Consider the following 115,685-nt stretch of genomic DNA (forward strand, 5'->3'; position numbering starts at 1 on the left):
TCACAACGGTGCGGTAAAGCGACTGCAGTACCGCTCCCGCTGCTCCGATTCTCCGGCCCATCTCACGCTCCATTGTTCCCTCACTCGAGAACAAGACCCCGAGATACTTGAACTCCTTCACTTGGGGTAAGGACTCATTCCCTACTTGGAGTGGACAGTCCATCGGTTTCCTGCTGAGAACCATGGCCTCAGATTTGGAGGTGCTGATCCTCATCCCAGCCGCTTCACACTCGGTGTGCACCACTCTATGGGGGAAAATAGTGGAGATTTTTGGGTGTTTTTATACATTCATTTTAGATTTAAATTCTACATTGGGTACTTTTTCTAACGCCTTTTCTAAATGTGTTGATTGTATTGACTTACATTTAATTCAATAGCTTTTCCAATGCACAACTTTTATTTGTAGCAGAGTAATTTTACAGTGTGGTTTCAGTACTTTAACTTAAGCGAAGGATCTGACTATTTCTTCCAAGATAATTGGAATTATTCATGTCACGTAGGTTTCTAGCTGTGTCTCAAAGATGCAGTAATTACGGTAAAGTAAATATAAATATGGGGCTTGACTTTGTAGTAGATGTAGATTGTGAAAGTGAGTTATCTAACGTCTCAAAGTAACATCTTCACACTTCATATGTGGCAACAACAAATGCAAATCTCTCACATACTACCGTTTGCCACTGCTGCAAACACACCACTTTTTCTTTCTTTGCACACACACTCATCTTCACACTTGCACACACACACAGAAAACACACACACAAACACCAGCTGTGTACAGTGGATCAGGTTGTGGTTCATTGTCAGTTTGAGTCTCTGCTCCAGATTCTTCTTGGCACAAATACAAAGGAAAGAGCACAACTAGTTAGATATGACCCTCCGGTGCGTTAACGAACACACACACACACACGGACACACAAACACACACACACACACGGACACACAAACACACACACACACACCCACAGACACACACAGACACACACACACACCCACAAACACACACACACACACATGGACACACGCACACACACACACACCCACAAACACACACACACAAACACACACACACCCACAAACACACACACACCCTCACACACTGTATACGTTACATTGTTGTGATTACATTATAGTTGTATTTTTATAAAGAAATATCATATTTGGATAATGTATTTTATGTAATGTTACATTACTTAATGTAATATGATTAATTTTATTATTTTGAAGTCAAGTCTCTCTCTAACAAGACTGATAACACCAAAAACCAAGCATAGACTTGGGTCATAAACTAATTACCAGTAGCAACAATGTAGTTTTGTTTTATTTGTCTATATTTTACTCTTATTTACTCTGGTAAAAATGATTCTACAATCTGTGCTATTGTGTATGTATCGTCATTAATATTTCTCGTTTATACTATGTTTAGTTTGCAAGGTCTGTATTGACTGCACCTTAATAAAATAAAACAAAATCCTTCTCTCTTCTGTAGGTAGCACTGATAAATACATTATTTATTTTAAGATAATGTACTTGAAGTATTCTTGTTGGTTTGAATTTGTCTCCTCTTCAGAATCAGAATTAGAATATTCTAATTTTAAGTCACTTTGGATAAAAGAGTCAGCCAAATGAAATGATATGTTATTTAAAAGAGAGGTAAGATTGATGCTACGCTAAGATTACAATTGTCTATTCAGTTGCTGCGGATGTAATATTTCAGTTAATTGAAATTCATTGTCATGTGTAACTGAGTAACTTCAGCAGCCCCTGCTGGTACAACGTTGTAAATATATTATACACATATGATCATTTGTATTACACACGAAGTGTTTTAATGTTTTAGGGAGGCGTGTGGTGTAGTGGGTTGTCCGTAGGTGTTGGGGTCAGGGGGTCACAGGTTCAAACCCCACTGTAGTCAGCATGTCGTTGTGTCCCTGAAAACACTTCACCCCAAGTTGCTCCTGTGGGGATTGTCCTGAGTATGTTAGTCGCTTTGGATAAAAGCGTCTAACAAGTATCATGTAATGTCCGGGTGTCCATTTCAGTTATTCTGAAGCACACTTTCAGCAACCATTTCATAGGAAATTATTCTTCCTATGGACTTAGTTTGTCCATAAATATCCTTTTTCTCAAAACACTACTTATTTTTACATTCACCAAGATCAAATTAAGATCAAAGCTGATTTCAAGACAGTGGTATATATAAAGGGGTTAGGATATGTCCCCATAATGTCATCATAGTACTCCCTGCATTGTGTTGGAGAAGCTTGTGACCTAAGATTTTCAACGACATAATTACTCTGTAGGTATGTTAGTTTGACAATAAAGAACCTTGAACCTTGAACCTTGCTTCATTGTATAATTTAAATACTTCATCAATGGTGCACAACTGCATGTTTCTGATATTAAGCTGTGGTGTTAAGTAAGTACATTTACTCAAGTACTGTACTTAAGTACAATTTGTAGATACTTGTACTTTACTTGAGGATTGCTATGCTACTTTGTTCTTCTACTACACTACAGTTCAGAGGTAAATGGTGTACTTTTCCTCCACTACATGTATTTAATACCTTTAGTTACTTCACAGATGTGGATGAATAATGTGAAATATAATCAAGTGTTAAATCAGACTTTAGTTCCACCTGGAGTAAATTCACAAGCTACCCTGCAGTATACAAAGTCATTCAAACTAGCTGCACCTTTACCAGCTTTGAGAACACTTTCATGATCAATCATTATAAAACATATCATATATATTATTTGGAAATGGACCAATCTGCACAATGACTACTTTCACTGTCGCTACTTTCACTATATTTTGATGAGAATACTTTTCTACTTTGACTTGAGGAACATTTTGAATGCAGGACTTTTACTGTAACAGAGTATTCCTACACTCTGGTACTTCTACTTTTACTCAAGTACAAGATCTGAGTACTTCTACTTTTACTCAAGTACAAGATCTGAGTACTTCTACTTTTACTCAAGTACAAGATCTGAGAGTACTTCTACTTTTACTCAAGTACAAGATTTTAGTACTTCTACTTTTACTCAAGTACAAGATCTGAGTACTTCTCCTTTTACTCAAGAACAAGACCTGAGTACTTCTACTTTTACTCAAGTACAAGATTTTAGTACTTCTCCTTTTACTCAAGTACAAGATCTGAGTACTTTTACTTTTACTGAAGTACAAGATCTGAGTACTTCTACTTTTACTCAAGTACAAGATCTGAGTACTTCTACTTTTACTCAAGTAGAAGACCTGAGTACTTCTACTTTTACTCAAGTACAAGACCTGAGTACTTATACTTTTACTCAAGTACAAGACCTGAGTACTTATACTTTTACTCAAGTACAAGACCTGAGTACTTCTACTTTTACTCAAGTACGAGACCTGAGTACTTCTACTTTAACTCAAGTACAAGATTTTAGTACTTCTCCCACCTCTGATATCAAGTACTTCGTTGTGGCTGTGAATTGTTGTGATCAGATATTTCTACAATGTGTTCCTCAGAGTCTGAAGGAGTTAAAGTTTAAAGCCCCCCCTCCCCCTTCTTGAAGAGCTGAATTAGATTCTTTACCCCCACATCCCTCGCCGCCATGGTAACGTTTGAAAAGCTGTGTTTGAGGAGGAGTTTGTTGTACGTTTCTGGAGTTTTTCACGAGAGAACCAGACAGCGCCGGTATGAGAGCTTCTGAGAGCTGATCAGAGGAGAGAGGGAGGGAGAAAGGACAAGTCGTTTACGCAGGTAGGTGAAATTACATGAATAACATAAAGTGTTTAGTTTTTATTTGTATTTTTACCAGGTAGCAGACTTTAGAAGTGTTGCCTACAAGGGACAGAAGTTTTAGGCTTCTTTTTTTATTAGAAGATTTTATATATATTATGTTATCACATTATTAGTTTCATTATATTATTATTTCTTATTATTATTTTATTATTATTATTATTATTATTACTATTATTATGTGTACAATTATTATTATAAGCCAGACCAGTACTTTATTTAATTATTTCTTTATTTTATTTGCACACACAAACACAAAATAATGAAATATAGTTACATTTATTTATTCATTTATAGAGATTTATGAGAGATACAGTTCAAAGATACCAGATACTCAGTAAAATCCGGAGTGTTAATTTAACACTCTTTAACTGTTAATTTAACACTTAAAGAGTGAATTTGAACACTGCCAGTGAACATATGGTCCTTATCTCAGAGCGTTAAATTCATTTGTACATCAATAATTGGTTATCAGTGTGTTTTGTGTTAGACCTTTCCTTTTGATGCGGCCTATCCTGAGATCCTTTAACCGTGTCTTATCATTGCACTTTTAGCTGCAGCCAGTATTTTATCGCTTTTATGAATTGTTTGTTTTGTTTTTAATTATGATGTGTTAAATTCCTATGTGGAGCACTTTGAATTGCCTCTGTGTCTTAAAATGAGCTATAATATGCTTCTTAGATAACTTTTTATTGGATTTGTTTTATTATTTTCTCCTCATAGCATTGTGAAGCACCTTGAGATTGTTTTTAAAGGGGACCTATTATGCAAAATCCTCTTCTTCATGTCTCTTCTACATCAACATGTGTCCCCTCTTCTTCATGTCTCTTCTACATCAACATGTGTCCCCTCTTCTTCATGTCTCTTCTACATCAACATGTGTCCCCTCTTCTTCATGTCTCTTCTACATCAACATTTGTCCCCTCTTCTTCATGTCTCCTCTACATCAACTGTTGATGTAGAAGAGACATGAAGAAGAGGGGACACATGTTGATGATCAACATGTGTCCCCTCTTCTTCATGTCTCTTCTACATCAACATGTGTCCCCTCTGTGGAAAGAGACTCTGAAAGTTTCAGGAACAAAGATTCTCTCTCTTTTTGTCCTGATCCATTTCTATAAAAACCTGTCTGAAAATGAGCTGATGAGATTTTGGCCACTTTGTGATGTCATAACGATGTTTTGGCTTGTGTAACCATTAGCCAATCACCAACCAAGGTAAGGGGGGGGGGGGGGGGGGTTACCTTGGTTGGTGATTGGCTAATATACAATATACAAGCTGTTTATTAACAGCTTGTATATTGGGTACAGTACAGTACAGCTCAAAACATACAATTGTTAAGGGGATGCAGACCAGAGAAAGACTTTCGTCTTGTTTACACAGGGTCCCCCATTTCCAATTCATCATATCATTTAAGACATATTTGACATACAGATGGCTTATTTACAATTTACATACAGGTGGTTTTTTACATACAGATTGCTTATTTACCATTTTCATTTTAGATTTCGTTCTAATACATCCTAACCGGACATTTAAGACATACCAAGTCTACAGATATACAGTTAGTAACAGAGTCTAAAATGCGAGTATATACATAGATGGGGGGGGGGAAGCTGTCCATTGAACGACAGGTTGAGATTTGTACCATTACCGGGGCCAGTTTTGCAATGCTCTCCCCCGAAGGTGCTCTTTAAGAGAGGTTTTGAAGGTAAGTATAGTTTTACTTTCCTTTACAGTTGTGGGAAGAGCGTTCCACCTTGATGTGGCATAATTGCGAAACGTGTATTCCCCCTTTTTTGTGCCAAATCTGGGTTTCACATGATTTGTGGAGCTCCCTCTGGTGTTATGATCATGGTATTCCTTGACCTTTGGGAAGAATGTTGACATGTACATGGGTACCATAGAGGTGTAGTGGATCTTGTAGACCAGGCCCATTGCAAGTAGCTGTACTCTGTCGTCTACTCTAAGCCATCCTAGGTTGTCAAAGTGGGCAGAGGTGAGGTGGGTTCTAGATGAAAACAGGGACTTTGGAAACAGGGCTGAAACAGAGGGGATTATGGGATGCTGCAATGATCTGTTTGGTGTTTCAGCCAATCAGAGACAGCTTCTGGATATATCTGAGACCTGTGATATATTGATGAAAAACAGTATAATAGGGAACCTTTAAAATGTGCTATATAAATATAATGTATTATATTATTATTATACAAATAAACTAACCTTGAACCTTGAACATCAGTTTATGTTCATAACCAAGACCTTTACGGCCCGTCCACACAGCGGCGTGCGTTGACGCTTGCCGGCGGGCGTGTCTGAAACTCGACCAACAACCAATCACATGAATCACCCGCCCCGGACACACAAGCAGCGGTTTGATTGGCTAGAGCTTGTACTGGCATATGATTCGATTGGCTGACGCTTCTGCTGAGGCTTCAAATGTTGAACATTGCTCAACTTTTACAGCGAGCCACGCCAGCAAAGCTCTGCGTCGCTTCCCACAATGCAGTTCGGCGAAAAGTGACGTCACCCCATTCAAAGTGAATGGTGAAGCTTTCAACGCACGCCGCTGTGTGGACGGGCCGTTATTCACAATTTTCCCGATTATTTCCCCCCCAGAGGGTCGCCATGTTTTCCCTGTCGGAGCTAGCTCCTCTGAACCAGCACCAGAGCCGGTGTAAACTCCTGAAGCCGTGGTGGGAGGTGTTCATGGACTACCTGGTGGTCCTGATGCTGATGACGTCTGTCCTGGCCTGCACGGAGCAGCTGTCCCGGGACCGAGTGGTTTGCATCCCCTTGGATCCACTGGTCCCTCCAACCACCAGTAATCACAGTCCCTCTTCTAACAGGGAAGCATTGACTCCATCTTCAAAGACCCCAAACCATGTTCCTCGCAACATCAGCCCAAATACTCACACTACAGCGAGGGGTCGACGCACACATCTGGTCTACCAGCAGTACGTCTACATCAGCCAGGTACTGTCATACTAATGTGTGTTCCCCTTGTTATTGAAAATGTTGCAACAGAACAGATTAAAAAGTGTATTCCCTTAAACAGCTACAATAAATATTTTCAATCAAAACCGAACGAAGTAACAGATTCCCTTAATTTTGAGTGTTGTCATGGCGCATTTCCACTGCAGGGCCTCGCTCTGCTTAGTACGGTATAGTTAGGCCTTGGTAGGCCAGGCTCACTTTATGCTGCGTTTCCATTACAGTTTAGTAGCTGGGGTAGTAACTATAGTAACGCAGTGTAGGCGGAGCCGTGACGTCATCTTCAATGAGAACCACAAAACCATAACATCAGCCGTTAGCTGTTAGCCCTCAGAGCTCACAGCTCCTCATATCTGTTCAGAAACTAGACAAAAGTTAAACAAGTACAAACCACAGACTGCCTGTGTCATGGCGAATACAGTCGTGTTTATTTATGTCTGTAGGCCGTTGTTGTGAACTTGTGAGTGTGGACGGTCGGAGCATATACTGCGTTAGCTTAGAAAACACGCATTTTAAAAGGTTTTTGCCTGCCGTCTGTCTGCAGACTTGTCAAAGCATTAATTCATGGTTTTTACTAACCGGTATCAGTATGTTGTTACTGCGGCATCATTTTGAAACGTGTATTACAATTAAATCACGGTCAAATATGTTCATTTTGTTGTAGCGATTCTCTGATTCTGGTTGTTGGCCCGGAAAGAACCTCGATTTTGGAGAGCCAGAAAACTGTGAAAAAGTACCCGCTAGCCGGAACTATGCCTAGTGGAAACGCATCCAAAAGCGGGCACTGCACGGCACGCTTAAACCGCGCTCCGCTCTGTAGTGGAAATGCGCCATTAGAGACTTCAGGTTATTGGTTTTCTGGTCCGCGACTCTAATGTTTTCATCTCAAATTTCTCGTTAGACTGGAGTAAGGCTTCAGAAGGCAGCAAAAAAGTTCTGAGGATTAATAAATGCTATATTTTGGCTCTATACAGAAGACAGATAAAGTTGTCCGCTTGCTAGTGGAACATTTAGCTGCTAAATTGCCAGATTGCCTAAGGGGTTGGAGGAGACCAAAAGCAGAAATAAAAGAGTGAATATTGGACTTGAATAAATCAAGTTGTCTGAAAAATCACTTTTAACTGGTCAAATACGGGTTAGGGTTAGGTCAATGTCCCTTCATATCAAACCATGATGCTTTGTGTACCCCTTTATCTTAAGATTTGCAAATAAAGGACTGCCTGTAGAGGTTGTTGTATTTAATGAGTTGTTGTACATAAAGTGAGCCTGGCCTACCAAGAGCTTAACTATACCGTACTAAGCTGTGCGAGGCCCTGCAGTGGAAATGCGCCATTACAACACTCAAAACTAAGGGAATCTGTTACTTCGTTCGTTTTTGACTGAAAATATTTATTTAATATTTAATAAAGGAGGAAAGTCAGATGGCAGGTGGTAGTATAAAAACTAAAATGTTACCTATTTTGTCTATCTATGTAATCTTATGTAAGGTTAAACCTGTCAAATAAACTGTTGGCGGATACAGTTCATTTGTATTCAAATGTAGTTTTATTCACTCCTCAACAACATCGTGACATCCTTACACGTGTGCACATAACTCTGACAACCAACCTTGTTTCCCATGAGCCCTAGGCTTTCTGTAGTAGCTCTCTGATTGGTTACACCAAATGTTTGTCTATTGCTATTAGCCAATACCTTGACAAAAGCTAATTATGTTTTTTTTGGTTTGCTCGTTTGAACTTTATTTGACTGCCCTGCACCTTAAAACGTGATGCTAAAGATGTACCAAGAGCATTGCATTGGACCCTGGTTTGACTCTGTCCTGTTGGCCTTTCTGTTGTCCCCCCCTTCTGCCCATTTCAAATCTGTCTGTATCTATGCATTATGGCCAAAATGTTAAGAAAACATTATTTTTAAGTGACGTTAAGGTACCTAATTAAACATTTGGATGTGTTTTACTCTGTATTGTCTAAATGTGGAGCTAGCTAGCTTTACACATTTCGTTTTCACATATTGTTTCTGCCTCTGACAACTTCATAATTGCAGGTTTAACTGTCTATCCCTCTTCAGGTGTGCTACCACGAGGCGTTGCCGCTGTGTTCCCGCTTCTTCCCGTACATGGCCATGCTGCAGTCACTGGTTCTGGTGGCCAGCGGCTCCTTCTGGCTCCACTTCCCTCACACCTCCGCCCGCATAGAGCACTTCCTCGCCATTTTGTCCAAATGCTGCGAGTCCCCATGGACATCTCAGGCTTTGTCTCACGCCGCTCGACAGGAAAGCATCCAAGAGAAGGAAGTAGTGGAGGAAAGACAACCGCCTCAACCTCCTCTATCTTCAAACTCATCTTCAGCTCCGGTAGTCCGAACCAGAGGATCGAGCATAGACTCAGGAACAGATAGCCCCCTTTTAAAGAGGTTAGATAGTGCGTCTTTTACCCCTCCTTCTCCATGTCCTTCCGCACACTCCTGTCACTCCAACATCTCGTCCTTATCCCTCGGGTCCCAGGTGAACTTTCCTTCTTCCAAGCCCTCTCTCATGGTGGACAGTCCCAGGCAGGTGATCAGTCTGGATAAAAGTGACGGGGAACAAACCAGAGCGCTGTTCGAAAGGGTCAGGAAGTTTCGGTCCCACTCGGAAAGCGCAGATGTCATCTATAAGGTGAGAGATCCTCTAGTCTAATGGATACATGTATAGTAGATCTTCTGTAAGCTCAACTGTTGAAACCTGCTCTCCAAAAAAGTAAAAGTTTTAATAGCGTTACAAGATTACATTGTGTTTATAGAGTAGTACAGGAATAAGTCCTCAACCTGGACATTTGTTAGCATGTTAGCACTTCTCGGCTCCCTTGTTTTAAAGTCAATGTTTTTTTTAATGAGTTTTCGGTCTGTAGTTTACTACATTCTCACATAAAATCAGTGCTGGAATTGGGCCGGTACTCACCGGTACGCAGTACCGGCACTTCTGGTTCTGACCCATGGAGTACCGGCACTTCTTGCTCAGTACCGGCATGCTGGCGGTACTCCGGTACTCATGCACCGTGCCAGTACTCAACACTCTCCCGCCGTTCTTATTATACATCCATATATATATACAGCCGCCTGGTACTCAGTAGATGCGTCATGAGGTGCCGAACGGACATTCTCATCGCTCTAACCGCTGGAGTTTCACAGCGGCTGTCAGCTGTTTACTCCTGTCATTCAAACAGAACGTGCTGGAGAGGGGGCGGGGCTTATCTTCTCCATGTAAATACTGTGGTGGAAACGACTATGTCAAAATTAACCTATTTGACCGTGATTTAATAGTAATACACGTTTCAAAATAATAATAATAATAATAATAATGCCGAAGTAACAACATACTGAAAACTGTTAGTAAAACCATGTTTTAATGCTTTACAATTTACATACCTAGATGCACGTGTGTTGTGTTTATGCAGTGCAACTCCCACCCAGTGGGTGGCTATGTAGAGTGATAGAACAGAGCAGGCACGCCCCCGAGAGAAGGAAAGCAAGTCACGTCACAAATTAGCATTTCTAAAATGTTAGCGTGGATTAATAAAAGTGCAAAAGACAGCGGTTGTCGCCGGAAGAAACTTCAAATACAGAGAATGCTGTGCCTGTGTTGGAAATTGTGTCTGATGGGGAGCTTTCTTTGGTTGATCCTCCTGCTCCAAGTTCTAGTGCATTAGCATTAGCACTAGCTCCGCCGCCTCCTCCAGAGCCTCTAAAGTTAGCTGCTGCTGGCGCAACTGCCACCACCAACACCGGGCAAAGCGATGCACCTGACTGCTGGACAACGGACCAGGTGCAATATTTTTGCAAGACCAATGCATGGCTCCTTCTTAAAGATAAGAAGCTAGGATGTCGGATATGCAGAGATGTCAAATCTTTGGGAATACACACTGGACAAGGACTGAAACTGTCAACTGAATGGGGTGAGTGTGCAGTGTCTCATTTCGGTGTTGACAAGGGCAAACAACAAGCTAGCCTGAGAAAAAAAATCAAAGAACATAAAGAATCACAAGCCCATGTAAAAGCTGCTGACATCCTTACATCTGCTTCACGTGAAACTATTCAACATCAAGTGCAGTCTATGCATAAATCTGAATTAGACACCACTATCAGAGTTTTTCGAACGGCATATACAATTGGCAAACATAGCCGGCCATTCACAGACATGCCAATTGATTTGAATGTACAGAAACTGAATGGGCTGAACGTGGGCAGGGTTTTTGCACTCCAATAAAACCTGTGGCGAAATCATCGACCACATAGCTCATGAGCTGAAGAAAAAAATGGCAAAAGACATTACAGAAAACCAAAGAAAACTCTGTGTTTTGGTCGATGAATCTACCACTATTAGTGGTAAAAACGGTGCTTGTTGTGTGTCTACGCTCAGCATTAGCTGATGCTGAGCCCGAAACGTTTTTTTGGGAGCTGATCGAGTTGGATGGAACAACGGCTGATGACATCACAAAGGCGTTAATGGAGTGTCTTGGAAGAGATTTTAACGAGGACTTTTTAGGTCAGTGTTTCGTTTCTTTTGCATGTGATGGGGCTTCAGTCATGCTAGGGAAGAGAACAGGCGTTGCTACCCAGTTGTGTAGTAAATTCCCAAGCCTGTTTGTGTGGCACTGCTCCAATCATCGTCAAGAGCTGGCAGTTGGGGATGTGGTCAAGGAGGTCTCAGGGCTCAATCATTTCCAGATCTTTTTTGACAAACTCTATTCCTTGTTCCATGCCTCCCCCAAAAATCAGAGGCAGTTAGCGCAGTGTGCGCAAGCAGTCGGACAGCGTCTCCTGGTGATAGGGCGTGTTTTGTCCATCCGCTGGGTGGCTTCAAGTGAAAGGAGCGTCAGAGCAGTCTGGGAAAACTACAGAGTGCTTCATGATCACTTCACAAATGCTGCAAACGACACGAGCAGGGATTCCAGAGACAGAGCAAAGTACAAGGGCCTGGATGATGTGCTCACATCTGCAACGTTTGTCAGCAATCTGGGACTGATGTACGATGCGCTCACAGAGCTCAGCGACCTCTCTCGGCAACTCCAAAAAAGAGAGATGACACTGCCTACAGCAGATAGGCTCTTAACTCGAGAAATACGAGTTTTTGAATCCATGGTCACCATGCTTGGCCCACACATGACTACAGTTCATACAGCTCTAGCTGAGAAGTCCTTCAAGGGTGTTGCCCTGCGTGAGAATGGCAGGCTTGTACAGATTCATGCAGGTCAGTTTTTCCGCAGTATGGTAGAGAATCTGAGACACAGAATGACTTCCACAACCTCCTCTCATGTCAGCACAAGAGAAATCCCATTACATGGCCGGGAGGCCCGGGACAATCAGCTAATCCAGGACATGAAAGTTATCCATCCTGGAAGTTGGCCTGAAGAGGAGTTAGACGTACAGTATGGGGACGTAGAGGTGCTACGTTTGTGCGAAGTGCTGAAAGTGGACAGAAGAGAGACTGTTCAGGGCTTTCGCGAATACAAGGAAACCAGGGCATCCCGTACACCTGCTGCCATGGAGCCTCTACTGAAAGCAGTCCGAACCATCGCTGTCTCCACTAGTGAGTGTGAGCGGGCATTCAGCTGCATGAACGATATCCTTACTGCAAAAAGGAATGCTCTCTCTGTCAGCCGACTGTCCAGCCTGGTTTTCATTAAATGTAATGGACCATCACTAGGACAGTTCAATCCGGAACAGTATGTGAGGTCCTGGCTGGCAAAGGGAAGGAGAAGTGCTGATGAAAGAGCCTGTCCAGCTCCAGCCCCTGATACTGATGTCCCCAAGGCCTTCTGGAGCCTTTTCTAACAATGTGAAGTATATTGCAAAGCAGCTCACCCAGTGAGAAGACTTTTGGCATAATGTGCCGATTTGTACAGATCCTGGAGATAGAAGGACTTCAGACCAACTAGGGAGTTATCTGATCAGCTTGGTGTTCAATGTAACTCTTTACCATGGCTCATTTTAGATTGTGCAAATTTTGCATTTGTTTTTACATGTTCTTTGTTCATGCTCTTTATCATTTTTCTGAGTTGGAAAGTTAGATTGCATCATAGTTTACTTTATACATATTTGTATTCTTCAGTGGTGAAGTATATTGCAAAGCAGCTCAGCCATGTGAGAAGACTTTTGGCACTTTTTCGTTTTCTGAGTTGGAAAGTTAGATTGCATTCAAAATGTACAGAAATACTTAATTTTGTTAAAGCTTTTTATAAAAAATGCTTCTGACCAGAGCTTTGTTTCCTTGTCATTAATGTTGAACACCACCAGAGGGGCTCTCACCTGAAAGGTCTCTGCTTCATGTGTCTTCAGCAGAAGATCTAGACTTTGATTGCTATATTTTCAGTTAATATTGACCTTACTGAGCTTTAGCCATATCCGCTGCCTATCATAAAAAATGTTAAGTACAGTGAACCTTTCTAAAATATACAGTAGTAAAGAGACAAACCCACCAGCATTATAGTAGCCAAATTCTTGTTTGTGGGCTGTATATATAAAATTGACTTGAAAAAGTTGCTGATTTTAGAGTACTGGCACCTTTTTCATTCCAATTCAAGCACTGCATAAAATACAGCTTTAACATGTATTTCTAAGGGTGGGTGCTAACAAGTGTCTAAATTAGACTACATAACGTCATCCCGCCAAACATTAGCCGCCTTTAGCTTAGTGGTGGTGACGTCATTATTAGATTTTTGCTTCTGGAGATTGCCATTATGCTTCAACTTTTATCAAAGCTATGTTACCAGGGACGTGCACAGGTACGGGCTAATTTGCCATTTTTGTCTGACCTGCCCCTCTGGAGAGAGTGAGAGTTTTTTTTTTTTTTCTTTTGTGGCCAAATCAACATGATAAGCCCACAATTAGTATTGTAGCGTCTCGCTGCGGGAAACACACCTTGTCAGCGCTGACATCTGCCCCCAGTCACGTGACTTTGTTTACAATCTTAAGGCCGCTACACACCAACCTGAGACCAAAGGACGCGTACCGAAGGCGTCCCGACTTTTACGTCCGCTACGTCGACTGCGTCGGCTACGCCGCCCGCCTACGAACACACCGCAAAGACTTCAGTCGACGAGTGGCAATAACTGTCCTTACCAGCAGACAGCGGTAGTGTGTATTCGTCATTCAAAAGAGGCAACAGCGATTTCTTTGGCCGATTCCGCGGGAGGTGTGAAAATGTGCCGTAAAGCAACGACGGTGCGGGACACACCAACCTGAGTAGGGTGCCGCGAATGCCCGACTGCCTCTGACGGCCTCTGACTCCCAAAATCGGGTAGGTGTGTCAGGGCCTTAACAGCTGGAAGCAAAGGAAAGCCCTCCGGCCTCCTATGGCTATGGTGATCATACCATGTGCCTTCCTGGCGTTAGAGTATAGGGGACAAACCAGGGGACTTTACTTCCTCTTGACACCGTCGGTTATTTTAAAAAAAAAAACACCTAAATATACTTGTTCTAATTGTGCTTCTGTCTTTCTGTGTCTTTTACTCTGCTCCGTAAACTCCCTCAACGGGGCCGCTCGCTCTCTTTTCTTGCTCTCACGGGAGAACACTTCACTCTCCCGCTTCATTGTAGGAATTCTGCCATGTCTCTACCACTTTAGTTTGACCATCTCTGTTATTAAGTTATGGAATACTAAATAAATAAGTAATTAGATACCTTACCGTTACTGCGCTGATAAAGAATGATAAGAATAATGCCTAATCCGCAAAACAAAAAATGTGCCTGAATAACGAATTTAGCGCCCTTTTTCCAGTTTAGAGCAATAGCCCCTCCAAATGTCTGTGCACGTCCCTGTATGTTACTCTATGAGGACTAACCTGCTAAACAAAGTTTCATAAATGTGTGTTTGCAGAGCTTATTTTCCACAATATTCCAATAACCATTAAAAAACCCCATTCACTTTTAGTCGGGAGAGCCCTTGCGATTAATCAAAATACGTCATCACTGCACAACTCTAGCGCGACAAGCTTTTAGATGATAGTATTATGAAACTATAAAATATGACACAAATAACGACACATTTTAATTTTATTGTAGCATTATTTTGTAATCTGCCATATGTCTAATGTTGGGAATATTCGGTTGTGTTTGTGTAATGTGATAAATGTAAAAAATCAATAAATACATGTTTAAAAAAATATATATATATGACACAAATCCATGTTTGATCAGGTTTGGTTGAATATCAATGTATTAATCAAACCCCCTTTTTCATGCTTTCAGGTATACTTGGCTCAGACGGTATTCAAACTGCTGATGGTGATGGTGATCTTCAGTTACACCATCCCTCTGCTCAGCTCCCTCTCCTTCACACACACCTGTCGCCCAGAGGAAGAGGCCTTGGTGGGATACACCACCTTCGAGTGTATCCATGTTCTCTCCTCTCTTCTACGCAAACTACTGCTGGCTTACCTGACCCTGCTGGGGCTTTACGGCCTGCTGAACCTCTACACCCTCAGCTGGATTTTACACAGGTTAGTGCCGAACTTTAAAGGCTGTACTGATCAATACTCCAACATTGAATCACGGGGTTGCTTGTAGCAAACAACCCACAAAAAAGAGTTGGAAGGATAGGAAAATAAGAGCTCAGGACAAACCCTAACCCTATAAACCTGTGACCTAAGAATTTCATTGTCATAACTACACTGTAGCTATATGTACATATGACAATAAAAGCCTTGAACCTAGAACTTTAAAGGCTGCATTCATCAATACTCCAACATTGAAACACAATAAAATGGCTACATGTTAGATGGAGCTTATAAGGAACCACCCACAAAGAACAGTTGGAACAATTGGAAAATGAGCTTAGCCTTAGGACAAACCCTAATACTAATTCCCATAAAAATGCAACATCAAGTCGGAACAGAAACTCGGAAACCTACCAACGTCTTTATTGCTCATGTTGTTTCCAAATGTTTACTTAAATGAACCAACGTCAAAAAGAAAGACTTCCCAAAATGGGAGATGGGACCATATAAGGAGCACGGGAATGCACAATTGGCCTTGAAAGTGGAGGAGACCAAAACAGAGATATAAAAGCCAGAAAATATTGAACTTATATTTCTGGAGGGGCCAGTGAAAATAATCACTAATGATACTTGTTGTCTTCTGTATGTTTCAACACACTACAGATTGAATGTTATGCTTTTAAAACATATTTGCAGCAACTGAAACATGTAAAACTACAAAAAGACAGAGGAGTCTAACTGGCTTATAAATATACAACTTTTCACTTTGGTTGAACAACATAAACAGGTAAACATTTTCATTATTTTTGTAGACTCTAAGTCACATATGTCAAACTCAACGCCCGGGGGCCAAATCAGGCCCGTGGTGGATTTAATTTCGGCCCGCAGGATAATTTGTAATTACTATTAGATCTGGCCCGCCGGTATATTGCACGCACACCTTCACTCCATCCTGAGGGTCTCCTCAGCTCAGAGCCTGAGCCCAAACATTGATGACCTTGCACCCAAGATGAGATGCCAAGTATCTGCTTGAACTAGCATCACAGAGCAGCACACTGAGTTTAATGGATGTTTCCTTCTGCACTTTTTCTCTCACGACAACAGGGCATGTTTGGTTTTCTCTTGAGGGAAATAGTTTTGTTGAAGCTGTTGTTGGCCTGTGGGAAAATGTAATCATAAGAAATGACTGCAGATAGAGCCATAAGAAATGAATGCAACTGATTATTTAATGTTTAATGTTTTTATAGGCAATAATTTAAGCTTTGTTAGTTCCAGGTTTAATATGTGCAATACGTTCATTTCAATAAGTTCTGCAATAAACATTGAACCAGTCCGGCCCTCGACTAGTACCCATTTTTTTAATTTTGGCCCACTGTGTATTTGAGTTTGACACGCCTGCTCTAAGTAGACTACAAAGGTTGTAATTGTTCAAAAACCTTCCAACAAAACACTTCCCATGAGGTTTTGCATACCAGCGGTCTGATTAAAGGATTAGAGTATTACACTGTATTTTGAACTAGCGTTTAAAGGTCCCCTATTATACTGTTCTTCATCAATATATTACAGGTCTCAGATATATCCAGAGCCTGTCTCTGATTGGCTGAAACACCAAACAGATCATTGCAGCATTACCCATAATCCCCTCTGTTTCAGCCCTGTTTCCAAAGTGCTGATTCTCTGTCTGTTACTTTCGATGAAAATAAGGAGCCCCTCCCCACGCCCCTCTGAGAGAGATTTGGTTACAAAGAACTCAATGGTGCTCTAGGAAGAGATTCAGGTGATAAGGTGTGGGGGGGGGGGGTTACCTTGGTTGCTGATTGGCTAATGGTTACACAAGCCAAAACATCGTTATGACATCACAAAGTGGCCAAAATCTCATCAGCTCATTTTCAGACAGGTTTTTATAGAAATGGATCAGGACAAAAAGAGAGAGAATCTTTGTTCCTGAAACTTTCAGAGTCTCTTTCCACAGAGGGGACACATGCTGATGTAGAAGAGACATGGAGAAGAGGGGACACATGTTGATGTAGAAGAGACATGGAGAAGAGGGGACACATGTTGATGTAGAAGAGACATGAAGAAGAGGGGACACATGTTGATGTAGAGGAGACATGAAGAAGAGGGGACACATGTTGATGTAGAAGAGACATGGAGAAGAGGGGACACATGTTGATGTAGAAGACACATGGAGAAGAGGGGACACATGTTGATGTAGAAGAGACATGAAGAAGAGGGGACACATGTTGATGTAGAAGAGACATGGAGAAGAGGGGACACATGTTGATGTAGAAGAGACATGAAGAAGAGGGGACACATGTTGATGTAGAAGAGACATGGAGAAGAGGGGACACATGTTGATGTAGAAGAAGACATGAAGAAGAGGGGACACGTGTTGATGTAGAAGAAGACATGGAGAAGAGGGGACACATGTTGATGTAGAAGATACATGAAGAAGAGGGGACACATGTTGATGTAGAAGAGACATGAAGAAGAGGGGACACATGTTGATGTAGAAGAGACATGAAGAAGAGGGGACACATGTTGATGTAGAAGAGACATGAAGAAGAGGGGACACATGTTGATGTAGAAGAGACATGAAGAAGAGGGGACACATGTTGATGTAGAAGAGACATGAAGAAGTGGATTTTGCATAATAGGTGACCTTTAAAATGTCTGATATATTTCCCCCTCTGTGTTTTGTTCAGCTCTCTACGTCAGTATTCCTTCCACTCACTGAAGGACTTGTGCTCTCTGAGAGATGTTCCTGACCTGAGGAACGACCTGGCCTTCCTCCTGCACATGTTGGACCAGTACGACCCCCTGCTGGCTCAGCGGCTGTCCGTGTTTCTGTCTCCGGTCACTGAGAGCCGGCTGCTGGAGGAAAGCTTGGAGAGGCGTTGGGGGGAAGAGAAGCTGAGATCCATGAGCAGTGTGGATTCAGAAGGAAGCTCCAGACTACAGCTGGTGGCTCTTCCTCGTCTTCCTCCAGCTCTCTTCACCCTCAACCAGCTGCACGTCCTCAAGCTGGAGCTCATCACCGAGGCCAGGTTTACTGCACAGGTAGCCAACATGAAATCACTCAGGTGAGTTCAGGATAATTTAATATCACTTTGGAATCAGAATCTTGCACTAATGTACATTCCCAAAGATATTGAAGTGACTGTTATTTTGTATTGATTGTTGTGTTTTTATCTTAAAGGTCACCTAATATGCAAAATTCATTTTTTCATGTCTTTTATACATAAACATGTGTCCTGAGATTCAGGAACAAAGATTCTCTCTCTTTTTGTCCTGATCCATTTATATAAAAACCTGTCTGAAAATGAGCTGATCAGATTTTGGCCACTTTATGATGTCATAACGATTTTTTGGCTTGTGTAACCATTAGCCAATCACCAACCAAGGTAACCCCCCCCCCCCCCACACCTTATCACCTGAATCTCCTCCTAGAGCACCATTAGGCGCGTTCACACTGGAGTACTTTCCCCCGTGCTTTTCCCGTTTAGTTCCGTTAGTGCCTGGAATTTTGCGTTCACACCAAAAAGAGAACTTCGTTCCGAGAACTTTTACCCCCATTTTTAGTGCCTGCTAGAGAGGTGGTACTATCCTGGGGAGAAAAAAGTACCAATTTTGATTGGCTGGGCGAATTGCAAACCACGCCCGTAAAACTCTGAAAAGTTTTGTGAAGCCGCCATTGTATTTGCTGGCATTAGCATTATTAGCATTAGCATTAACCGCCCCGCACCAACGGAGAGAGAATAGCTTATGGCAACACAAAAGAAAACATGGGAGCGGTGGAGCGGTGGAGATGAGGAGGTGTCGGCGTTCTGGCGATTTACTCGGAAGGCTTCAGTAGAAGCTGCTGGGAGTCCCAGCAGCTTCTACTGAAGCCAGTCCCCAACTCCGGGGACTTCCGCCCGGGGACTTCGGGTGGCAGTATACGCCGTGAAGTGGTTTGCGGCCTGCCAGTAACCCAAAGCAGAAGAAGAAGAAGAAGTGACGTCAGCGGCTTCATTTGCCTAATCTTCCCTCAGGGAACTTTTTCCGGTGTGACCGCGATCTGTACTTAGTTCCATGGGGGTACTAAGTACGGCAAAGTACTTGGTGTGAACGCAGCTAATGTGTTCTTTGTAACCAAATCTCTCTCAGAGGGGCGTGGGGAGTGGCTCCTTATTTTCATCTAAAGTAACAGACAGAGAATCAGTACTTTGGAAACAGGGCTGAAACAGAGGGGATTATGGGATGCTGCAATGATCTGTTTGGTGTTTCAGCCAATCAGAGACAGGCTCTGTATATATCTGAGACCTGTAGTATATTGATGAAAAACAATATAATAAGGGACCTTTAACTATGTATTCCCCCAACAGGGAGCTCCACCTCTACCACTGCTCAGCTGCGGTGGATCCTGGGGCTCTGGGGGTCCTGCAGGAGCGTCTGGAGGTCCTTCACCTCACCTTCACCCAGGCCTCAGAGATCCCCGGCTGGGTAACTTCCCTCCGAGGCCTGCACGAGCTCCACCTCTCCGGACGCCTGAGCAGTGATAACGGTGTGGGTCGCAGCTGGGCGTTAGGAAGCCTGCGACAACTACATCACCTCCGAGTGCTGGTGATCAGAGGCATGCTGCAGAGGATCCCCGGGGAGCTGTGTGAGGTGTTGGTCTGCCGCTTTAATATAATAATTATACATTTAATTTTTATAGCGCTTTTCCTGGTGGTCAAAGACGCTTTACATAAAATCAGAAACAGAAACAAAACAAAGAAAACAACAAAATGTCTATATTTCTGTTGCTGTAATATATTGGTCTTTAATATACAGTCTAACTTATCAAGAACATTTTATATCCAGATAAGATAAGAAGTACTTTATTGATCCCAATTTGGGAAATGTTTGCGTTGCAGCAGCATAAAAAGATAAGGCATGGTACATAAGAGAAATTAAAAGACTAGAAATAAACTGTAAACATCTCAAATGGAAATAAAATAGCATTAAAAAATATATATATGTGGAAATACAAACATACATTAACACAAAGCAGGATATTATATATACATATTGTGTATTCTTTGTCTTTTTCCGGTGTAGATATGTATATAATACATTTGCTATGTAGCCTATTGTTTTTATTCCATTTTATTATGTTTTCGGAATTTTTTAGGATAAAAAATGGCAGATATTAGTCCCCTAGAACTGTAAAATGGACCCAAAATTCATCAAAATTAGCCACCAGGAGCACAAATATGGTCCCTTTCTGGTTAAAACTGCCATTTTCGATCTTGGAAATGGCAGAAGTTGATTCAAGATCCTCAATAACCTCCAAAACGGTTCCAAAATCGGCCAAGCCATTCTTACTATTGTCTGCATTATGCTTATTAATGCTACTTCAGTCAGACAACTCACGTGTTCTTAATATGTTTATTATAAGCAGCATATAGTTGAGTTTGGCGTCTAGGCTCGGGCCTCATCACTCCACAGATTTACAAAGAACATTGAGTGATGATTAGATAACTATCCCCTGAGCCTACAGGTGGAAGCTGGGGTGGTGGTGGGGGGGGGGGGGGGGGGGCGAGCAGCACGTGAACGCATCAGCAATGTGACAGAGCCGCAGCATAGCGAGGCAGAGGCAGGCAGACCTGGCAGCTTAAATAGAGCGGCATGTTAAGGAGATTGTGTTTGGTCGGTTGTAAGAGAGACGCGTCACGTGTTAATGTATCATTGGTGCTCAAGTTGACTGCCTGAAGTAGCTCGCAGGCTTTGCCCCATTTATGCCAATTGTGCAAATTGCCCAACATATGCAAGTTAGCATCCGGCAGTTTCTCTGTTGGGCCCATACTGTACATTTCTAACATAACACTTTTGAGGTACTCAACATTTCCGTGCTCCCAATAGGACTCTATGAGCTGGCAAACAGACTAATAAAGTATAATCGTATTGTTCTGTCGGAGAGAAACCATTATTTCATTTTATTATCATACATTTAGCCTATTAACCTGTTCAAATGTTATATTTTGCTGCATGTACCTGTAAAGTTCTTGAATTTCTTGTTTTTAACTTGTGATGTGTCATTGTGTAAAGCACTTTGAGCTGTATGTGTTGTATGAAAAGTGCTATATATATATATATATATATATATATATATATATATATATATATATATATATATTAGTGCTGTCAAAGTTAACGCGTTAATTTTGGCGATTAATTTTAAACATTTAATGCATTACATTTTTTTAACGCAATTAATGTGGTTTTGTTTACTTCCGGTGGCGGCTGACTACTTCCGGTGGTGGCTGACCCATAACCTTTGGTCACTTGCGCGGGCAAACATCTATCCTAACTAAAGCAGAGTCTATGGCGGAAAGATGGATAAGGGCGGACTTTTAGGGGGAAAGTTTCATTTTAAAAAGTTGCCCGACGGCTCGTTGGACAAAACCAAGGCAATTTGCACAGTTTGCAAAGCCGAATTTAATTACCACAGAAGTAGCACGTCTTTAGCGTATCACCTCAAAGCAAAACACCCCGCTGAAATTACCTCCACGGGACCTCGCGTGTGGCACTCGTGGGCGAATAACGAAACCTGTAAGTGAAAAGTTAACCAATTCCTTGGTTACTTGGATAGTTAAAAACTGCCGCCCAGTTAGCAAGCACAGTAGAGGATGATGGACTGAGAGAAGTAATTCGTGTTGCATCGGGAGATACCTCTTATAATTTACCCTCGAGAGGAACCATTATGTCAAGAATACACACGTTGTATGAGGATGAGAGGGCACAGCGGACGAACATGCTTGAGCAAGCAAAGCACATCGCGGTCACAGGTGACCACTGGACGTCTGTCAACAACGATAATTATTTGGGCGTCACAGCGCATTTCATTGATCAAGACTGGACTCTGCAGTCGTTTGCACTTACTGTGAGTAAAACCGAGGAGCGACATTATGCCGAGGCATGTGTTAACCATTTTCTGGATGTTGCAAACGAATGGGAAATCAAGGAAAAGTTGACCACACTCGGCACTGACGGCCAGTAGCGTGGCGTGGGGAAAAAATTAGGGGAAGCCAATAATACGTCCTTTCTTTTGGGTCGGGGGTGTGGTGGTCAATGTAATAACGTAACCAGATGAGTGATTACAGCACCCGGTATCATTTTACACACATTTGTATCATACAGATGCAGGACTTACACACGCCTGTTATCTAACAGGTCCGCACGCACTCTCCAGCCGAAACTCTAATAAGCATTCATTCACAAACTAAATCAGGAGACCTTTTACGTCCGATTCGCTCCTTTTTTCCTCGCTGTACACAGCTCCAGTTTGGGCATCGGCCTGTCTTCAGATTGTATTTGTTGTTGCTGCTGTAGCGGAAGTTTAGTACAATTATTTTTGATTAAATACTCCAAATCTCCACCCTCCATAATTGCACTTGCTTCAGTTGCTTGCTACTTTCTAACGGTGGTGAGAGTGGTGCAGTGACGCTATCTATCTTCTATCGATTAGATTTATGATTCGAAAATGATAAAAGTAGGGTAGACATGTGGATATTATCCGACTGAACAAAACGTGCATTTATCTAACAGGTTCGTCTCCCACTGACCTTATTTCGAGCTATTTTCCAAAATCCTATGGAGAAATCCCATTGCTTTTTTGTCGAGGGAAACCGAGCGCAGCATACTTCCGGGTTTTAGGATGCGTCACTGCAACACTAAGTTGATGCGATTTGATTGGATTGAGAGGGAAGCCAGCCGCCTCTGGCTTCCCTTGGCATGGCCCTGACTAATCACAGGTTGGCAGGGGCATGACGTGAGCCTTGTCTGATTGGTCAATCTCTCCATTTTTTTTCACCAAGGGAAGCCAATTTCGGCTGGCCTCCTCTCGCAACAGAGAGTGCAATCTACTGTTTTATACCATAACACCTAGAGGGGCGCTGTTTCACTCTTTGTAAAATACTCAATGAGAATGGGGGAGAGACGGGCCGGCAGCAACACACAACAAAGAATTTCCGAAACTAAACGAAGTGTTTTTATTTATTTATTAAAATTATAACTACAATCCGAAAAAACGGGAAGCCTGGCTTCCAGGAGAAAACGTCACTGCTGACAGCGCCCGTAACATGGTAGCTGCCGCGAGGCTACTTCCATTTAAACACCTGCCTTGCATGGCCCACAGTCTGCAAAGAACGGTCACAGTCTCACTTAAAGACAGTGGATTTGAAAGTGTTCTGGCCAAATGTCGCAAGATTGTCGGGCACTTTAAACATAGTCCATCTAACGCTCAGGAATTAAACGAAGAGCAAGTTGCACACGGACTTAAGCAAGAATCACTTGCTCAGGACGTTGCAACAAGATGGAATTCTGCGCTGGAAATGGTAAAGAGGATGCAGAGAAACAAATCTCCACTGACCACTACCCTGGCGCAGCAAAAGAGCAAGGTTACCATGGTGACTGACCCGGAGCTTGCCAAACTGCAAAAGCTGGAGGAACTACTTGAACCTTGCAGGTAAGTTATTTATTTCTTGTTTCTCCTCCCTCTCTTTCTCCCTATCTCCTGTGTACAGTATATGTGTACCGTTTTCTCTCTCTCCCTCCCTCTCTCTCCATCTCGTGTGTGTATGTTGTTTTCTCTCTCTCCCTCTCTCTTTCGTGTGTGTGTGTGTGTGTGTGTGTGTGGTGTGTGTGTGTGTGTGTGTGTGTGTGTGTGTGTGTGTGTGTGTGTGTGTGTGTGTGTGTGTGTGTGTGTGTGTGTGTGTGTGTGTGTGTGTGTGTGTGTGTGTGTGTGTGTGTGTGTGTGTGTGTGTGTGTTTGTGTGTGTGTGTGTGTGTGTGTGTGATGTGTGTGTGTGTGTGTGTGTGTGTGTGTGTGTGTGTGTGGTGTGTGTGTGTGTGTGTGTGTGTGTGTGTGTGTGTGTGTGTGTCTCTCGCTCTCACACCTGTGTGTGTGCGTGCTGGTTGCACTGGTTCTCTGTGTTGTTAATAAAGATTTACTGAAATGTTTAACACCTTGTGCTTTCCATTGCAGATATGTGACTGAACTGCTGGGGGGAGAGCAGTATGTCTCCTGTTCAGTGGTCTTGCCAGCCTTACGCCACTTGTTCAGAGTTATGGAGCCTTCAGACGATGATCCAGTTTATGTTCTGAGGTTCAAGAAGGCCTTTACCACAGACCTAGCTCAACGGAAGGATAGCACCAACCTCAAATGGCGGAAGATCACTACTGCCCTTGACCCTAGGTTTAAAGACCTTAAGTGCCTTACAAAAGATGAAAGGAGTGAGGTGTGGGCTTCAGTACGCGACCTGATGATGAGAGAGACACGTGCACAACAACCACCTGCTGAGACAACAGAGGAGCCGTCACCAAAGAAGAGGAGGAGGATGTCCATCTTGCTGTGTTCTTCTGATTCAGATACAGATGACGAGGAGGAGTCCATAGAGCATTGTCTGGATCGCTACAAACCAGAGCCAAAAATGGACATAGAGGGGTGTCCACTACAATGGTGGTCAAAGAGAGAGGGAGCACATGCCAGGCTGGCACCCATTGCACGCAAGTACCTGTCAACCCCTGCAACCACAGTGCCTTGTGAGAGGTTGTTCTCACTCTCAGGCCACATCGTACAAAAGAAGCAAGCTTCTTTGTCCCCTCATAACGTAAACAAACTGGTCTGCCTCAGTAACTGGCTGAATGTAAAGAAGGACTAAGTAAATTATGTCTATGGAGTGAAAAATGTTCAATGTTCTGAATTATGTTTTGTATTTGCACTGAGCATATGTGCACCTTAAGCCATTAAAATGGTCTTTGAATTTAAATATACTTTCTCTGTGTTTATTCTACATTAATTTGATGATTTTATATAACTAAATATTCATTATAAGCTTCAGTCTTAAGTAGAAAAATGCAATTAATTTATTGATAGATTAATTGCGATTAATTACAGAAATTTGTGCGATTAATTAGTTAATTTTTTTAATCTATTGACAGCCCTAATATATATATATATATAAATATATATATATTTTTATAAAGCTTTATTATTGTTGTATGGTAGGTGGCGGGCAGCTTGGTGCGGCTGGAGGTCTTCAACGAGGGCACCAGGCTGCTGGTCCTCACAGGACTGAAGCGGATGGTGGACCTGACGGAGCTGCTGCTGCAGGACTGCCGGCTGGAGAGATTACCGTCTGCTCTACTCTCCCTCACCAACCTGCGGACCCTGGACCTGCAGCACAACAACCTGCGGACCCTGGAGGAGCTGCTCAGTCTGGCTGCTCTGCGCCGCCTCTCCTGCCTCAGACTCGCCTACAACCGAGTCCTCGCATTACCTGCTAGTGTTGCTGTTCTGCGAGGTCTGGAGCTCCTGGATTTGTCCAACAACCAGCTGCAGAGTCTTCCTCCAGCCCTCTTCACTCTGCACCGCCTTAGAAAGCTGTTCCTGGCTGGTAACCTGCTGGAGGTGCTTCCTGCTGAGGTGAAAGCGCTGCAGCTGCTCACAGAGCTGGATCTCAGTGGGAACAGACTGGAGAAACTCCCCTCTCAGCTGTTCAGTAGCTGTTTGGAGCTGCACATCCTTAATGTGGCGCACAACTCTCTCAGTGCACTACCCAGAGGTGTTGCAGCTCTGAGTCGGTTGTGCAGGTTGGATCTGCGCAGTAACAGTCTGGAGGATCTGCCCGCTGAGCTGGGATCCTGCCCCGGGTTGCATGGAGGGGGTCTGCTGGTGGAGGACTGGCTGTTTCTCTCTTTGCCCCCCAGAGTTAGGGACTTCCTGAGCAGATCTTGCCCCCCCTCTGGTGCATATTCAGAGGGTAATTCACGCCCAGAGTCCGACAGTTTCCCGTACTTCTCTCCTACTCAGTGGAGTTTCTCTTCTGCTCTGGAATCACAGATATAAGCCTCTAATACCAGTTGTGAAATGCAATTTACTCAAGTATCAATGTTGAGGTACACTGAGTATTTACTGTAATTTGTTGCTACTTTCTACTTCTACTTCAATACATTTTGGAAGCTAATATTGTACCGATTACTCCACTACACTTATCTGACAGCTTTGATAACTCTACAGATTCAGCTTGTTAGCTAATACAAAATATATATCAACTAATAACATGCTAAAAAAAAAAAAGGAACCAATGAAAAGGTGCAGTCGTAGTCTCTAATTATGGCCACTTGAGAACAAAAACATGATTATTTCTTGATAATCCCAGTTGATCAGCTTGTTTCTTACTGTGCCTGTTGTATCACTTTATTAAAATAACTCACTGAGTGTTAAATGCTAGTAACTGTAATCCAACCGGATGCTGGTGTGTCTATATATAGCTGGTTGTACTTATCTCCAACACCAAAATTAATTAAAAGGACTCTTTATGAACCTATGCATTACCAATACTGACTTTTCTGCTGTTATTAGCACTTATCAGCCTTATAATTAGTATTTCTAACAATAATACTGATATTACCACTGGGTGTTTGCCACACTGAGGTCACTTCATGTTTATGCAATAATATTTGTGTTGAACCTTTTGAAATAACATAAGCAATACAGAAAAAAGTGAATGAATAAATGTTATTTTGTACCTATTCCTATTGTTGTTGTTTTTATTTATACTGTTACTTTCATATTTTGTTATCCTTGTGTGAACTATTATCTGTCCTGCTATATATTTAAAATAAATATTATTGCTATTGGAAGACTAACTATGTCACATGTGTCAAACTCAAGGCCCGGGGGCCAAATCAGGCCCTTGGTGGATTTAATTTCGTCCCGCAGGATAATTTCTAATTCCTATTAGATCTGGCCCGCCGGTATATTGCACGCACACCTTCACTCCATCCTGAGGGTTTCCTCCTCTCAGAGCCTGAGCCCAAACATTGATGAACTTGTACCCAAGATGAGATGCCAAGTATCTGAACTAGCTTCACAGAGCAGCACACTGAGTTTACATGGATGTTTCCTTCTGCACTTTTTCTCTCACGACAACAGGGCATGTTTGGTTTTCTCTTTGAGGGAAATAGTTTTGTTGAAGCTGTTGTTGGCCTGTGGGAAAATGTAATCATAAGAAATGACTCCGGAAAAGCTGCAGATAGAGCCATAAGAAATGAATGCAACTGAGTATTTAATGTTTAATGTTTTTATAGGCAATCATTTAAGCTTTGTTAGTTCCAGGTTTAATATGTGCAATAAGTTCATTTCAATAAGTTCTGCAATAAACATTGAACCAGTCCGGCCCTCGACTAGTACCCATATTTTAATTTTGGCCCACTGTGTATTTGAGTTTGACACCCCTGAACTAAGAGGACTAATAAAGGTTTAATTAAATGGCCTAAAATGTTAGCCCATACGAAAATCATAATAAAGGTCTTTCCTTTCTTTTTTGCACATACGAGTGCATTTACTTTATTGTGCAGTTTATTTTGTTATTCTAATTAAATGTCAATGTCTCTCCTGGGCTTCCATACACTCATCACTGCTGTATCCCGCTTTTTTATACTGCGGCACACTTTTCAACCAATCGCTATCCTCTTTTACCGGCGCTCGTCTAAATCCACCAATCGTAATGATGCGCTTCAGAGAAGGCGGGACTTCCGGGTACTCGTATAAACCGACTGAGGCCTGCCCATGCGGTTTTGATCTGTAGTAGAGAAGCTAACAACGACAAGGTAAGAATTCAGTCTTTTATCCACAAATGGAGAGTTTTTGAAAAACATTGAATGAAGGTTGGGAAGAGTTCCATTAGTTTAGTTCGAAGGAGTTACCGATAATCTACTCTGTAATGAAATATCTTCTTTCATTGTTTGTTTTATGATGATAGTCGTTACGTTTCTGCGTTAGCATTAGTTAGCTTAGCCACCAACATTTCCCCATTTTTATTTTTTTATAGTTTTAGTAAGTGCGTAGCTTTTTCTATCCCAACATGCTGAGTTAAATATAATTAAATACGTGTTACTTATTTGTCTACGGTGGTTGTGAGTATGATTTCGCTGCTTCGTCAGGAAAATATTGTTTGCCGCTAGCATGTTAGCTTAGCATTAGTTATGAAACACAATGGAGTCCCAGTGTTGTCAACGGATCTGAAGCTAGTGCTAACCGGTTTGGTTAAACCGAAGGCATCGGCTACTATTCAAGGCTTGGCTTCATTAAAATAATGTGAACGGGTGTTTTGTATAAAGGGGAGCCGGTTAGTCTACATACTGCGTACTTGAATTGTAGGCCTGGTTTGTACACCTGCAAATAACCTAGTTAGCATAACTCACTGAATAGCCTCTTGTCGTACAATGGGTGAGATTCAGTTACGCCTATTCAACCATAATACTACCACTGTACACACAACAAACTCATGTTGCAATGAAAGCTAATTATCACACTTTTGTAGTATTACATTGTTTGAATCTTCTTTAAAATGTGTGGTTAAAGTTGACACAAATAATAGCAACAACAGCTGGTCTCAGTTTACAGTTCTCTTTCAAACCAGTTGGAAAGTTGGTTGTAGGATTGCACAATTAGTGGAAATGTTATCAACATTTCACTGAATTTGTGCCTTAATGTGTTAAAATAAAGTTTTGAATGTAGTATTGTGGAGCTGCGGAGATAACCCGGCCTACATATAGTTTTACATACTAAATTAAACATTTGTTTGGTACAGTCCCTTTTATAAAGTCACTCCGTAATCAATGGTAATGACAATTATACAATACAGCTTCATTTGTAAAGCACTTTAAAATCTCCAGGTGTTGCACAACGAAATAAATGTACTTACTAAAATCACACAGCTCATAAGCCATTAAATAGGTAGAAAATACAAATTAAAAAGTTATAAATAAACAAGATTAAAATAACAGCCATATAATCAAACCAATAGATAGTTTGAAAAGCAACTATCTACAAAGTTTTGGACACTAAGGAGAAGTCGGTTTTAAGAAAAAATCAATGCCTCCACTTTTATCTCCACACTATCATTCAAAAACAGTCAGTCACACAAACCGTTGAATCTTGAGTTGCACACTTATCCAACTTGTGCAACTCAAGATTCAAAGGTTTTATTGTCATATGCACAAAGCTACAGTGTAGAAATAAGACTATATACATGTCTACTTATTTTTTCCAAGTTGTTCAGTCATGTGATGATAGACATGTTCACAATTTTAAACTCACACTTTTTCCTTTTCCCTCCCTAGACCGACACAATGGCAGAGACTGATGTTGACAACGAGCTGCTCGACTACGAAGAGGATGAGGAGCCTCAGGGAGCCCCAGAGAGCGCCGTCCCCGCAGGGAAGAAGGAGGTGAAGGGGTCCTACGTGTCCATCCACAGCTCTGGGTTCAGGGACTTTCTGCTCAAACCAGAGCTTCTGCGTGCCATCATCGACTGCGGTTTTGAGCATCCGTCTGAAGGTGAGCGAACTTTGGTTGTATTTATAGAAATGTATTTCTTTATCTTGTTTTCAAGAGGGTCCCGACAAAAGCACCGTCTTAACAAACAAAATACATTACAAAAAGCAAAGCATGACAAACAAGGACAAACCACGTGAAGTCAAATTCATGAAGTAATACATAGAATCATTACAATTTGATACACAGTGTCTAATAGATACGTTTCATCAATAACAAGAGCAGACCATTTTACTGGTTGTGTCAAATGTAGAAAACAAAAGGGGTATGGGTTAGTTTGTTTGTATTGTAGCTGTTAGGCCCAAATGAAATTCAAAGTGCTTTATGTAAGCATGGGGAAAAACAGGGGAACAATTCATGAAATACAGAAAATTGTGAAATCAACATGAAAATAGAGTGAATTCTGCAAATGGTGAGAACATATAATGTTGTTAAATGACCTGTGCCAAACGGCAGTAAACACAAAGGTTTTTAGCATCAGTTTAATACTAATTATCGATCTATAAGGTTTTCTTTGATAACATGCCCTTGTTCCTTAAGGCGAGACACCCCAGGTGAATAGGGTAATTTTTTTAACTTAAAGGTATCAGCTAGAAATGTCTCCAGTTAATTACTTACAATAAGGCAATTGTCTTTTGTATTACAAGTTTTCTGAAATAGCATGTTTAAATATGCAAATTATCTCATTAAATATGCACATATTTTAACACATTTCAGGAATCGAATTCTAAACTTTGGATAAAGCCAGGTTCAAAATTCTTGTTTCATTTTGTAGTCATATTAGTATCTAATGGCACATTTCCACTGCGCGGTGTAGCCCTGTTTAAGCGTCCTCGCTCAGGCCTCGGGCTGCCTCGCTGGCCATCCGAGGCCGTGGCGCATTTCCATTACAGTTTAGGACCTGGGGTAGCAACGCAGTGTAGGCGGGGCGATCGGCTTCACATTTCAAGTTGTTTCGTCGAGCTCCCGCCGGATTTTATCATCCCCAATGAGATGTAGGAACGTCGTCACCTCCTCAGTTGACCACGGTGTGCTTTTCTTTTCTCTGAGGACGATTAAGGACGCTTAAACGGGGCTACCCGCTGCAGTGGAAATGCGCCATAAGGCTTTTACAGAAGGGATATTGGATATCTCTTTTTATCATTCCATAAATCAGAAAATACTGTCAACAGCCCTAAAATATCCATTTTCGCCATGTTTTTAGGTATACAATGTTGTATAATTCAGGCTATGAATGATATATGAACAAACCCTTCTGTAAAAGCCTTCATAATATTGATAGGAATATAACTGGAAGGTTTGGTGTCTCTACGTGCTACTGAAGTTGAAATTTCGAACTCAGAGTAGGAGAAAAAACTCATTTTGAGAAAAGGACCTTTAAAGATTCAGGGTTTCCCACACATAGACTATACTTGGGCGGGCCGCCCAGGTATATTAACGGCCGCCCAGGTATATTAACGGCCGCCCAGGTATATTAACGGCCGCCCAGGTATATTAACGGCCGCCCAAGTATATTTCGCGACCCATTTCGTTTTTTTTAATAAAATATTTTTTTAATATATATTTTTTTTATTCGTCCGTGACCACGACGCCATCTGCGATCGACTAACTTGTAGACAATGATCCCTCGCTCCCTTGCTCTGATCTCGCCTCCTTCTGGCCTGTTAAGTGGCCTGCCTCACACAGGGTGACTGGCTGTCCACATGATGTGGCCTGCCGACATGGCCACTGTCATACAGATCATAAATCAAAGCCCTTGATTGGTCTCTGTGTGTCATTCAAGCTCGGGATAACCTCAGCTCAGGTGAGGTAAAGCACTCTCTGAGTGTTTAGATAGTTAACTTAGTCTAAGTTCTCAGTGGGTCTCAAACGGTGTGGTCACCATTTATGTAAACACATATTTCCATTTGAGAGGGTAGTGATTGGTCTAATATGGATAGTGAGGTGGGCTGAAGATCGGAAGGCTGTGAGTTCAAATCCCGCCAGGAACACCACCACTAGTGTGCCCTTGAGTAAGGCACTTAGCCCTTAGTTACTCCAGGGAGAATGTCCCTGTAATCGGTCATTATAAGTCGCTTTGGATAAAAGCGTCAGCTAAATGAAATGTAATGTGATTAGTAAAATATGCATGAATAAATAAATAAAAAGTTAACTAGGTGAAAAAAGGTAAGATACACTTTTAAAACTTGTTGAGAGAAAACTAGTCTTTGCTGCTGCCTCAAAGAGGAGCAGGGGGAGAGGAGGGAGACAGGAGAGGCTGATTCAGGAGCACAGACACACTCACAACTATAAATGAACCAAAACTAAATTAATAAACAAGTTTCAGTGTTTTTTTCATATTGGAAATGGTATGTTGTTGGTTATGGCCTTGATTTTATGATTATTGAAATGTATACAGTTCTGTTAAATATAGGTGTTTCCATAGATCTAGTCTCTTTATTTTCCCCTCAAAATGCACCAGATTGATGCATTTAACTCCAAAATAAAAAATAAAATCTTACCGGGGGGGCATGCCCCTGGACCCCCCTAGAGGATTTGAGGTCGACCCCCACTAAAAATCACATGGATAGGTTCCTAAATACATTAATAAATACATTCATTTTTTTAAATAGTAACCCATTTCCATATGTTCATGTGTGGGTAGTAGATTTAAACTATAGGGCTATCATTATGGACCCTGCCTGTACCTGTACCTGTTCGCTCTGCCATCGCGTGAAGGGTCTGCTAACAAGCGACCAACAGAAAGGTTAATGTTGTTGCACGTCACCTCAACCCCCCCCCGCTACCACCACCCCCCAAAGTATATTTCAGATCTGTGGGAAACACTGGCAGTTAATGGACCAGCACCAGAGGCATTCCCATACACACAGGCGTTGGAGCTGTTCTTCATGAAATCCCAGAAGGATGAAGTGCTCTGACAAACAGTGCCATCTTTGCGCAAAATGATTATACCGGAATGAAAAGTCAATAAATAATGTTGTTAAACTTTTTTTTTTTCCGCGCTCAAGGGTCTTCCACGTCTCTACAGTACCTTGATGTACTTGCTTTCCCAACAATAATGTGCCTGTATTGACATCTTTTTTTAATTTTCTTTTCAGTCCAGCATGAGTGCATCCCACAAGCGATCCTGGGCATGGACATCCTGTGCCAAGCGAAGTCCGGTATGGGAAAGACGGCCGTGTTCGTGCTGGCCACACTGCAGCAGATCGAACCTGTTGACGGACAGGTCAGTACGAATGTTGAATACAATAGGTGTATGTATTGGATCAAGTGAAGGACGCGTTGTCATAGGAAATGTACAGAGGACTAGCGAGATACTTATTTTCTTGTGATAGTAAAGCACAAAGTGTGCAGACGCTTCTGTGAGATGTCAATAATAATAATAGCTTGGATTTATATAGCGCCTTTCAAGGGATCCAAGGTCGCTTTACAAGTAATAGGGCAAAAACAAAAATCAGACAGACAAAATAATAGATCGATTTAGGGGCCGAAAGGCTTGGCAAACAGATGGGACTTGAGGGCCCTTTTTGAAGGCGTCGAGTGTGGGGATGTTGCAAATCTCCGATAGGTACTGGGGGGCAAGGAGAGACTTGTAGGTAAGGAGGAGGACTTTGTAGGATATGCGGGACTTGACCGGCAACCAGTGTAGGTGGATGAGGGTGGGAGTGATGTGCTGCCACGGCTTTGTGTGTGTGAGTACTCTAGCAGCACAGTTTTGGACATACTGGAGCCTGTCCGGGGTTTTGTTGGGAACCCCGAACAGGACACCATTGCCGTAGTCCAAGCAGGTGGTGACAACACCCAGGTTGAGGGCTTCAGGAAATGGGGAGATGGAGCAGCCGTCGAGTGAAAGAACTCAACTTACATGAAACTTCCGTTGGGTTGCTTTAAAGTCAAGTTTCAGATTCACCCTGTAGAGTGCCGCAGTGACGCATCCTAAAACCGGAAGTAAACTCCTTCCGGTTCCTTCGACAAAAAGCAATGCAATTTCTCCATAGGATTTTGGAAAATATCTGGAAATAAGGTCTGTGGTTGAGACACATTGAAGAGACGGATCACGTGCATTTATCTAACCGGTTAGTTTCCCACAGACCTTATTTCGAGCCATTTTCCAAAATCCTATGGAGAAATTGCATTGTTTTTTTTCCGAAGGACCCGGAAGTGGTAAAATGCTAACTTACTTCCGGGTTTTAGGACGCGTCACTGTGGCACTCTATTGGGAGCCATTTGGAAAAGTATTTCAAAAATACTTGGCAGGTGACTGGATCAATCTATCATGGGCCACTTCTGATTGGTTAACAACGGCTGGTACATGTGGAGCACAGCACTTCTGATTGGTGTGGATGACTGACACACAAGAAGAACACAATAAACAAATTAAAAACAAAACAAAATCGCAGGCTTTGCAGTTTGATAATTGCATCATTTCAAATTTCGATTTAAAATCGATTAATCGTTCAGCCCTATTAGGCAGTGAATGATAACCCAATCACTAGTTATCTTTTGAAAAATTAAGTTTTTTGCGGGAAACTTGAATAAATATAGCTTTATCAAAGATGTTTTGTTACAGCAGGATAGATTTAAGTAAGGGAATTGGCTCAACTTGCCAGAAAAAACACTTTGCAACACCGTGTATGATGAAGTTATTGTTGTTTAACAATGGTATTGAATATGTGGAACTTTACTTGTACGTACGTAGAATCTACATTTCATGCATTTTGATTTAATTTCTTTATTAAGGATTTCAGATTTAACAGACGATACAACCATTTTTCACATTTCCTGTTTTTGGTTTTCTGTAAAATTGGTCACACATCCTGATACATTTCACACGATAAAGAGCAAAACATGTATAACAAATATATAAAAACACAATAAATTTGAAAAAATTATAACTAAAGTGGGGACATATAGACTTAGTCAGGGGGTAGGACTTTCAATGAATTAAAATATGATGTAAAGGGCTCCCATAGAACGTCTCCTATCGTGACGTTCCTAATCAGGACGCATTAACTTGTGGAGTGTCTGATTGAGTGTTTGTCTTTGCTCCTCCTCAGGTCTCCGTGTTAGTCATGTGTCACACGCGAGAGCTGGCCTTCCAGATCAGCAAAGAGTACGAGCGCTTCTCAAAGTACATGTCCACGGTAAAGTGCGCCGTGTTCTTCGGAGGCATGGCCATCAAGAAGGACGAGGACGTGCTGAAGAAGAACTGCCCTCACATCGTGGTGGGAACGCCGGGCCGAATCCTCGCTCTCATCCGGAACAAAACCCTCGCCCTGAAGAACGTCAAGCACTTCGTTCTGGACGAGTGCGACAAAATGTTGGAGCAGCTCGGTGGGTTTTATTTGTCGTTTCTGAACATTAGCCCACATTTGATTTGTGTCTGACGGTACCCATCCTTGAAACACTTTTAATTCTGTAGTTGCCGTGGGAACTGTAGTCTTTTATAGTGTGTTGACTAGGGATGGGTATCGTTAAGGTTTTAACGGTACTACTACTTTTATCGATACCGCTTATCGGTCCGGTCTTTTAACGGTACTCTTATCGGTTATTTTGAAGAGAGAAAAAAGGTAAGCTAAATAAACAAATTGTGAACAAAACTAACATTGCTTTTTATTTAAATTTAATACATAATATTTCACATCAAAAGAAACAACAATGCTTTAACAAATCGTATTAAATAATCTGATGTACAGAATAGCTGAAACTTTAACAAACTAAATAACTCAGTTTCCTCTAATCATAAACCCATGTTTGTATCATGTAGTTAACTCCGTGTGTTGCTGCTAGCATACATAACACCTGACGTGGAAACGTTACTCGTGGATGGGGCTACAGAGCTGCTAGAAAGACAGTCCGGTACATTCCTCCGTCTGGATGTGGTGCACTTTTGATAAATGTTTAGACAAATTGCTCGTGTTACCGCCCTTACATGCTAAACTCTTATTGCACTTTAGGCAACGAGCATCGAGACGGGTAAAGTTTAACCACACCTCGGAGCGCGTTCTCTCCGCCATCTCCTCCGTGTGTGTGTGTGTGTGTGTGTGTGTGTAGCAGCCGCGTGTGTGTAAACTGCCCCGCCCCCTCGCAAGCAGACGGGAGAGAGAGATCGAAAATACAAAAAATAATCATGGATGCATTTTGCAGTCTTTTTGAAATTAGAAACGGAGTTGGCGACACTAAAACTTCAATATAATGTTTGTGTAGCAATAATACACAACATATATCTTGTACGTGTCTCCAGTACCGATAAAAAGACCGATAACGTCGGAGCTTAACAGTACCACGGTCTTTAATAATAAACCCATCCCTACTGTTGACTACAGACTTCACAATTAGGTGTGGCTCTAACAGTGTGTGTGAATGCTGCCTCTTTGTTGTCTTGTATGAATGTTTTGGCGGCACCTTGAAAGGAGTGGCTTTACTGATTCTCCTTGCACTTGTATAATGACAATAAATGATTGTATTCTCTTCCAGACATGAGGCGTGACGTCCAGGACATCTTTAAGATCACACCCCACGAGAAGCAGGTCATGATGTTCAGCGCTACTCTGAGCAAAGAGATCCGACCCGTCTGCCGCAAGTTCATGCAGGACGTAAGTGATCAACATGTGTCCCCTCTTCTTCATGTCTCTTCTACATCAACATGTGTCCCCTCTTCTTCATGTCTCTTCTACATCAACATGTGTCCCCTCTTCTTCATGTCTCTTCTACATCAACATGTGTCCCCTCTCTTCATGTCTCTCTACATCAACATGTGTCCCCTCTTCTCATGTCTCTTCTCCATCAACATGTGTCCCCTCTTCTTCATGTCTCTTCTACATCAACATGTGTCCCCTCTTCTTCATGTCTCTCCTACATCAACATGTGTCCCCTCTTCTTCATGTCTCTTCTACATCAACATGTGTCCCCCTCTTCTTCATGTCTCTTCTACATCAACATGTGTCCCCTCTCTTCATGTCTCTTCTACATCAACATGTTGTCCCCTCTTCTTCATGTCTCTTCTACATCACCATGTGTCCCCTCTTCTTCATGTCTCTTCTACATCAACATGTGTCCCCTCTTCTTCATGTCTCTTCTACATCAACATGTGTCCCCTCTTCTCCATGTCCTCTTTACATCAACATGGTGTCCCCTCTTCTTCATGTCTTCTTCTACATCAACATGTGTCCCCTCTTCTTCATGTCCTCTTCTACATCAACCATGTGTCCCCCTCTTCTTCATGTCCTCTTCTACATCAACATGGTGTCCCCTCTTCTTCAGGTCTCTTCTAACATCAACATGTGTCCCCTCTTCTCCATGTCTCTTCTACATCAACATGGTGTCCCCCTCTTCTTCATGTCTCTTCTACATCAACATGTGTCCCCTCTTCTCCATGTCTCTTCTACATCAACATGTGTCCCCTCTTTCTCCATGTCTCTTCTACATCAACATGTGTCCCCTCTTCTTCATGTCTCTTCTACATCAACATGTGTCCCTCTTCTTCATGTCTCTTCTACATCAACATGTGTCCCCTCTTCTTCATGTCTTCTTCTACATCAACAATGTGTCCCCCTCTTCTTCATGTCTCTTCTACATCAACATTGTGTCCCCCTCTTCTTCATGTCTCTTCGCAATCAACATGTGTCCCCTCTTCTTCATGTCTCTTCTACATCAACATGTGTCCCCTCTTCTTCATGTCTCTCCTACATCAACATGGGTCCCTCTCTTCATGTCTCTTCTACATCAACATGTGTCCCCTCTTCTTCATGTCTCTTCTACATCAACATGTGTCCCCCTCTTCTTCATGTCTCTCTACATCAACATGTGTCCCCTCTTCTTCATGTCTCTTCTACATCAACATGTGTCCCCTCTTCTTCATGTCTCTTCTACATCAACATGTGTCCCCTCTTCTTCATGTCTTCTCTTACATCAACATGTGTCCCCTCTTCTTCTGTCTCTTCTACATCACATGTGTCCCCTCTTCTTCATGTCTCTTCTACATCAACATGTGTCCCCTCTTCTTCATGTCTCTTCTCTTCTACATCAACATGTGTCCCCTCTTCTTCATGTCTCTTCTACATCATCATGTGTCCCTCTTCTTCATGTCTCTTTCTACATCACCATGTGTCCCCTCTTCTTCATGTCTCTTCTACATCAACATGTGTCCCCTCTTCTCCATGTCTCTTCTACATCAACATGTGTCCCTCTTCTCATGTCTCTTCTACATCAACATGTGTCCCCTCTTCTTCATGTCTCTTCTACATCAACATGTGTCCCCTCTTCTCATGTCTCTTCTACATCAACATGTGTCCCCTCTTCTTCATGTCTCTTCTACATCAACATGTCCCTCTTCTTCATGTCTCTTCTACATCAACATGTGTCCCCTCTTCTCATGTCTCTTCTACATCAACATGTGTCCCTCTTCTCCATGTCTCTTCTACATCAACATGTGTCCCCTCTTCTTCATGTCTCTTCTACATCAACATGTGTCCCCTTCTTCATGTCTCTTCTACATCAACATGTGTCCCCTCTTCTTCATGTCTCTTCTACATCAACATGTGTCCCCTCTTCTTCATGTCTCTTCTACATCAACATGTGTCCCCTCTTCTTCATGTCTCTTCTACATCAACATGTGTCCCCTCTTCTTCATGTCTCTTCTACATTCAACATGTGTCCTCTCTTCTTCATGTCTCTTCTACATCAACATGTGTCCCCCTCTTCTTCATGTCTCTTCTACATCAACATGTGTCCCCTCTTCTTCATGTCTCTTCCACATCAACATGTGTCCCCTCTTCTTCATGTCTCTTCTACATCAACATGTGTCCCCTCTTCTTCATGTCCTCTCTACATCAACATGTGTCCCCTCTTCTTCATGTCTCTTCTACATCAACATGTGTCCCCTCTTCTTCATGTCTCTCCTACATCAACATGTTCCCCTCTTCTTCATGTCTCTTCTACATCAACATGTGTCCCCTCTTCTCCATGTCTCTTCCTACTAAACATGTGTCCCCTCTTCTCATGTCTCTTCTACATCAACATGTGTCCCCTCTTCTCCATGTCTCTTCTACATCAACATGTGTCCCCTCTTCTTCATGTCTCTTCTACATCAACATGTGTCCCCTCTTCTTCATGTCTCTTCTACATCAACATGTGTCCCCTCTTCTTCCATGTCTCTTCTACATCAAACATGTGTCCCCTCTTCTCCAGTCTCTTCTACATCAACATGTGTCCCCTCTTCTTCATGTCTCTTCTACATCAACATGTGTCCCCTCTTCTCCATGTCTCTCTACATCAACATGTGTCCCCTCTTCCCCATGTCTCTTCTACATCAACATGTGTCCCCTCTTCTCCATGTCTCTTCTACATCAACATGTGTCCCCTCTTCTCCATGTCTCTTCTACATCAACATGTGTCCCCTCTTCTCCATGTCTCTTCTACATCAACATGTGTCCCCTCTTCTCCATGTCTCTTCTACATCAACATGTGTCCCCTCTTCTCCATGTCTCTTCTACATCAACATGTGTCCCCTCTTCTTCATGTCTCTTCTACATCAACATGTGTCCCCTCTTCTTCATGTCTCTTCTTCTACATCAACATGTGTCCCCTCTTCTTCATGTCTCTTCTACATCAACATGTGTCCCCTCTGTGGAAAGAGACTCTGAAAGTTTCAGGAACAAAGATTCTCTCTCTTTTTGTTCTGATCCATTTCTATAAAAACCTGTCTGAAAATGAGCTGATGAGATTTTGGCCACTTTGTGATGTCATAACGATGTGTTGTCTTGTGTAACCATTAGCCAATCAGCAACCAAGGTAACCCCCCCCCCCTTATCACCTGAATCTCCTCCTAGAGCACCATTGAGTTCTTTGTAACCAAATCTCTCTCAGGGGGGCGTGGGGAGGGGCTCCTTATTTTCATCTAAAGTAACAGACAGAGAATTAGCACTTTGGAAACAGAGCTGAAACAGAGGGGATTATGGGTAATGCTGCAATGATCTGTTTGGTGTTTCAGCCAATTAGAGACAGGTTCTGGATATATCTGAGACCTGTAATATATTGATGAAGAACAGTAGAATAGGGGACCTTTTTAAATCTCAATCTTCCTGAAAAGTTCTATCAGGGAGAACTTGTGCGTCTTTCTTCACCGCTGCATGTCTCCCTAACCATCCTTCTGTTCTCTCTCCTTCAGCCCATGGAGGTGTTCGTTGACGACGAGACTAAGCTCACGCTCCACGGCCTGGCGCAGTACTACTGCAAGCTGAAGGACAGCGAGAAGAACCGCAAGCTGTTCGACCTGCTCGACGTGCTGGAGTTCAACCAGGTAGAGTGATGGAGCTGTCATTACGAAGTATATAACCATTTTGTTATTTATTGGGACCATCTTTGAGTTAGTTCTTGTGTATCTACAGTTGTAGTAAGCTGGTAATTTGCGAGTAAAGAAATTAGAAAGTGGCTTTACTGAAAGATAAGCCTACCAACATCTTCTAAAGAACTCTTTGGTTTTTGGATGGTATTTTCACTGTCCAATAAAGATTAATAACCGGTCAAAACAGCACCCATAAAGTGGCACATATTTCTACAACAAAACTACATATTGAGCTGTAAGATCTTCAGATGGTTGTTCCCTGTTTCTAGCTAAAAGGCTTGTAGCTTCACATTGAAGACATGAAACATAAATATGGTATTAAGCTTCCCATCTAACAAGTTGAAAGGATAATGGTATACCCCAAAGTGTAGAGTTATTGCTTTGAAACCTGGGAGAAAGTTCAAACTAATTCAAGGTGTAAACAAAGCCTGCCAGGAGTCATAAGAGTGCTTCAAGTTGCTGTTCCTCAGCAGCTGTATTTAATTCCCCCTTTCTCCCTCTAGGTGGTGATCTTCGTCAAGTCAGTGCAGCGCTGCGTGGCTCTGGCTCAGCTGCTGGTGGAGCAAAACTTCCCGGCCATCGCCATCCACAGAGGGATGGCTCAGGAGGAGAGGTAACACACACACATACACATACATACACATACACATACATACACACACATACACACACACACATACACACACACATACACACACACATACATAGACCAACACAAACACCAACACACACACACCATGTATACATCACTTCAGGGGACATTACATTGACTTTCATACAATTCCTGGAGACTTATCCTAACCTTAACCATAACCAAGGCTTCACCCTAAAATTAATGATTCCCCTTATGGGGACCTCCATTTTGTCCCCATCAGGGATGCGAGTCCCCACACGTGACTGTGTAAACAGATTTAGGTCCCCACAAGTATAGTAATGCTAGGCCACACACCAACACACACACACACACACACACACACACACACACACACTCATGTAAACAGACAGCGAAGGATCTGACTACTGGCTTTTAATCTTCAATCTGGCTTTTAATGTGTGATTGTTTTTGTATTATTTGACTTTAACTTTAACTATATATTTGTTGTTCCTTTCTTTTCTTTTCACTATATCTGTAAAGCGTCTTTGAGCACCTGTAAAAGCGCTAACAAAATAAATCTATTATTACTTCTTCCAAGATAATTGGGATTATTCATGTTGTTTGGGAAGTGCATTATGTCACGTAGGTTTCTAGCTGTGTCTCAAAGATGCAGTAATTACGGTAAAGTAAATATAAATATGGGGCTTGACTTTGTAGTAGATGTAGATTGTGAAAGAGAGTTATCTAACGTCTCAAAGTTACATCTTCACACTTGATATGTGGCAACAGTAACTGTAAATCTCTCACACAAACTGTACCGGCTGCTGCTGCAAACACACACTGATAAATCTTCCTCGTACACTACACGCCTCCTCTCATAAACATGTGCTCCTTTGAGCTCTGAATACTGAGCATGTTTACGGAGCATGAGGCCTCGTCAGTGAACTCAACACATCACTGCCTTCAAAGAGGCTTCAGTCAGTAATCCTGCAGCAGCTGATAGATAACACCCCCCCCCTACATTTCTGCCTCATGTTGTTGTTGTATTCATGTTACTGTGGTCTTCATTTTAACTTGTTCTTGTGAAGCACTGAAAGGTGCTATACTATATAAACTTATTATTAAAGCAACAATAAGCCTTTCAGAAAGTCCTGTTGTGACCGTTAAGTAAGTCTATGCTCACATGGCAGCTATCCAATTGAATGCCTCCAATAAATGAATCACCAAGTGAAGAATTTGGCCTTTTCTATTACACGTATGTCGTAAAACGCACCGTATATTAAAGTAATCGAAGCTTAAATCAGCCCCGTTTTGCTCATTATCGGGTTTATTTGTATTTTATCCATCTACTGTGACGGGTTTCCAAGCTTTAAAAGTATTTTAATTATTATTTGCAGACCATTTACGTGCACTAAAATGTACTAAACACACTACAGGAAAGGGAGAAACCCCACAAATGTGTATCTACTAGTATATTGAGGTTAAAACAGATATTACACAACTACAATAGTCAAGAGTTTGTAATGTACGCATTAGTTACGTGAATTGTATTTCTATATAAACTTGTTATTATTTACTCCCCAGGCTGTCTCGCTACCAGCAGTTCAAGGACTTCCAGAGGCGGATCCTGGTCGCCACCAACCTGTTTGGCAGAGGGATGGACATCGAGCGGGTCAACATCGTCTTCAACTACGACATGCCGGAAGATTCTGACACCTATTTGCACAGGGTGAGCTTCAGAGTAGTGATGTGACGTTCGCCAACGATTCTTTTGAACGGCTCTTTGGTACGATCGAAGGGAACCGAGTCGTACTTGGTGAGAGCCGTTCTTTTTATCGTTGGTTCCCTGCCTGCCATAAATCCACTCGCCTTTACGGGAACTTTCCTGAATGCAAATGTTCCGTAGATGATGGCATAACGCGTGCTGCTTGAGTAGTAGTTTGGCTGAGAGATGGAGCAAGTTATACATTTTCTGTGAGTAAAAGTAGATTTCTGGCAAAACAGTCAATCATTATCCTGGTGGTTATTTCACAGATAAACCTATTAGCCCCGCCCCCCTTTTTGAAGACCTGCATAACCGTAGCATGGATATGTTGTGTTAATTAGTCTCATGTCTGTGTGAAGTGTCCTTGGTTTTTAGCATATTTAGGCCACTTCATTAAATGTTTTCGTGTAGTATTATTGAACATTTCAGTCAATCTAGAGAAGCCAAATGATCACCTTATTTCTTACAAGTCCTCGTACTTTTTCTTAAGTAAGTTACGCCGAGTCCTCCTCACTTAGCTCACGGTTTGACAATGAATTTTCTACTTTTCTTAAACAAAGAATAAACGGGTTTTTGGTAAATGTTCGGTCCTTTATCAATAAGAAATACAGTTAGTGTTTTAGCATCTCCTCGTCACTGGATATGTAGACAGTCAAATGGTCTTTGTTTTGAAAGTCTACAGATAATATCACCTTATTTCTCACAAGTTACGCAGAGTTGCTGATATAATTGCGATATATCTTAGCACAGAAAATGCTACTGATCAAGTCATGAGAAAAAAACAAGTCCAAACATATTATGTAGATCTTCTTAGGCAAAGAAAACAGGTTTTGGTAACGTTTTATTATCAATTACAGTTTCAGTCTGCCCTTTTCATCAATAAGAAGTATAGTTAGCATCTCTTCATCAAAGAAAGTGGTCGCCCATTTTGTTTCCCAGTATCTCCTTTGTGCTCCATGTGTTAGTGGATTGAACTCACGTTGCCCCTCCTCTGCTTCAGGTTGCTCGTGCCGGTCGGTTTGGAACCAAAGGTCTGGCCATCACCTTCGTTTCTGACGAGACTGATGCCAAGACTCTGAACGACGTGCAGGACCGCTTTGAGGTCAACGTGGCCGAGCTGCCGGACGAGATCGACATCTCCTCTTACAGTAAGCCTCGCCTCCTCTTAATGCTCACGGGCTTTAGTGAAGCTGGACCGATCGTTATGTGTGGGATCAAATCACGTAACTCAAGACAACATAAAACGCAACGCTGCTCAATTAACTGAAACCGCACTAGCTCAAAATATGTGTACAAATATGCTGAATAAAGTATTGTGGTGTTGCGGAGATGTCACAGCCAACAAAACCAGTTCTACAGACTTAATAAAATACACTTTTTGGATATTTTTCATGTCCTTCCTATACATTTTGTTGGATATATAACATCATATAATTAAAAATGGCCTTTTTGCACAACATTCTGGAAATTTTGGGTTTTTTGAGAAATGCAATCTCATCACGACTGCAAAATGATCTCACTTAATTAATTTCCACCACCGCTAAGCTAAAGGTGGCTAATGTTGGGCTATAAAGGAACTACAGCACGGTCACATGACTTCACGTCACCACCGCTAAGCTAAAGGCGGCTAATGTTGGGCTATAGAGGAACTACAGCACGGTCACATGACTTCACGTCACCACCGCTAAGCTAAAGGCGGCTAATGTTGGGCTATAAAGGGACTACAGCACAGTCACATGACTTCACGTCACCACCGCTAAGCTAAAGGTGGCTAATGTTGGGCAATAAATTAACTACAACACTGTCACATGACTTCACCGCCAAGCTAAAGGTGCCTTATTTTCTGCTATAGGGAAGCCAGAAAAACATTGACTTGGTAAAGTTTATATGAAGTGTTTAAATGGTAACTTATTTCCTGGGTTTAGGACTCATTCCTGCAGCACTCTATAGTTGATATACTGTCTGTTTAATCCATTGATATTTGGTCAGCTGTTGTAATTAACCTTCATTTGTCTTGGCAGAAACACACAGCAGTTGTTGTTGTTGTGTCATGTATCTGTGGATCTGCTCTGCATGTTTAACCAGTCGCTGAAATGTAGTTATGCTCAGCTGTTGCTCATCGCGCTCATCTCTAAAATGCTCATCGTGTCTCTCTCCCTTCTCTACAGTCGAGCAGTCCAGATGAGTCCTCGTGCCCAGCAGAAATCTCTTCTTCATGGATCTCGTGTCTTGTATTTGGAAGTAGACGTATCTCACCGTTGAGTCAAAAAGCTTTGCTCTGTTCACCAACGTTTATTTTTATTGTCATTTTCTTTTTTGGGGGTGACATGGGGGGTTGATTTTTAATTTGTCTTTAACTGTTGAAATTAAAACTTTTTATAAAATGCCATTTTTACAGTCTTGGTCTCTTCTGAGGCTCTTCTTGTCTCTACCCCATTTTCAGAGCTTCAGGGAAACGTATAAAGACATACTTCTGAGGAACATGATTTTAGCCCCCTTTTTGAAAATCGTATTGTATAGGAAGTTATTTTTGTGTCCCCCCCTCCTCCTGCAACGATAAGCCTTTTTACAAAGTCATGTAGGTCTATGCTCACGTGGCAGCTAACTCTTTGAATATCCAATTGAATGCCTCCAATAAAAGAATCACCACGTGAAGAATTTGGCCATTTTTATTACACGTATGTCGTAAAACACACCGTATATTGAAGTAATTGACACTTAAATCTTAAAATTATACTCATTCCAGGTTCATATGTAATTTGTGCCTGTAATGTGACGTGTTTCCAAGCGTTAACGGTCTTTATTTTGCCTTGGCAGACCATTTACATACACTAAAATGTATTTTAACACACTACAGGAAAGGGGGAAACTCCCAAAAAGGAGAATAGGGCCCCTTTAATTTGTATCTACTAGTATTTTGAGGTTAAAACGTCTACAATTGTCATGAGTCGTGATTTTTTTTTTTTTAAAAGCACATGAAAGCATGGTAATGCCATGTTAACATCAGAATTTAATAGTAGCAATAATTATCTTAAAGGTCCCATGTCATGTCCATTTCTACTGATCATAATTCCATTGAGGTCTACTAGAATAGTTTTATACTGTGCAATTTTCCAAACTCACATTGGTTTCGCATACAGCATCTCTGTAAAGTATGTGTGTATTCAGCAGTATTCACTCTCTCCACTAAACGGCTCGTTGCAGCTCTTGCCCCCCCCTCCCTGTGAGCCCAGTGTGCTCCGATTGGTCGGAACCAGTTGGGACGTTGTGAATCGCGCTGAGCTCCGTGGAGGTGTGATTTCCTTGTTTAGCGATACACAGCCAAACTCATCCTGAGCACACACAAAGTCACAGCCGAAGTAAAAACAATAAATGTGGCTTGATATTGAGTAAGACAAAGGTTGATAAACGCTGTGAGAATGGGTCTGCAGAGAGAATGGGTCTGCAGAGAGAATTTCGCCGCGATCACAACTGTCTGTTATCAGCCTGCAGCCAGGGAGGAGAGATCAGCAGAGCTGCCTGCACTGAGTGTGTGTGTGAGGAAGTCCGTGGATTGGTCAATTTGGACCAATCAGCGGGGGCTTAACGTAACTGCTCCACCGAAGTAACGTAACGACTCCACGGATTGGTCCATTTCGTTCCGGGGACGACATGACATGATGTACCCGGAAGAATCAAATGGACAGACGTATCTCCAACGAGGCGTTTTGGGGAGGTATTTTCTGTGTTAGAGTTTTACTCGCTACATGGTGTACTTTGAGGGTTTTGACTCTGCACACCATTACATGCATAAAAACCTTCATAACACACAAGGGGACGGGTAATAACCGGAAAAGCATGACATGTCACCTTTAAATTGTGCAATTTTCCAAACTCACATTGGTTTCTGTGTATTCACTCTGTCCTAAACGGCTTGTTGGAGCTCCTGCCCAACAAAAAGAAATCTCCAACGAGGCGTTCTGGGCAGCATAGACAGGTCTGTTCTGTGTTAGAGTTTTACTCGCTACAGGGTGTACTTTGAGGGTTTGACTGCAGACCGTTTACATGCATAAAAACCTTCATAACACAAGGGGACGGGTAATAACCAGAAATGCATGACATGGGCAGTACACCAATGTATGAATTGTTGAAGGCATTGAAAACTCAACATTAGGTCATTTTATCTACATTAAAAGAAAAATATAACATTATGGAAATGTTGAAGACCAATTGTAGGAGTGAACATGTCTTTATTAAAAATGCAAAATGAACTCCAAACTCTTAACATCCCATTATTTGGTAGGCAACCCGTTTCCAGCAAGTCTGTAAATATGTAATCCTAAAAAGCATGACTTTATTACTGCAGATGGTGTTTGCACACTAGTAGACAATCCTCATGCTTTCAAATTGGCACTAAAAGGACCTGAACCCTGCTCTGTTCAGTGCTAAACTCTACATGGACTACTTCAGTATAACTGGGTAAAAGGATCGGTTCTTATACAGCAGATAGATCTACAAAGGTAACAATGCATCTGTACATAGCTGCTCTATAGTGTTCTTTAAACAAAACTACACATACAGTACCAAAACCACAGCATCTACATAGGCAAAATCAATGGCCAACAATTAAACACTTTATTTGTTATCACCTGCAAAAGTTGTTTCAGGTTTCTTGGCAAAGTCTCTGAACTAAGAAAGCCTACGGAAGCCAAGAAGAGACGGTAGAAAATGCAAATATTATCCAGAAGGTATATCTAAGCCGAGAGAAAACACATCTTTGAAATACTGAAAATGGTGATGATTCAGTCAAGATAAAAGTCAGTTCCTCTGTAGATAGAAATCAAAAACTGTCGCAAAGTGGACGAAAGATTTTCCTCCCATCGAAATGTCTTATGGGATCCTTTCCTAATGTCCTCTCCAAAGGCCATGAGGCTCCTCTCTCAGAAACACTCTTACACATGGATGAAGCATGAGTTATTGTGTCATGAGCTCACATGCCGCTCGATTACAGGCCAGACCGCGGTTCCAACCCGCGAGTCACAAATTACATGTTTACCTCAGCAGACGCCGTTTTTCAAATTTTATTTTTATAGCAAACCAAAGAGTCCACTCTCGCTGAGTCAGGATTGTAATTTGCTCAGAGTTAGGCGGGACGACGTCTCGGCGCCAGAATCCTATGCTTGTTCTTCTTGTTCTTGCTAAATGTCTCTTGTAGATTCGAAGGCAGGGGGACGTCCAGCTGTGTAAACAACCTTTGACTTGTTCCCCCGCTAATGCTTCAACTCATCAGGTTCAACTCGGGCTTTTTCTAGTACATACCTCCTCCTCTCCTTCATCATCCATCATTATAGATTTGGCTTTCTGACCCAGGGGTCGAGCCCCAGATCTGTTTAGGCCGACAGCTCTCAGCTGTTTTGTCCGTCCAAACATAGCGACCCAACTGTGTCATCACGTCTGTCTCAATAAATACCAGTGAATAAATACCGTGAAAAGACCTCCTTCAAGAACATCTGAAATGCTCGTCCATCTTCTGCCGCACCGGTTTCTTTGTCTTCTTTTGGTTTATCCAGTTATTGGAGTGCATTTATTAGCTCCAATGCGAGGTCAACCAGCTTTCTATCGGCTCGTCGGACTTACGAAACTGTAACGTGGATCCACCGAAAGAAACATCAACAGTTCTGTTTGTGTGTCTCGCTCCATCGTCCTCATCAAAAGTCTCAGAGGACGTTTGGTAGCGTCCATAAATGTCTTAGTCACAGTCTGTAGGAACAAAGTTTATCTACACTAAAGCACCTGCTCTCCCCCGTCCAAATCTCCCCATTCCTCCCCAGTTTCTCGTTCACCTCGCTTGCGTCTACTCATAGTTCAGGGGTGTCCAAACTAATCAGCAAATTCAAAAAGTATACAGGAATGCGGCCCACAAATGAAACTTGTGCTTGTCTTGTATTGTACTTCTTAAATATATCTGTAAATATATTACACTGTAGTGTTCATGTGTTAATAAACCCACTTTCAGTCAATTCAAGTTGAAAATATGTTCTAAGAAATCTAAGTTGATAAGAAAAAAGCCCAATAACTTATTTACATAACAACCTTGAAATAGACCCTTCCTATTTCCTCTTATGATACGCAATCTAAGGCTTCTGTTTTAAGGAATGACAACACAATAAATGACACCCTATGGAAAGCTGCAGCATAATTGACTTGATTTGATTGATTTCGCTAACTTATAACTTCACTTATGAGGCAAACCTGACCTGTAGTGAGTGGCCCAGCCCTTCGAATATTCTGTATGTGGCCCTCGATGAAAAATGTTTGGACACCCCTGTCATAGATACACTAAGGACAGCTATTCTATATTGGGGATCACTATGGGAGGTTATTGTCTGTTTGCTGTGGGGGAATGTCTAGTCGATGAACTTGTGTGTGTCTCCGTAGAGCCATCGTTGAGGCGGCATGGCGGCCTCGTTCAGATGGTTGCATTCATCGCTGCACTTGCAGGACTGGATGAACATCACGGAGCGGTTGAATCTCTCTCCGTCGGGACAGGCGAAACTCACGCTGGCGGTGCGTGTGCGACGAGGCGAGCAGCAGCGGCCGTCCCTGCAGACGCCGCAGTAGTTCGGTCGGTACAGACGAGAGCTCCTGCAGCCGGCGTAGGACAGGCGGTGGGGTTCAGGAGCCTTGTGGGTACGAGAGCACTTCCTTCCTTTCTGTGGAGGGAAACAGACACGAGTGAATTCCAGTGAAGGAGTCTAGAGTCTAGAGCCATGCTAACGTCTCTAGGATCTTTAAAGGAATTTTACTATTATTATTATTAATATGCCGTTTAAACCAATTATTTAAATGTGTTTAAACCGCATCATGTAAGTTGCACAGATGAAAGAGGCCCACACACTGCTTCCCTGCAGCGAGGCTCCCCCCCCCCCCCGTTGACAGTTCACGATCGTCGGCACACAGATCACAATTTTTTTATTTAAAATGGCACTTCATATCAAAAAGGTTGCCGACCCCTGCTCTAGAGCCTTGACGCACGCATGGCACTAAGCTTTTTATGTTGGCACAGTTGAGATGCTTCACACTGTAGGACAGATTGAAAAAAGGCAATACTGGTGGTGCAAAACGGCCCAACCATTCTTATTGTCCTGCAAATAAAGAAAAAGTCTCGACTTGACAACATGTGCAGCGTTAGGAAACTTTAACCAACTTGCTGAAATGGGTCATACCGCATAGCGAGAACTTTTACTTTCGGTGAATCAAGTAATATTTTGATGCCAATACTTGTGTACTTTTACTTGATTTGGAACACAGTACTTTTGAAGAAGAAGATTGAAGAAGATTGAACTTATTGTCATTACGTAGTACAGGTACTATGTAACAAAATGGTTTCTCTGCATTTGACCCACCCTAGTGTTAGGAGCAGTGGGCTGCCATTACGTACGGCGCCCGGGGAGCAGTGTAGGGAACGGTGCCTTGCTCAGGGACACCTCAGTAGCACTTGGTTTTTCCGGGACTTGAACTGGTGACCTGCCAAGCCAAGTCCCTATAGACTTCGGCACCACCGCCCTTTTTTTTATACTTGTAACAGAGTATTTCTACAGTTAAGTATTGGCACTTTTACTTAGTTAAAAGCACTGAGTACTTCTATTGTGTAACGTTACCAAGCCCTACATACCGCAGAGCAAGACGAAACAACTCATTACTCGGTCCCCGCGCCATGGAAAACAAACTCGATGCCGTTAAGTACCGAGACAGAGAAAAACAAATGAAAGGTCAGAACAACCGATGAGTGGCGGAGAGGAACATGCCAGTGATGGTTCAGAATCGACACGATGCACATTAACACCCACAGCCGCTCTGAAAACACGGGGAGAGAACAGGTGCAAAACAACCCGTCCGCCTCCTGAGTGTTTCACAGCGAGAGGCAGAGCGTTTCAGAGGGAGTTGAGTGATGAGAGGAAAACAGAGTGGGCGAATGGAGAGCTCTTTAAATCACAAAGCAAAGAGACGCTGAGTGCGGCTGACAGTGACGGTTCAGCGTGGGAGTTCTCCAAACACCAGCAAACAAATTAGGGGGGGGGGGGCTTGTTTTGTGTCTGAAAAGTTATGGGATTTTAGCCCAAAACTGTGGTTCTAGGTGTTCTTAAAGTGTCCGAAAGTACAATGGGAGACAACGCCTATAGCTATCAAGCTTCTCTTTTATGTAACCATCTCCCAGTTGGTTTTCATATTGCTGACAAAGTTCAACATAAGATAAGATAACATTTGGGAAAGGTAAGATGCTGCAATGGACTTTCCTCTTATGATTAGGGCTGGCTTTGGTTTCCCATGAACCTCCTCTTGGATCCTTTATTTGATATACCTTCACATTATCATTTGTGTTATCCTTGGGAATTCAAACTCAGAACAGTAAATTCACTTTAAAAAGCCAAACCATTTTAAGCATTACATCGTTTTTTGTTGTTGTATTTTGTGCAGTATCAACCATACTATCTGCCAGGAAGAGATTCAGAGCATTTCCAAATATTTTGAACTTACGGTTAAGCTTTGAATCACCGTTATTACCTCCAGCAAGGACGTCATGTTTTGGTTTATTGGTTTGTTTGTCAGCAGGATTATGGAACTCTACTGGTTTAGCATGGGCCAAAGAAGAGCCCCTTACATTTAGGTCGGATCAGATCAAATCACACGGCGGGTTCATTATGTTTCATTTCTGGAAACAGCATTTGCGTTGGTCTGCGCTCTCCGAATACCCTTCTACTTCAGACTGGGAAACAACCATCGTGAAGCTTCTCAGAGGAAACGTGTCCTAAATCGACTCCATCGTCACCCGGCTGGGGTTTCCCACACAGCAACAGAACCACTAATAGATCGAATGCACCAGAAAGGACTGCGGCAACATGCCGTGATATTAAAAACCAAACTGAGAGCAATCCTTTCTCTGAAACCACTCTCTTGGATTCATTAAGAGGAAGAGATGCCTGTCTGAGAATCTTAAAAGCATCACTCACATTCCTCATCTTGACGGGGACGGACATGGAGCTGCAGGGCCGAACGTTGCACAGCCGCGTCTCCTTGATCAGTTTACACCTGGCGTTGTCGTTGGTAACACGAGAGGAGACGCCCATCCCACAGCTCCGGGAACACTGGGACCAGGAAGTAGTCTGAACCGCACACTGATCTCCCACCTGCCTCCAGGCTAGGAGAGAGGAAACAGAGGACGTGTTAAAGCAGTGGTTCCCAACACTTTTTTGTTTCCTGTACCCCCTTTGATAGTCTGTTTGTGAACCCTGAAATGTTGAGTTCACCAACGTTTTATGTAAGAAAATTGTGTAGTACATTAAGTGACATGAATTAGCATATGCAGACAATAGCAATTTGGGAGTTATTGAGGATGCTATATCAAATTTGGACATTTTCAGGATCAATAATAGCAGTTTTAACCAGAAAGTGGTCAAATGTTTTAGTCTAGGGGCTGATTTTGTGTTGATTTTGAGGTTTTAGTAATCCCTTCAATCATTAGTTTAGTTAGCAGCGGTGTGAACCCTGAAATGTTGAGATCCCCAAAAGTTCCCCAAGCACATAGAAACTGCCGGATGCTAACTTGCAGATGTTGGGTAATTTGTACAATTAGCATAAATTAGCATATGCAGACAAAAGCTAAACAATTTCTTGCTTGATTTGGATAATTTGGGAGTGATTTTGGAGGTTATTGAGGATGCTATATCAAATTTGGACATTTTCAGCGTCAATAATGGCTATTTTAACCAAAAAGTGGCCATATATGTATGTACTCCCGGTGAGCTGATTTTGTTGAAAATTGTGTTGATTTGAAGGTTTTAGGGGACACAAACCTACAATTATTCATCCTAAAAATGTCATAAATTGATTCAACATCCTCAATAACCTCCAAAACCACACCAAAAAATGGAGGTACTCAACTTTTCCTGGTTCACACTGCTGGCAAGTAGAACACATTGCTACGTGCTCCACCACAACGTGAATGTGAACTGCATCGGTGTTACAACCAACACCATCCCAGGAGGGTCTGTAACTCTCGGACGCTGAGATCGCGGACACCAGGCTTATGAAAATGTCGTGTTGGAGGACAATAGACGATGCAAAATGCGACGAGAAAGACGAGCAGGGTCAGCAGAAGCAAAGCTAGGGGGGAAAGGGCCGCTGGGAGAGAGAGGGGAACGCAGAGGTCCAGAGATGCAAAGCACACTACCTTCATTCAGCAAACAGGCAACACTGACGCACAGAGAGGGTGATTACAGAGAGGGAAGGCTGGGTGACAGAGGCATGTGCTGTGAGAGAGAGAGAGAACCTCTGGTGTGCAAGGAGCCAGTGGAAAACAAGACTCACATAAACGCTAACACACACACACACACACAGTGGTAGATGCAGAGGAAAGGTGCCACAGTGAGGCCGTTTGTGCGTCAAAACGTCCAAAACATCAACATGATGCTTTACTGCGGAGGAAACAGACGGCGCTCTGAGGCTCACCCGCCAGGTGCTTGTTTCCACGGAGCTTGTTGTTGTTGTTGTTGTCCCACTTGCGCCCCACCTCCATCAGCTCGTTGCCCAGCGTGTCCTTCTCCTTCTTGAGTTTGTAGGGGTACAGCTTCCGGAAAGGTTTGGGGTAAGGCTTTGGGAAGGGGTACGCCGGGTATGGGATGAAGGGGTAAGGCGGGTACACTGGAGGTTGGATGGAGGATCCTTTGTGGCAGTCGATTTTGAGGCAGCACTGTCCGGGCACCTGATCAGAATCAGATTCAGGTTTATTACCAGGTAGGGTGACACGTACGAGGAATTTGACTTGATGTCGTGGTGCATACATAAAGAAAAAATATATATATGTTAATAATTTTTTTTTGCGGAGAAGGGGAGGGATTAAATAAGTGTAAACTTCTTCCCACGCCTTTTCGGATGTGTAATTAAGTAGATTATTTGTTTATTTGTATATCAATTTGACACTGCTTAATTTTTTTATTCTATAATAATTCTCACGTTATTTTTTTTTATTATTGTTTTACACATTCGGAATAAATCTAATCAAATCAACATTAAAAAATATTAGAAATAATAAAAAATATAGTAAAATATAGCAGTATTTACATAGGAATAAAAAGGAATAATAAAAATAATAATAATAATAATAATACATGACACTTATATAGCGCTTTTCTAGAAACTCAAAGACGCTTTGACAGAGAATAACACCAAAAATACACACTCTTTCCACACATGTTAATATATCTAATATGTATATATGACCCATTATGTATATGTTCATTTTAATTAATTTCTTATTTCATAGTTATTTTTATCATTACTAAAAAGAACTCAATATCTGTGGTAGTCAGAACTTTTTGTTTATTTATTGTGGTAATAATACAGCTATTGGAATATTAAATAATGCATCTTTGCTCACTGTTTGTTAGCCTTTGTTAGCATCAAGTGATACAACTATAGCTTATGATCCTTAAAATAATACAACTTGAAATTATATGAATGGTATTTGTCATAAGAAGCAGGTCATTATCAGTGTGGATGTTCAGTGGTTGAACAGGTGTGTTTTGAGTGATGTTTTTGGGCACCTTGACGAGCTGTGGAGCCGGACAGGAAGTGGAAGCCAGCGGCACGTTGCTCTGACAGAGCGGCACGCAGCCCACCGCCCCGTCGATGCACGTGCACTGATGTTTGCACCCGGCACTGAAATTCTCTCCGTTTTGATAAATCCTTCCGTTGTATTCGCATGAACGGCCCTCTGCCTTTGCTGGGGGGAAAGGAAGAAGAGGACACAAGGGTTAGTGGAAGATACTTTGAAGGTCCCCTATTATACTGTTCTTCATCAATATATCACAGGTCTCAGATATATCCAGAGCCTGTCTCTGATTGGCTGAAACACCAAACAGATCATTGCAGCATTACCCATAATCCCCTCTGTTTCAGCCCCGTTTCCAAAGTTCTGATTCTCTGTCTGTTACTTCAGATGAAAATAAGGAGCCCCTCCCCACGCCCCTCTGAGAGGTATTTGGTTAAAAATAACACAATAGGCGCTTTCACACTGCGGTACTTTTCCCACAAAGGTTCATGTGAACTTAGTTCATGTGAACTCTTTAGTTCGCATGTACAGATCGCGTTCACACTGGAAAAAGTACCTGGGGGTGGATTAGGCAAATGAAGCCGCTGACGTCACTTTTTCTTCTTCTGCTTTGGGTTTACTGGCAAGCCGCAAACCACTTCACGCCGCCCAAAGTCCCCGGCCGGAAGTCCCCGGAGTTAGGGACTGGCTTCAGTAGAAGCTGCTGGGAGTCCCAGCAGCTTCTACTGAAGCCTTCCGAGTACATCGCCAGAACGCCGACACCTCCTCATCTCCACCACTCCCATGTTTTATTTTGTGTTGCCATAAGTTAGTCTCTCTGCGTTTCTGCGCTGGGCTAATGCTAATGCTAATAATGCTAATGCGAGGATAATAAAATGGCGGCTTCACAAAACTTTTTGGGAGTTTTGCGGGGCGTGGTTTGCAATCCTTCCAGCCAATCAGAAATGTAGCTCTTTTCTCACAAAAGAGCCGCTCGAAAGTCCCTGCTCTCTAGCAGGGACTTTCGTGGGGGTAAAAAGGTTCACATGAACTAATTTTAGTACCGGCTCTTTTTGGTGTGAACGCGATAAAAGAGTTCACATGAACCTTTGTGGGAAAAGTACCGCAGTGTGAAAGCGCCTAATGGTGCTCTAAGAGGAGATTCAGGTGAAAGGGGGGGGGGGGGGTTACCTTGGTTGCTGATTGGCTAATGGTTACCCAAGCCAAAACATCGTTATGACATCATAAAGTGGCCAAAATCTGATCAGCTCATTTTCAGACAGATTTTTATAGAAATGGATCAGGACAAAAAGAGAGGGAATCTTTGTTCCTGAAACTTTCAGAGCCTCTTTCCACAGAGGGGACACATGCTGATGTAGAAGAGACATGAAGAAGAGGGGACACATGTTGATGTAGAAGAGACATGAAGAAGAGGGAACACATGTTGATGTAGAAGAGACATGAAGAAGAGGGGACACATGTTGATGTAGAAGAGACATGAAGAAGAGGGGACACATGTTGATGTAGAAGAGACATGAAGAAGTGGATTTTGCATAATAGGTGACCTTTAAAAGGACAAAAACAAACTAGGGATGCACTTACGATACGATCGATACGATACGATAATACTTTAATGGTCAGATCAAGTCTGAAATTTGACTTGCATCACAGCAGGTCAAATATTTATATATATTATGGCCAAAAGAGAATGGGCAATGTATATTACTATGTTAAAATCTAGCCGATAACATTATTAAAATTGTCGCTCATTAACTTAACAAATGCAATATTTATACAGTAGGTGGCGCTGTGCAAGTTAAAATAGTTTTGCTATCCTATAAAGACAAAGAAGAAGAATCTGCACAATGCTGAGTACAGAGTCAAAGATCTAATTCTTGTTTGTGACATTTTTCACAGATAAAAAAGCAGTTGCAAGTTCCAGAAGCCTCTGAGGTACGTTACTAAAAAAAACATTAATATTTGAGAAGTCAGACATTTTTGTTTGTCTATTGTGGTAATAATATAGCTGTGGAACATTACATAATGCATATTTGCTCATTGTTTGTTAGCATGTGTTAGCATCAAGAGAGCAAAACTACAGTTTATGAACTTTCAAATACAACAATTGGATATTATCTTATCATAAGAAGCAGGTAATTATCAGTATGGGCTGAAAAGTATCCAAACCGTACTTCAAAAACTGAAGTGTTCAGATATCAAATATTCTAAATTCAAAAAGGAAACTCTGTGAAAAGCTGTGACAGGAAATAAAAGAACAAACAGGAAGTGGCTGATATGTAAACGCATCTTTAATATGCACAGAGATCAGAGGAGAGACGGCGAGACACACTATCTCCACTTTTATGAAGCGAGCTCTATTCTTAGATCAGAAAGGAATTTAGACTTGTTTACAATGTCGCTCCCCGAGTGGGACACCCCGCATGCACCCCCCTTTATTTAGAAACACCCCCAAATAAACACACATATAAAAATATCACTGTGTGTGTGTGTGTGTGTGTCTGTGTGTGTGTGTGTGTGTGTGTGTGTGTGTGTGTGTGTGTGTGTGTGTGTGTGTGTGTGTGTGTGTGTGTGTGTGTGTGTGTGTGTGTGTGTGTGTGTGTGTGTGTGTGTGTGTGTGTGTGTGTGTGTGTGTGTGTGTGTGTGTGTGTGTGTACACACTGAACTACTTATATGAATCCTGTGCAGTTGGCTGGGTTTCAGTGGCAGCTCATGAAGGTGCTCTGGTTTTTGAAAACGTGGCACCGGCTTCAAACCCGAAACTCGTATCAAAGAGAAACTCCAGCCAGATTTCCCCCCCGCCCTGAAGTCACACATCCCCTCACTCAACCCCGAGCTAAACCCCAAACTCAATGCCCGACTCTAAACCTAAAAAACTCCCCCCGAATCGGACCCTCCTCCCCCTCCTCTTCCTCTTGTATCCTTCCTACCACCTACTTATAGACTGCATATTAGGAGAAGTGGCCGTAGTGACCTTCACTTAACCCATTGGTTTTGTGGACTACCGTTTTGAAGCCGAGAGTTTGGGGATTTTAGCCGCCGACATCTTGATTTTTGGACGTTGCCATTTTGTTTTTAGGAGCAAGAAGTGACTCAGGAAGTGGAGCTGACTACGACCGAACGCTGAAGACGTTTCTTTTAGGCAACCAACATTTTATAATGAACTTTCCTTTACACATTTTCTCTAACTGGGTCCATCGTGTACAAAATCATTCTGTATCGAAGGAGACTTGAAAGTAGGGATTGAGACCATAAACTCATTACAAAAATGTTTACCAAGTAATACATCAATCAATCAATCAATCAATCAATCAATCAATCAATCCATCAATCAATCAACACCTTTATTAATCCCGCAAGGGGCAATTGGTTATGAGCAGCAGTTTATGTCATGTAAGGTGAGAATTAGGGTCGTTTTCTCAGACTTCTATACAATACCTAAAGCAAACTCTGCTTTGTCGTCTATTTTACTTCAAATGAGAACATCATTTACTGTATAGTAAAAAAAACTAGAAGTCTAGTGATAAGGCCATAAACTAATTTGAAGGAGAGATTACTGCCATTTAGTTTTTTGGAGCAACTCAGGAAGTGGATCTCACTACGACCAAACGCTGAAGACTTTTTTTTGGCAAACAACATTTTACAATCAACTTTCATGAACTGAAAAAAGACTGTGAAAGGGTTTATCTCTAAATGGGTCCATCGTGTACAAAATATACATCATTCTGTATCGAAGGAGACTTGAAACTTGGGATTGAGACCATAAACTCATTAGAAAAATGTTTACTTGCGTACCATGCTGCGAATGGATCTGGCCCTTCCTACATCCAGGACATGGTTAAACTGTACACCCCAGCACGTGCACTCCGCTCTGCATCAGCCAAACGGCTCGCTGCACCCGCACTGCGAGGGGGACCCAAGTTCCCATCAGCAAAAACATGTGGGTTTGCTATCCTGGCTCCTAAATGGTGGAATGAGCTCCCCATTGACATCAGGACAGCAGAAAGCTTACACACCTTCCGGCGCAGACTGAAAACCCATCTCTTTCGACTCCACTTCGAGCGATAGAATTACTAACAAAGAACTTATATACTAACAAAGGACTGGCTTATCTAAAGCCAGTTGAGTAGCACTTGAAATGTTTTGGCTCTATGAAACCTGATGTACTTATGATTCTGTTTTCTTCAAGTTTGTATCTTCTTGGTCGAATGCACTTATTGTAAGTCGCTTTGGATAAAAGCGTCAGCTAAATGCAATGTAATGTTATGTAATGTAATACATCAGGTGAGAATTAGGGTTGTTTTCTCATAGACTAATATACAATACCTAAAGCCTACTCTGCTTTATCGTCTATTTGACTTCAAATAAGAACATAATTTACAACATAACTTACTGTATTGTAAAAAACGTAGAAAACTAGTGATGAGCCCAGAAAACGTATTTGAAGGAGTGATTACTGGTGTAATAAATCAGGTGAGAAGTAGGGTCATTTCTTCATAGACTTATATACAATCTGACTTATTTTGGAGTTGGCTATTTGAAATAATGCAGGTTTAAAGCACTAACTTTTTAGCTTTACTTTTCAGACCCTGACGCAGACGTGAAAGAAGTACTACGATGTTTTACTTAAGTAATAGTTGCAATACTGCAGTGTTAATATACTTAGTTACAAGTAAAAGTCCAACATTCAAAATCAGACTCAAGTCAAAGTAAAAACAGTACTCGTTATTAAGTATAACAATTTCAGAATCATTAATAGTTAAGGATTGTATTATAATAATTGATGTGTGCGTCGGTTATGTGTTGCAGCTGTTAAAGTTAGTTTGATTGACTCTACGTACTGCCGGCGAGTGCAATCTTTATTACGTATGTATTAGTAGATTTACATTTTGCACTGATAACCTACATCTGTAAAGAAAATAGTGACTAATGCTGTAACATGTGCCTAAAAATTAAGTGGAGGGTTAAGGTTGTCCCTCAAAATGTCCCTTAATAATGCCACTACTATATGAACGTAAATGCACTTAGTTTCCCTCGTCTCTGCAGGTGCCATGTGTTCGGCCCACAATGAGTAACTCAAAAGTACAACATTTGCCTAAAAATATAGTGGAAGGTTAGCGTTTGAGTAAAGGGAAGTACAAGTAACTCATATTTCACTTAAAGGTCACCTATTATGCAGAATCCTCTTCTCCATGTCTCTTCTACATCAACATGTGTCCCCTCTTCTTCATGTCTCTTCTACATCAACATGTGTCCCCTCTTCTTCATGTCTCCTCTACATCAACATGTGTCCCCTCTTCTTCATGTCTCTCCTCTTCTTCATGTCCTCTTCTACATCAACATGTGTCCCCTCTTCTTCTGTCTCTTCATCAACATGTGTCCCCTCTTCTTCATGTCTCTTCTACATCAACATGTGTCCCCTCTTCTTCATGTCTCTTCTACATCAACATGTGTCCCCTCTTCTTCATGTCTCTTCTACATCAACATGTGTCCCCTCTTCTTCATGTCTCTTCTACATCAACATGTGTCCCCTCTTCTTCATGTCTCTTTACATCAACATGTGTCCCCTCTTCTTCATGTCTCTTCTACATCAACATGTGTCCCCTCTGTGGAAAGAGACTCTGAAAGTTTCAGGAACAAAGATTCTCTCTCTTTTTGTCCATTTCTATAAAAACCTGTCTGAAAATGAGCTGATCAGATTTTGGCCACTTTATGATGTCATAACGATGTTTTGGCTTGTGTAACCATTAGCCAATCAGCAACCAAGGTAACCCCCCCACCTTATCACCTGAATCTCCTCCTAGAGCACCATTGAGTTCTTTGTAACCAAATCTCTCTCAGAGGGGCGTGGGGAGGGGCTCCTTATTTTCATCTGAAGTAACAGACAGAGAATCAGCACTTTGGAAACAGGGCTGAAACAGAGGGGATTATGGGTAATGCTGCAATGATCTGTTTCAGCCAATTAGAGACAGGCTCTGTATGTATCTGAGACCTGTTGATGAAAAACAGTATAATAGGGGACCTTTAAGTACAGCGCTAAATGAGAGATAATGCCCATAGTTGAGGTGGAGGAGGTTTCCCTGGTCGTACCTCTGCAGATGCCGTGTGTTCGTCCCACATCGTTGCCATAGTTGCACTCCAGTCCCTTGTGATGGTCGCAGGGTCTTCTTCCCTCCTGGCAGTCCTGGTTCAGCTGCGCGGCGCAGACCTTACAGCAACCGCATCCGTCCGGCACGGAGGAGACGCCCGGGGGGCAGGAGGGGGGGCCGGCACACACACACACCTCCGGGCAGCCAGCAGACACCTAGGGGACAATGTACACTTTTAATAAAGATCATTTCATTTGTATTTCTTAAAAACAGTAAATGGGGCAGCTTTAGCCAACATGCTCATTTCCAGCTGTTGTCCCCGGCCAGATGATAATAGACACCTTTTTTAAATCACAATACAGCAACAGCATTAGTTATAAAGAAAGGATGAAAGACAAGTAGATAGAGGCGAAAGGAGAGAACAATAAACAACACACGTTACTACATACATGTCACATAGGCTATAGCACATCACAATCACACAAAGGAAACGAGGGGTCCATGATCACAACATACACACACGCCATATCCAACACGTTTTGTTTTAAGGGGGCGGAGTTACGTTTATCTGCGAAATAATCACCAGGATAATGATTGACTGTTTTGCCAGAAATCTACTTTTACTCACAGAAAATGTATAACTTGCTCCATCTCTCAGCCAAACTACTACTCAAGCAGCACGCGTTATGCCATCATCTACGGAACATTTGCATTCAGGAAAGTTCCCGTAAAGGCGAGTGGATTTATGGCAGGCAGGGAACCAACGATAAAAAGAACGGCTCTCACCAAGTACGACTCGGTTCCCTTCGATCGTACCAAAGAGCCGTTCAAAAGAATCGGATCGTTCGCAAACGTAAAATCACTAGTGGGTAGAGAGTTCCAGTTTTGTATCACTGTGACGGAGAATGATAACTGACCAAAAGTACTCTTCCTGAATGGGACTGATAGGTCGCCGCGTGCTTCTAGTGGTCAGTCTGGTGTTGTTACGTTGAGTAACCAATGAGTTAAGAGGTGCAGGGGCTGTATTGTGCAGGACTTTGTACACCAGAAAGCTGTTCCTATATTCTATCAAATGTTCCCAACTCAGAATGTTATAATAATCTTATATTACCTGCCCCTTTCTCAAAATAAATGTTGTCATATGTTCTTATTCACAGCCAATCATAACAGTATCGTAGGAAAATAAGATTAACACAAAAACGTACAAAAAAATACGTAGTTCCCACTTGACAGTTAACGGAAAGAAAGAAACAACCTAATAAGACAAGATAAGAAGTACTTTATTGATCCCAATTTGGGACATTTTTGCATTGCAGCAGCATAAAAAGACATGGCATTGTACAATACCAATGAAAAGACTAGACACAACCTGAATATTGGACTTGGTGTACTCTCATAGGGTGTTTTGGAGGTAGTGCGGTCCTCTACGGTTGTGGGATCAATCACAGCCCCTAAAGTCAACATTTTGATGTGTCCTTGGGCGAGATACTTAACCCCAAATTGCTCCCGATGGCCAACGGTGTGTCAGAGTCTCCTGGGCAGGTGGCTCCTTGTATTCCTCTGAATGAATGGATGTGAATGGGTGAAAGCTGACTATATGTAAAAGTGCTTTGATGGGTCGTAAAGACTGGAAAAGCGCTTTATAATTGCAGTCCATTAGTTTGACTTGCACTAGAAAGATCCCAGCAGTTCTTCAAAGTGTATGAAAGGACATAGTGTGCACTCTATTTAACCTCCTTATTAGCAAATCAACTTTACATACATTTACCTTGTGATTCCTCCAAATGTCTGACGGGACCTAGTGTGCACTTTAGTGAACCTGAATATTGGCAAAGTGACTTTTAGTACTTATTTGATTGTTCATGGAGTAGGAACCAATCAGGACAATGTTTTTCTTTTGTTTAAAACATTTCTGTCTCAGCCCTTATGTGGTTTTATTATAGAAGACAGATTTGAAAGGGAGATAAAGGGAATGAAAAGCGTAAATGGTCCTGAAAATCAGAAGCTATTCAGCGACCAGCAGGACAATATTTTGACGAATACGTTCACAAGTTTGTCCTAAAAGTTTGTGAAAAGACCGAGTGTGCACTTTAACCTGAATATAACACTTCATGTATCTTTTCCATGTAAGGGGGAGCTCCACTGGAACCAATAATAGTTATATTAAGTACAAAGGTCCCAGCAAGTCCTTCAAAATGTGAAATTTGTAGTACGGTAGGACGCTAGAAAGTCTACACGTCTTAGCTCACAGACAGAAAACCCACCTGTTTCCACTTCACTTTGGCCAATACAAAATACATCTCTCTCTATATATGTAGCACTTAAATTGGTGTTCCCCATTGACAGCTAATGTACCTGCAGGAGTCTGTATATTTATGTTTAAGCGCATATATTGTAAGTCGCTTTGGATAGAACAAATGTCCGGTAATTGAAATAAAATCTAATGTAATGCAACGACAAAGTGTGGTCTTTAGTTAACCTGAATATTGGCTATCAGGACCTTTTCCTTATTGATGCAGGATAGAAACAGCGTGGTTGTTAGCCATGAAAATGTGATGGCTCCTCCAACAGTCCAATATACAATGTTGTTAAGACATCAAAGAAATAAGGAAGAAAAACAGGAACCAGTAAACTGGAATATTGGCAAATTAACTTCCTCATGTTCATTCTCCAAGGAATCCTTTGAAGTGTGTGAGGGCCCATAGTGTGTACTTTAGTCAACCTGAGGATATATGGACTGTAGTAACTTGTTGAAAAGTGTAAAAACAAGGTCAGACTGATGGTGTAATTCCTCTTTTACCAATTCAAACCAACTTTGTGTGCATTTATCACGTCATTCCTCAATGTGGTTGGAACAAGAAAGGCCTGGTTGACATAATAATAAAAAATGTACTGACTTAAACCAAATTAATGTACATTTTCCTGGTGACTTCACAGTGTGTGACCTCTGGTTAAATATTGGCAAACCAACTATTTCTATGTAATTCCTCAGGGTAGGTGAGAAATTGGTATTGAATAATGTAAAAAGACTCATAATATATAACATTTTTACCCATTAAGACCAACTTGTTGTGCCTTTTCCATGTTGTTCCTCAAACTTTAGTTTACCTGCATATTTGCAAACTGACTTCACACACATTTTCCATGTTAGGAGGAGACCAAAGCGGGACAATAGTCGGACTTATGTTACACAGATCCCTGAAATTCCTGAAAGTGTGTGAGGCTTAAACATTAGCTGAATGCTGAGCACTGTCCCGGCCCTCAGGGATATCTGTAACCCTCTGTCGCCTTCCGCTTGGCATTTACAGGAGCGAGTCGGGATGAAAGGCACTTTCTCTGACCCAAAACCCCCCCAAACCCCCCCACCACCAGCCACCAGCCAATCCCTTGTGTCTCACATTCACACACAGCGGTGGGATGTGGAGTAAAGAAGAGGTATTTTACCTGAGTATTTTCTTTGTATACAGACTTTTTGCACTACTTTTATTTTTGTATTTTATTATACGTTGCATTGTTGGAGGAGCTCAGGTCAGAAGAATTTCATTGCTATTTCTACACTGTAGCTTTGTGACAATAAAACCTTTGAATCTTGAATCGCTTTGAATCTTTATACAGCTTTTTGCAGATTAAAATGGTTATGAATAAATAAACAATGACATATAATTATAGGTTATTAAGATGTCCAGCAACAGTATATCGAGTTGATAAAATGAGCTCCACCGTTACCTGCTGTGATGAAAGCATTAACGCATCAGTCATTATAATCCTGAAATGGGCCATTACGCATACATTTACTTAATTTTAGTATATTAAGATTCAAATATGTTTGTATTCTATTGAAGTAACATTTTAAATGCAGGAATTGTACTTGTTACAGAGTTTTAATTTGATTTAGTACTGTTATTTTCACCTACAATATAACATCTGAGTACTCCTTCCATCTCCACACACACACACACACACACACACACACACACACACACACACACACACACACACACACACACACACACAATACACACACACGTCTAAATCCATGACATTACACAATCCAGTGACAATAGCCTGGAACTTGAAACATCCTCTGTACAAAAGTCACATCTCGTTTATAAAGGGCAATGAGTTCACAGTGAGTGGGAGTCATGGGTATTTTTATCTCCGTTAGCAGGACTTTCATCTAATATTACGGAAGTGTACGAGAGGGATAGAAAGCGTATGTACATATACTTTGAAAAAACAACAAATGAATGACGCTTGATCAGGTTATCAACTACCCATCTTTGACTAAAAACAACAACAGTAAAAGTCATAAATACACCATGATGCATCTGTAATAGTAATCCAATATTTGTAATACTAATAACACTAGCATTAATGAACTCAAGTGACATTATCAATGCAGGATGTATATTGCAGTATATGTCCAAAAGGAACCTTCATACGGACCTAATGACACACCACTTAAGAACCTCATGTGGTCCCTCTAACCCCATATTGAAAACATGCAAATATTCCCACATACTTATTATATATGAGGATAAAACACTGAGTCATGGAAGGAAAAATAGGGCTATAGAAGATTTATTATTCACGTGTGTGCAGCTGCAATTTAGTTCGACCATTATTTTGATTTTGGAGAAGGAAGATACGGCTTTATGGGTAATGTAAACAAACGAGTGCAGATTAAAATAGCTGCAGTTACAATAAATACAGTTTTTATTATTCAGTGTTTACAGGAAGCATAACCGAGTCAATACATACACATCCTGCACTCACCAGTCCGACTGTCACCACCTGCACGACAGCAAATAACAGCAGTATTCCCATGCTGTCAGCTGACTCACATAGAAGAGGAGAAAACTTATATCAAAGAAAAATAAATCCTCCACATGCTCAGAAACAAAGGCTTTTGTCCCAAAAAGTAAAATCCGCAATGCACGCCGGTCCTTTAATCTCTCCCATCACTCGTACATTTTCATCGATCAGAAAGTTTGACGCTTTGTTTTTATATCAGCGCTGTGCTGTTTACGGAAGCCACACCCACTCCAGAACTCCTTCAACCAATCAGGAGGCAGCATGGTGGGCGGGGCTTGGAGTTCAAACACGGAGAGATGAGGGGGCGTGGCCTAGCATGAATGCAGTCATTCATAAAAATTCAGAATTACTACATTCCAAAGAGGACCTGGCTTCTGGGTGTTTATTTATTTATGTTCGAGCGAAAATAATATTTTTGATGCTTTAAAGTTCTTTTCACACGCATACCTCTGTCCTGGCTGCTGCTTTGTGAAAAGTTAAATAAATATACTCAGCTGTGAGTCTGTGCTGCATTAATACTGGAGGCAGCCATGGAAAACAGAGAGGAATTTCCTTCCCCTCACTTTATAAAAATACTTACAGACAAGAGCTGAACAGATCAAGTACAAGAGGAAGCTGGACAGTGATGTAGGAATGGTTATTCTACCATCAGTTGTGTAACTAAGATAAGATAATAATATAACATAAAATATGTCCGGCAGTGGCTCAGTCAGCAGGGGCTTGGACAGTGAGGTCGCCGGCTCAAATCACCGACCAGACCTAAATATGGAGTGTGGACTGCTACTTGGAGAGGTCCCAGTTCACCTCCTGCCCTGCCGTGGTGCCCTTGAGCAAGGCACTGGACACTCCTGGACTCCTGGTACTAGACTCTTGGTACTAGACTCTTGGTGCTAGACTCTTGGTGCTAGGATGGGTTAAAAGCAGAGAACAAATGTCACTGTGTGTGCATGTGTGACCATCTCTATATACTTTATTAATCCCTAATTGGGAAATGTTTTCGTTGCAGCAACAGGTAAAACAAGCATGTACATAATTAGGAATAAAAAAGAGTAGAAAATAAACAATTATACAATATAAACATCTCAAAATAGAAGATAAAACAGAACTAAAATAATTAAATATACTCAATAATGTACTTAAATACAAAATTGAGTTACTTGTACTTTAGTATTTTCACATTACTTTATACATCTTTTTTATTTAATTATCCAGAATATTTTGTATTGTTTATATTTGATGTTGTATTTTAAATTGTACTTTTAATTGTTAATTCTCTTTTCCACTTCTTAAGTATTTGTATTTTATTTTTCTGAACACACTGATGCTTCTGCTGTAACAAAATAATTTCCGAAATTGGGATCAATAGAGTATCTATCTATCTGACTCGACCACATTTTGTATTCAAATGTTGTCCTTTTTTATCCACTACATTTATCTGACAGATTTAGTTTCAGTTACTTTGCAGGTTTAGATTATTAATACATATTTAAATCAACTAATACATTATCACATGTTACTAAAGGGTTAAACGCTCATTTTCAGTTTCATATCAGTATGTAGTGTCTCTACTTTAAAGAGTCCTCTCCTGCTGATGTTCAGGTGTATATCAGTATGTAGTGTCTCTACTTTAAAGAGTCCTCTCCTGCTGATGTTCAGGTGTATATCAGTATGTAGTGTCTCTACTTTAAAGAGTCCTCTCCTGCTGATGTTCAGGTGTATATCAGTATGTAGTGTCTCTACTTTAAAGAGTCCTCTCCTGCTGATGTTCAGGTGTATATCAGTATGTAGTGTCTCTACGTTAAAGAGTCCTCTCCTGCTGATGTTCAGGTGTATATCAGTATGTAGTGTCTCTACTTTAAAGAGTCCTCTCCTGCTGATGTTCAGGTGAATATCAGTATGTAGTGTCTCTACTTTAAAGAGTCCTCTCCTGCTGATGTTTCAGGTGTATATCAGTATGTAGTGTCTCTACTTTAAAGAGTCCTCTCCTGCTGATGTTCAGGTGTATATCAGTATGTAGTGTCTCTACTTTAAAGAGTCCTCTCCTGCTGATGTTCAGGTGTATATCAGTATGTAGTGTCTCTACTTTAAAGAGTCCTCTCCTGCTGATGTTCAGGTGTATATCAGTATGTAGTGTCTCTACTTTAAAGAGTCCTCTGCTGCTGATGTTCAGGTGTATATCAGTATGTAGTGTCTCTACTTTAAAGAGTCCTCTGCTGCTGATGTTCAGGTGTATATCAGTATGTAGTGTCTCTACTTTAAAGAGTCCTCTCCTGCTGATGTTCAGGTGTATATCAGTATGTAGTGTCTCTACTTTAAAGAGTCCTCTGCTGCTGATGTTCAGGTTTCTATCAGTATGTAGTGTCTCTACTTTAAAGAGTCCTCTCCTGCTGATGTTCAGGTGTATATCAGTAGTGTCTCTACTTTAAAGAGTCCTCTCCTGCTGATGTTCAGGTGTATATCAGTATATAGTGTCTTTACTTTAAAGAGTCCTCTCCTGCTGATGTTCAGGTGTATATCAGTATGTAGTGTCTCTACTTTAAAGAGTCCTCTGCTGCTGATGTTCAGGTGTATATCAGTATGTAGTGTCTCTACTTTAAAGAGTCATCTCCTGCTGATGTTCAGGTGTATATCAGTATGTAGTGTCTCTACTTTAAAGAGTCCTCTCCTGCTGATGTTCAGGTGTATATCAGTAGTGTCTCTACTTTAAAGAGTCCTCTCCTGCTGATGTTCAGGAAGTAAACATAGGAGTCCAATGAAAGCGTTTCAGGCATGGGGGGAGTTTACCCTGTAGCATTGCACATTTTTCAATAATAATACACTCAAACACTCAAGTTAAGTACAAGTATGTCCGCATATGACTTATGTACAGTACTATAATATTGCACTGCATAATATATAGTACATGTACTTCATTAGATTTCACAGCTGCCTCCCTCCATATCCTGTCTTTAGCCCCCACATCCCTTTCACCTATACTCGGAGGTTCCCAGGCCACCTGTCTCTGCAAACACACACACACACACATACACACACACACACACACACCCATGTAAACAGACATACATTTAGTTCATTTGCTTTAAGGTTTTCATTGAAGGGTGCAGAGCGGAGGTGAGCAGCGCCTGGATAATCTTCCTGTCATCCCCGCGGACACGCACACAGGAAACCATCTGCAGTCACACACACACACGCACACACACACACACACACACGCACGCACACACACACACACACACACACACACACACACACACACACACACACACACACACACACACACACACACACACACAGGGTTAAATACATATTCCACATCCACTGCATGCACTCTGGAACGTTGAAACGGGGACGCAGGAACACGCAGTGGGCTGCTTGTTGAGGTTCAGTAGGAGGGATTGTGGGTGTTTTAATTGTTGTTTTCTCTCACAGTTTCCCTGAAATGTGTCATTAAGCAGAGGGATGCAGTTAATTGTTTAATTTGTGTGAACAGGGAAAATATCCTGTCCCTTTATCCTCTACAAAAGCACCTCCTGCCCTTGTGCTGCATAGAAAGACACATGTGCATACACACTTTGTTTGCACATCAGAAACACACACTTCAAAAGCCTCCACACACACCGAGCTCCATGCTGAGCCTCTCATGTGGTTCCATTAAAGCTGAATCACACACATTAGCATCCGACTCCAAAAAAGAAATACCCAGCTATGTCAATAAAAACCCTTACCGCTGTTCTAAAGATAATTTCTAAATCTTCTAATCATCTATAAGACAAATATTTTCCACTTTTTATTATATGTATAAAGGTATTGATGTCAATATTGCTAATTGCTAACATTGGCTTGCACCATGTTCAAAATTGCAATGCAAACATCCTGATATTTAAGGTACAGGGCCCTTTCACAGCCTCGTTAGCACGCTAATATTTGCAAATGAGCATTTTAGGTAACGTTTTGCAGGTATTTGTTCATAAATCAAAGTTGAAGGAAAATACAAATTGTGACTTTAAGGTGTTTTGGTAATTGTGCAAAGTGGTTTCATCTGTGCCACACCTAATGACAATTCATCGAGTAATTTGAGATTAGGACAATTGGAAACCTTCATGTCAATATTATTATGGCCAAAATGAATTTAGATTTACACATTTATTCCACTAATCATCAAAATATGCTTCAAACTTTTGAAATGGAAATCAAGCATACACATTGAAAACTTTAAATTGATGTTAAATAATTTGATAATCATTTTTGCATTAATAACTCATTAATAGAAGATGCATCATTCTTTCTGGTGTATAATAAGAATCTTAAAGTGAACGTGCTGGTTGTGTGAAGGTAGGCTGAGAAGATCACCAACGTTGTTAGCATTCTCTGGGAAAAATGAACGCCTACACAGAAAATGTTGTCAATCTATCCAGTGGTTTTTGACAGACAGAAATATGTTGCTAGCATGGGTACGAAGACCAAGTGTGTCCTTTCAAACAAATGCAATTGCATCTTGCGAAGCTGAAAACATTTTTATTGTGCAACAGAGTAAATGTGTCTCTGGAAATACTTTCAGAATGAGTTATGAGATATAAACTTCTTGGGTTTCTTATTAAAGACTTGAGGTATTGTCAGACACTGTTGCAATGTTTGACCCCGAAGCAAAAACGGTTGCTAGTACACACCACTGTACACGCAATACACACTGTATACAGAATGTTCACACACACACACACACACACACACACACACACACACACACACACACAGAGGCCTACACAGAGAGCAAAATTATGTATTCACCAAACTTCCCACACAAGCCATTTCTCTCTGTCAGTGTGCGGAGGTGATGTAACAGACCCGAGTAAACAAGCCCGGCACGTAGAGAGAAAATGAAGGAAGTAAGAAAAACACCAAACCCTCTGAAGTGTGTGTGTTTGTCTGCACCACACACACACACACACACACACACACACACACACACACACACACACACACACACACACACACACACACACACACACACACACACACACACACACACACACACACACACACACACACACAGAGGGAGACATTTGTTGTTGTTGTATTCATATTAAAGTTCCATTGCCTCATCAAAGAATGCGCCTTTTCCACTTTGGTGTCGGAGGGTTCCAGCCCAGACATAATAAACAAACACACACAGTTTCCAACACACCAAAGAGGAGGCATTCATGAACTTCAGGAAATACTGGACACTAACCCTGCTCTGCATGGTGACCTCTCCGAACCGACAGCCAACGTCAACTCGTTATGGTTAATGTGTACTCCGTTACCATGGAGCGGTGCAGGGATAGGCCCGAAAACATGGGAATGAGCATTTTTGTATTTAAGGATCCCTTGTCTGAAAGTCAATGGTTTGTTGAATGTGTTTTATGGGTTGTTCCCCACTGGTGAATTTAAAACGGCAGTTGCTAACAAGGGTCTAAATGAGATGACGAAACATCATCACGCCCAACATTAGCCGCCTTTAGCTTAACGCTGGTGACGTGAAGTCATGTGACCGTGCTGTAGTTCCTATATAGCCCAACATTAGCCGCCTTTAGCTTAGCGGTGGTGCCGTGAAGTCATGTGACCGTGCTGTATTTCCTTTATAGCCCAACATTAGCCGTCTTTAGCTTAGCGGTGGTGACGTGAAGTCATGTGACCGTGCTGTAGTTCCTTTATAGCCCAACATTAGCCGCCTTTAGCTTAGCGGTGGTGCCGTGAAGTCATGTGACCGTGCTGTATTTCCTTTATAGCCCAACATTAGCCGCCTTTAGCTTAGCGGTGGTAACGTGAAGTCATGTGACCGTGCTGTAGTTCCTTTATAGCCCAACATTAGCCGCCTTTAGCTTAGCGGTGGTAACGTGAAGTCATGTGACCGTGCTGTAGTTCCTTTATAGCCCAACATTAGCCACCTTTAGCTTAGCGGTGGTGACGTGAAGTCATGTGACTGTGCTGTAGTTCCTTTATAGCCAAACATTAGCCACCTTTAGCTTAGCGGTGGTGACGTGAAGTCATGTGACCGTGCTGTAGTTCCTTTATAGCCCAACATTAGCTTTTTTACTTCAGAAATCATAAAGTGATGTTAATATGTGGAGATTATTCTGCTGAAAAAAACTTGTATGAATCAAAAACTTTTGTTTGACACAGATCTTATTTTTGCGATAATCCAAAAACTATAATGTCAAAATCCCATTGGCTTTTTGTCGAGGGAACCAGGGAGATGCTAACTTCCGGGCCTACAAAAACACCAAGAACAAACATCTCCAAAAGTAAAAACAGGGGAGAAACACATCAAAAACAAGTCAGTGGAAATAAAAGACACACAGACTGGGGGTGAGGAGGGGGAGAGAGGTGTAAGACATATGCATGGAGCCAGGGAAATATTAGGCAGTGAGAGAAAAACAAAATAAAGGAAGTAGAGCGGGAGAGTAAAGTGAGGTCAGTGGAACAAAAGCAGCTCACTTTTCACTTTTGATACTCCGCCACAAAGAGCACAACAACATGTCGAGAGCGTAAGAGAAGCTTTGTGTGTGTGTGAGAAAGAGAGTGTTTGTAAATGAGAGGAAGACAGGTGTGTTTGTTTAGCTGCTGCATGCGACACTCCTCTCTCTTTATGTACCAAAGCCTAACAAACACACAAACAGTGATGGAAGCAGTATTCAGATACTCAAAGAGGCTCTATTCTGCTTACTGTGGTTTCCCCTTTCATCTAGTGTGTTCTATAGGTTTGTGTGCAAGTAAATGGTCTGCAAAGGCTAAAATACATATACACCTGAACATCAGCAGGAGAGGACTCTTTAAAGTAGAGACACTACATACTGATATACACCTGAACATCAGCAGGAGAGGACTCTTTAAAGTAGAGACACTACATACTGATATACACCTGAACATCAGCAGGAGAGGACTCTTTAAAGTAGAGACACTACATACTGATATACACCTGAACATCAGCAGGAGATGACTCTTTAAAGTAGAGACACTACATACTGATATACACCTGAACATCAGCAGGAGATGACTCTTTAAAGTAGAGACACTACATACTGATATACACCTGAACATCAGCAGGAGAGGACTCTTTAAAGTAGAGACACTACTGATATACACCTGAACATCAGCAGGAGAGGACTCTTTAAAGTAGAGACACTACATACTGATATACACCTGAACATCAGCAGGAGAGGACTCTTTAAAGTAGAGACACTACATACTGATATACACCTGAACATCAGCAGGAGATGACTCTTTAAAGTAGAGACACTACATACTGATATACACCTGAACATCAGCAGGAGATGACTCTTTAAAGTAGAGACACTACATACTGATATACACCTGAACATCAGCAGGAGAGGACTCTTTAAAGTAGAGACACTACATACTGATATACACCTGAACATCAGCAGGAGAGGACTCTTTAAAGTAGAGACACTACATACTGATATACACCTGAACATCAGCAGGAGATGACTCTTTAAAGTAGAGACACTACATACTGATATACACCTGAACATCAGCAGGAGATGACTCTTTAAAGTAGAGACACTACATACTGATATACACCTGAACATCAGCAGGAGAGGACTCTTTAAAGTAGAGACACTACATACTGATATACACCTGAACATCAGCAGGAGAGGACTCTTTAAAGTAGAGACACTACATACTGATATACACCTGAACATCAGCAGGAGAGGACTCTTTAAAGTAGAGACACTACACACTGATATATACCTGAACATGAGCAGGATATGGTTCATCTAACATAAATAAGGAGATGATGTATTAGTTTATTTGAATTGTGTAACTAGTAACCACATATAGCCCCCATTAAGTACATTGTAATGCTAATTTATAATTATGTCAATAAGTAATGTTTAAGATTCAGGGACTTTTACTTGTGAATGAATTAGGAACAAATCTTGACAGGAATGTGTTTTGATGTAGATGACCATTGTATGGGATGACACACCTGACGTGTGTGTGTGTGTGTGTGTGTGTGTGTGTGTGTGTGTGTGTGTGTGTGTGTGTGTGTGTGTGTGTGTGTGTGTGTACATGTGTGTGTGTGTGTGTGTGTGTGTGTGTGTGTGTGTGTGTGTGTGTGTGAGTGTGTGTGTGTGTGCGCGTGCGTGCGTGTGCGTGTGTGTGTACATGTGTGTGTGTGTGTGTGCGTGTGTGTGTGTGTGAGTGCGTGTGTGTGTGTGTGCGTGTGTGTGTGTGTGTGTGTGTGTGTGTGTGTGTGTGTGTGTGTGTGTGTGTGTGTGTGTGTGTGTGTGTGTGTGTGTGTGTGTGTGTGTGCCCTCCTCTTATAGCGATGTGTGTGTTTTGGTGTTTGGGAAGTCAACAGTAGAGTTCCTGTTCTGGTTTAAAAATAACTTTGGGACGTGAATTCCTCGCCCCCCCCCCCCCCCCCCCCCTCTCTCTCATCCTTTCTTACTGGCACTCTCACTTTGCTTGTTTTTCTTTCCAAATTCTTCTGTTTTGGAACAGTCTGTGCCCTCTCACCTTTTTTTTCTCTCAGTCAACTTATATCTGCACAAACACAGACACACACACATATACACACACACACACACACACACACACACACACACACACACACACACACACACACACACATGTACATAAACAGATTCAAAGGGGAACATTGAATTAGTGACAACATAAAAAATGTACTTCACTTTGTTTTTAAAGGAGTAAGCGACTGTTACATTGATTTGACATAAGTATTTGCAACTCAATATATGTCTATATATGTATAAAGCTTATTTTTTAGAATGCTTTTTAGATTATAATACTACATTTGTCATTTTAGATTTTCTTTTTACATATTTGTTTATGAATACAGTGGCCATTTTTAGTAATAAGCGTCATCAAGGCACTAGAGTACATGTCCTTTATGACATTACACCACTGTTCCTGCTCACAAACAGTATGTGTGTCCATCTGTATTTATTTGAGATTAAAGATATTCTTAACTCCATGTTTTCAAACACAGATGCTTTCATTTGAACTTCTATGTGTACAATCCCTGTTTTCCCATGTGTATATATATATTTAAATACACATATATACTGTGTCTATATATATTGCATTTGGCCTAATTGACTATAATCACGACATGGTGTGCGTAAGTACAAGACATCGGAGTGTATCCCAATTACAGGCCAGTGGTGAGCGTAGACAGAAAAAGTCACAACATTTAAAATAAGAAGAGCATCTAAAGGACATTTTAAAAGAATAATTGTGGATTCAGTTTCACACTAATTGGGATAAACACAAGGTCATTAACATCGTCTTTGCGCAATGTGCTCATGATTTATGTGTGTTTTTCAGCAAGCTGTTATTATCAAATAAAGATGTTGGTTTATGGGGAGCTGGGACAAAATGCACACACAAATGCAGGAGGTGGAGCGACATGTAAACACACCCTGACATTCAAGTGTGTTTTGTCACCGGTTTGAATGAAACTTCATATTTTTGCATTCCCCATGGTATATCATACCACGTTTTAGAAATACTCTTTAACCCTCCTGTTGTCTTCGGGTCAAATCTGACCGATTTACTACTTTCATTAATCATAACCTTTTTGTTTTGCATTCGATTGCATTAAGGCTTTATGATATCCTTCACAGTAGACATTTGAACATATGAAATAGCTGATCACCACTTTCATTGAATTTTGGATGATTTAGTCAACTTTGTAACACCCATGGTGTTCCCGGGATTAGTAACCATCCGGATCAGATACAACACACACACACACACACACACACACACACACACACACACACACACACACACACACACACACACACACACACACACACACACACACACACACACACACACACACACACACACACACACACACACACACAAAGAGAACAATTTGACACATTGTCCGCCCTTATGTCCCCCTCCCTGGATCAAACCTGGCACACGCAATACATGTTCAGTGTCTGTTCTTTGTATATTTACTGCAGTTTTTCATGTATACCAGTAGTCTGATACAATATTTTAAAGGGTGTTAAATGAAATTTGGTGATGATTAATGGTTTTTGTGTTAATGTGATAGCAGTTAAAACAGGACCAGTCAAATTTGACCACGAACACCAAAGTAAGGGGGGGGGGAGGAACGAACACAATAGCAGGGTTACGTGTAAGACAGGGCCATGCTAGCTGTTTCCCTTAGTTTCCCGTCTTTATGCTAAGCTAAGCTAACCAGCAGACGGCTGTGAATTCATATTTGAAGTTCAAGAAGTACTAAAAGTGGCCATACTGCAGTTTAAAAAAGAAAAAATCTCGCGTTAAAATAATGAAAGAATACACAAGTAATAGCATTAAAAAAGTAGCACAGGTAAAAGTACTTTCTCTCCTTTCAAAATCATGTGTATTAAATTACTCCATTATGATTGTCGAAGAATGAATGACAGGTGAACGAGATGGAGCTAATTTCACTTGAACTATTTTTGTATGTCAATATTTATTTACCTGTTGATTCATATGTTTTATTAGCTAATAATCTGAATATGTAAAGTAACTAACGCTGTCAGAAAAATGTAGTGGAGTAAGGAGAACAATATGTGCCTTCAAAATGTGGAGTAGAAGTAGCATCAAATGAAAGCTCAAATACATCACATTTGTACTTTACTTTATTCCAGAACTTCCACCACTGCTTACATTTCCCCTATGATTCATCTTGAGTCTGAATGCAGTTGGAAAAATGGGATCCGTCTCGTATTGTGATTATCCTGTTAGATATCCACGCTTCAGAGTCAGTGAAGGTGCCTGTGCAGCCGGGGTTGGAGTAAACAAGGTAAAAGGAAAGGCGATCAGGTGCAGAGGTTTACGAGGATCCCGGGAAGTCGTTATCTGTGAGTACCGTCTGCTCTGCGTCACAGAGTATCGCTCCCTCTCGACCTTTGACCCTCTGTGATGCATCAGGTCAGCCTGAACACGCACCACCGAGGGTCAAAGACTGGGTCACCTGTACCTGTTCAAGTGTTAACTCAGACTTTAGTTCCACCTGGAGTAAATCCACAAGCTACCCTGCAGTATACAAAGTCATTCAAACTAGCTGCACCTTTACCAGCTTTGAGAACACTTTCATGATCAATCATTATAAAACATATCATATATATTATTCTGAAATGGACCAATCTGCACAACGACTACTTTAACTGTCGCTACTTTCACTATATTTTGATGAGAATACTTTAAGTACAATTTAGAGCACATGTGTCAAACTCAAGGCCCTGGGGCCAAATCAGGCCCGTGGTGGATTTAATTTCGGCCCGCAGGATAATTTCTAATTCCTATTAGATCTGGCCCGCCGGTATATTGCACGCACACCTTCACTCAATCCTGAGGGTTTCCTCAGCTCAGAGACTGAGCCCAAACATTGATGACCTTGCACCCGAGATGAGATGCCAAGTATCTGAACTAGCTTCACAGAGCAGCACACTGAGTTTAATGGATGTTTCCTTCCGCACTTTTTCTCTCATGACAACAGGGCATGTTTGGTTTGTTCTTTGAGGGAAATAGTTTTGTTGAAGCTGTTGATGGCCTGTGGGAAAATGTAATCATAAGAAATGACTGAGGAAAAGCTGCAGATAGAGCCATAAGAAATGAAGCTGCAGATAGAGCCATAAGAAATGAATGCAACTGATTATTTAATGTTTAATGTTGTTTTTATAGGCAATCATTTAAGCTTTGTTAGTTCCAGGTTTAATATGTGCAATAAGTTCATTTCAATAAGTTCTGCAATAAACATTGAACCAGTCCGGCCCTCGACTAGTACCCATTTTTTATTTTGGCCCACTGTGTATTTGAGTTTGACACCCCTGCTTTAGGGATACTTATATTTTACTTGAGTATCGTAGAAAAAAAGAAAATCCCAGATGAAATGGTAAAGGCTCTTTGAGCATGTTTTCTCTCACTGATTGTGCTGTTATGTCAAATGTTTGTTTGTTTTTTTCCATGTATTGTGTCTTGATATTTGTCTGTTGATGTTACACATGGAGCTGCTGTGATGCAAGTCACTTCAGACTTGATCTGACCATTAAAGTATTATCATTTAAGTATATCATGTCGTATTTCCATTTGATGCTACTTTGTACTTCTACTCCTGTACAATTCTTAGGTATTGTATAAACAATATATAATATGTATCTTGATTACGTAATCTCGTTACATGTAATCCGTTACTCCCCAGGCTCCCCACCCAATCCAAGGTCACGCCCTCCCTCTTTGACTCCCCCCCCGCCTCCACCCCTCACCTCAAGGTGTCACAGAGAGCACCCTTGTTCTAACCCTCACCCTACTTTCCACCGGGACCCCTCAAAAATCCCAGATATCCCTGCAATTTCCGGTGCAATGTTTATTTGGCGGAAAGAGGGCTGGGGGGCGAGGCGGCCTGAAAAAAGAGGCTCACTCACAAACAGTTTGGGCGGCGTTTGGAGGGTAAACATGTGCAGGAGGAGCGGTAAGAAGCACTGAGGCCGGAGTGTTCTGCTCCGACATTCAGATCCACCTCAGAGCGACACAGAGAGACTCTGTTCAGACCCAACGGCCACAGCCTAATAAACATCCCCCCAGCGGTGGGAAGTAACTAAGTACATGTACTCAAGTACTCTACTTTTCTCTACAATTCTGAGGTATTTGTTTTTTTACCTGAGTTTTTCCATTTTATGTTACTCTGTACTTCTTCTCCCAGTTCAGAGGTAAATGGTGTACTTTTACTCCACTACATGTATTTAATCCCTTTAGTTACTTTACAGATGTGGATGAATGATGTGAAATATAATCAAGTGTTAAATCAGACTTTAGTTCCACCTGGAGTAAATTCACAAGCTACCCTGCAGTATACAAAGTCATTCAAACTAGCTGCACCTTTACCAGCTTTGAGAACACTTTACTGATCAATCATTATAAAACATATCATATATATTATTCTGAAATGGACCAATCTGCACAATGACTACTTTTACTGTCGCTACTTTCACTATATTTTGATGATAATACTTTTCTACTTTCACTTGAGGAACATTTTGAATGCAGGATTTTACTGTAACAGAGTATTCCTACACTCTGGTACTTCTACTTTCACTCAAGTACAAGATCTGAGTACTTCTACTGTTACTAAAGTACAACATCTGAGTACTTCTACTTTTACTCACGTACAAGATCTGACTACTTCTACTTTTACTCAAGAACACGATCTGAGTACTTCTCAAACCTCCATACATACTCCTTTCTGTTCAATAAACGCTGCCCTCTGCTGGAGAAATGTCGACATGACACAGAAAAACAGAACACCCAGAGCCTGAAATAAACATCTCTCTCAGTCTCAACGTTTTAATTACTAAACAAGTCGCACTTGTTAAGTCATGTCTCAGTTAAAAGGCTATGGGGTGGATTTAATGCTATAAATACTTCTAGAACAGTGGCCCCCTACAATTTGAGCTAGCTATTTATGTATCCATAACTTCGTAGCTAGCTAACATTATGCTAGCTACTTATTTGCCTTCATACTTTTAATATTTTGTCCTTTTTGCCCACAAGTTTTAAACTAGCTAACTTAACTCTTTATCCATCAAACTGTGTCTTGATTACTTTAAGCTAACGTCTCAAATGTGTATGTATTGCTACTTTTACTTTGTCCATTATGTGTATCCACAATTTTTAGCGAACACAAAATGGGTCTCGATTAATTTTGGCTAACTTTCATCACTGATTATTTCATCTCAACTTGATGTATTTTAGCATTTTGCCAATGCATCCATTAGCCTTTAAGCTAGCTAACTATTCCTAGTGAATTCCTAGGTACTATTTATCCAATGCTGTTTATCGATTACATTTAAAATGTGTCTTGATTACTTTAAGCTAACATCTTTAACTGTGTATTGATTACTTTAAAGTGGACCTATCATGTTATATTGGAAAAATATATTGTAGGGCCATACCTATACATTTTCATTTCATTTCAAACCTTTATTTAACCAGATTGGTCCCATTGAGATCATAGATCTCTTTTTCAAGGGAGACCTGCAGCATATAGGTTCCACATGAAACATAAAACAATAAAGGACATTAAACAAAACATGTCTGTGAAGTTTTTTGCTCAAAATACCAAACAGTTCACCCATTGTAGCCATGCCTCATACTGCTCATACCCCTCTTTTGCAGCCCTGTTAGAGAAACGCGGATTGTGGGTCCTTCCATTTTCTTAATGTCTTTCATTTTTTGTTTTTGTTTTAATGTTTATTTTATTATATTTTACTGTTTTTAAATGCCTCCTTTGTCTGAATGTCTTTCATTTTTGTAAAGCACCTTGAATTGCCTGGTGCTGAAAGGTGCTATATAAATAAACTTAACTTGCCTTGCAAAAGAAAAAAAAGAGGAGGCGGAGCTAATGCCTGATCAGAATTCTACCGGAGATAAAGTTAAATTCTGCTGTGATAAAACGCCAACCTATATTCTAAACCACATCAAAGATTATTTCTGAAACAGTATGGAGCTCAAATGCTTTTTCTCTTGCGGGTTTATCACAAGGTGAGTTCCTTTTTTTATTTCCTGCTTTTTAAAACACATGTGCTTTCCAGTACAGGTTAGCTCTGAGTGTTAGCGAGGCTTGCTAATGTAAACAAAGACGAGATTACGGGACTTCCGGTCTGAGCGGAGCTGTGAGGTCGCATTTCTCGAGCTCCTCGCCAGAATCAGAATATGTATATTAGACAACTACCCTTGCACTATAGTCAAGCAACTTTAATCTAAGCTGTTCTTCCTTGCCTCCGCCCAACAGTTTCATTTGAAATATGTCGTCTTCCTCTCGCAAAAAGGCTTCTGCTGAGCCAGATCCGAAAGCTAATTCTTTCACACACACATACGGGTTTTGGGCCAAGGGCGACACCGTACTTCCGGTATCCGCCATTTCACGCGAGGTGCAACCAGAATATCATAGGCTGCTTCTCAGGTCGATTAAATGAAATCCTTGGTTCCCTCACTTGCGTCGTTTCCCTGCGTTTAGTCCCTCCCACCAGGGAAGCATGGTGGGAGGGACTAAAGGAAACCACGAGAAGCAGGGAAATGAGTTTTAATGATTAGAGGTAACTGAGTTATTTATTTTGTTAAAGTTTCAGCTATTCTGTCATCACATTATTTAATACGATTTGTTAAAACACTGTTGTTTCTTTTGATGTAAAATATTATTTATTTAATCCTAGGGCCTGGCGTACACATGCGTGGACATCACATTTTTGGTCATATGACCACAGTCGTTAATTCTGCTGAACTGGGGCCTCATGGCCACGTATGTGGGCACTTACACTGCTATCTGGTGGTGTCAGAAGAGTACAACACACTACGGTAAAAATTCAAAATGGCGACAAACACAAGGGATCATTCAAGTGGCAGCTCCAAATACAAACCTCGACAAGGTAAGAAGTCCTATCATATTTCAAGGCTTTTTCTGATTTAGATATTTATCAAAGCATTGTACGTTTGTCATGACATGCAAATTTGACAAAAAATGTGTAAAAATAACAATTTGGTATGCTGCTAAACATGATGTATGTGTACATCGGGACTTAGGTTGGTCGAAAATGCTAATATATTAGTAAAAATGTGCACAAGTAAAATAGCTTATAGCCAGGGGTGCACATAACTTTTTTGCCCTGGTTCTCAAAGGAGCACCTGGAGATGTTGCTTGGTGCTCATCCTTAAAATGAAATAAACCGTAACTTTTGAGGGGGTCTTGACTTTATTTGCCAGACACACGGCACTGAACACACATGCTGAGGTGAACACAGAACACACATGCAGAGGTGAACACAAGACAACATTAGCACGACTACAAGCTGTCATCACTACCCTCCTGACTGTTCTCCTCACTGTCTTCCTCTCTGTCAGACATGGTAGCTGATGATGTAGGCCTACTTCTTTCTCTCTGGTTGAGTCTGATTAGTTGCTTGCATCCACAAGTCAGCAGCTGGTTTTGGGTCGAAAGTCTCTGTTGTCATCTTAGACAAGTGGATGTAATCAAATAAGTATGTGAACATAACCAATAACCTACCATAGCCAATAACAAATGAATGTAACTTGTTTTATTTGTGTTGTTCATTCATATCTTATTTTACCTTAACATTTATTTATGCATTTTTTTTTATCTCCAGTTTTAAAGGATATTTTTGGTTACTGTCCTATAGTATACATTGGAATGATTTAAAACCTGTTTATCCCAATAATTATCAGTGGCGTTTTCTCCCGGAGGCCAAGGGAAGCCAGGCTTCCCCTGTTTTTTCGGATTGTAGTTATAATTTAAATAAATAAATAAAAACACTTTGTTTTGTTTCGATAATTCTCCTTTGCTGTGTGTTGCTGCCGGCCGGCTCTCCCCCATTCTCATTGAGTACTTTACAAAGAGTGAAACAGCGCCCCTCTAGATGTTATGGTGAAACAGTAGATTGCACTCTCTGTTGCGAGAGGAGGCCAGCCGAATCTGGCTTCCTTTGGTGAAAAAAAATGGAGGGATTGACCAATCAGATGAGGCCCACGTGATGCCCCTGCCAACCTGTGATTGGTCAGGGCCATGCCAAGGGAAGCCAGCCGCCTCTAGCTTCCCTTCAGGGGCGGCTGGCGGCTGGCGATTTGATTGGACACTGCCATCCAATCAAATCACATCAACATCAGTTTTAATACTGTAACTGTCATCACCGCCGTTAGAAATTATCAAGCAAATGAAGCATTATGGAGGGTGGAGATTTGGCGTACTTAATCAAACATAACTTTACTAAACTTCCGCTACAGCAGCAACTGAAAATTAAATCAGATGACAGGCCAATGCCCGCACTCGAGCTGTGTGTACACAGAGGAAAAAGGGAGAGAATCGGACGTTCAATGAGGACAATTATGTCCGCACAGAGTGGCTAACTGGAAGCGCTAAACTTCAGCGTCTATTTGGCTGGCCATGTCTTCTTTTTGACAAGGATTCGTGCTCCCTGAACAATCCTTGGGCAACTTCAGGATTCATCGACCTTGCCAACCTGTCACGGGCAATTGAGAGGCACGGTAAATCCAAAAATCACATAGATTGTGTGATTGTCTGCCTACATTAATAAGTAAAATGCTTAAATTAATAAGAAGAGAGTTTCAGCTGGAGAGTGCGTGCGGACCTGTCGGTTAGATAACAGGCGTGTGCAAGTCGTGCATCTGTGTGATACAAATGTGTGTAAAATGATACCGGGCGCTGTAATCATTCATCTGGTTACGTTATTGACCGCCCCCCGACCCAAAAAATGGGCTTCCCCTACATTTTTCCCCACGCCACGCTACTGATAATTATAAAGGAGTGCCTTGGAAATATGTGTTTACATAAATTGCGACCAAACCGTTTGAACTTAGACTTTACTTCACTGAGCTGTAGTTATCAGTCTGAATGGAGAGGACTCTCCCTCCACATTATTGTAGAAACATCTTCTTCTTATCTCCGTTAGAGCAGCTAGCACGGCACCAGATTCTAATAACAACAGCGCTGGTACCGGTGCACCCTCCCTCGCTCACTCGCATTTTGGCTGTGAGCTGCGGGCGCCAGATAAGCCAACATCCCCCATTTTCATCACTTACAGCGCCCATCGTACAGGGCAAATGAAACGTGTAACCGGGGTGAAAAGGGTGTTACATTTACTTAATTATGAATGTTGTTACATCAAGGCTGAAAATTAGGATGAGCCCCAACGGTCAAAATGTTTTTTTCCCTCCCAGAACTGCCAGCGCAGCGCCTCCACAGATCTGGCGCCCTAGGCGAACATCTAGCCAGTGCTACGGGCCGACCCTGAGTTCATATCATGGTTCATACATGTATGCAACTCGCAAATATCTTTCTCTCTCTCTCTTCTCTCTCTCATCTCTCCTCTATTTTCTCTTTTCTCTTCTCCCTTCTCTCTCTCCCTCTCTCAATGTTGGTACGCAAATGCGCTTTGTTTCAAATGACCCGGTGCTCTTTTTTTGGCGGAGGTGCGCATGCGCACCTGCGCACCAGTTATGTGCAGCCCTGCTTATAGCTAACTCTGGTGCAGCTAAAAAGCTGTACATTGTCCCGATGAAATAAATAACAATTAAATAACTAAATACATTAATACATACATAAATTAGTTGGGTTGAAAATGTTAATATGCTAGTACAAATGTGCCTTGCTATAGCTAATAGCTAGAGTTGTTTATAGCTAACTCTGGTGCAGTTGAAAAGCTGTACATTGTCCCAGTGAAATAAATAACAAAGAAATACATAAATGCATACATATATAAATGACATTGGTTTGTATTTGATTTTTTCATGTTTTTATTTCCAGAGCGTTTTTCTGTGCAAAGAGCATTGGAGCAACTTGAGTTAATCGATGGAGACAACTCAGATTTGGAAGACTTGTCTGACAACGATGATTCCATCCTGGATGTCAATTATCAACCCCCACCACAGGAGCAAAGCAGCAGTGAGGATGAGGATGACAGTAGTGATGATGAGGACCCCATTCCTCAGCCCACTGAGCACAGCAGAGGACGTAAACGTCTCCGTGGTGCAAATAATGGTTAGCCAAGACCCAGTGGATATTTGTTTATTTTAGGCAGGGCCTCAGGGCTAGGTGAAGGATAGGAAGCAAAATGTTAATTTACAACACTTGTTGACAGGTTCAGGGACAGAGACAGGGACAGGTTCATCCCGCACTCCCAGACGGCGCCGTCAAACTCAGCAGATCGAGGCTGATCGCTCCGATGATGACTCGGAAGAGCCAACACCAGGACCAAGCACTCTGGGACAGCCCAATAAAGGTAATTGTTATTATTTTAGCATGCCTTGAGGGTACATTTTCAAATTTCATATAAATGTCCACTCAGATTCAACTACGTTATGCACCAATACACCTCAGTGAATTGCTTGCATGGGTAAAAATATGTAACTTACTTTGCAATAAGTACTATTTGTATTCTGATTCTGGTTGTGCAGGACGTGGGTTGCGCTGGAGGGCTACTCCATTGATGCCAGACCTTGCCCAGTTTGAGCACGAGGACGACACTGAGCTAGACAGGAATGGCTGGACCCCACTGGACTATTTTGAACAGTACATAGATAGAGATTTGATGAAAATGATTTCAGATTGCTCTAATGCTATGTCACTGTCTAGGAGTGGGGATCCACTCAACACCTCTGTAGATGAGGTTTACCACTTTTTTGGTGCCTGTATTTTGATGTCCTGCATCCGATACCCAACAATCAGGATGTACTGGTCCAAAGCCTTGAGAATCACTGCTATCACTGACAAATTCACGCGCAACAGATTCTTTAGACTGAGGGGATCAATAAAAGTGCTAATTGATGATGATGTGCCAGAAGATCTGAGGAAGAGGGACAAATTCTGGAAGGTGAGGCCTTTTCTGGATCGGATTCTGCAAGGCTGCAAGTCTCAGAATCGACCTGAATGCGCATCTATTGATGAGCAGATGATTCCTTTCACAGGAACCTGTCCATGCAGACAATATCTGCCAATGAAGCCAAACCCAGTTGGCATCAAGAACTTCGTTTGTGCTACAGCAGATGGCATTGTGCTGGACTTTGATCTGTATCAAGGTAAAGGTGCACTGCTTGAGCAGGTCGAAGAAGAAGAGGTGGGCCTGGGGTTGGGAGGCTTAGTCTTGGCTCGGCTGTGTCAAACTCTGCATCGTGGCACGAAAGTGTATTGTGACCAGTTCTTCACAAGCATCCGATGTGTGGAACAAATGATGAAGAAGGAGATGTACATTACTGGTACAATAATGAAGAACCGACTCGCTGGCGCGAAGGAGAAGCTAGCCTCTGACAAAACCATGAAAAACACAGGAAGAGGTACCTCATCAGAACTTTCCACTGAAGACGGAAAGTTGTGTGTAGTGAAGTGGTACGACAACAAACCAGTATTGATGATGTCTGTTGTTCATGGCACAGAGCCTGAAGACACCTGCCAGCGCTGGGACAAGAAATTGAAAGAATATGTGACTGTCTCGCGACCAAGCATTGTCCGTGAGTACAACCTCAAGATGGGTGGAGTTGATTTGATCGATAGAATGATTAGCTACTATCGCATGAGCGCCCGTACTAAGAAGTGGACGATGCGGATGCTAATGCACTTCACGGATCTGGCTTTAGCCAACAGCTGGCTACTCTACCGCAAAGACCTCGCAATATGTGCTGCACCAAAGAAGAGCATCATGCAGTTCCTTGAGTTCCGTACGGAAATGGCTATGACCCTCTTGGCCCAGCATCACGGTCAAGGAAGCGATGCAGACCTCTCTGAACAGTCAGAGGAAGAAGACAACTCAAATCAAGGGAAGAAACGTTTTGTGACGGCGGTGCCCCATGTCTCGGTCCGCAGGAGGGCGAATGCCCATCTCCCAGAGATGATCAGCCTGAAGAACGCGGCGCGCTGCAGGGTAGCAGGCTGCACTGGAAGAACCCGAGTGCGTTGTGTGACCTGCAAAGTGTTCTTGTGCTTGCAAGGCGATCGCAACTGTTACACAGCCTTTCACACATAGGTGTGTACATGTTCCTAAAGAAAAGGGCATTCCTATTTATTTTTTTACATGACCAATGCAACATTTTCACATAAGCCATACTGTAACTGTTTTTGTTTTTGTGACTGTTTTGTTTTTTCACAATGATGTTCAAAACACATACAACAGTCGCCTATGTGGTATTATTAGATGCAACAGTGACAATGCAAAATGCTTTGAATGTTTTATATTTTGTTACAGGCATATGATGTCTTCCTGCAACTGTTTGTAGCGTTTTAAATGAGCCGTACTGTAGTTGTGACAGTCCAAAAGGAGCAAAAATGCAGTGTTTTCATGTTGTTTTTACTCTCAGATGTTCAAAACATGCAAAATGATGTGTGTATAAGTTATTAATACATGCAAAAGCAGCCAGGAAAAACTGCTGTGTTCAAGGTGGAAATAAAATAGTTTTTCACTCTATTACAAAAAGGTGACTTTTATGACTTTTTTGGAAATTCAGAACGAGTGTCCACATATGTGGACATCATTTTTCTCTAAAAGTACATCATGTCAAAAGATGATACTTAGTTGTTATACTTATCAGGTTCCAATAAGCCCAAATAGCAAAGAGAAATAAAAAATGCATATAAAAAAACAGCTTGGGTCTTAGGAGGTTAAGAGCAATGGGACGTCCTTTCCTCCGGAGCGTCACGTGAAGCGACGTCCGTTTGTGATGACGCTGCACAGCTGATCGTCTGACAGCAGCTCTGTCCCCGTTATTTCCACACACACCCCCGCCTCTGTTAGTACACATTTACTGACACAAACATTTATATCATCTGTTGTAGACCCAAATAAATAAAATAAAATAAGAACTCATTGTCAAAAAAGATAAACGCCATTCTTAACATTTATAAACGAACAATAGTTTGATTAATATTGATTAGAGTGCACAATAGAAATAAAATAATTGAGAGAAGAAAAAGAGATATGTTATCTATCAAAACCCAGTTAGATTAACATTCATTGGATTGCACACTTTGTTTGTTTGTTTGGATATGTAGCACATTAACATTTCAATAGCACTTAATGACTGACTGAATGGAAATGACAATAAATGAAAATGTAAAACGAAAAAAGCGATCATGAAAATGTTTCCAAAAAATTAATTAAATGATTTTTGACCACTTTGTTGTTCAGATATATCACATATTTGTAACTAAATGATACATGAATTGAAACAAAACACGGTATAAACTGAGGAGTGACTCCCGTGAGGTTCATGTATTTTCTTCACTCTGCTCTCATGTCAAGAAGCATCAGATCAGTGCATGCACTGCCTCGTCCAATCAGTGAGCGATACACAGTAAGGGGGCGGGGTGAGTATCTGAGGATTTCATCGGAGGATGGTCTGGTGGTTCCTCAGTTATCGCTCCTCCATGATCGCTCCTCGCTCCACGATCCTCGGTCCTCCGGCAGAAATAAGAGCCATGGGACGGTACTCAAGATGGCGCGGGCAAATCAACTTCCGGTGAGACCGAGGACCGAGGAGCGAGGAAATGAAAATAGTCGATCTGAGAAGCAGCCATAGTCTATTGCCTTAATCAATATAGTCAACTCTAAAATACCACATATATGCATTGGCATGATAATATTATTGTGACAAGTGGGGTATTCACCTGGTGTTTCCAGAAGATAGACGTAGATGCTGCCAAAATTGACCGAAGGCCACTTTCGAGAGTCGTTTTTCCATACATCTGCAGGCAGTCTGTAAGGGCAATCGGACAACCTACACAGCTCTAGTTTACGCTGGTAACGACCTAGAGCACACCCCTCAAATCCAGAGATGTAATCCGAAGACATGCAGCGATTTCTTCGGTCGTTAATTCAGAAAAAAAACCTAGTGCGCTCTGCCTAGCTACGTTAGCTAGCTGTTTATATTAGCACCTCCAGGATATTAGCACCTCCAGGAAAATGGCGTATTTATATATATATATATATATATGGCGCGCGTTGCATTGTGGGTAGCTTGTGACGTCACTGTGTGTGAAAGAATAGTGCTAGCCCGGCTAAAGGTGCTGGGGCAGGGCCCCTAGCTGCTAGCGCAGCACGAGGTGATGAGACCGCCATTCTACGGGCCATTCAATCTCTCAGAGAGGACCTGCTGAAGAAAATTGATGACAACGCCGAGATGCAGTCTAAAGAACTACGACGTGAAATAAGCCAACTGAGGGACGAGCTGAGATCCGCCGTTGACCGCGTCAGCAGCCGCACCAAGTCTTTGGAGGACCGGGTCGAGAGCCTGGATATTGCCGCTAATGATCACTCGGACCTCATTACCACTCTCGAACGAGACGTGCAGCAGCTAAAAAAGGACATGAAAATCTTCTCTGACAGGAGTGAGGACCTGGAGGCGCGGTCTAGGAGATGCAACCTCCGCATCACCGGGATACAAGAAAAACGGGAGGCAGGGAAGAACTTAGTAGAAAATATCACTCGAACAACCCTGTGGTCAATAGCTCTCTTAGGATATGGTCACAGTTCAGGAGGCATTTTGGATATAGACAAACTATCTCCTCCATCCCCATAGTTCGCAATCCGGCTTTCAAACCAGCCCTGATAGACTCCGCTTTCCACCTGTGGTCCCGGAAGGAACTTAAGTGTGTTGCTGATCTGTTCTACGAAGGGGTATTCACATCCTTTGAACATTTAGTCAAAGAATATGACATCCCAAGGAATCATTATTTTAGATTTTTACAAATTCGTGATTATACAAGAAAACAATTTCTCTCCTTCCCGGCCGCCCCACCTGGTGGATGGATGGAAGACTGTCTTGGCCTCAAACCTTGTCAGGGAGGCTATATCTCAAAGCTATATAATATTATTCAAGAAATCTCTAGCCCTTCCCTTAACCACCTTAAGGGTGCCTGGGAAGAAGAAATGGGCATATAACTAACTGATGAGACCTGGCGGTCTGCAACTGAGAACATACATAAATCCTCCATCTGTGTGAGGCATGGAGTACTTCAATTTAAAGTGTTCCATCGATTACATCTGTGCAGAAGCAGGCTTGCCAGGCTGTACCCTGAGGTGGATCCCACATGCCAGAGGTGTCATTGTGCCACGGCTACCCTATTGCACATGTTTTTCTCCTGTCAGTCCATTGCCCCATTTTGGTCTTCTATATTTGAAACGTTTTCATTGATGTATGGCCAGAACGTACAACCAAATCCCATAATAGCTGTGTTTGAAGTAGCCCCTGAGGGGCTCTCCCTCTCTAATTGCCAGTCACACTCACTTGCGTTTGCAACCCTTCTTGCAACCCTTCGTCTAATCCTCCTCAAATGGAAAGACCGGACTCCACCATCTCATGCCCACTGGGTGAGGGATGTGATGGCACATTTGCAGCTGGAGGAGCTGAGGTATCGTAGCCAGGGATGTGTTAACAAATACTACAAGCTCTGGCAGCCTTTCCTTGACTATTTTAACAACCTTCCCTTTTAATTTACTGTTTATTTTAGTGGATTGTATTATTTATTTTGTTTATTTTATTATTTTATTTCTTTAAGTGCAGCTGTGGGTGTGTATGAATATGTGTATGTGCGTATATATACATATATATTATGTGTATGTGCTTGCACAGTATATGTACTGCAATGACATTTGTATTTGTGGTACAAATGTACAAATGTAATTCAATTCAATTGTATGATTACACATCTGCATTTTCATGTGCCCTGCTTTGTTTTGATATAAGTGAAAATCAATAAAGGCGAGATTACGTCCAAAACACGTCAGGCATCGTTTCTGATAGCAACTTTCTGTGGGTCCGCCGCCGATTTGATGTCAGATCGGCGGCAAATCTGTATCCGCTCGTTGTACCCCTGTTTTTAAAAGATTTGGGTACGGAGGAAAAGAGAAAGGGTTTTATTTTCTGACGCTGCCCGACGCACCGGGGACACATATTTATGTATACAAGACATCAACAAGTGCATTTTGTATGATAGGTCCCCTTTAAGCTCTCTTAGCCATTTATGAATTTTAGCATTCTGACAATATATCCATTACAACGAAATTATTCTCAGAATGTACACAACTTCTGACTTATCTTTCTATTTGTCCTTACAGAAAGACACACAAAATACACAGGCTATACAGACACTATTTATTCTACTGTAAAGTATTACATTTGACATGTTTGTTTTACATGAACATATTTTGGGAGGCTGTGACGCAGTGGAATAGTGCGTTGGTGTTCGGAGGGGGTCATAGGTTCAAACCCCACTGCAGTCAGCATTTCGTTGTGTCCCTGGGAAAGACACTTCACCCCAAATTGTCCCCAGTATTGAGTATGTAAGTCGCTTTGGATATAAGCATCTAACATGTAATGTAATGTTTTTCTTATGCAACTTTCTTACTATTGCACCATTGTCATGTCTCTTCATGATGAGTAGCCATATTGTATTTTAGGAGCCGCCTACAATCCCAAAACGTCACTGCAGCTTTTTGTGCACACGACAAATAAAACCTTTGAATCCTTTGACAGTAAAAGCAGATGAGTGCAGGACCAGAGCCTCTACACCTGAGGGAGTCAGAGGTCTCCCCCCTTTTGCCTCCTCATAGAGCGGGGATGCATGGGAGGGTCAGGGTGGGTGAAGGGTGAGGGTGGGGGGGAGTTTTCAGGGAGAAAGTAAGGCACATGTAGAAGGGAGTCGGACTGCATGAGGGGAGGTAGGAAATGGGGACGCCTGTCTCTCCTGAAGCGTGTTTCTTGCTCTTGAACCCCCCCTCTGAATCTGGATTTCTGCTGGTTATCACCTGCAATTCCCAGACTTTGTAACCACTCACAGAGCCGTGCATCTTCCTCTTTCTGTGTGAGTGATGGCGGCAGAACATATCTCCCTGCACAGTCCACCTTAAAGCTCCTCTTCCTGCTCCGTTGCTTGTCTTTGATCGCTGGATCCTCTGATGTCTGAAGAGGAGGAGTCACCCATCTGCCTCTGTCTGAAAACACGTGCACACGAGGGCTTTCTGACACCAAAGACCACGTGTCGGCAAAAGCCTCTGACCTAAACTCAGCTCCTCTGTGCAGCACAACTGAGTTTCTTTTAGGCTGAAATGCATCTGTTTTGCACTGAACATCCTTTGAAAGTGCATCATTGGACCCCAGTGGACACACAACAGTACGACCGTGGTTGTGTGTGTCGTGTATGTCCGTGAATGTGTCTGAGGCTTCAGGAGGGTGTGTGTTTGCAGGCAGCACAGCTCTGGATCTGCAGAACAAAGAGCGGAGTCGTCTGTGGGGGGGCAGACCGGCAGAGAGCTCAGGGGGTCCAACGCTGCGAAACAGAGGAGGTCGAAGGATGGGAGAGGGTCCAGATATTACAACTTTTTCCTCCTTTCTTTTACGCATCCTGTTCAGAAGTGTTCAAATACTTCCTGTACACATTCACAAAAGTCCAAAGTGAGGGTCATTACTTTACATCTTCACTGCCCAAATGAAGGTTTTTGGAGTGAAAACCAAACGGACTACTGCATTAGTGGAAAGGACTCAGAGAACCAAGGATTCTATATACTTTCTGCATTCATTATTTTGTGCATCCTGTTCAGAAGTGTTCAAACTCTTACTGTATCTTTCCTTAAAGGTCCAAAGTGAGGGTCATTACTTTGCATTGAACAGTAATCTTCTTTACTCTCCAAATAAAAGTTTTTGCAGGGACAAAATGTGAAAGAAAGAAAAGGAAAACAGCATTTAGAAATGGTCTGGCTTACTTCTTAGAAATGGTTAAATGAATAAAAAGAACAAAGGCTTTTCCTCCTTATTCCTTCGTGTTCCTTCCTTTAACATTTCAACTTTCCCCTCAAAGCTATTCTGCATCCTGTTCAAACGAGTTCAAATACTTCCACAAGAGTCCAAGGTGAGGGTGATCAGTTGCATTGAAAAGTCATCTTCTTTACATCTTAAAGGTGGGGTAAGTAATTTTGGAGAAACCAGCTCGAGTGCGCTAGAATTTGAAAATACACAACCGGAAAAAATCTGCCACTTCCTTCAGACTTCCTTACAGAGCACCTCCTCCAACACACACGAACGCGCACATGACCAATGAGGGCACGAGATAAGTTTGTGCACAGATGGAAGGCTGACAGGCAGGTAGGCCATCCAGTTACTTTAGCCGGGCCGGCTCAGATGATTGGTCGTGCTTTTTACAGTGCCACGGCTTCCACTGATGACATTTTTAATGTATTTATTGTCAAAGCATTTCATGTATTCATTGCTATCGGGATGTTAAGAGCATTCCATGGAATATAGCAACAAGTGTTTCTGAAGTGAATTACCTACCCCACCTTTAACTTCTTAAATGAAGGTTTCTGCAGTGACAAAAATGTTGACAGAAAGAAAAATCCAACAGTTGTAGAAATGTACGGGTCATCAGTACATTAGTGGGAAGGACTCAAGGCTTTTCCATTCCTGTGTAGTCCTTCTCCGTTCCTCTGTAATTTTTCCAAAATGCCAACTTTCACCCAAATGCTTAAATGCCTCTTGAAATACTTCCTGTACACATCCACAAAAGTCCAAAGTTAAGGTAATCACTTGCACTGAAAAGCAATCTTCTTTGCAGCTTCACTTTCCGAAAAGCAGGAATCAAAATAAAATAAATCTGTTGTAATAATGGAGTATCCAAACAACACAGAGAGAGTCTGAATCTGCTTCCTTTTAGAGGATATTAAGGACTTAAAGAACCAAGTCTTTCCTCTGTCTTCTTCTTTACCACAATGGCTTTATGTGTGAGTCATCCTCTCTTGTTGAATATTTCCCCTGTCTTACTGAGTGTGTGTTCTCCAGTGTTTCTGTATCCAACAACACACACATCTCCCCTCTCTTTCATCCGGCTGCCCTCTTGGACATGAAAGGCGCAGACCATCGACTTTTCCATTTCAATAAATCATGGATTACAGGTGAGCAGCAAGCAAGGATGGTGTTCTTTTATTTGTTTCATCTGCTTTCATGCTGAGAGGTGGAAGAGAAGAACAATAACTCCTGTGTGCGCTGTGTGGGCAGATAAAGGAGTAGTTAATGTAATCTAGACAAAATAATTTAACTAAAAACATATTAAACTGTATTTTCAAGCAAAATACAATGTGCTTTTTTAAGATGACATTTAGATCTCCATTCATCCATCCATCTTCTCCCGCTTATCCGTGGTCGGGTCGTGGGGGTAGCAGTTCCAGCAGAGAGCCCCAAACTTTCTTTCCCATCAACCAGCTCTGACTGGGGGATCCCAAGGCGCTCCCAGGCCAGCGAAGAGATATAATCCCTCCACCTGGTCCTAGGTCTACCCCTTGGTCTCTTCCCAGCTGGACGTGCCTGGAACACCTCCCTAGGGAGGCGCCCAGGTGGCATCCTAACTAGGTGCCCGAACCACCTCAACTGGCTCCTTTCGACGCGAAGGTGGTTCAACTCCGAATCCCTCCCGGATGACTGAACTTCTCACCTTATCCCAGCAACTGCAGTAGCCTACTGCTCCGATTCTCCGGCCCATCTCATGCTCCATTGTTCCCTCACTCGAGAACAAGACCCCGAGACACTTAAACTCCTTCACTTGGGGTAAGGACTCATTCCCTACTTGGAGTGGACAGTCCATCGGTTTCCTGCTGAGAACCATGGCCTCAGATTTGGAGGTGCTGATCCTCATCCCAGCCGCTTCACACTCGGTTGCGAACCGATCCAGTGAGTGAGAAAGCCATTAGAACCACATCAGAACCAGATCATTTAGATCTCATTTATTTTTATTTGAATCAGGAGAGACTCATTTTTGGTTAAAAGAACATTTATTTATTCATTCTCAACAACAACAAATCAACCATATCTTAATTAGGGCCCGAGCACGAGAGTGCTAGGACCCAACGGCGTCCTAGCACGAAGTGCGAGGATCCCTATTGTTATTCGTGGAATTATTATTATTATTTTTAGTCCCCATCTTTCCTGTTTTTGAGGCCTTTAGGATGCTGACAAAGTTGTATAATTTTGCACGGATTCCAGAACCGGTAAAAATTGCAACATTCTGGAGTCAATGGGTTAAAATATTCTAACATGCTCTCTAGCGCCACCTATGGCCATTTCCGTTTTTGGAAAGATGTGCAAAGTCGCACCGTAACTCCGAATGACCTGGAATTTTGCACACATATCCGGGTGGACCTGCGCTACAAATAATCCAATTGGAACCCTAAGCTCCGCCTACATTTTTTTTTTTTATAATTGGCAAATTTACATAAACAGTTAAATATTCAATTACATTTCAATTTTCTGTTTTTCAACACCAAACTTCGTATATAGCATCGTTGGAGGGTCAGACACATTACCCTAGGAGATGAGCATGTTCAAACGATAAATATTTCTGCCATTAATTAAAACGTACTCGCAAAAAGGCGGGGCTTAGAAAGAAATGCTCATAACTCATCAACAATGTATCCATTCACCACTGATTTTGGTGGAAAGGTGTAATCTATCTTGGGAAATAGGCACACCAAATAATTTAAATTTAGGACTATAGGGGGCGCCAAAAACACCACAAATGTATAACTCAAGAGCGGATGGACAAATTATTATTATTTCTTTTGACACATACTCTCGGGGTGACTACGAACTCAGATTTAAAGTGTCGCAACAAATACAGAATGTGGGCGTGGCCTATACATTTTTTTTAAATTGCGATAGCATAAAATGAGCTTCGGACGCAAAACTTGGGACACACGTCAGAGCCCACGACCTTTTCGATAATGTAAAAAAAAAACGTACATTTTCAAAAAAACTGCTCACTAGCGCCCCCTATTGTGTGGTAGTCGCATATAGTTTCTCAGAACTTCACGAATCTTGGCACAGACATTCCTCCTGGAATTGTGGACATATTTGTAGATACATTCCATTAGCCCCGCCCCCCAAAAAGTCGGCCATTTTGAAAAATATGCGGTTTTTATATATTTTAAGCACATTCGTGCAAATTCCTCCTAGGGGAATGATCGGAAAAATTCCAATCCAGGACACGTTCAGCCCCTATCCAATATGATACTTAATTGAGAAGAATTTTTTTTATAGCTCAATCGTGGAGGTCGTAAGCTAACAGCGAATACACCATTTTTGACGATTTACATGTCGCAAATTACTCCAAACTACTCGGATATAGTTATTCCGATATTCCCGAAACGCTGTATACATATTGCTATTATGATTGCACATATATTTCAAATTGCCTTCCATTAGCCCCGCCCCCCAGAAAGTCGGCCATTTTGAAATATGTGCGTTTTTCTGCCATTTTAAGCACGTTCTTGCACACTCCTCCTAGGGGAATGATCGGAAAAATTCCAATGCAGGACAGGTTTAGCCCCTATCCAATAGGATACTTAATTGAGAAGCACATTTTTGAAAAATTACTCGTGGAGGTCGTAAGCTAACAGCGAATATACCATTTTTGACGATTTACATGTCGCAAATTACTCCAAACTACTCTAATATAGTTGTTCCAATATTCACGAAACGCTGTATACATATTGCTATTATGATTGCACATATATTTCAAATTGCCTTCCATTAGCCCCGCCCCCCAGAAAGTCGGACATTTTGAAATATGTGCGTTTTTCTGCCATTTTAAGCACGTTCTTGCACACTCCTCCTAGGGGAATGATCGGAAAAATTCCAATGCAGGACAGGTTTACCCCCTATCCAATAGGATACTTAATTGAGGAGCACATTTTTGAAAAATTACTCGTGGAGGTCGTAGGCTAACAGCGAATACACAATTTTTGACGATTCACATGTCACAAATGACTACAAATGACTCCAAACTACTCGCGTATACTTTTTCCAATAATCAGGAAACGCTGTATACATATTCCTATTATAATTGCACACATATTTCTAATTGCCTTCCATTAGCCCCGCCCCCCAGGAAGTCGGCCATTTAGAAAAATGTGCGTTTTTCATGCATTTTAAGCACATTCTTGCAAACTGCTCCTAGGGGAATGATCGGAAAAATACAAATCCAGCACAAGTTCAGCCCCTATCCAATATGATGCTAAATTGAGAAGAACATTTTTTAAAGCTCAATCGTGGAGGTCGTAAGCTAACAGCGAATACACCATTTATTACGATTTACATGTCACAAATTACTCCAAATTACTCCAAACTACTCGCGTATACTTTTTCCAATATTCACGAAACGCTGTATACATATTGCTATTATGATTGCACATATATTTCAAATTGCCTTCCATTAGCCCCGCCCACCAGAAAGTCAGCCATTTAGAAAAATGGCCGTTTTTCATGCATTTTAAGGACATTTCTGCAAACTCCTCATAGGGGAATGATCGGAACAATTCCAATCCAGGACAACTTCAGCGCATATCCAATGTCATGCTACATTGAGAAGTAATAGTCCTTCGCTCAAACGGGGAGCTCGTAGGCTAACGGAGAATGTACCATTTTTGACCAATTATATGTCAGATAAGCTACTGAGGCCTGCCTGTTTGCCTGGCACATCAACTCTCACACACACACACACACACACACACACACACACACACACACACACACACACACACACACACACACACACACACACACACACACACACACACACACACACACACACACACACACACACACACACACACACACACACACACACACACACACACACACACACACACACACACACACACACACACACACACACACACACACACACACACACACACACACACACACACACACACACACACCTACTGTTAGTCCAACAACACCCTTTGCTGGCGGCATATTCATTACAACAGACACCTATACACTCGCTAACCCTAACCCCAACCCTAACCCTAATGTTTATTTGTAGATATCTCCTAAAGCCTACAGATAAAGTGTGACATGTAGGCCTGTTACATTTGTTATTGAGCGATATATATTATACACACTGTTCTGCTTTCTGCACTTCCCTCAGCAGCTGTTCTCACTGTAACATCACCTAACATCCAGGGGACATGTGATTAGTGAGTAAACAAACTGTAAAGGGCAGAAAGTCTGATGCACATTTGATCATCTCAAATAACTTATAATCACAACGGGAACAGTTTGCAGAGCTGTGCTTCGTTTGACAGAAGTCCAGCCATGCGTCACGCCTCTTTTAAACATCACTGTTGGCTTAAATCGTCTCAGGAGAATACTTCAGTGTACCCTCGGTTATAGCTCCTCCAGAGACACTCCTCTCTCCTCTAAATCAGTGTATCCTCGGTTACGGCTCCTCCAGACAGCCTCCTCGATAATCGATCCTCGACGACCCTTTAGAGAAATTTGTGTTCCTTCGACATCCGTTTCCGGGTCGCTGCCGGAGCACCTGGGAGTCTGGGACGCGAAAATTAGAGAAATGACAAACGGCTCATTTCCCAGGACTCGCGCACGTCTGCTTGACGCCGGGACGACCTGCCGCCCTCCCCGACAGGCGCACGGACGCGAGGGCCCGCTCATCACTGCGCGCACAAGTGCGACCGCAGTTTTAATTATTGTTAATTTTCTGTTTCTTTTTTTTTTTTAATTCTCAATAGTCATAAAAAGGATTTCATACCAACCAATACCTACACTACAAAGATGATTTGTTTCTTTAAAAATACTAGAATATTAGTAATTTAATTAATAATTAAAACTATTCAACTATTTTGTTTATTGTTTTTTTTATGTTTAAAGAACAATGGTCAATTTTAACAAAATTACACATTAAATGTATTGCAACTCAGTTGATATGGGATGGATTTAAAGTTATAAATACTCCTATAACAGTGGCTCCTTACCATTTGACAATTTATCAATTACTTTTAAGACAACTAACTGTTAAACTAGCTATTTATTAATTGCTTTTAGGCTAGCTAACATTGAGCATGTTATTTTTAACCATTTCATTTTGCTTTTTTTGCAACAGAATACACTTTATTTTCCAAAATGACATTCATAAATCAATTAATATGATCATTTTTACTTTTAAAAGTAGAATTACAGTACCATGTAGTTCCCAACGCGACCACCAAGGGGCGCTAACCGCAGTTTCGTCTCGTGGATAAAAAGCTGCTCGGTCCCTTTTTCTACCAAACCGGAAGTGCTTAACTGGTCACTCAAGGCCAAGATCACCGAAGCAGCAGCAGAAAGGTAAACACGGAGAAATGTCTTATCGCCTTAAAACATCTTAATGTGTGTGTGTGTGTGACACCTGAGTATGTAGTGAGGATTTAACCTGTGAACGTGTGTGTGTGTGAGTGAGTGAGTGTGTGTGTCGTAATGGGAGGCGGGGAGGAAGAGGAGGAAGAGGAGGAAGAGGAGGAAGAGGAGGACGAAGAGGGCAAAGTCATAACGGAGGTTAACTTAAATAACCGGGAGATACGCAGCAAACCGGAGGGGAATCTGCGTTAAAGGGATTATAAAGTTATTATTCAGGGAATGTTCACAGAGATGTACCCGATATTTAAAGTGCTCCTCCTCTGTTTGTGGGAGTGTGTAAAAACAACAAAGCAGTGGAGGTTTAACCAGAAGAGAGAAGTACTCAGATCTAGTACTTGAGTAAAAGTAGAAGAACTCAGATCTAGTACTTGAGTAAAAGTAGAAGAACTCAGATCTAGTACTTGAGTAAAAGTAGAAGTACTCAGATCTAGTACTGGAGTAAAAGTAGAAGTACTCAGATCTAGTACTGGAGTAAAAGTAGAAGTACTCAGATCGAGTACTGGAGTAAAAGTAGAAGTACTCAGATCTAGTACTGGAGTAAAAGTAGAAGTACACAGATCTAGTACTGGAGTAAAAGTAGAAGTACTCAGATCTAGTACTGGAGTAAAAGTAGAAGTACTCAGATCTTGTACTTGAGTAAAAGAAGAAGTACTCAGATCTTGTACTTGAGTAAAAGTAGAAGTACTCAGATCTTGAGTAGAAGTACTCAGATCTTGAGTAAAAGTAGAAGTACTCAGATCTTGAGTAAAAGTAGAAGTACTCAGATCTTGTACTTGAATAAAAGTAGAAGTACTCAGATCTAGTACTGGAGTAAAAGTAGAAGTACTCAGATCTTGTACTTGAGTAAAAGTAGAAGTACTCAGATCTTGTACTTGAGTAAAAGTAAAAGTACTCAGATCTTGTACTTGAATAAAAGTAGAAGTACTCAGATCTTGTACTTGAGTAAAAGTAGAAGTACCAGAGTGTAGGAATACTCTGTTACAGTAAAAGTCCTGCATTCAAAATGTTCCTCAAGTAAAAGTAGAAAAGTATTATCATCAAAATATAGTGAAAGTAGCGACAGTAAAAGTAGTCATTGTGCAGATTGGTCCATTTCAGAATAATATATATGATATGTTTTATAATGATTGATCATGAAAGTGTTCTCAAAGCTGGTAAAGGTGCAGCTAGTTTGAATGACTTTGTATACTGCAGGGTAGCTTGTGGATTTACTCCAGGTGGAACTAAAGTCTGATTTAACACTTGATTATATTTCACATCATTCATCCACATCTGTAAAGTAACTAAAGGTATTAAATATATGTAGTGGAGGAAAAGTACACAGTTTACCTCTGAACTGTAGTGGAGTAAAAGTACAGAGTAGCATAACATTGAAATACTCAGGTAAAGTGCCTTTTTTACCTGCTATGCCACTTTTGCTGTAACGCTGTGGGACTAATAAAGTGATTCTGATTATTTACAGTCAAATGCAACAATATGAAAACATTGTCACATATAATAATATCTCATATAGAGGCCATTGTTCTGCAGAATGAGTCCTTTAGATGCTTTGAATACATTTTCCTGATTATACTACTGTGCTTTTACTTAAAGGGGCCCTAATATGCACAGACACGTACATCTAGCTGTGTGTTAGATATGTTGCTGTAGTGCTTACCATGACATTATATTCATACAAGAGAATCTAGTCAAAGCCTGTCTGTGCTTCAGGTAAACACACATCAATCACACCTGAGAAACCCACACACACTACGCCCTGCATGTAGGAAGCTGTAAACATGCTGACACACACACACAGACTGAGACACAGACAGACACACACAAACAGACACACACACTAGGGGTTTCACCAACTAATTGACTAGTCGACTACCTTTACCACTAGTCGGCGCTGTAGGCCCTAGTCGACTAGTCGTGAAAAAATGGAGGTAAACGAGGTGCTGCAAAATGCTTCAAAACACGTCCGACATTCTTATGTATGGCAGTACTTCAACAAAGATGTAACCAACTCCACAGTGAAGTGTCAGTTGTGTACAGCTGTACTGAAGTACAACAAAAATACATCTGCTATGCGCAACCATCTGAAGATGAGACACCCGCTGCCGACAGCTAGCACTAGCAGCCAAAATGTATCCAACAGACACTATCGCGGGGCAGCGATTTTTATATAGCCCAGCATTTTGAAGTGGGGGGGGGGGTGCTAGTGGAGAACGCTCAGGTACTGTGGACCGCATAAAGCTTAGCAGACTCTTCACGCTAACGAAGGATCACTTCTAGGCAGGGTTGGGAGGGTTACTTTGTAAATGTAATCAGTTACTGAATACATGCTCTGAAAGTAATCAGAATACAGTTACAGTTACGTGTCTTAAAAATGTATTCAGATTACTTTTAGAATACTTTCCATAACAGATGGGTATGTTTTTGGTGAACAGGAGACACTTATTTTACTGTTTTAATGGCTTATCAAGAGCACAAACACAACATCTTGATGTCATTCTGGACAGCTCTCTCATCTGCACCCCACATAAAAAACATCACCCAGACTGCATTCTTTGTACTGCATTAACACCTTTCCTTGGAATATTATGAATTGTAAGGTGTCCTTGGGTGCTTTGAAAGGTGCCCCTAAATAGAATGAATGTGCCATCCGACCTCTGCAGCTCATCCAGAATGCAGCGGCTCGTCTGGTCTTCAACCTTCCTACATTTTCCCACACCACTCCGCTCCTCCGCTCCCTTCACTGGCTTCCGGTAACTGCTAGAATCCACTTCAAGACACTGGTACTTGCTTACCATGCTGCGAATGGATCTGGCCCTTCCTACATCCAGGACATGGTTAAACTGTACACCCCAGCGCGTGCACTACGCTCTGCATCAGCCAAACGACTCGTTGCGCCCTCGCTGCGAGGGGGACCCAAGTTCCCATCGGCGAAAACACGTGGGTTTGCTGTCCTGGCTCCAGGATGGTGGAATGAGCTCCCCATTGACATCAGGACAGCAGATAGCTTACACATCTTCCGGCGCAAACTGAAAACTCATCTCTTTCGACTCCACTTCGAGCGTTAGAACTATTAACGAAGCACTTTTATACTAATAAAGGGCTGGCTTATCTAAAGCCAGTTGAGTAGCACTTGAAATGTTTGGCTCTATGAAACCTGATGTACTTATATGATTCTGTTTTCTTCAAGGTTGTGTCTTCCTGGTCGAATGTACTTATTGTAAGTCGCTTTGGATAAAAGCGTCAGCTAAAAGCAATGTAATGTTATCATTATTATTTATTATCTGAAACGATGTAATAACTTTTAAAACTGTTTCCAGTCACTTGCCCCAGGCATTCAGCAGCAGCAGGCCATTCACTTTGATTTGATCCCGTTATAAAAGTCATCATCTCGACAATAAAGAAATGCTACATAAACGTTATCTTGCACATTTTATCGAACCTTCTCCGTTTCTAACTTTCAATATATTTTAAAAGAGATCTCTCTCTCATCTGCGTGCGGGGGCAGGGCCTCAGACACTGCATCTCTCTCTCGCTCACAGACACGCTACAGCGCTGTGCAGTGTGCGCACAGTTCTGCCGGTAATGAATATTACATTTTGTGAGGAAACTTTTCCACCAATAATTCCAATAGGTATTCCAAAATGTATTCACTTCAGGTTTACGAAAGTAACTGTAATCAGATTACTCGTTTTTCAAATGTAACGCCAGCTGAATACAGTTAGCCTACTTGATTTTTGTATTCTGATTACGTAACGCCGTTACATGTATTCCGTTACAACCCAACCCTGCTTCTAGGCTACTGTCCCGCAGCTCCTGCCTCTCTGTTGCCCCTTTCACACCAGCGCTTTTTCAGCTCCGGCTCGGAGCTGGAGCCTGAAAAGCGCCGGTTTTTCCTGTTCACACCGCAGCGGCGCCGCCTCTTAGCTCCGGAATCCGGTTCACTTCCAGCTCCAAAAAATTGTCGGTCTAGAGGCAAGAGCTTTGGAGCTAAGAGGTGGCGTCGCTTACGTCTCTCTTACGTCGAGGCGTGCAGGAAACTAAACATGGGTCGACTGTCATGCCTGCCTACAAGCAGTAGTGCTTATAAACACACTTTATAAAGTCAGGCAACACTTACAGGCTTCGTGTGATTCTGTTTATTTGTACCTTACTTTGACCATCCGTTCACTGTTATTGATCATTGTGGAGAGAGGCAGACGTTTTGTTTTGTATTGTAGCAGCTATCGGATGGAATCAATACATGGGCTGCACAGGTTGTCGTGTCCGACTATCACAAGTAGAATCATAATAAAAATACGCCGGTAAAATGTGCCTGTAGAAAACGGTTTATGCCACAATAGAATAGCAATAGCAAGTAGTCAGTTTAGCTTCGGTTGCTATGCTAACATCACCCATTTTATACCAGAGAAACTTTCATAACAGCGTTGTGATGCCAAACAGCGTCAATTCAGACTGACACACATTCACTAACGGCCTGTCCACACAGCAGCTTTTGGCGATTTGTCCATCGCTTCCAGCGCGTCTCCGCCCATTGACTTTGAATGGGGATGACGTCACTTTCCCTCGCTTGTCGCCGAATTGCATTGTGGGGGGGCGAGGCGAAGATTTCCAGGATTTCCAGGATGTTCAGGATTCCAAAGTTGAACATTGTTGAACTTTTGAGGCTGAGCTGGAAGCGACAGCCAATCAGATCCGTTTATGCAAATCTGACAGTTCAAGCGCTAGCCAATCAAACCGCGTGCAAGCTGGGAGAACCAGACCCGCAGTTCATTTCTATATTCCACAAAAATGGAGGAGAACTTAGTTATTGCGGTAGCAAATCACCCGGTTCTTTATGACCAGTCCCTATTTACTTACCGAGATACAAACCGGAGGAACCAGGCATGGAGGGAGGTGGCAGAGGCAGTGGGTGAAACTGGTAGGTTTTCGCTTGTTTGGGGATTTTATATCCAGTTTACTTCGTTGCTAGTTTACTTCGTTGCTAGCAAGCATAGACAGTATCATTAGCCAGCATGGAATGTAGCATAAAATAGCACCATAAACATTAATCTCATAAATGTTCAAAATGTTAAAAAAATAAATGTTCATCATAGCCCTTCCTATTTGACAATAGTGTAGAAGAACCGGGTTTTTTTGCTTTGTATGTCGGGGGCGGGATATTCATGTGATATTCATGTGATTGGTTGTTGGTCGCGAAATCCCCAAGCTGTCAGACACGCCCAGCTCCAGGATTTTCAAGATTTGGTCAAAGCTGCTGTGTGGACACACCGGCTAAGGGGAACTGGGGATATGTATCAGCTGCTTGTGTGAGTCGGACAGTGAATACTTTAGAGCGGCCGCTGCAGTGTGAGCTAACCGGGAGCTACCGGGAGAAGAAACTCCCGTGGAAGAGCAGCCAACACTGCAGCGGTCGGTAAATGCTGCAGAAACACATTAATAAACAATGAACCACGGCACTCTGGAGCAAAGTATAAGGTTGGAGAAGTCGTTATTTAATTTATTCTGGCTTCGTGTGATTAAAAGCAACACGATCATCGACCCGACGCAGTTGTTGTTGTTGTTGTGAGCGCCGTAACGCCGTTGGGGAGCAAATCAGCGATGTAAACGGTGACGTCATGACGCAGCAGCGGCAGCACCCAGTCGGGCTCTGGGCGGTGTGAACAGAGCGGGAGCAGAAAAGGGAAACCGGAGCTGAACCAGAAAAGCTCTAGCTCGGAGCTAGAAAGGGATAAGCGCTGGTGTGAAAGCCGCATCTGTTGGACTCTGTCGCAGCGGCGCTACTGCTGTGGTGCGGACCGCATTAACCAGACTCTTCACAACGAAGGATCAATTCTTGTTCAAGGCAGGGAAGGTTTCGCAGTACGCAGTCTACTGACCCGCAGCTGCTGCCTCTCTGTTGGATTCCGGTACTGTACCTTACTCACGAGACGTTGTAAAAAAAAAAAAATGGGTGGGAGGCGAACGCACTAACCACTCCGCCAACGCCACAGTCACCCCCGCCGTGCGGGCCGGATGAGAATGTCTGGCGGGCCGGATGTGGCCCGCGGGCCGCCAGTTGGTGATCACTGAGCTAGGGTTTACTGCCAGCGGACACTGCATATCCCCACAATGGATAACCCACTGGAGTGGTGGGCAGAAAACGCGCACCGCGTCCCCCGTTTAGCCAAGCTTTCGAGGAGCTACCTGGCTATTCCAGCCACAGGCACCCCGAGTGAGAGGGTTTTTTCCCTGGCAGGCAACACTGTCACCTGAAAGCGGTCAAGCCTCCTTCCCTCACATGTCGATGCGTTGGTGTTCCTCAACGCAAACCAAAAATCTGGAAAGGTGGACGTTATCGTGGAGGACAGCGAGTAAAGTGTTGCGCAATGCGCTGTTGCGCACTGGATTTACGTGGCATTTCAGTAAACAGAGTTTTTTGCTGTCGATTTTGGTGAGTCCAGTTACTGTTTGTTATTTACTAAGTCCAGTTACTGTTTGTTATTTACTCAGCCATGTAACACAAATTTAAAATGCAGTGTTTAATGTAACTGTATGAGTTCCGATATAAAATACAGTTGTACACCTCTCTTTGTGTGTCTTTATTATGACGTAACGACTAGTCGACTAGTCGACTGCTATTTTGAAAAACGTGTCGACTAGTAATTGGTAGTTGTGAAACCCCTAACACACACACACAAACAGGCACACACACACACACACACACACACACACACACACACACAGACACACCATCTTATGCAACCAGAGCTGCTTTTCCCTCAACAAGTGTCAATCTGCTATTTGTTTTTTATGATTTATAACGTGTGCATACTTTAATTCATCTCCATTTTTCTTCTTCTCTTGTTGTCCCTCTTCCCCTCAGATGGCTCACAGGCTGCTGGTGCGTAGGTTTTGGACGCTCTCCTCCAAAGATCTCCGCTGCCTCCCGGTCTCCTCTTCCTTCTCTACCTCCCTGCAGTCTTCCAGAGTCCCCGTCCTCTCTCGCTCCCGCTCCCGCTCCCTCGCCCTCGCCTCCCTCCGCCAGGCCGCCTCCTTCAACATCCAGGACCACGACGACTTCGACGTCCGGGTCATCAAGAGCGAGCTGCCAGTGCTGGTGGACTTCCACGCACAGTGAGTACTGAGGGGGGCGGGGGTCTGACTACGTGGTGGTACTACAACGTTTCTGTCAGGGAAGATTTCAATGTCCGGGACAAATGGGAGAAACACCGTTCAATCCAATCCAACTTTATTTATATAGCACATTTCAAAATGACAGAGTTGACCAAAGTCAATACATACATCAATACATATATAAAAAGCAGCATGAAAACATTTAGATCAGAGGTCGCGTTAACCGAATATTTTCCGTCTATGACGGATTTTTTTTAACAATGACGGACAAATCTGAAAGCAGTCCGTCATTTTGACAGATTAGAACAAACTCGGAACAGCGCCAAAGTTTCCCCGCAGCGAGGCTCCCGTGTTATGCCTGCCCTCCAAAAAGGAAATGATACCGTTTCCAAACCTAACTGTGCCGTACAAATCATTGTATCTGTGAGTTTTGGCTTTACGCTGTGCACGCTCCCGCGAGGTGCAGCAGCCATGCATAACACGGCGCATGTGAACTGTCCCTCCCCTCCCCCCGTTGACAGTTCACGAGCATGCTTCCCCCCCCCCCCCTCGTCAGAGTTGTGTAAAGGCCGACGGGTAATTCTGGATTTTGACGGAAGTTTTACGATCCTGTCCGTCAAAATGTTTATTTATATAGCCTAATATCACAAATGTTACATTTGTCTCAGTGGACTTTACAGTTTGTACAAAATATCAGTATGACAATACAGACACCCTCTGTCCTTAGACCTTCACATCGTACAAGTAAAAGCTTCCGGAGAAAACCCACAGTTTAAAGGGAAAAATGGGAGAAACCTCAGGGAGAGCAACAGAGGAGGGATCCCTCTCCCAGGACGGACAGACGTGCAATAGATGCCGTGTGTAAATTGAAAAGATAATACATTTACAACATAGGTAGACCAAATGTTTGGAAATGCATGTGTCTATAATAGGAAGATGAATCCACGAGCATGTCAGCAATCCTGTGGGAGCCATCAGGGAAGTAGTATGATGAGTCAGGCAGGACCGCAGACAGGTTCAGCCACGACTCGAAGTCCAGGACTCAGATCAGGACTCAGGATAGAGGATCCAGGACGCACGACCACAGCAACATGATCAGCCACGACTCAGGATCCCGGCGTATATATGGACACAAAAAGGAAATTTGGGGGAAGCTGGGTTAATCGGAACATGAGAGTACACAGGTACAATAAAACCATACGTGTAGCCACAGACTGAAAAACTCTCGTGTGTGTGTGTGTGTGTGTGTGTGTGTGTGTGTGTGTGTGTGTGTGTGTGTGTGTGTGTGTGTGTGTGTGTGTGTGTGTGTGTGTGTGTGTGTGTGTGTGTGTGTGTGTGTGTGTGTGTGTGTGTGTGTGTGTGTGTGTGTGTGTGTGTGTGTGTGTGTGTGTGTGTGTGTGTGTGTGTGTGTGTGTGTGTGTGTGTGTGTGTGTGTGTGTGTGTGTGTGTGTGTGTGTGTGTATAAACGGCAATTATGTGAAGAAGCATGCAATAAGAATCCATACAGTCAAATACCAAGGTCAGACAGGGGCGGACTGGCCATCGGACGATGTGGGCCGGTGGGAGAAGTCACTAGCACCCCCCCCCCCCCCCCGTTGACAATTTACTAGCGGTACTGAGGTGGGGCGGCGGTACCGAAGTGGGCCGGTCGAGAGTCCCGGGCTGATTTGTAGTCCCAGTCCGCCCCTGAGGTCAGATAATAACAAGAATATATGCTTAAAATGTAATTATTAAAATTATGTTGCTTGATGACATGTGACAGGTGTCCAACCAATCCTTATAACAAACACTATTTCATACCCAAGCAGCTCCTACTGGTCGGTTAAGAGGATTAAGATCTCAGTGATGGTTTAAAACAGGGTTGCCCAACCAGTCGATCGCGATCGACCGGTCGACCGCGGGGAGATTTCCAGTCAATCGCGAGATGTGTCTAAAAATAGAACAACAACATTCTGTTGTATCGTTAATGTCCTGTAACATAATCTTCCTGTGCCAGAATAATGCACATGAACGCATCAAAGCTTTGTGATTGGCCGGCGTGACCGCATGTGTCGGGGCGTGGCTGGTGGGCAGTATTTCGCTGACGTTGTCCGTGTCAACAGGAGTGCCAGTCCGCACACACACAAGACCGCAATTATGGCAGAAGCAAAAAAGCCCAAAATATATAATTTTCACTCCGAGTGGGAGGATAATTATTTTTGTATCTATTCCAATTCAAAGTCCATCTGTCTCATCTGCAATGCGAGCGTGGCTTTATCGAAGAAGGGTAATTTAGGAGCGGCATTTCAAAACAGTGCACAAACGCTACGAGACGGAATTCCCTCCTAATTCTGCCCTACGCTCCAAAAGGGGAGGGGCCTGAGAGGACAGCTAAATGCACAGCAGTCCATTTTCACCAGGCCCAACAACAAGAGCAAGGCTGCTACCAGAGCATCTTATCGTGTCAGTCACGTTCTTGCGTAACACATGAAGTCTTTCAAAGACGGCGAAATTGTGTAAGAAGCATTCCTGGAGGCTGCGACGCGCTTTTGGGGGACAGTAAAAATAACAGAAGCATTTCAACAGGTTTTTGATATAATAAAAACTCAAGTTAGATACCGTTATTAATCAGCTGTAAGTTTTAGTTTGTTTGAACTTATTCATTATAATTATTGTACAAAATAGTATAAGAATGCAAACATTAAGATCTGTTCTGTTTAAATTGATTATAGTCTATTATCAATTCAGGTTCAGAAACTAGTGTTGCTTGCATCCTATTTTTTAAAGGCATTTATTTTTATACTCTAATAAAATGCATAAAAAAGGGTTTGATTCTATTAATTTTGTCTTTTGTATTGCATTGTTGCAGCAGATTCCTGTGTAGCTTCAGATCTGAGTTGTCTTATTAGTAAGCCTAATTTATACTTTTGTAGCAACACTATTTTTATATAATGGCAAAGAAAGGGTTCAGAGTCTTTTCTTTTTTCCCTGTGTCATATGTGGCAGCACTGTTCAATGTTTCTTGAAAACATTACCCACTGTAGTGACGTGTGAATAAACTCCAACTCTGTATCAACAACACTGTTTTGTAACTTCAGTTGAATACTTGTATGTGTGTAGATTAGAAAGAGGTAAGATAAAGGATCTGCAGTATTTTATGAAGTATTCATCGTACAAAGGTCAGTTTTATACAAGTAGAAGTGTGTATTTACCTGGTAGTAGGCTGTCAGTAATGGCTACGCCTCTCTATTTGGACTGGTAGATCTCGGCAGACTGGCAACTTTAAAAGTAGCTCTCGGTTCAAAAAAGGTTGGGCACCCCTGGTTTAAAATAATCAATCAAATCGCTGTTATGAATCAATGCAAAATATTAGGCTGATGGGTCCAGTAGTTTGGAAGATTAACCAATCACATGACCCCATGTTCAATAATAACCCACTCTGTCTCTTTAAAGATGACCTCTTGACCTCTTGTTCCGTGTGTTTCAGGTGGTGTGGTCCCTGTAAGATCCTCGGCCCGAGGCTGGAGAAAGCCGTGGCGAAACAGAACGGCAAAGTCACCATGGCTAAAGTCGACATAGACGATCACACAGACCTGGCTATCGAATACGGGGTGAGACTCGCACACATTATACAGAGGGCAATCACAGAATGAATACTACCATACAAGCATTTCTAGCACACATTATACAGAGGGCAATCACAGTATGAATACTATGATACAAGTATATGCAGCACACATTATAATATGTGCTACATATACTTATGTAATAGTATTCATACAGAGGGCAATCACAGTATGAATACTACCATACGAGTATATGTAGCACATATTTTACGGAGGGCAATCACTGTATGAATACTATTACATAAGTATATGTAGCACATATTATACAGAGGGCAATCACTGTATGAATACTACCATATGAGCATTTTTAGCACACGTTATACGGAGGGCAATCACAGAATGAATACTACCATACGAGTATATTTAGCACACATTATACGGAGGGCAATCACAGAATGAATACTACCATACGAGTATATGTAGCACATATTATACGGAGGGCAATCACTGTATGAATACTACCATACGAGTATATTTAGCACACATTATACGGAGGGCAATCACAGAATGAATACTACCATACGAGTATATGTAGCACATATTATACGGAGGGCAATCACTGTATGAATACGAGTATATGTAGAACACATTATACGGAGGTTAATCACGGTATGAATACTACCATACGAGTATATTTAGCACACATTATACGGAGGGCAATCACAGAATGAATACTACCATACGAGTATATGTAGAACACATTATACGGAGGGCAATCACAGTATGAATACTACCATACGAGTATATGTAGCACTCATTATACAGACGGCAATCACAGAATGAATACTACCATACGAGTATATGTAGCACTCATTATACTGAGGGCAATCACTGTATGAATACGAGTATATGTAGAACACATTATACGGAGGTTAATCACGGTATGAATACTACCATACGAGTATATTTAGCACACATTATACGGAGGGCAATCACGGTATGAATACTACCATACGAGTATTTTTAGCACACGTTATACGGAGGGTAATCACAGTATGAATACTACCATACGAGTATATGTAGCACTCATTATACAGAGGGCAATCACTATATGAATACTACCATACGTGTATATGTAGCACTCATTATACAGAGGGCAATCACTATATGAATACTACCATATGAGCTTTATTGGCACACATTATACAGAGGGTGATCACGGTATGAATACTACCATATGTAGTACACATTATACGGAGGGCAATCACACTATCAACACTACCATATGAGCATTTTTAGCACACGTTATACGGAGGGCAATCACAGCATGAATACTATCGCCATAGTTTTGTCGGTGCTTCAGTTAAATGTCTGAAAACGGTCAGACTTCATGCCAATATTTCAGAAATCATGTTAAAATAAAGTTAAAAACCTCTGATTTCTCCTCCAAGTTTGTCATGCATTTATTTATTTATTTTATTTAGTGATATAGGAGTTTCAAGAACAGTACAGTGTCACATATACACAGAACACAATAAGGAGCATTTACAAGTGGAGGCAAAAACAGTGTCATGCATTTCTTTATCACGACACCACACGTGTATTTGTTTTGATCTCCCCCAGATACAAGGGAATTCATCCCACATGTTGTTATCATGTATCCATTTTGTTCTTCTAACACCCTCCTTGGTCTTTGGTGTCCAGGTGTCTGCCGTCCCGACAGTAATCGCCATCCGGGGCGGGGACGTCATCGATCACTTCGTTGGGATCAAAGACGACGATGAACTCGAGTCATTCGTCAGCAAGATCATCGGGAAATGAACCTCTGATCTCCCATTCACCTGCAACATGGTGAATTATTTTGGCTGCCATTTTGAGCCAGATTAGCAAAAGCCAATAAACAAACTTCTCGCCACAATGGCAGAACCATCTGCTCACACCCATCCCTGAAACTCCGCTTCAGCTGTGCTTTATCGCTTCAGTCTTTGTCTCTTATTTTTTTGTCTAGAGATGGGTGTGTGCTTCCTTTCTAACCCTTTAGTTCATGCCACGCTCCATTTTATTCTCAATAATGTGACGGCTCCTCATTACAAGAGCCGGTTGTTGCTGTAACTGTCTAATAGAGTGGAAAATGTAAACTGTATATTTACAACATTAGGGATGAACAGTTTCTAGTTTTAGTGGTGGAGAGGATTTAAGTTAAAAAAGCTGACGATACTGAATGAGGTTGTGGCAGTGTTACCTGTAGTTTCTGCTTTTGTCCACACGGGGGTGACGTTTCTCTAACATCGCAAAGCCACACATGGTCATTTTACACCATTATGCCTAATAATGTGAGAGGGAAAACAAGTGTGTGTGTGTGTGTGTGTGTGTGTGTGTGTGTGTGTGTGTGTGTGTGTGTGTGTGTGTGTGTGTGTGTGTGTGTGTGTGTGTGTGTGTGTGTGTGTGTGTGTGTGTGGTGTGTGTGTGTGTGTGTGTGTGTGTGTGTGTGTGTGTGTGTGTGTGTGTGTGTGTGTGTGTGTGTGTGTGTGTGTGTGTGTGTGTGTGTGTGTGTGTTTCTGGGTCCTGACTGTAGAACTTTAAGTCAAATAGGAATTGCAAATATTTAGTTTATTACTCAATTAACTCGTACCGGAAACATGACCAAGGGAAGTAATAAAGAAGTCAGAAAACGTTATGGATTTGAATTTTGTTTTTGTCTCTGGTTAAAAAAAATACACAAGATTTTAGCTTTATTGGTCCCTAATGACACTGATGCAATATAATAGTTATGTACTTTCCCTGTATTGCTTTTTTGGCACTGTTTAGGAGTATCAGTATGTAGTGTCTCTACTTTAAACAGTCCTCTCCTGCTGATGTTCAGGTGTATATCAGTATGTAGTGTCTCTACTTTAAAGAGTCCTCTCCTACTGATGTTCAGGTGTATATCAGTATGTAGTGTCTCTACTTTAAAGAGTCCTCCTGCTGATGTTCAGGTGTATATCAGTATGTAGTGTCTCTACTTTAAAGAGTCCTCTCCTGCTGATGTTCAGGTGTATATCAGTATGTAGTGTCTCTACTTTAAAGAGTCCTCTCCTGCTGATGTTCAGGTGTATATCAGTATGTAGTGTCTCTACTTTAAACAGTCCTCTCCTGCTGATGTTCAGGTGTATATCAGTATGTAGTGTCTCTACTTTAAAGAGTCCTCTCCTACTGATGTTCAGGTGTATATCAGTATGTAGTGTCTCTACTTTAAAGAGTCCTCCTGCTGATGTTCAGGTGTATATCAGTATGTAGTGTCTCTACTTTAAAGAGTCCTCTCCTGCTGATGTTCAGGTGTATATCAGTATGTAGTGTCTCTACTTTAAAGAGTCCTCTCCTGCTGATGTTCAGGTGTATATCAGTATGTAGTGTCTCTACTTTAAAGAGTCCTCTCCTGCTGATGTTCAGGTGTATATCAGTATGTAGTATCTCTACTTTAAAGAGTCCTCTCCTGCTGATGTTCAGGTGTATATCAGTATGTAGTGTCTCTACTTTAAAGAGTCCTTTCCTGCTGATGTTCAGGTGTATATCAGTATGTAGTGTCTCTACTTTAAAGAGTCCTCCTGCTGATGTTCAGGTGTATATCAGTATGTAGTGTCTCTACTTTAAAGAGTCCTCTCCTGCTGATGTTCAGGTGTATATCAGTATGTAGTGTCTCTACTTTAAAGAGTCCTCTCCTGCTGATGTTCAGGTGTATATCAGTATGTAGTGTCTCTACTTTAAAGAGTCCTCTCCTGCTGATGTTCAGGTGTATATCAGTATGTAGTGTCTCTACTTTAAAGAGTCCTCTCCTGCTGATGTTCAGGTGTATATCAGTATGTAGTGTCTCTACTTTAAAGAGTCCTCCTGCTGATGTTCAGGTGTATATCAGTATGTAGTGTCTCTACTTTAAAGAGTCCTCTCCTGCTGATGTTCAGGTGTATATCAGTATGTAGTGTCTCTACTTTAAAGAGTCCTCCTGCTGATGTTCAGGTGTATATCAGTATGTAGTGTCTCTACTTTAAAGAGTCCTCTCCTGCTGATGTTCAGGTGTATATCAGTATGTAGTGTCTCTACTTTAAAGAGTCCTCTCCTGCTGATGTTCAGGTGTATATCAGTATGTAGTGTCTCTACTTTAAAGATTCCTCTCCTGCTGATGTTCAGGTGTATATCAGTATGTAGTGTCTCTACTTTAAAGAGTCCTCTCCTGCTGATGTTCAGGTGTATATCAGTATGTAGTGTCTCTACTTTAAAGAGTCCTCTCCTGCTGATGTTCAGGTGTATATCAGTATGTAGTGTCTCTACTTTAAAGAGTCCTCCTGCTGATGTTCAGGTGTATATCAGTATGTAGTGTCTCTACTTTAAAGAGTCCTCTCCTGCTGATGTTCAGGTGTATATCAGTAGTGTCTCTACTTTAAAGAGTTCTCTCCTGCTGATGTTCAGGTGTATATCAGTATGTAGTGTCTCTACTTTAAAGAGTCCTCTCCTGCTGATGTTCAGGTGTATGTAGTGTCTCTACTTTAAAGAGTCCTCTCCTGTTGATGTTCAGGTGTATATCAGTATGTAGTGTCTCTACTTTAAAGAGTCCTCTCCTGCTGATGTTCAGGTGTATATCAGTATGTAGTGTCAATACTTTAAAGAGTCCTCTCCTGCTGATGTTCAGGTGTATATCAGTATGTAGTGTCTCTACTTTAAAGAGTCCTCTCCTGCTGATGTTCAGGTGTATATCAGTATGTAGTGTCTACTTTAAAGAGTCCTCTCCTGCTGATGTTCAGGTGTATATCAGTATGTACTAGTGTCTGTATTGTATTGCCCCTCCTCTCCACCTGCGGTCTGAACATGTGGGAGTTACTCATGCTGTCTCTACCCTCTCATCACACACTTCTAAATTACCTCTCTTCTGTCATCCCCATAAATCAACTGTCTCTCTCAAAAACATAATAATGCTTTGAGTCTTGCACCTGATCAAACATCCTCAACTAAACCACCTTTCTTTTTAAAAATAATAACTTATTTTTCGTTGTTTTAATCTTGTTCTTATTTCACAAAGTCTGGAGATTACTCATGCTAAAAATATCTCTTAGGAAAGTGCCAGGATTTTATCCGAAACACAGCAATGAATCATGAAGTAACGATCTCAAAAAACAAGAATGCTGCAAATAAATTAGATTTTGACTTTAGATGAGAAACTCCCTTTGGAGGGAACACAGGGATGTAAGCCTTTGTCGACCATTGACATGCACTAAAACACTACAGTAAAGGGAACACCCCAAAAAAGCATAATAGGGCTTCTTTAAAACAGCAACACATCAGATTTTATGGCACAAAATACAGTTATTCTCAAAAAATGGTCTCAAGACAATTTACAAATGTTCCCTTTCCTACCAACACTGTTTCAATATGTTTAGCTCCATTTCTTCACAGGTGTCTGAAGCCTCGTGAATCTTCAGTTTCAGGTGTGATGTAATACTGTCAGCCCACCTGCCCGTCTCTCAGCGCTCCAGATGATGTAACTGCAGTCTGTGAGCAGCCTGCCCCGGGGCCTCGGACTGTAGATCTCTGACTCAGTGGATCTCTGACATGCAGATGGTTTGATAGTTGCGATGGTTCCCGGTTATAAAACAAAAGTAAAAGGTATTATCTCTGGACTTTGAGAATAATTAACAGTGATGCAGCAACAAGGAAATCAACAAGGTTGTATACAAGATAAAATAAGTTGTATAATTGCAACATTTCAACCTGCTTTTTAAAACTGAATTGACCGTTTAAATTGTGGAAAGAATGTCATGAAATTAAATGTTTTCAGCCTGTTATTTATGGAAACTTCTGCCTTCCTGTTTAAAATCATTTCAAAAACATCAAGCTAACAATCATCAGAATCACTTTAACTCTCCCTGGGTATACCGGTAAAATATGTGAAGTGAAATGTTCAATAAAAGATCAAATAAAAGAGAACAAAATGATTTATACAAACATGAGTTAAGTAAAAATGTAAAATACAAGAAAATAAATATAATATTCATGTAAACAGTAAGTTAAAAAAGCAATACAAATACATTAATATTTACCTAAAGTAAATACCCACAGAAAAGATTAAATAAGTCAAAGGGGACCTATCATGCAAAATACACTTTTTGATGTCTTCTATACATAACTATGTGTCCCCGGTGCGTCAGGGAACTCACGCAGCGTCAGAAAATAAAACCCTCTCTCTTTTCCTCCGTACCCAAATCTCTAAAAACGGGGCTACAACGGAGCTGATCCAGATTTGCGTCCGATATGACGTAATATCTGAAATGTGGACCCACGGCCCTATCAGAAAGTTGCTATCAGAAACAATGCCCGACTGTTTTGGACGTAATATGGTCGGTGTTTACATTAGCATCGCTAACACTCAGAGCTAACCTGTACTGGAGAGCATGTGTGTGAAGAAGCAGGAAGTAAAAAGGAACTCACCTTGTGGTATAACCGGCAAGAGAGAAAGCCTTTGAGCTCCATACTGTTTCAGAGAGAATCCTTGATAATCCATGATATGGCGTTTCATCACGGCAGCATTTAGTTTAGACAGTAGCTGCCGGGTCCCGCATGAGCTCAGACCTCTCCTTCTTTCTTTTTTTTAAGCTTTATACCCAAATCAGCACTTTTGAAACAGGAGGTGAAATAGAGGGATATGAGGCATGGCTAGAATGGGTGATCTGTTTGGTATTTTGAGCAAAACATTTCATAGACATGTTTTTTATATATTTGTTATATATCTGAGACCTATGCTATTGCCTAAAAATAGCATGATAGGTGACCTTCAAATAAGTTTGGAAAAATTGAATATTTATATTAAAGGTGGGGTAGGTAATTTTGGCGAAACCAGCTCGAGTGCGCTAAAATTTGAAAATACACGACCGGAACAAATCTGCCACTTCCTCACAGAGCCCCTCCTCCAACACACACGAACGCGCACATGACCAATGAGGGCACGAGATCAGTTTGTGCACAGATGGAAGGCTGACAGGCAGGTAGGCCATCCAGTTAATTTAGCCGGGCCGGCTCAGATGATTGGTCGTGTTTTTTACAGCGCCACGGCTTCCACAGATGATTTTTTTGTCAAAGCACTTCAGATATTCATTGCTATCGGGATGTTAAGAGCATTCCATGGAATATAACAAAAAGTGTATCTCGAGCCGGTTTCTCAAAATTACCTACCCCACCTTTAAGGCAAGATAATTGTTATAAAATACAAAAATGTGAGTAAAGACATTACAGTTACATTAAAAATGTGCTTACTGTACAACAACATAATTATATCTAAACTATATGTGCTGTAAAGTCATCATCTTAGGCTCTGATTATTTTTCTGATATTTTATAGACTGTTAAAACAATAACTCAATCATATAATCATAAGTGGGAGCCCTACTGATTATTATTGGAGCCT

General features: G+C 41.8%; 6 protein-coding genes across 9 annotated transcripts; 5 read left to right on the top strand and 1 right to left on the bottom strand.

The window, feature by feature from the left end:
• The first annotated feature begins 3,651 nt into the window (after positions 1–3,651).
• si:ch211-106h11.1 (volume-regulated anion channel subunit LRRC8D) lies at positions 3,652–26,808 on the top strand. 2 transcript variants are annotated; one of them, XM_034203933.1, is made up of 7 exons: positions 3,652–3,743; positions 6,402–6,758; positions 8,844–9,431; positions 15,002–15,252; positions 17,955–18,332; positions 19,617–19,899; positions 25,282–26,121. In XM_034203933.1, exons 2-7 carry the CDS (start codon positions 6,411–6,413, stop codon positions 26,119–26,121), a joined length of 2,688 nt encoding a protein of 895 aa, XP_034059824.1. In that variant the 5' UTR covers positions 3,652–3,743; positions 6,402–6,410. The 2 variants fall into 2 exon arrangements, with proteins under 2 accessions (XP_034059824.1, XP_034059825.1); XM_034203934.1 differs by lacking the exon at positions 3,652–3,743 and having other exon boundaries at positions 6,411–6,758; positions 25,282–26,808.
• On the top strand, positions 23,183–25,288 carry LOC117538326 (zinc finger BED domain-containing protein 1-like). 2 transcript variants are annotated; one of them, XM_034203936.1, is made up of 3 exons: positions 23,183–23,740; positions 24,259–24,934; positions 25,260–25,288. In XM_034203936.1, the coding sequence occupies exons 1-2, from the start codon at positions 23,355–23,357 to the stop codon at positions 24,932–24,934; spliced, it is 1,062 nt and encodes a 353-aa protein (XP_034059827.1). In that variant the 5' UTR covers positions 23,183–23,354; the 3' UTR covers positions 25,260–25,288. The 2 variants fall into 2 exon arrangements, with proteins under 2 accessions (XP_034059827.1, XP_034059826.1); XM_034203935.1 differs by lacking the exon at positions 25,260–25,288 and having other exon boundaries at positions 24,259–25,042.
• Positions 26,809–27,756: 948 nt separating the features above from the next.
• Positions 27,757–44,976, top strand: ddx39ab (DEAD (Asp-Glu-Ala-Asp) box polypeptide 39Ab). Its single transcript, XM_034203931.1, has 10 exons — positions 27,757–27,887; positions 29,403–29,619; positions 32,715–32,842; positions 34,674–34,950; positions 36,094–36,212; positions 39,785–39,916; positions 40,465–40,574; positions 42,141–42,285; positions 43,322–43,469; positions 44,490–44,976. The coding sequence occupies exons 2-10, from the start codon at positions 29,412–29,414 to the stop codon at positions 44,504–44,506; spliced, it is 1,284 nt and encodes a 427-aa protein (XP_034059822.1). The 5' UTR covers positions 27,757–27,887; positions 29,403–29,411; the 3' UTR covers positions 44,507–44,976.
• A 1,554-nt stretch (positions 44,977–46,530) lies between these two features.
• si:ch211-106h11.3 (CCN family member 1) lies at positions 46,531–64,985 on the bottom strand. The gene is made up of 6 exons (XM_034203937.1): positions 64,774–64,985; positions 59,999–60,212; positions 53,904–54,082; positions 52,810–53,062; positions 51,312–51,499; positions 46,531–49,013 (listed from the first exon to the last, which is right to left on the bottom strand). Exons 1-6 carry the CDS (start codon positions 64,822–64,824, stop codon positions 48,708–48,710), a joined length of 1,191 nt encoding a protein of 396 aa, XP_034059828.1. The 5' UTR covers positions 64,825–64,985; the 3' UTR covers positions 46,531–48,707.
• Positions 64,986–80,209: 15,224 nt separating this feature from the next.
• LOC117538320 (piggyBac transposable element-derived protein 3-like) lies at positions 80,210–85,835 on the top strand. The gene is made up of 4 exons (XM_034203925.1): positions 80,210–80,267; positions 83,177–83,410; positions 83,511–83,651; positions 83,827–85,835. Exons 1-4 carry the CDS (start codon positions 80,210–80,212, stop codon positions 85,386–85,388), a joined length of 1,995 nt encoding a protein of 664 aa, XP_034059816.1. The 3' UTR covers positions 85,389–85,835.
• Positions 85,836–97,440: 11,605 nt separating this feature from the next.
• Positions 97,441–110,521, top strand: txn2 (thioredoxin 2). Of its 2 annotated transcripts, none has more exons than XM_034203923.1 (4): positions 97,441–97,530; positions 104,462–104,712; positions 108,179–108,302; positions 109,962–110,521. In XM_034203923.1, the coding sequence occupies exons 2-4, from the start codon at positions 104,462–104,464 to the stop codon at positions 110,076–110,078; spliced, it is 492 nt and encodes a 163-aa protein (XP_034059814.1). In that variant the 5' UTR covers positions 97,441–97,530; the 3' UTR covers positions 110,079–110,521. The 2 variants fall into 2 exon arrangements, with proteins under 2 accessions (XP_034059814.1, XP_034059813.1); XM_034203922.1 differs by lacking the exon at positions 97,441–97,530 and adding an exon at positions 103,575–104,029.
• The last annotated feature ends 5,164 nt before the right edge of the window (positions 110,522–115,685 follow it).

Source organism: Gymnodraco acuticeps, unplaced genomic scaffold, assembly GCF_902827175.1.
Source record: "Gymnodraco acuticeps unplaced genomic scaffold, fGymAcu1.1, whole genome shotgun sequence".
NCBI lineage: Eukaryota > Metazoa > Chordata > Actinopteri > Perciformes > Bathydraconidae > Gymnodraco > Gymnodraco acuticeps.

Coding starts and splice junctions, on each gene's coding strand:
- ddx39ab (XM_034203931.1), top strand. CDS start 29,412: ATGGCAGAGACTGATGTTGACAACGAGCTGCTCGACTACGAAGAGGAT. Junction 32,843..34,673: donor TCGAACCTGTTGACGGACAG/GTCAGTACGAAT, acceptor GCTCCTCCTCAG/GTCTCCGTGTTAGTCATGTG. Junction 40,575..42,140: donor GGGATGGCTCAGGAGGAGAG/GTAACACACACA, acceptor TTTACTCCCCAG/GCTGTCTCGCTACCAGCAGT.
- LOC117538320 (XM_034203925.1), top strand. CDS start 80,210: ATGGCGACAAACACAAGGGATCATTCAAGTGGCAGCTCCAAATACAAA. Junction 80,268..83,176: donor CAAATACAAACCTCGACAAG/GTAAGAAGTCCT, acceptor TTTTATTTCCAG/AGCGTTTTTCTGTGCAAAGA. Junction 83,652..83,826: donor TCTGGGACAGCCCAATAAAG/GTAATTGTTATT, acceptor CTGGTTGTGCAG/GACGTGGGTTGCGCTGGAGG.
- LOC117538326 (XM_034203936.1), top strand. CDS start 23,355: ATGGTAGCTGCCGCGAGGCTACTTCCATTTAAACACCTGCCTTGCATG. Junction 23,741..24,258: donor GAACTACTTGAACCTTGCAG/GTAAGTTATTTA, acceptor TTTCCATTGCAG/ATATGTGACTGAACTGCTGG.
- si:ch211-106h11.1 (XM_034203933.1), top strand. CDS start 6,411: ATGTTTTCCCTGTCGGAGCTAGCTCCTCTGAACCAGCACCAGAGCCGG. Junction 18,333..19,616: donor GCCAACATGAAATCACTCAG/GTGAGTTCAGGA, acceptor TTCCCCCAACAG/GGAGCTCCACCTCTACCACT. Junction 19,900..25,281: donor TCCCCGGGGAGCTGTGTGAG/GTGTTGGTCTGC, acceptor GTTGTATGGTAG/GTGGCGGGCAGCTTGGTGCG.
- txn2 (XM_034203922.1), top strand. CDS start 103,877: ATGTCGATGCGTTGGTGTTCCTCAACGCAAACCAAAAATCTGGAAAGG. Junction 104,030..104,461: donor GTTTTTTGCTGTCGATTTTG/GTGAGTCCAGTT, acceptor TCTTCCCCTCAG/ATGGCTCACAGGCTGCTGGT. Junction 104,713..108,178: donor CTGGTGGACTTCCACGCACA/GTGAGTACTGAG, acceptor CGTGTGTTTCAG/GTGGTGTGGTCCCTGTAAGA.
- si:ch211-106h11.3 (XM_034203937.1), bottom strand. CDS start 64,824: ATGGGAATACTGCTGTTATTTGCTGTCGTGCAGGTGGTGACAGTCGGA. Junction 60,213..64,773: donor AGGTGGTGACAGTCGGACTG/GTGAGTGCAGGA, acceptor ATTGTCCCCTAG/GTGTCTGCTGGCTGCCCGGA. Junction 53,063..53,903: donor CGGCTCCACAGCTCGTCAAG/GTGCCCAAAAAC, acceptor GATTCTGATCAG/GTGCCCGGACAGTGCTGCCT.